Genomic DNA, 135,698 nt, shown 5'->3' on the forward strand with positions numbered 1-135,698 from the left:
TTGCTACAGTAGCTTCCAGTGCAGTGCTTGTAGGATGAGGGTCTAACTGCTAAGGCTTGAATTCTGGGTGGAGGAGTGTTCAGAGCTTTTAAGGTGATGGATCTGTTATTAGGGTTCACATTGAAAACTGGTAACTGTCCTCAAATTCAGATAGAACTTTAAAATGGGATTCAGATCCCCATTCAAGTAATAAGTTGGCCATCGCCTAAAATTAGCTAATGCTTTTGTTGCTACATCACTGACTGACAGCTTCGTAACAAGAGGCCATCAGCTGGCCAGTGGCTGTCCATCACAATAACAAATTTAGCCACTGAATGTAGATACTGATTAAAATGTAGACCAGAATAAAGCATAACGGATGCATGTGAGTTTGTTAGAAATAGGCTTCTCCCTTGGAAAACAGGGGATCACATAGAAGATGATGGGGTTTAAGGTTAGATGTTCATAACCTGAAAGCATCTCAAGCTTCGCATTTTCACCCATTTTTAACAACTTCGGCAAAGTGGTCCATTCAACGGCGTATAAAAGCTGAGGTCTCTAATATTCTCTGCACCACAGGCAAAATGGTAATGCTGGGTTACTGTGATGGTACTGCTTTTCTGGGCCTGAGGAGTAGATGTGTAATTTGAGTGATGGGAAGAACCACCTTATGGGTGAAACTACCTGGGACCACCTAAAATGGTGTGGAAATATTGACCTGCGTAAAGTAATCCATTTTGATTAATCCCTTCTCTGTTTTCTTCCAGATGGGCTGCACGTGCATTTTGTTAATGCTCTCTGATTGTACACAGTCACCTGGAGACAGAGGTTAAAATATTACATTATTTGAACTAACTTCTTTCTTTATTGAGTCCCAATGTCTGTAATGTGAAGTTGGACCTAATAAAGAAGAAACGGGTTTGAACTGAACTTGCTCCTTGTTGCCTCTGTGGTGATTTTGGAGAAGAAATCTAGAAAGTGAAATTTCCCAAGAGCAAAGTGAGTAGCTAAAATACACTCTGGATGAAGCCAACTTGCTATTAACTGTGTAACCCACTCCTGAATCTATCCAGCAACAGTCTGGGGTTCCAAGACCAGCTGCAGAATTCCTATATGGGATGGTCTATCCACAACCTCTGGAGTTTACTAGAATACCAAGGATTAAAAGCATTGTGCCGGTTCATTTTAGATGAATTCAGCGAGGCCTTGGAGATTTTTGCTTGGCTTCACTGTACCTCAGAATGGGATGAAATTTAAGCAGTCAGTTGTGTGACAACTAGTGACCTAAATCAGTTGTATGACCTGTGCTTACACACTGAGGCTTGAACTTGAGTAACTAAGGGCTGCTTTGCTCCCATAAGGAACATACATGGCATTATGTTCTTGGGGACATCTGTTTTAGCCTGCTGAGATTTGTTAATCTAAAGTGCTAATTGTGAGCTCTTTGTGGCAGGAATCCACATTAGTGTTTCCCGGGTGATCTACAAAGTAGAGGTCCTAATCAGGACTTTGAGGTGATATGAGTGTCACTTGTCTATTTGCCCCCTCTAGTGATTTTTTTTTTTTTTTCCTTTCCCCCTCCCTCCCTCCCCACCTTCCATAACACAGGGAAGTCTGTAACTGTTCCCTGATGACTTCCCCAGCTGCTCTGCCAGGCATGGGATCTTTCACAGGGCCTGAGCAATGGCATGTGCATCTTGAATATGAGATGGAGTACAGTTCAAACAGCAGTGTGCAATTGGGGGGGGTGGGGAAGGGCATGCATACGTTGTCAAGCTGTTCACTGGGGAATTCGGGGCACCTGCGTCTGTCATGATCACTACCTCAGTCATGTTCTCTCTGCCACTGCACTTCCACACAAGGAAGAGAGTAATTAGCCAACAGCAGCTCTCGGGCATTCCTATCAAAAAGACTGATAAGGTCTGATATTAACTATTCTTGCTGTACCAGTTTCCCTTGTGTGTGTTTGTTGCTGGGTCCTTAGAATGAGCCACACCAATTCAAACAGTTTTTCTTTACTAGTGCTGAGGTAATAACACTGCCTTCAGGCATGTAGGAGAGAAGAGCAGTGGTCACAGCTGAGTGGGTACTTCCTCTTTATTAGCACGTCCGCACATCTATAGAAGAGACCTGAACAAGTAACCTGGAGAGGTTAATTTGCCCTTTCATAAATTTGTCTTTTTTGACCTCAGGCTTTTGCAGCTTAAAGACAATGAACAAGACTAGGCTAACCAAAATGTTCAAAGCATTTCATGGACCCTTGGACTATTGGAACAAATCAATTTAGTCTTTGCTGGAAGACTCGCATCCAGAGGGAAGTCTTCATGGGGGAATGAACCCAACTTGTTAAAATATGACAGATTTGATCAGCTGTTTGTTTTGAACTTTTCTGCTGCTGACTCCCTCGCTGTTTCAAAAAAAGTGGGGTGTGTGGATAGGAGGCACTGTCTTGGTCATTGTTTAAAAACAAGACACAGGAGGACACTGACCACTTCTTCATCTGGAAATCTGTAACTGCAGTAGTAGAGATCTAAAGAAGAACCAGGGTTTCACCACCCACCCCGATGCTTGGATGCTGTTAGATGCGCTGATGGAGAACTAGCCCCTTCTCCCAAACTCAACAAGCAAGGCACCTGTGTCCCTCTAGCGCTTTGGAAATGAGCCCTTACACCACTGCTAAGAGGTTTAACTTCTCAAACCAATCCCATGCCTGCTAATAAATTCATGTTAGTGCCACGATCTGGTTAGAATTTTCAAACAAAACACCTAGATGTCTCAAAGGCAGCTTCTCTGCCCTGGGTGTTAAGATCTTCCCATTAGACTCTGACAATGGCTCATATCCACCTGTCTGATCTGACTTGTTTTTTCCTCTTTTGATACCTACTGTTGACACTGGGCCATTTCCACCTTACTGAATAGACCTTGTCAGCTCTGGCCCTCCCTTCTTCTGGGACCCCATTCTTTAAATACCCCTCTGAACCCTGCCCCCCCACTCATGCATCTGATGAAGTAGGTTTTTGCCCACAAAAGCTTATGCTCCAAGATATGTTAGTCTGTAAGGTGCCACAAGACTTCTTGTTCTCAAAGCTACAGACGAACACAGCTACCTCTCTGATACTAGATGTCTGAGGTACCTTGCCTTTCATTGTAGCTGTTCTTTGTATGCTGTTTAGGCCATAAGAAGCATAACACACAAGTTAACAATGGTCACATGGGTCTTTGGAAGTCCACCACCGTGTTTTCAAAGTATCTGTGTGAATAAGCCTTGCCCAATGAATCCAGGGCGCTCATTGGAGGAGCGGGGTGGCTGCCTTCTGTGAATGGCAAACTTAACCTCCCACTAGGGCCTGGAAAAGGAATGGGATTGCTAGAGGAAGATAATGAAAATTAATCCTTCCTGGGCACTTGTATTTCTTGCTGGTATCTCTTTCTGTTCTCACTACTGATCTCCAAATTGACAACTCCCGCTTTTCGGAAGCTTTCGTGGGGAGTGAGGGAAATAAGCTTGATGACATAAGTTTCCCACTACTAGCCACGTTTCAACTCCTGCAAATTATTACAAACCATCAGTTCTGAGGTGGTTCACCCATGAAAGTTGGTTTAGAGTAAAACTTGCCACTTTTGGCTCCGTCATCAGCCAGCAAGAGCCTAAAGCTGTCGAATTCTGTACACCTCTCTGGTGGTAGCTGATATGAGATGATCCACAATGAGCCTTAAATTCCGATGACATATTCTTAAGGCACCAAACCACATTCTGTTTTGTCTTATTTCTGTTGTGACTCCTGAAGCGTGTTTAACCAAGGATGGGTGAGCATATTTACTGCTGACACCTTGAGTGGGTCTAAGGTAGCTTTGCTGGGTTCTTGGATTCACTGTTCCAGTGGCGTGCCACTGCAGGGCCAGGCCTGTCCGAATCAGTCGCATGGGAAGCCTTTGAAATGGGTAGACCGTGCGGCCTGCGAGCCAGATCAGGCCCACCAAAATGCCGGGTGCAGCCTGCTACTTCTGTTCCCTGTAAGCTGGGCGCTTGGGGAGATTCATGCGCCACCCAGTCGATTAGCAGAGCTCCCACCGGCAGCGGCATGTCTGTGGGTGGCGCGCATCTGCACATGGTCAGTGCATGTACCCTTTTTTTCACCCAGGGCTGGGAGAAATTGGAGGGAACGCTGCCTTCCACCGTTGTCCCATGGCCCAGAGGGAGCCTCGGGCAGGCTCCAGGTTATCCACACGCCACTCGAAGCAGCTGGCTGGGCAGGCCGTGCCCTCTGCACCCTGCAAGCACCTGCTTCGCGTGCTGCTCTCGCCTGCAGGGCTCTGCTTATGGCACACGCAGCACACAGTCCCCCCCGCACCCCCCGTCACCGCGGGGCTGGTGGTGTGCAGAGCACAGGGCCCCTGCTGCCAGCTGCTTTGAGCAGGTGTGGGAAAGTAAGGAGCCTGCCTGAGGGTCCCACTGGGCTCCTTCTCAGGAGCTGCTAGCTAAGCACCTCCTGGTCAGAACCTACACCTGGCACCTCCTCCTGTCTTCCCCCTGACCCTCTGCTCCCCCTCCCAGGTCAACATCTAACCCTTCTGCAGCTGCATCCCCTCATGGATCCTCCAGGTCACAGCTGAAATCCTGCACCCCCACCCAAGGTCACAGTCCACTCCCAGACCCCACACCCCTTCTCCAGGTCAGAATCCCCTCCTGCGCCCATATCTCTGGACTCTGCAGCCCAGGCTCCTACCCAAACTACCTTCTGCGCCCAACCTCCATCCCAGCCCTGCACCACCTCCATTAATGGAAGAGCAACTCTGAGCCACCTTCCAAGTTCTTGGAGTGACCGCCTCGGCAAAAGTGATTGCCCACCCTGATTTCAGGAAAAACAATCCTCTGGACTGTGACTAACACCTTATTAATGACAAGATCATCTCATTGGGTTAAGAAAAAGGACTTCATTGCCCAGGCAAATGAGATGTACTATCTTCTGTGCCAGTACCGGTCCTGATTACTCATCCTATGGAGATGAGTCACGTTATGGAGGCTCCTGCAGCTGAGTGGGAGGAAAGCAGGAAATTTTTCTTTCTATTGAAAAGCTGTTGGAGGCTTGTAAGGGGTTTGCTTTGCAGCTGACATACCTGAAATGCAGGGCACTGACTGGAAGTGTGTTGTGTTGTGGTTTTGTGAGAGTAATGAAAAGTCGGGTATTGGACGATGTGAACATCCCCGCATTTTTGACGCTGGAAACGTGTCCCTGTGTGTCCGAGCTGTAAATTGGGGGTCTGGCCTAGGTGGGAACAGTAGTGAGAGAGCCCTTTCTGGGGCGAAAGGTAGTTTGGAGAGGGTTAGAAGCACCCTTCTTGGGGCATTTCAGTGCAGCTAGGCATTTGCCTCAAGTGCGCAAGATGCAGCAGTGGGTGGCGGCTTGTCTCCTGTGGAGCTGTTGTGATCCTTTCTCTGAGACTAGCTCCCCAGGGCGTCCCTGTGTACCTGCAGCCCTCCCCCCATTCCTTCTTACTGCCTGTGCCAGTGAGGTGAGCCTCCAAGTTAGTGGTGTTCTTCACCATTGTTGGACGATGCCCTTTCCCCAGTGTTGAGACGGGATGCCTCTCCTCTGCTTCCTGAGAGTCCTAAAGCCAGAACTCTGGATCCCTCTCATCAGCAGTAGTGCAAAAGAGGTACATTTGGCAGTGAACTGATCAGCAGCAGCTGGGCCAGCATCCATATCACATGCTGCCCTGGTCATACTGTGAACTAATCTTGCATGTCCTGCAGCAGATCCCTTTCCCGTATGTGCAGGATGAGAACACCATGATCTCTGGTGGCATTGCTACCCATGGTACTTGACACCAGTGCCCAGGAGGTGGGAGCAGTAGAAGAACAGCAGCACCCCTAATCTATACCAATTAGCTATCATCTGATGAGACATTCACATCAGCAGTTGACCAGAGTCTTTTAGAATCTTTCAGATTTTCATAGAGAAATATCAGGATGGAAACAATGGTGCTATGAGAAAGTCATGACCTCGGTACATCTGGCCTCGCCAGATTGTGCAGAAGTGGGTCTTGCTCACAAAAGCTTTGTTAGTCGGTAAGGTGCTACAGGGCTGCTTGTTTTTGGGACTCGTGGATGTATCAAGGACCAGTTGGGGCTGTCACTTGGACCACCTGCAAATTCAAGGAATTTGGTCCCTGGATGACATGGAGTTACACAGGAACATCATGGAGCTCAAAGCCATCCGACGGCTGTGAATGGTGTTCCCGCTTGTCCCCCAGAACTCAGGGCAAATCTTCACAGACAACGGGACATCCTTGCTCTGCCTGTCCCAAGCAAGGGGATATCCCTTCTCACCCCATGCTTGCAGATCTTTACGTTCTGGGCATGGTGCTGTCAGAATGAGGTAAACCTGATGGCCTTTTAGCTCCTGATAGTTAGCAACAGCCTTAAAGACTTCCTGATCAAGCAAGCTGGGATCAATCACAAATACTTCTTGCACAAGTTCTTCACAGGATCAGTATGTCATTGTTTGCGATTCTGTGTTCGTGTACGTCTTTGCACAGAGACGGTGCTTAAGTGATTGAACTTTTCCTTCAGAAGAGAGCTAAGTCCAGGGTTACTACTAGATGTCTTTCTGCTGCAGTGGTGCACAAAACTGCTTATGCCTTTTCATTGACTCCCAGGATGATCTCGAAGATAAAAGATGGGAAGCCACAATCGTTCTCATAGCTTCCTGCTGGCTGAGCTGATTTTGGCTGGAAGACCTGCAATGTATAATATTTCAGCCTTTAATCTCCCAGCACCATGGCCTGATGCTGAAACCAGACCAGAATGATAGCACCTCCTGGCGTGACTGCTGGGTGATTAAGTACCATGGACATCTCTTGGAAGAACAAATGCATTTAGATGGAAATAGTTATTGATGCAGGCAGCCCAGTGTGGTTGGGACTCAGATGTACATAAGAATGGCTATACTGAGTCAGACCAGAGGTCTGTCCAGCCCACTATCCTGTCTGCCAACAGGGGCCAGTGCCAGAGGCAGTGACTGAACAGGTAACGATCAAGCGATCTCTCTCCTGCCATCCATCTCCAGCCTCTGACAAACTGAGTCCAGGGACACCATTCCTACCCCCTCCTGGCTAATAGCCATTAATGGACCTAACTTCCGTGAATTTATTTAGCTCTTTTTGAAACCCTGTTACGGTCCTAGCTTTCACAGCTGCCTCTGGCAAGGAGTTCCCCAGGTTGACTGTGCACTGTTTGAAGAATGTCTCTTTGTTTTATACCTGCTGCCCATTAATTTCATTTGGTGTCCCCTAGATTTTATATTATGGGAATGAGTCAATTTTTCCTTGTTCACTTTCTCTATACCACTCATGATTTTATGTACTACTTTCATATCCCCGCTTCCTTCTCCTCTCTTCCAAGCTGAAAAGTCCTAGTATCTTGAATCTCTGTTCATATGGACCCTAACCATTTTAGTTACCTTTTCTAATGCTAATATATTTATCTTGAGATGAGGTAACTACATCTATATGCAGTATTCAAGATGTGGGCGTACTGTGGTTTAAGATATTCTCCGTTTTATTCTCTATCCTTTTTGTAATGATTCCTAACATCCTGTTTGCTTTTTTGACTGCCGTTGCACGCTGCATGGATATTTTCTGATAACTATCCACAATGACTCCAAGATCACCTCTTCCCTGATTAGTTGTAGCTAAATTAGCCCCTACCACACTGCATGTATAGCTGGGGTTATATTTTCCAATGTGCATTACTTTACATTTATCCACATTAAATTTCATTTCCCATTTTGTTGCCCAGTCACTGAATTTTGTGAGATTCCTTTGAAGTTCTTCACAGTCTGTTTTGGTCTTAACTTTCTTGGGCAGTTGAATATTGTATGCAAATTTGGTACCTCACAGTTTACCCCTTTCTCCAGATCATTTAGAGTAGGTTGAATAGGATTGGTCCTAGGACTGACCCTTGAGGAACGCCAATAGTTACCCATCTCCATTCTGAAAATTTGCTGTTTATACCTACCGTTTGTTTCCCACCTTTTAACCAATTCTGAATCCATTAAAGGATCTTTCCTCTTATCCCAGGGCAATTTACATAAGAGCCTTTGGTGACAGACCTTCTCAAAAGGGCTGAGCTCGTACCAACTTTAGAGTTACAGGTCTGTAATTGCTGGGATCACCTAGTGCCCTTTTGTAAATATCTTCCAGTTGTTGGTATAGAAGCTGATTTAAAGTATAGGTTGCAAATCTCAGTTAAGAGTTCCACAACTTCACATTTGGGCTCTTTTCCAAGGACTTGTTCCTGTTAAGTTTACCAACGAGTTTCAAAGTCTCCTCTGACGCCTCAGTTCCTTGGATTTGTCACCTACAAAAGACAGCTCGGCTGTGAGAATCTCTCTAACATCCTCAGCCGTGAAGACTGGAGCAAAGAATTCATTTAGTTTCTCTGCAGTGACTTTGATCATCTTTGAGCACTTTGATCCAGCACTGGTCATGAAACTGAAGAGTAGCAATAACTTAGTATGTGGTGCTTCTCCCTCATTCGGTAACCTTGGGGCCTGGCCAGTCCCGAATGAGGGAATCTCCCAGACAAAGAGGTCTCCAGCTCCCCAGCCTGCTGCCTGCTCTATGCCCTGCTGGCTCCCCTGCCTCCATCCACCTTACCTCTGGCCCTGTGGGCACCGGCCCTACTGCACTCCCCTCCTAACAGCCTCCTGTCCTGGGGCTCTCTGATCTAGTAACATCTGTGGTCCTGCTGGACCAGGGAATCCTGATTTGGAAGGTGCAACTTGTACACTTACAACTAGCTGGCCTTTCACTTAGGTCCACCCTGCCGCAACCTCAGCTTGCCCTCTGCTTGTTCAGTTGTGTTTGTCATCTCTTATCCCCGGTTTTGAAGTTTTTCAAAGGGCTATTACAGAGCTGCCTGGGCCCTGCTGAGGCTCTGGGAGCATCTGTTCAAACCTTTGCCTGAATGTCCCAAACCCTACCTGACTCTGCAAGGCTCCCTCTGCCAGGTCACAAGCACCATCCTCCACCTGCTCCAGAGGAGCCTCCATAGGGGAAGTCTCAGCAGCGATGCACATAAACTTAACGACAAGCACTGTGATTTGGTCAAATGCCAAATCGCTGCTAAACAAATGCTTCTGGAACTCCTCCTTTCTGTCATCCTGAGGGGATATTGCTTGCTAGCTGCCTGCACTAGGATCCATACTGACATGCAGAGAACAGTTATTTACCCCCTGGTAACTGGTTCAGTAGGGACAGTGTGGCTCCCAAGACCTGCTCCCAGTCTTGGAGCTCTCAAGAACTTAGGGAAGGGTTGTGGCCAGTTCACTCTTCTGCCACAAGGGGGCACAGGACATGCATGGATCTGACAAGCACCCTGGCTGGCCAGTGGCAAAAGCAGTTGCTCGGCTCTTGATGTTCACACTTCCCCATTAGCTACTGATAATTGGCCACATCCTCCCTGACTGACCTGACCTCGTCAACTCTGGCCCTCCCCATCTTTAAACCCTCCTGTGGAACACCCCACACACCCACTCACGCATCTGTCAAAGCGGGTCTTTGCTCACGAGAATTTATGTTCCAAAATATGGTAGTCTATAAGGTGCTACAGGACTTCTTGTTGATTCAAAGAGTCGCTATGAAAAAAATCCTTTATTTCCTTTTCCACCAAAGGTTGCACAAAAGCAAGGGGGAGTGAGGTGGAGAGAGATTAGGCCTGTTTTTATGATTTGGGTAGTGAGCAGTCTGAAAATCAGAAAAAATGGGCCCAAGGCCCCGCAAAACAGCTGTTTTTGTTTTTAGTCTCAGGTTTTGAGAGACACCCTAGCACAAGCTTCCTGACTCATCTTGCAGTGAGATAAAGAATTAAGATTTGTTTCAGTCACTCTCATGCAAGATGCAATTTATGTTCTTGGAAAGCATTTGTTGCAAAGGATGTTAAAAGAAACCCAGTAATATACAAACAGGTCCTATCCTAGTATCAGAGAAGTGGCCATGTTAGTCTGTACTCCAACAAAACAAAGCAGCAGAAAGGTAGCACTTTAAAGACTAACAAACTTACATATTTGGTGATGCGCTTTGGTGGGATGGCCCCACTTGATCTGGAGAAATGGGTCTGTCCCACAAAAGCTCATCAAACAAATCATGTTGTTAGTCTTTAAAATACTACCTTTCTGCTGCTTTGTTTTGTTGAGGTCCCACCCTAGACTTTGTCTCAGGCTCTTTTAGATGTACAAGGGCTTGTATGCAGCTCCAATTTGCTTCTCTTCAATTTAACAACCCTCTTTCAAAACACCAGGCCCCAGCCTTGCTCCGAGAGGATTAAAACTGTCTGCATTGTAGACTATCTGTCTGAGTAGGTTCATTTGTAATGTATTATTGCTGGCTCTGAAGTTACGGGAACGTGTGAGTTCTGTCACCCTGCTTGCTGCTGTGTCACCTAACCATCCAAAGATGGATCATCTGGACATTCAGTGGCACATTTTTTTTTTTAACTTCTTTTGAGAAATGGAGCTGGGGCTAGTTGAATAAAATCCCGCCCCTTCAGCTGTCAAACAGATTCAGTTCAGTCTGCTTATGGCAGTTTGCACAGGAAAAGAAATGTGAAAATGTGTGTGTTACCCTTTCCTTCTATTACTGCAGAAACGTAATGACTACTAGCATGGGGTGAAGGATGAGGGAGACCCCTTCTGGTCATGATCAGCATTGTAGGCTATAAACCTCTCATACTCTGAAGTGGGTCTGACCCACAAAAACCTCATTACCTAATAAATAAAATGCTCAGTCTTTAAGGTGCTACAGGACTGCTTGCTTTGTTTTGTGAAGGTCCGGACTAAGACGGCTCCCCCTCCTGAGCCTCTCACAATCCTGTTTAACCAGGTTTCCCAGGGAAGACAAAAGGGGTGCCACGATCCCTTTACATCTTTATCCAGCCTCTTTAGCCTATCCTGTCTCTTCAGATGCATCTCAGTTTTTATGATCTGTTCATGCCTTCAAGCCGCTGTTGCTTCCTTCGGTAGCTACATCTTAATTGTGAATATTTATGTCGTGCAGCTATCCAATGTAGCAGTAACCTATCACACTCAGGCCAGGCCTACGCTAGACCTTAAAGTTGACTGTAGATATGCAATTCTAGCTGGGGCAATGGCGTCGCTGGAATCCACCTATCTACAATTGACTTACCTGGACATCCTCACAGAGGGAGGCTGACAGGAGAAACTCCTGTAGACTTCCCTTAATCCTTGCAATATTGACTGTCAACCCCCGGCAGTTCAGTTCTGCATGTCCCTATTAGCCCCATGAACTCAAATGCTGGAAGATTGATCCTGCCCAGGGGGATCTTCTGGGTAGTGCAGACATACCCTCGGTCTTCTGCATCTGTTGCATTCCCTGTGACATCTCCAGAAGGTTCATAGCTGATTTTTCCCTTGTTCCTTGTACTGAGGGCCTGGTGTTATGTTTTCTATGCTATTCTGCGCTTTCGCTAGGCTTTCTGCAGCTCTGCTTGGCTCTAGTCTGTCAACTATTGCCTCTGATTCCCCACCTTTCTGGGGATGTGGGCAGCAGGTCCTTCCCCCCCTTCCTTGGGACAGAGGGTTTTCTAATTCAGGATTCCTTCTATGCTAAGTAGCAGAGAGGTAGCCGAGTGAGTCTGTATCTTCACACACACAAGTCCTGTGGCACCTTACAGACATTTTGGAGCATAAGCTTTTGTGGGCAAAGACCCGCTTCTGTTGCTTCTACGCTGATGCCCAGGGCAGAATGACTATAATTCTTCCTGCCCTGTCTTAAGGCCTGCGTGTTCGCAGGGAAGCCCTGGCATGAGGGGGGAGGAGGCTGAGGAGTGTCTCCAGGCCTGGGGTCATGTCCCCCGTAGACACGGGTGGGGCAGGGGGATGGGGATGGGGATGGGGATCTGCCCCCACTCCGGGATCTGCTCTTTTGTGCTGCTTTAGGGTGTATGCAGAGGATGCAGGTTGCTCATATCAATTCAAGGCCCAGCTGCCCCCCCCCCCAGGCACTTGGATAAGGGGGAAGGGGAGGGGTAGCCACTCTGAGCCAAGGGGCTGCAGCCCCCTGTGACCCCTGCCGCCTGCCCCAGCAGCGCCGCCGCCTGCGCTGGGTGCCCCTTGCAGCGCCTACGGGCCGGGGGCTGGGAGGAGCCGGCCAGTGCCTGCAGCGCCACCTGCTGGCGCGCGGAGGAAGCGCACCATAGAGACAGCGCCTCCGGCAGGATAGAAGGTCGTTCTCGCAGTCTCTCCCTCCCCTTCCCCCCCGGTGGGCGGAGGGGTTACACGAAGGTGGCTTCTATTTCCGGGTGAAAGAGCCGCTTCATCTGGGATTGGCTGGTTTATCCCGCAGTAGCCAATAGACTTTAGTTTGAGGGGGGCCGGAGGCGGGGCAGCCTCGCTTTCGGTTCCGTGCGTCACGGGCGAGCCGGTGCGACGGCGGCTAATTAGCCATTCAGGGGCGGCGCCTATGCAAATGAAGGGGTGGCGCTCCGGCAGCGACCATGGCGACGGGGGATGGCGGCGGCGGCGGCGGCCCCAGCCGGGCCCAGCCCGGAGCGGTGAGGAGCGGTCGGCCCCAGCGCGGGCGTCTGGTCCCGTGTCCGCAGCGGAGCCGGGCCCACGGGGAGACCCGCCTGGGTCAGGGGTCGCGGCCCCCCGGGGCTGGTGCTGCCGCTCGCACGGGGCCGGGCGCCGCGGGCTCCCGAGCCGCTGGGGTCGATTTCGCACCCCCCCCGCCCGCAGCAGTTTGGAGCAGAAACGCGCGTGCAGCAGAGGGGGCCGCGGGGCTCCCGGCGGGTGCGCGCCACCCGCGCGCGCTTGTCGCCCCTCAGGCCGGGGGGCGTCTTGGGCTGCGTGAGGAGGAGCATCTCCAGCCGGTCGGGAGACGTGGTTGTTCCCCTCTGCTCGGCGCTGGCGAGGGGCGATTTAATAGCAGCCTTCGGCTCCCTGCAGGGGCGCTCTGAAGAGGGTGGGGAGAAGCTGTTCTCGGTGGTGTCAGGGGGCGGAACAAGGAGCGAGGGTCTGAAGTGGAGGAGGGAGAGGGGTAGGTTGGATATGAGGAAAAACGACTTCCCCGGGAGGGTGGTGAAGCGCCGGAGCGAGTTACCGAGGGGTGGAGGCTCCGTCCCTCGAGGCTTTTAAATCCTGGCTGGGATGATTTAGTTAGGGTTGATCCTGCTTTAGGCAGGGAGTTGGAGTAGATGAGCTCCTAAGGTCCCTTCCAGCCCTGAGATTCTGTGAGGGGTGGGCGTATATCTATTCAAATTCACACTGAGCCTTTTAAATCTTGCTTTCTACTGCCATGAAATAGTTATTATCTGACACACCTCCCCACCCCCAACTTTTCAGCAACTGTGAAAATGTAAATAGGTGAAAACGAGGGCAGAGGGCGCATTACTCAGTAACGATCAATGTTATGTTAAAATTTATTTTTAAAAAGTCTTATTTGTCATAAGACTGTTCATATTATACCTGTGTTTGCAGAATTAGCATAAACATAGTTACATTGCCAATGTGATAGCTCCCTGCCGAAAGTCACCGCTGTTATTTCTTTAATGTGCTAGTGGCTGTAACATCTGGACTGGCTGATTAAGTATCAACTTTTTAAAGTGGTTCTCTACTTGCTTTTTAAGCTATCTTTGAAAAGTTTTTGTCTTACAGTTTTTGTAACAAAGGAGACAGTATTTTGGAGATTGTTTTGTGAAGATACGGACTAAGAAGCAGTCCTGTAGCGCCTTAAAGACTAACAATATATTTTTTAAAATAAATATAAAAATAAATTATATTGTTAGTCTTTTAAGGTGCTCCAGGACTGTGTTTTTGTCTTACAAATGCTTTGTGGTTTTTTTTTGTTTTGTTTTTTTTGTTTTGTTTTTTTAAAGCCCCGGTCCCAGAGTCATACAGTTTTGGTTTTTCACCTATCTATAGGCTTAGCTTTCTTATAAGAGTGGATAAACTTGCAAAAACGACCTTAAAAATCATTAGATTAAAACCCAAGTTCATGATTTGTTAATGGTTTAGAAGAGAGCAGTTGTGAAATCAGAAGGAGACTTATTATCACAGCCATAGGAGTTGTCATTAATTTAACATCTCCAGCTCCCTCCCAAAATATCTCATTTATTGATGGACCATCTCTGTTCCCACACTTCTCCCATCTTTCGAGTTTTACAGCAGGTACAGGGTGGTGAGCGGGCTGGAGGAAGGTTGCTGTGGTGACTCAGTGTGCTATTACAGCAGCGGGTACCCTAGGAACACTGACAATAACTGCAGCCACCTTGAACAGCGTCTTTCTGACCTTGTGTCTTCTGCTGTTGTGCTCTCTCGAGCAGGCTCCAATGGAGAACAAGAAGACAAGCAGGGAGAGTGAGGCAGTGGAAAAAAGGGGTCCATACATCACCAAAGCTCCCTCCATTCATGCCAAACTGCGTAAGTGATGGTGTGTGTTGCCACGGCATCCCCATCTCCATCTCGGGGTTGTGGGGGTGGAGATAAAGGAGCATTTTACCTCCAGGTTAATGGTTCAGCTTAAACCTGTGTCTGAAGTGACTGTCAGCTGCGCCGTCTTGCGTGAAATGAGTTGACTTGGAAATTAATCCGGGTTTTAGTAGACATTTTGTGGCTTTCTGTCATTGCAGTTGCAATGATTATTGACCGTTTCAGCAGAGAAGCAAAGGACTGAAGGGATCACGGAGTCTGAAAATCCTCCTGCCTCCGATGGAGGTGGGTGTGCTAGGAACAAGTGACAGCCTGTTGGTGGAGAGCATGGCTGGATGTCCCATGGTCTGTTTTGTGAATGAAACCTCCTGGCTCCTTTCCCCAGCCCAGTACCATCATAAAATATGGCTTAAAGAAAAGCATGTAAGATTGATCCCTCACATTATGAACCTTGCACTGAGGAGGAAGGACTTCAAGTTATGCATTACGCTGCTTTGATAACAACTTATTCCATCTCAAGAATATTCTCCTTTTAAAACAGAAATTAAAGCCTAGCTCTTTCCCTTTAATTAGAAAAACAACTCACCTTGATCAGCTCTGTAATTGAGCCAAACTTCTGGCACTCAGCTACATGTATTAAAACAAAGAACTTCTGTTCTTTACCGTGATCAAATTGTATTGCTGTAGGCAAGTGGCATTGGATAATTCTGTGACAGGCTACAGAATACAGTCTGGCACCCTTGGGACCTGACCAGCACTGGTTGAGAGAATTAGTCAGACGATGGGAGATCATTATTATTGTCTAGCAGTGTTACCAACCCATCCACTGCTTACTGGGTCTCTTAGAAGACATTTAGGGGTAAATTACAGCTAAATCACACCACAGAACGCTGAGAGCCAGGACTGGTGGCCAAAAACAAATTTTATGGCCCACAGGAAACTTGGCCACAGCCATAAGTGGCTAACTCAAATCATGCCGGATTACGGATGTCGCTGGATGAGAGTGTGCCAGACTGGAGAGGTTCAACCTGTAGTACCTTTGGATTACGGAGGACTGTAATTTTGAATTTGACACAACAGCTTAAGACTTTCTCAAAGATAAAATCAGAGCTAGGGTACCTACGCTTGACCGCGTTTAATCTAGGGGAAGCATTTCGTAACTCTTATGGTGATGGGCTAGGTCCCATGACCGATAGTTTCATCCGCCATTTGTCCACAAGGCTTTCAAATCTGGGGGCTTTGAACCCCTGCTTGCCACCTAAAACACCTGTGGCTGAAGGTGCCTTTCATTTCTACCTGGCTTGGTGACCGTCACCGTTTTCCCTGATGTGGATTTGCTCGGGTCATCCTTTGTGACTTTCAGGCCTGGTAAATGCCATGTGCTCCGAGCCGTTAGAGGTGGTGAAGAATTTAAATGCCAATTGCTGGGCAGGTGAGCTAGAGAGAATCCATGGCACTGATTCTCCAGCCTTTGCTCCTTGCTTGCTTTTTGGTTGCAGTTTAAGGTTTTGTCTCTGGTTGCCAAAACCTTCCCCAGTCTGGGTCCTGCCTAGGCGAGCCCCAGAGCCATGAGGTGCAGCAGCTGACCCAGGCCCTGTGCTTTTGGGGGCCCCACAGGGGCTGCTCCAGCCATTTTATAGACGTGGGGAGGATTACCTGGGGCAGAGCATAGCCATAAGTAGCGGCAGCAGCAGGGGGTCACATCCCCCTAATTCCCCCACACCCATCGCAGGGTGCCAGTGGCAGCCGGCTCTACTTTGCTCTGCTGCACCGTACCCTCCCCACCTCCTGAGCCCTGTTTCTCCACAGCAGTGGGAAGTGGCCTCCACTCCCTGCTGCCCATGGAGAAGCAGGGCTCAGGAGGGCATGGCAGAACAGGCTGCTGCTCGCGCCAGCTGGGGTGAATGCAGAGGAGGTCTGCGGGAGGAACCCCCTGCTGCAGGTGTCGGTGACACCCTGGTCCAGGTCATCCCCAGCCAGGTTGGTTGGGGAGAGGGTAAGTGGATGCAGCAGGGGAGGAGGCTTGCAGTGCAGGGGGATTGCCCTGGGCTCCACGCCCCCCTCAGAATGGCTCTGCTGAGCCCTTACGCTGCCCAGGCAAAGGAATCAGCTGAGGTGCTTTTATGGGCACCCCCAGATTTGAAGACGTGGGGACCAGAGATGGGCAGTGCTCGGTGCAGGGCTCTTGACTCTGGAGCTGGTTTCGCCACCAATCGCCAACCCAGGCTGAGCATCTCATAGGCCTTATGTTAAAGGCTTCCAGGCTTTTGCAGAAACGCGGGACGGTTTGGAGGGCGATACGTAGGTTTATGGCAGTACAGAGCTGTCTCATGTTGGCTTTAGTCAGTGAGTCATGAGTTTAATATTGCTTGGCGCACAGGCGTAGGTGATGGCTGGGAAGAGGGAGCTTTAAAGTAAACGACTGGAAGACACTCCAGTTGATCTGACCGCATGGGTAACACAATCAACATCTGGTTTCAGTCAGAGCGATAAGAATGGACAGGTGGGAATTGTTCCTGTCCTGCACACTGTATGCGCAAAGGCATTGCAAAGCAGCTGCCCTTTTGTTATTGATGACTTATAACAACTTGCCCCCAGGAGGCCCAGTCAGTTGGGCTCAGGGTCGTAAGCATCCTTGTCTGGGTTTCAGAGAAGCACCGAGAGCTGGCGAAGGCCGTGCTGCGGAGGAAGGGCATGCTGGGAGCAACCGTTCAACATCAGCCAAAGCCAGCAGCAAAAAGGTTTGAGCCCGTTTCTTTCCACTGCTGGCAAGCTGCCTTTTCTAAGGTGTATTTGAGAGCGTGGCTGCTGGGTCAGAGGTTTAAGCTCGGCTTGTGGGGCCTTTAACCAACTGTCGCTCGTTTTAGCTGAGCCAAAGAGACTGAATTTCCGTCTTGCTCCTAGAAGTGGTCCCGCCAGGTCAGGCAGGCAGGACATTGGCCAGGGGCAGCGTATGTAAGCTTGGAGCTCTGCTGCCAAAGGTAGAACATGTCCGTGGCTAAACCGAGGCCATCGCTGTAGAACAATTCAGCTGGCTGGTTGTAATCCCCAATCACGAGGGATTGAAAACTAGATTTCAGTCGACAGCAAAGGAGGACGCTACCCACGCTCTCTGCATTTCCTCGTCCTGTAGCTTCAAGTATTTCCTGGTAGCTTCGTGAAACACAAACATCACGCAGGCGTGCCCTTGTTAGCGTTGATGCTTGTACTGTAAAAGGAGGAGTGAAAACACAGGGGCCATGAAACTAGTAGACTTTGAAGGAGGGGTTGGCAAACGCAGCCCTAGAGTTGTCAGTCTGGCACCTCTGCAAGCACTTGGCCCTTTTACCAAGGTACATCTTTCTCTGCTGCCTGGGGGATAGCCTGGCTTTGAGGAGCTCAACCCGCTGCGGTACTTGAAGGTGGAGTTGATTTTCCAGCACTTAGCGGCTGTGAGAGTCTCCAGCTGTCAGGTTAACAGTCCCTAGGCGGTGAGAGGGAGGGTGTGTCTAGTGTCTGCTGCTGTGGTTCCTACCCTGCAGTCTTGGCCTAGCAGAGAGAGCTGTGATCACACTTCCCCAGCTGGATGTCTGCTGCAGGCTCACTTGTGTGCTTCTCTCCAGGTCAGTGAAGTTTAACAAGGGCTATGCTGCTCTCAGCCAAACGGCGGATGAGAACCTGGTGTCCCTTGATTCAGACAGGTGAGAATTTCGGGCCTGGCAGTAGCCTGGTGCATTGAGGGAAACGTACCAGCAAGTACTTAGTGATGCAGATTGGCGGATCTAAGCCAATTGCCTGGCAACAGCTTGTTCAAGGCACACCTGCCTGAGCTGTGCCAACCTCGGTTTAGATGGAGGCTCCAGTTTGAAGAGACAGGACTGTACAGTAAAGGGAAGTGGCTGACTTGTCACCCTTGAGCCTGAGCCGCTTGCCCCCTGCAGTGCAACCCCCAGGGAGCCGGACGTGTTAAAGCAGAGCTACAAATCCCACTGCCAGCTTTGTGAGACTGACTGCTTGCTGCTCTGTGATCTAGGCGCCCGCTGGAGAGCTGATCCAGCTCCGCTTCCCCCGCAGGGCTCTGCTGGTGCCGGGGGCCCTGCTGACCGCCCATTAGCAGTGCACATGGAACGAGCCACTCTCCCCTCGGTATGGGGGAGCTGCCGTCGGCTCCCTCACTTCCGATTGTCTCAGATCTGCAGGCAAGGAAGGGGGAGGAGTGCATTCTGCCAGCCTCATGCACAGCCCCCGAGAGCCGATGGAGCAGCTGAGGTGCTTCGCCCATGCCCTTGCTTACCTGACTCTTGTGTTCTTCTCTTAGCGACGGGGAGCTGGAGTCAAGATGTTCCTCGGGCTACTCCTCTGCAGAGGCAAGTCCAGAGTTTTTTGTTTACCTCCCACCCTAGTGTGAGTCACATGGAGCCATTCCCAGTCTGTCCTGTCCCCTTTGCCTGGTTACTGTGTACTTGATGACGAAGAGTTTGGCATGTGGAGGGTAATTTACAGATTGAACCGCTCTAGACTGGTGCTGAACGAGAGAATTTGCCGGACCACAGGAGGTCAATATTGTCTAGCACATTACCAACTTCCACTGCTTACGGGGCTCTGAGAAGTCATTTAGGCGTAAATTACAGCCAAATACCAGCCTGGAACTGTGACAGCCAGGACTGGTGGCCATAAACAAACTTTATGGGACCACGGGAAACTTGGCCACACCCATGATGAGTGGTCAGCCAGCTAACTACAATCCTGCTGGATTATGGATGTTGCCATCCAGAGAGTGCTGGACTAGAGCACTTCAACCTGTACTTTACTTCATTGCGCTTGGACCGTTATCTAGTCTGGTCAGTTTCCAATTTCTGATTCTCCTACTGTAGCATAATGCAGCCTCGGACACCTGAAGGGCAAGAGGGTGTGTAATTCTCTCTCCTCCCCCTGCACTTAAGTTTTGATACCGTTAAACTCCTACTAATTTCCTGTTGGGTATATAAGCCCTGTCCCTCTGCAGGCCCCGGAGCGGTTTGTCTCAAGCTTAGCCACCCAGTGCTGATCTGTGTGGCGTTTATCAGTTTCTGCAGTGCGAGAGTTAAAACTCCCCTCCAGTGCGCATCTTCTCAGCTCAGCTGACGTTGTTTCCTCTGTGGGGAGCTGGCTATCAGGAACAATGCAGGAAACATGGAGCTCTTTGAGTTCATGTCTGTATTTTTGCTAAGACCTCCTTTTAGTTTTAGAATTTCCTTTCCATTTAAATCAACCCACTCTTCTAAATCAGGCCCACCTCAATTGCTTGGCTCGGGAGGTGGGGTGAAAGCGTAATCAGGCAAATTAAATTAACTTGCAAACTACAGTCCCAACCACAGGAGGGTTTGATAGACTTCAGACAGTACAGGGAATGTCTTTTCAATGGCTGGAACTGCGCAGGGGCTTCCATGCTCCCAAAAATCCAACTTGCTTCAGGAGTTTTTGTCTCATCTCACCCACCCAGCAGGTGAACCAGGATCTGAGCCGTCAGCTGCTGCAAGATGGGTACCACCTGGATGAACTCCCGGATGATGAGGACTTAGATCTCATTCCCCCCAAACCTGTGGCCTCATCACCTTGTCCCTGTTGCTTTGGGGAGTGTGTCTCCTGCACAGTCCAGTGAGTGCTGCTCACCAGAGGCTGCACACTACCAGTAGAGGCCCAGCACTTTCTTAGGATGTCCGATGGAGGCAATTATATTCAACAGTGAACGCTGTTAGAAACTGACAGGACTGGAAAACTGGACACTGCCGCCGCTGCATTTACTGGCACCTGCTCAAGTCGAGCAGCAACAGTTTGTCCCCAAACTGCTTTTGTTACCTACAGTGATATAATATATAGATATTATAAGTAGCTATTCAGCTTGCCTGGATGCAGCTGATGTTGGAGCATAGAAGGGTGCTTCCTGGTGGCTGGGGAGAAGAGAAGACGTGGGCGTGTTCACTCTTCAAGGAGAATTCTCCAAGCTGGAGAACTGTAGAAGAATGCACTTGAGCGTCTGCAAACAATCATTTCTTTTCCTCGTCTGCCAAGGCTGGGGTTCCGGGCCTGGTGCTGTCCTTACAGACTCTGAACTGGGGATCTAGCCAGTAAGCAGAGAAGGAATTTGTATTGCTACGTTGGAACAAGCTACTCGAAAGGCTCTTGGGTGCTTGAATTCGGTTTGTCCACGTTCCGTTACCCTCTGGGATCTCCTGTGATTTTGTTTTTGGAAGGTCATCTCTTAAACTGGCTTATATGGTTGGGGTTTTTTTTTTGTGTTTAAGTAAAGCATTGACTGGTCTTTATTTAAAAAAACAAAATAACCACCACCCCTTTGTCCAGGGGGTTTTGAGGCAGTTTAGATCTGCTGTGAGATCCCGGATTGTAGCATTACACCAGAACAGGTAGTGCCTTGGCAGGATCTCCTTAGCAACCTCAGGACCTGGCCTTTAATTCCTGCTTCTGTATGGTGATGTAACCAACCAGCTGCATTTGTTTATTTAATTTTGTCACTGTATTCACTACTCCTAGCGTGAAGTCCTCTGGGACACAGGTTGAGGTGGGCCTGCAGAGCTGGAATTCTGGGAAACGGCGGAGATTAATGGAGGCAGAGGGCTGCCTAGTTAGATTACCGGCATCTGTAATTGCGGCTGGGTTTGACCTAAACCGAGTCTCTACACTGTGATCCAAACCAAAACTTGCCGCTCCTTTTGTGGCTCTAGGGGATCTCTGTGCAGTGACTGGGTCTGGGGACAAGGAGGGTTACAGCGAGTGGAGCAGCTGTGGGTAGGAGCTGCATTGTTTCAGGGACTGTCTGCTGAAGTTTGCCATGTTGCTTACTGAGACCATGCTGCTATCCCATCAGACGCACGGGATAATCAGGTGACTGGTTTTCCGTGGTCTGACTGGCTCACGGCATGTGGCATTCTATGGAAGCACCACTAACATCGCCTGTGGGACTCGTCAGTTTCTGTGATGGTTGGGTTTTAAGGGCTTCTAAGCAAGTCGTAGCAGCTTTTCCTCAGCACTTACTCAGCCACGGAAGGTCTGAATTTGAGTGTGAATTAGGCTCATAACTTACACCCCCCCACCCCCCCGCAAACTTCCAAATCAGGCTGGAGTCTTGTGCTGTTCTTGCTCATGATGGTGGCTGTGAACCGCTGCATCATGGCATCAAACAAGAGTTGCTTCCTGTCCCGCTTCCTCATTTTTGCATGAGCCATTCCCAAATGCGGGGGGCTTTTAAAAACCCTGAAATCCATTACGCTGATGTGATCTCAGGGCGTTATGATCCAATGAACGGACTTCCTCTAAGATGGATTTGGTCCTTGTCCTAAGCATGAGGGAAGTTTAACTGTTAACAAAAAAAACAAAAAAACAAAAAAACAAACCCTGTAGCAATTGTAGCTTGAAGATTCTGACTCTCCTTCCCCAGTGCTCACCATTAATTTGCTTCAATTCAATTGTTAATTCTTTGCCCTCCAGAACAAGTGTAGCAACCACATCTGACTGCCCTGACCTGGGTTTACTCTATGCTCCCCCAGCAGTTCTGTGTAATGGACCGATTTTAGGTAGCGCTGACACTGTGGAAGGGCTGTTGGGTTATTTTATTTTTTGTCTGCCAGCTAGCTACGCACTGACTGGCAGGGAGGCTTGGAGTTCTGGGCTGTGGTCTTTGTACCACTGCCGTCCTAGCCCTGCCCCTCCCACTGCTGTCATTAGTATTCAGCAGCCCGCACCAGCAGATCACAGTGTGGTGCCGCAAAGGGACAGCGGTTTCCACGTTAGTTGCTTTTTGGTTGTTACATAGGTGGTGGGGATTGAGCGGAGTTTGACGCTAATGTTGCAGCCTTGAAGGCATGCTGGCCTGGGTGATGGATCTTAAGGCCCTGCGGTGCCAGGGTGGCTTCTGGATGTAACAGGGGCACAGAATGTCCTGACATGAAAATCTCGGATGGCGGATGGCACATGTCACCAGCTGGTGCCGAGGCTGATTAAATTTCTACATGAAGCCTCTTGAGTTCTCTCCCCTCGTGATGTTTTTGCAGCTGGGTGGGCCCAGATCAGCACATTTGAGCCCATTCTGTTCATAGCTCCTGGAGGAGAGGGTTGGCTGTCTGTATACAGGCAGGGCCTAGAAACCGATTGATCCTGGCTGCTCTCCTTGGTACACTGCTTTTCCCTGCCCTTGAGTAAAGGAGCTCGGATGAGGACTTGGCCCCTCTGGAGCTGTGGGGCATACCCAGCCTGCTGCCTCCCTTCAGACACCATTGTGTGTTGCAACCCTGGTCTAAATCTGGTGGACAGCAATGAAGAGTTTCTGGAGGGTTTACTTCTCCGATAGCGTCTGTGCTTAGCCTTTTTCTGGCCTTTCACATTAAAGAGGGAGCTGGACTAGGCCAGGTCCCTTCCTGCTACACCGTCCTCAGGCTCTGAATTGCAGCTCCTTTAGCTGTTGACACTCTCCAGGTCAATTGCAGTGAGGGGCTTTAGCTAAAAGTTTGAGTTACATCTAATATGCTTTAATGGTGCTCATTCACCTAACCAGACAGCACACAGGAGTTACAGCTACGAAGCAGCCTTTAGTCTAGACAGCCTCGAGGTTGCAGACCGGTGGGTTTGGGGCAGGGACAGGCGGGTGTCAGTCTGCCACAAGGTTAACAAGATGCCTTGTATCAGTCCCACTGTGATGCGCAGAGGACAATCCGCTTCTAAAGCAATGTCTTAAGTGTTGCTACAGCGAACTATGGCAAAGTTCTGTATAGCCCTGGTCAAGGCAAGTGTGTGTTTATAATAAACTTGATCTTGTGTAACGCAAGTGCCGTGGTGTGGTAGAGGTCAGGGCACCCTCACAGTTCTCGCTGCACCTGAAAGGATGCTTGGGTGACTGTTAAGAGCCAGGCTGCAGTCTGTCCAGTTTGCTTAGGTCCCATGGAAACTAGTTATGACTGTCAGGCTATACCATGACCAGAGGGTTTGGGGGAGCAGCACTGCTCATAACTTTGAGTTTAAAGGAGGGTTCTTCCCCCCACCCCCCCGGCCAAAGGATCCCAGGCACATTGCAGCTGTCTTCCGAACACCCATTTTAAAATAAAGCACAGACAGTGCTGAGGGCTTATCTGCTGTCATCTTTCTTTATTCCTTATTGGATGTTACGACGTTCCAGGCCTGAATGTCTCCTTGATGACGTACCTTGCTGCCAGGGTCTTTGTCACGCTGGCCGGACCCTGCCCCATGGGCTGCCATCAGAGAGGGGGCAGGTCAAACCAGCACAGCCAGGTGTGTTGGGGGAGAATTCACTCCAGCTCAGAAATCTAGGTTATGCCAATGGATAGCTCCTGCAGGGGTCCACACTTGCCTCCCCCCCAGCTCTTGTGGGGCTCTAGAAGGAATCCAGTTAATGAACAAAGAGCAGCTTCTTTCCACAGTCAACACTGGGTTCCCCTGCAGAGGAATTTCCTAAAGCATTCCATCAAATGGAGGGTTTAAAGCTACAGGGGGCGGAAATTATTCCACTGGTGTGGAGTTAACACCCAGTCAGTCACAGTCACACAGCGTCTCATCAGATATATGGCATTCCTGCCCCAAAGATGGAGCTGAAGAGGGAGGGCATGCAGGGAGTCTGTACTTAAGACTGGAATGAACAAGAGGCAGGTGTAAGAGCGAGAGAGGTTAGACTCCTGGGCATGGCGTGATCGCACCTGCATGGCCTGCTACGGCCTCTGTTCACAGCAGGTCACTGCTCTTGGAAAACTGACATGAATTATGACTGGTGTCATTGCAGCTGGACAGAGACAGGTCAGGGCTACACACAGGACCTGCCCTTCTGCTGTGACTACATCAAGCCGAAGTTACCCTGGCCTCAAGCAGCAGACGGGGGTGCGTCTCTGCACTGGGAGGATGCCACCAAAAAGGCCAGCCCCTGGAAGTACTCCAGCCCTGCAGCAACGACCTCTCCTCAGTCAGTTGCTGTAGCTACACCAAAACCACACCAGGCTGTCCTAGCATCAGGCTTGCGGGAGATGGGCTACAGGAATCCTGGCCCTACAGAACGGGTAACGCTGTTGTGTGAACATGGGAGCCGTGGGTAACCAATGCAATAAATATAAGCAGCTTTTCGGCTTCTGTAAACTGAACTAACCCCATCTGAGCCCGCTGGAGAAATCTGTGCAGACCCAGAGCAGCAGAGCTAGAGGGGACCATCTCAGACTGTTTCCCCTGGGGCCCCTGTGGACAAGGATAATAAAGCACAGTTCCTCGGCAGCGCTCCAAGCACTTCAAATGTTCGGCCAGGCAGCCTCCGCCCCCTGTGAGGTAGGTCAGCTTGTCTCATTGCACGGCTAAGGGAACGGAGCTGCAGAGGTTCAGGGAGGCAGGAGCTAATTGCTAACGCCGCACCGCCTTCCCCCAGCTTCTGCTTCAGTGCCAGCCAGACCCTTTAATGAGGCTTAAACAGGCCCAGTTCCCCGTGTGCTGGGGTCAGAGGCAGGCCCCCTCCCCTTCTGCTGTTACCAAAAGACGGGGCAGCCTGAGGCAGTTTTCGTCAGGGGCAGAGGAAGGTGACTGGAGAGTCCGACTGATGTGCCCCAAACTGAGGGCTGCCCCCTTCCCCTTTAATTGCCAAAAGGGCATTTGATTGCTCCATGCCTCCCTCTCCGCCCCACTGCCAGAGGAGACCCATCTAACGTGCACTCCAGTTTTACAGCACGTACAGGGTGGTCAGCGGGCTGGAGGAAGGTTGCTGTGGTGACAATGTGCTATTACAGCAGCGGGTACCCTAGGAACACACATGAGCTGGACTCCCCGCCCTGGGCACGCCGCAAGGTGGGATGCGTGGAAATGGACAGCTTGAAGAAAAAGCGCCGAGTTCCCTGCAGCAGCGGGGAGAAGCAGAGGCTACAGCCTTCTGAAGAGCGGCTGGGGAGGGGCTCGTACCCATCTGTGCACTCCAGCGCTAAGCCAAAGCTGGGGGGCTAGGACGCTTGTGCACCCAGGGCAGGTGGGGTGCAGCTGCAGTGAACAGGAGTCCATAATGCTAGCCTGGGGCAGGGGACAGGCACGGGGCAGAACTGAACAAGCCTCAGCTGCAGGAGCTGCTCAGGACAAAGTGGGGTGAGAGCCCCACGCCATCTCCGCAGCACCTTTTTCAGCACAGGTGTAAGAATGAGATGCTCGGGGCGCCCGAGATGGAAGCTGGCTGCCGAGTTCATTTGCGCACTCTGCACAGCACCGGAACCTGCCTGCAGCTAGGCGTGTTCTCCTCCCAGCTCCCAGGAGACGTTCCCCGCTAAGAGCTGAGCACAGGGCTTCAGCCTGCAGCACGGCGCATGGAAATCAACAACTAGGAGAAAAAGCACCAATCTCCTGCAGCGACTGAATGATCTTATTGGAGAGCCCCGCCTTTCCCTCCCACCGGGCTGGCACAGCATCCCCGGAGCAGGACCTCACTGGCGTTTCTGGGCAGTACTGTGCCTTCCCGGGCTATTGGAAGAGTACACATGCACCTTGTGTAGACAAACCCCAGTCACGCTCTGCACACACCCCTTCCCTCTATAGCGCCCCATCTGCCTGAGAGCAACAGGGGACCCATCGTATGCAGCTCAGGTAACACTCCACTGGTCCTGCAGGCCCACGATAAGGAAATTCAGCTATTGCCCTCTACAGTCACATGGGGCAGCTGCCTCTACAAAGTTACACTGCTGTGGGGGGACGGAGAGGGAATGGCCTTTTCCTCCCGACGCCTAATGCCGGGAGCCAAAAGGAGGCATGCGGCGGAGAGAGAGCTAGGACCCTGCTGCGCTGGGTTTGAGGCAATGGGTTGTGGGCAAGCTTTAAGCTAACCCACCTTGTGCAGCTGGAGTTTGCACAGGCCAGTTTCTATCTACGCTAAGTGGAGTCGCAGCAGGGCAGGTGCCGCGTGTCCCAGGCTAGAGGAGGCAGCAGGCTCGGAAGAGCAGCATTCCACCCGGAGCTGAGAGGTGCAGGGAGACGCTCTCGTTGGCAGAGATGAAGAGCACCGAGCCCCGGCGCAGGGTCATTTCGGAGGTTGCAGCGGTTGAGGTGCCCATGGCCGTGCCCTGGATCACCAGCAGGATGCTGGCAGAGTCAATGGCTGAGAGTAGGTACAGCTTAATCGAGGAGGGAATCTGCAAGGGAAACACGTTCGCCATAGGAAGAGCAAGTCCAGCTCAAATTCCTGTGCAAGTCACTGCGTCCTTGAGGAGGCAGGAGACGCTTGTCCCACTGTCTCAGCCAACCCCCAGCACAGAGCCTCTGCCCGTCGCAGCGTAACTCAGAGCAGCCAAAGACGATGGTCATGTGGCTGAGACAGCACCAGAGGAGGCAGGGAGATAAGCGAACGATAGGGCCAGCAGGGCGGGCAGAGGGAGAAAGCAGCATCCACTCTGCCTCTCATCACCTCTCCCACCTGTAACCCCAGGCCTGGCTCCACCCGCTCCCAGGGTTCAGCTCTGCATGGCAGGCTTGCTGAGACCAAGCCAGGCCCTGAGCAAAGTGTGCTGCTTGCTACGCTTAACACATTCTTGTGCTCCTGGGTTGGGGCTTGGCCTCCCCCTCTGGCCACAGTGCTGATCGCATGCAACCCAGGGGAGACGGGGGCCTATCTTCCCAAGCCAGACAGCCACAGCAAAGTGAAAGCTGCCAACACTGGTCAGCTTCACAGCCACAGTAGGAGAGAGCTGTGTGGGAGCAGGAGCTGGATGGAGGAGGGGGAAAGGGAGCAAGAGCCAGAGGCAGATGGCAAAGCAGAGGGGGCAGGTCAAGCAGACGCACCCCACCATCTGTCCTAGAGCCTGGTTTCATAGTGGCTTGTCCTGGTTCAGATGACCCTGTCATGCTCTTTCTAGGAGAGGTGGCGGGAAAGAGGGAGGAATCCCAATGGGCTGGGGAGGGAATGCAGGGACCAAATCCTGTCTTGGATCACAGCACTGAGGGGGAAAGGGAAAGAGGCGGATGTTCTCCTCCAATGAAGTGTTTTCTTTCCCACCTACCGCCACAGTGACACAGCCAGGGCTGCACCAAATCCAACAGTGCAGAGGAAAAGGTGGCAATACCATACTACTCGCTCCTTGTTTCAGTGCAGCTGCTGGCGGTGCTGCTGTCTCCAGAGCTGGGCTGCTGGTGAGCAGCCGCTGCGCTCCAGCTGCCCAGTTCCAAAGGAAGCACTATCACCAGCAGCAATGCAGAAGTAAGGGTAGCAGTATTGTAACCCCCCGCCCCCAACAAAACAACCTTGTACACCCCACCCCACAACACCCTTCTGGGTCAGAACCCAACACTGACCACGCTTCAGATTTCAATAGCTGAAATGGTGACATTTGGGATTTTTTTTTTAAAAAATCTTATGAGCATGACATTGACCAAACTGGACCATGAAGTCAGTAAGGCCTTGGATGTGGCCCCTGGCAAGGGAGGTTTGGTGTTAACACTAGCGCCTTGCGGAGCCACTTACTGCTGCTTGTGGAGAGGAACAGGGAAGTTGCTAGAGAGGTCCAAAGCCAAGAAAGCTGCTTCCACTGAAGGAGGAGATGTGGCAAACTCTCTCATGCTGTTAATAGCCCCCTGCTGCCCTCCCATTAACTTGCTGTCCCAGGTCCCCCCTCACCTCTATCTTCATGACAGTGAAGTCTGGCACGGGCGGGTCGTAGAGGTAGACGCACGGATCCAAGCGGCTCTGGGTGGGGACAAAGACCTTGGAGCTGCTGGGCGCAGGCGTGTAGTTCAGCATTTCGCACAGGGTGAGCACGTCAATGAACTTGGGCGTCAGGCCGGCTCGCACGGTGTTGTCGGAGCATGCCATGCACTCGATGCAGTCTGGGGAGAGGAGAGCTCGGAGTCAGGGCGAGAAGGCGGGACCCACCCGGGAAGCAGGTGCCTGAAGTCCCCATCCTTCCACCATGGGAAAGCCTAGGGACGCCTGCCTCATGGAACCAAGCCAGGCCCATCGTCAAACACGCTGAGTAAGAGAACCCTTCCTCCTCACCCCCCGCTGCTGCCAACGCCAAGCAGGGCACCTCCTGAGCCTAGAGCACCTCCCTCCTCAACGCATCAGCGTGACCCAAGCGGTGAAGAGACACTCCACGGAGACACGTGGCAGCGACCAGGCTGGAGAAGGCCGACCTGCCACTCATCTGGTATCCTGGCTCCTCCAATAGCCACGGCGTCCGCTGGTGCCATGGCGCCCGCTGCCCCGCCCCCAAGGCGCCGTCTGGTGATCAGCGTACGCCACGGCGCACAAACACTGGCAGCACCAGGCTCACCGCAGCTGGTCGCCCAACTTAAGTCACGGCTCCAGAGTGCCCAAGCCAGGAGCCTTGACTCACCCAGTTGTGGGCCTGGGAATGCCACAGTTTGTAAGGGCCTCGACCCAGGCAGGTGGCCGCTGCCCCCCGGCCGTGCAGCTCACCTCCGTGGAGGTAGGCATGAGGCTCGTTGGCTCCCAGGAACATGGCCTCTCCTGGCTGCAGCACCACGAGGTTCAGGAAGTAAATGGCAAAGCAGCCAATGTCTCCCGGGAACTGGGAGTGCAGCTGCAGCAGCAGGTTCCCGCTGCTCTCCATGGGGTCCTTCCCGGCGGAAACTGTGATGGACAGAGCCCGAGAGCAAAGCCAGGTTAGCAGCAGCCCCATGACTCAGTCCCTTTGGCGACAGCCTCTGCTTTGCTCACAGCCCAGGAGGCAGCAGCTTCGGGGTTCCTGATCAGGAGGGTGGAGCAGGTGTGGGCAATTCGGGCTGTGGGAGCGCAGCTGGCTGAACCCCAAGATGGACCGGGCAACCAGGGATCCAACCTGCCTGCACAAGGTTACCGGTCAGACCTGGTCAGTTAACACCCAGCCCTGGAAACACAGGGCCCAGTGTCACCGGGGTCTAGTCCAGGAGTGTGGGGCTGGCTGGCTTCTCCTGCACCTCTTCCTGGGGGCAGCATAAGAACGGCCCTACTGGGTTAGACCAAAGGTCCATCCAGCCCAGTATCCTGTCTGCCAACAGGGGCCAGTGCCAGGTGCCCCAGAGGAGGTGAACCGAAGACAATGATCAAGCGATTTGTCTTCTGCCATCTGTCTCCAGCCTTTGACTAAAGGCTAGGGGCACCATACTTTACCCTTGGCTAATAGCCATTTATGGACCTAACCTCCACAAATTTATCAAGCTCTTTTTTAAACTCCGTTAGAGTGCCGGCCCTCACAGCCTCCTCTGGCAAGGAGTTCCACAGGTTGACTGTGCGCTGTGTGAAGAAAAATTTTCTTTTATTAGTTTTGAACCTACTACCCATTAATTTCATTTGGTGTCCTCTAGTTCTTATATTATGGGAACAAGTAAATAACTTTCCAATATTCCCTTTCTCCACACCATTCATGATTTTATATACCTCTGTCATATCGCCCCTCAATCTCCTCTTTTCTAGACTGAAAAGTCCCAGTCTCTCCAGCCTGTCCTCATATAGGACCCGTTCCAAACCCTTAATCATTTTAGTTGCCCTTTTCTGAACTTTTTCTAATGCCAGTATATCTTTTTTGAGGTGAGGAGACCACATCTGCACGCAGTACTCAAGATGTGGGCGTACTATAGCTTTATATAGGGGAAGTAAGATATTCTTCATCTTATTCTCTGTCCCTTTTTTAATAATTCCTAACATCCTATTTGCTTTACTGACTGCCGCTGCACACTGCGTGGATGTTTTCAGAGAACTATCCACTATAATTCCAAGATCCCTTTCCTGATCTGTTGTATCTAAATCAGCAAGATGATACAGTTGGAGCGTTGGGCCACAAAAAGCCACCCGATCATCGAGCCTGACCTGTAGCTCACAGGCCACCTGGCCCACCGCTCTAAAGCCAACAATCGATCCCAGTGAGGAGACCCTGCCTCTCCCCCAGGGGCGTCTCTTGGACAGAAGAAATGCATCTCCCCAGCCCTCCTGACCCAAACCCAGCCAGCTCCGACCCCCCACCCACCCATCACCAGGCACGCGGACCCATTCAGCCCAGCTCCAAACCCCCACGGGGATCACCTCCCCCTGCCTTACGCCCAGCCCCCAGCAGGGCCGGCCCTGCCTTCCTGTGGACCAGTCCTCCGGGGGAGGGGAGGAAGAGGATGGTCTTTCAGGGACTGACACCCACCCCCAGTTTCCACTTCTCCTGTCCTGGCACTGGGGAGCAGGACAGGATGGGTAACCCCCCTCCCCTCCAGAATAGGGATTTGTAGGATGGGGCGGGCATCCTTTTGGAGCTGAGCCTCCCTGCCTGCTGGGGCATCCTCACTTGTCCCCAATCTCCTTGGCTGGCAGGGAGGCCTCTGTGGCTTGGCTCACGCTCCCCTCTGTTGCAGGAAAAGGCTCCTTTGTACAACTCCTCTGGGCGCCCCTCTACAGAGCCCCAGCTGCCCCGAGGGAGGGCACCGCCAAAGAGCTGCCATAAGCTCAGGGAGGACGCTGTGGGGCTGGCAGGTCCTGCCAAGGTCCAGGCCCCCCTGCACACCGCCAATGGAGCTTCAGGAGAGCTGGCTCCCTGGCGGGTGAAGGCACCGGAGCGATCCCAATGCCTTTACTGTTCGGTTTCCATGTACTGCTCGTAGGATGCCGCTTGCCTTAGTCCTGCCTACGGGGTCTGCATCGCAGGCTGCAAGGGATCCTTTACATGTGCACTAAACCGCCCAGGCAGGAGAGAAACCCCCCAAGCCAGAAGGGCCCATGTACCCCGAGAGGCATCAGCTGCAGCGCCTCTAGCCAGACAAGCCGCCATGGAACAGCTGACAAAAGACTGACCCCTGTCCCCCACAGCAAAGAGGGGCCGTTTACAAGGCCCTGCCCCATCACCGCTCTGGACAAGGGCCATAAAAGTCCCCATCAAGGAGGGCCGGTTATCACTGAGCAGCCAGGCGTTGGGAGGGGACAACCCTTCAAAGCATAAGCACAGCGGCTTAGCCGGAAAGGACACACAGCAGCACCGGGTACCTTCTGAAACCCGGATCTCATTTGTGTGCGCGTCCACCTGCTTTAACCTCGTAACCAACTCCGCTCTTGTTCCTGCGTGAAATCTTTACGTAGTTTATCCCACGGCTGGCCCTTCCTAAGAGATCGAAGGTGCAGCCGACCTAGGAGAAGGCACTGGGCCTTGGGGACAGGGACTAACCTGAGTATCCCTGGGATTTGGGCCGTGAGGGAGCCTGTCTCCCAAAGGCTGGCTTGCCAACAGACTGGAACGCCCCACTCACTGCCTGCAACTCCAGGTTACGGCTGCTCAAGGGCGTTAGCAGGCTATGTTTGTAACTTGGTCGGAGACATTTATGTATCGAACTCCCAACCACCTGTGGGTTTGCTCCCTGCTTCTCGGCTCTCTGCCCAAACAGCTGCAGGCCACACCAGAAAGTCTGCTGGGAGTTGTACCACATGCGCCCTGCAAGCCCACACGGCAGCTCCACTCAGTTTAGGTTTGCACCGGGAGGGATCTGAAGTCCCGGGATTTGTCCCCGCCTGCAACATTGCTCATGTTCAGTGGTGACCTCACAAATCAGAGGCCCTTCAGCGTGCCTCTTCCATGGCGCCTGTTCAAATGCCAAAGGACAGGCTGAGCTGCAGTCACTCCTGGCACGTGAACCCCAGCAAAGCCTCCTGGGGCGCCAAGCCACAGGGTACAGCATAGTTAGCAACTGCAGCCAGGGCGATAGGGCTAAACATGCTGCTCACACGTGACTTAAAGTCCATAACACCCCACAAACAGTAAGGGCTCTGGCTTTCTCCCATTTGAAAAGCAGCCCCCTCCAAGGCCTCACCACCCATCCCGTGATGGTCGCCCTCCCCGCATGGCTTATGACTATAAGTATGCGTAACTCGGAGCTGCTTCGGACAAAATACCGCCTGTAACCTAGCAATGTGGATGTTGCAATCTGCTGGGTCTGTGCGTCCTGTTTTGGTGCAGGTCTCATCCTCTGTGTTAAGTTTGAAAGATGAACTGTTAAGTCTGTTTATAGTTTTCAGTATGCTAATTAGAGTGAGAATTCTGCCCCTCCTCAATCCTAATGCCTGGGCGATCAATTTACCAACCTGTGGGCTTCCCCACAAAAGCTCATGACCTAATAAATTCGGTAGTCTTCAAGGCGCTACAGGACTGCTGGCTGTTTGTCTTGTAAGTCGAGAGCAGCGTTTCTTAAACAGTGTTCTGTGGCACACCTCGCATGTGTGCCATGAGCGTTTGGAAAAATACACTGACGGTCTGTATTTGCTGTTCTTAAAACCAGATACAAAGTTGCTTCTCCATTGCTGGGATACCTAATTGAGTGACTTCATTTTGGTTTTGCTGTGTATGTTGCTGTTTGGCTTTTATTTTGGTCTGACAACTTTTTTTTTTTTAATAAAATTTCCATAGGTGTTCCACCTAAAAATATTATTGTTTGGTGTTCCGTGATCTCAAAAAGTTTAAGAAACACTGCTCTAGAAGAGCAATGAAGGGTCCCGTGGCACCTTATAGACCAACAGAAAAGTGACTCTAGAAGGTGACTGGTGCTAGAAAGACCTGTGACCATCCTACCTGGTACTGAAAGCCATTTAGAGCCAGCATTTTTCTCTGGGGAGGGGGATTATAAAACCAAGTTTTCCTGCCCTGGGGGAGGGGAGGTGGGAAGTCTGTTTAAGCAATGGGAAGCTATTGGTTCTTTGTCTTACGCCTGCTTTGGAATCTGCCTGACACACCCCAAGAGCAAACAAAGAACTACGGAAAGGCTGCTGACTCAAATCAGAGAACAGCCTCTTTGGTTTGAAGATTTTACTTGACGGGAGAGCAGCTCTTTAGGGTAAGAAGTTCTATGCCAGAAGTCTCTTAGGGGAGTCAGAACTAGCGATGCGTTTTCATTTCAATTTAGTAACTTGCTTTAAATCATTCTGTTTTCGCTTCTAACCACTTACATTGTATTCTTTATGCTTAACAACAACTCTTCTGTTTATGATCAAGTAAGTAATTATTACCTGGAATTACTGTTACACTGTGCATATCTCCCTTTCATTGATAAAAAGGGTTTGCACAATGAGCTATCACTATGCAAACTTTTTGCACAGTTATTTGGGGGCTTGGTTTCCCGGGTGCTGCGCCCTACCCCGCAGAGCTGAAGTAGCTCAGTGCCTGCATTGCTCTGTAGGGACGCGTTAACCCCCACTCTGTGCCTGGCTGGGGGAGAGTAGAGGTTCTGGCCCAGCAGGGCAGGATGGTGGCGAGCCCCAGAGAGTAGGGTGGTGGGTGTGAGAGGCACGATCAGCACACCAGGAACAACGGGACTGGGCCCACTGCACCACTAGCTCCTGCAGGATCAGTGCAATGATCTGGAACCATCTCCCCCAGCCTTGGGGAGCCTGGTCCCTGCCAGAGCGGGCAGTGCCCCCCAAATTGCTTTGTCTTACCCCTGCTTTGGAATCTGCCTGACACACCCCAAGAGATCTCACAGTGAGATCATGGGGGTGCGTGGCTGCTGCTGTTCTCGTCACCTACCTGCTCCCTAGCGCTCGAACCCCAGCCCTGGCCTTCCCTCTCCCCAGCGTGCTCAGCTGATCCACCCTCTTTGGGGCTGTGGGGGTCAGACTCAGGGGCTCTGGCTCATGAGGTTCCTGGTGCAGAGCAGCCTGTTCCTTTAAAGGGCAAGCGCCAGCCAGCCCGGCCTAGGCCACACCCATGGGCTTCCCAGCCTCAGGGACTGGACTAAAAGGCAGCCCAGGAGGTGGGGAGAAAGAACTTTGGGCTTTGCTCCCCAGAAGGGAAGCGAACTGCAGGTAGCCTGAGGCTTACTCCATGAGCGTCCAGGACAGACAGGAAATCCTGGGGAGGGAAACTGAGGCAGGGCAGGGCAGCAGAGCCCATCTGGCCAGCAAGGGGCACTGCAGGGCAGGCACACCCAGTAACCACTCCCCATTTCACCCACCATCACTGGCCAAGCAGCAGCCAGCCAGGCCTGGCAGGTAGCCGAGCAGGAGTCTGTGAGCAATCTGGGGGGCGCGGCCGGGGGAGATGGTGCCAGATCATTGCACTGATCCTGCAGGAGCCAGCAGGGCGCTGGGCCCGGCCCCTGTGGCCTCCCTCCAGGCCGGAGCCACCTCCCCCACCCCTCGCGCAGAACCAACCTTCCTGGGAAACCCTCTTCACCAGCGCGTTCAGCTGCTCCACGAAGACCTTCTTTTCGCTCTTCATCATGCGGGTGAAGCAGACCCGCAGCGCGGCCGCCACGCCCCGGGGGTCGTCGCACACGCTGCGCTCCAGCTGCTCCGCCGCCACATTCCCAATCAGCACCCGCAGCTCAGGCACCTCTGCCAGGAGCAGACGCCGTCAGGGGCCCCCCCGGCAGAGTGGGGCAGCAGGAGCAGACCATACCACGCCCCCCCGGCCACATCCCTGCCCACAGGTCCCCTACGTGGCAGGGCTGGAAGCTCCCAAGCCCCGGGGCGAGGGGAAGCGGGCAGAGGGCCCCAGCAGAAGCCAGGAGTCCCGGCCCGGTCGCTGCACCCCGGGGCCCAGATTTGGGGCATTTCAAGCTCCGGGTCAGGCCTCTCGCTGGGAGCCCCCTGGAGAAGGGGGACGGAACCCGCCAGACCCAAGTAAGGAGGGTGCTGGTGCCCCAGGCCTGACGCAGCCGCTTTCTCCAGCCGGGGCTGGAGCCGGAGAGGGGCTGCAGAGAGCCACTGAGGAGGGTCGTCTTAACCCCTCCGAGTGCTCAGCCCCCGCCTCATCCGAGCCCACCTCGGGCCTCCCCCGCGGCCACCGTCACGAAATCCCACAGCCCCAGCTTGGGACGGGCCAAACACCCTGCCAAGCAGTCGGCTCCGGCTCCGGCTCCGGCTCCGGCTCCGGCTCCGGCTCCGGCCCGCCGTCCTCAGGGCCACCGCTGGGCTGTGGCCCGGCAGAGCCCCCAGCATGCAACCCCTCCACGCCCCGACCCCCAACCTCCGACCCCTCCGCGCCCCAACACCGACCCCCAACCTCCGACCCCTCTGCGCCCCAACCCCGACCCCCAACCCCTCCACGCCCTGGCCCCCAACCTCCGACCCCTCCGCGCCCCAACCCCGACTCCCAACCTCCAACCCCTCCACGCCCTGGCCCCCAACCTCCGACCCCCCTGCGCCCCAACCCCGACCCCCAACCTCCGACCCCTCCGCGCCCTGGCCCCCAACCTCCGACCCCTCTGTGCCCCAACCCCGACCCCCAACCTCCAACCCCTCCACGCCCTGGCCCCCAACCTCCGACCCCTCTGTGCCCCAACCCCGACCCCCAACCTCTCACCCCTCCACACCCAAACCCCAGGTCCCAACTTCCAACCCCTCTGTGCCCTGACCCTGGGTCTCAACATCCAACCCCTCCACATCCCAGCCCCCGACCCCTCCACCTCCCAACCTCTCTGCAGCCCCCTGGGTCCAACCCACAACCCCTCCGCTCCCCAGTCCCAACCCCCAAGCCCTGAACCCGGGTCCCGACCCCTCCGTGCCCTGGCCCTGACCCCCAACCCCTCCACACCCCAGCCCTGGGTCCCAACCCCCTCCCAGTCCGTGCCCCATGTCTCAACCCAATCCCCCGCTCACAGCTCCCTCCTGGACCCGCCCCCTTTCCTGCACCCCTCCCCAGGCCAGAATCCCCTCCCGTGCTCATACCCCCTGATCCTGAACCCCCACCTCCTCCGTTACCATCCCCCAGAGGGCAGCCCTGGGCCACATGCTGGGAGCGTGGCCCCCCGCCAACCCCCGCCTGAGCCCCTCTCCCCACCGGCAGCACCACCTGAAGCTTACTCTGCAGAAAAGCCACGATCTCCTCCACAGGCCGGAAGCCGCACAAGCCCTGGAAGGGGGTCAGCGCAACGGCCATCTCCGGCTTGTGGTTCGTGTCCGGATAGTGCTCCGGGAACTGGACGTGAAGCTTCCCCGCCAGCTCCTAGAGAGGAGGACAAGGAGTCAGAGCCTGGGCTTCCCCCCGGCCCGGCAGCGGGCTCGCATGCAGCGGCCAGGCCTGCGCGGAGAGAGCGCAGAACGCCGGGGATACGCCCGCAACGGGATCGGTCCTGCAAGCACCCTCCCGCCCCGGGCTCCCTCGCTGCACCAGCCCCCGCGCTTCGAAAGCCACCGGCTGGGGCCGCTGGCGCTGGCAGGGGAGAGGAGAGCGCCGGGGGGGGCCGGGAGACAGGCCACGGTGGGCGTGTCCCACTGTGCGCTGCGGCCACGACGGGGCGGTGAGGGTTTCGTTCCCCTGGTAAGTTGCAGGTGTGTCCTGCAGAAACCCCGGCGAGTGCCTCGGTTTCCCTAGGCACAGCATCGGCGCAGGGTGATGCGTTCTCACCCGTAGGCAACAGCCCTCCCGGCTCTTTGTAACCTGGGCAACCAGGCGACACCTGTCTTCCTCGGGAAGCGGGACGGAGGTGGGCGGAGGGGCCTGGCTGGTTGGAATTGGAACTGGGCCAGTGAGTGGGGCAGCCTGGTCTGGCTGGGGAGGGAGGAAGGGGACCAGGGCTGGGGACCCCCCACTCCGTGACAGCTTCTCGCCAGGCGGAGCAGGGCTCTGCAGCCCCAAGCAGCGGTGCTCTCTGCAGCGCCGACGGCCCCCTGCCGAGCGATTCTTTCGGCACTTGGCAGGGGAAGCGGCTCCGCAGCAGCAGATGGGAGCCGGCTGCCGAGGTCAGCGTACTTAACGCTCCAGTGACAGCTCCGGCCCCGCGCTCGAAGCCTGGCAGCACAGTCCCTCGTCCGCCTCCTCCCCAGGTGGAGCACCAAAATCCCAGGGCTGAGGTCAGAGATGTGCGGCGCAGAAGGGAATGTGTTATTGGCCTCTTCTCATCCCAGCGCACATCCCAACCCCTCGCTGGGTCCCAGCCGAGCACACCAGCAGCGGCTGCTTCCAGTCCAGCGTTAGGAAAAACATCCTGGCAGGGCAGTGAAGCCCTGGAGTGAATCACCCGGGGCCGCTGTGGAATCTCTGTCGCTGGAGCTATTTAAGAGCAGGTTGGAGAGACACCTGTTGGGACAATCTAGAGCAGGGGTTCCCAAGCTTTTCGGCCTCTCACCCCCATTTGACTTTTGAGACACCCTCACGCCCCCCCCCCCCCGCCTCTTCTTTACCAGCATCCAGCCCCCTTTAACAAAACCTTCAATTGGCAATTTGAAATAAACCCAAACAATCGAGATAAAAATGTTATTTAAAATTACAAATAAGCATAAAGAGTTTTTCTCGGCCCCTTGCGGGTGCCTGGTGCAGCCCCGGCTGTCTGAGCCCTGTGCCAGCCACCAGACCTGCCCATGCCAGCTGCCCGCCTGCCTGAACCCTGCACTGCCAGAGCCACCCGTCCGAGCCGCCTGAGCCCCCACACTGCCGGGGCCAGCCCCCCACCCGCACCCCACGCTGCCGGGGCCTGCCTCCCACCTGAGCCCCACACTGCCAAGGCCGCCTCCCACCTGCCAGCCTGAACCTCCCAAGCCCCATGAGCCTTCCCGTTCCCCAAAGCCAGGCACCACCAGCCCCCCACTCTCACTTCCATCCCCCTCCCCCGAGCCAAGCACCCCAACCCCCCATCTAACCCCATCCTCCCTCCCCAACCCACACGCACCCCCCTTCACAGGAGGCAGCTAGTTCCACGTGGGTCTTCACCGGCCGCCTGCTTTTTATAGCAGCTGCGCCGGGTCACCCATGTAAAATGGCAGGGGCTGAGAGGTGGAAGCAAAGTCCGTCTCTTTCTTCAGGTGCGGGGAATGAGGAGAGGGGGTCTGGGTCGCCTCGCGCCCCCGGAATTTCTTCACACCCCCCACTTTGGAAAACTGATCTAGACGGTGCTCGGTCCTGCCACGAGGGGATGGCGCTGGACTTGCTGACCTCTCAAGGTCCCATCCAGTCCTTGGATTCTAGGAGTCCCTGATGCAAGTTTTGCCCAAAGAGCCTTTAACAAAAGTTGACGACCCACCAAACTGCTGCCTTATCTCTAAATCCCCTTGCGGTGAACAGGCACCGACCAATCCGCGCTAAGCCACCGCAGCCCCCAGCTGGCCGAAGCAGCAGCAGTCAGGTCAGGCTACAGCTCCACGCACTAGACAGCCCTTAGACCTCGGAGGACCTCACCAGGCTCGTTGTAACAGGCAGAAGTCCACAGAAAACGGATGCTGAAGCAGACACCTGTGGCTGCCCCTCCCGTCACACCCAGACGGTGCTGTTTCAGCTGCAGCCAATGTACAGACTCCCTACAGGGCAGAGGACAAAACAGGCTGCGCCCCTGGCGTTCCTACCCCCGGGCACGGCACCGTGCGTGTCCCTGGAGCGAGAGAGAGTCCAGCAGCTTTCCTCGGCGCGGGCAGCTCAGGAGCAGCAAGGAGAGATTTAACGGACTGACCTCTTCCAACACGGGGCCACTCTGCCAAGCCCCGGCTGTATGCTCGGTCACAGCCCAAGCTCAAAATACAGCGGGACCCGACGGTGCACTGGCCGGGCCCCTTCTCGACCCAGAGTGAGGATGGGGAACCGATAGCCCATAAGTCAGATCTGGCCCTGGAGGCTTGGGCCTTCCTACCCCTGCATCCAGCCACTGGTGAGGCTCAGGGGCTTCCTTCCATGGCTCGGCAGAAATCTGAGCCTTGGTGCCCCAACTGGAGTGGGGATGTCGTTTTACAGGGAGGGGAGCCACGTCTTCCCCTTCAGCGCCCCACAACGTCTGGGGCACCCACTCGGGTCAGATGCCGGGGGCTGGGTGAGTGCAAGGGGAAGGGGAGGTGGGTTACACATCTGAACTGGCTTTGGGGCGAGGTCAGGCTTTGGCTACGGCTTGTTTGGCCGCCGGCAGCCCTGGGGCATGGAGTACGACAGCCAGGGCCCAGCAGCAGCAGCAGCTGCAGCTGGTCCAGGGCCCTGTGAGGAGGGGACCACCACCAGAGGAGGCCAGGCACAGCAGCCCAGCGCCTGCACGGACCCAGCAGCGCACTCGGAGGGGTGCCGAACAGCTGCCTACCTTGTTGGGATGGGCCTGGATGGACAGGGCTGTGTTCACCGAGAGCACTTTGAACAGGAAAGGCAGCTGGTCCTGAAAGGTCTCCTTCACCTTGGATCCCAGGCAGCCGGGATTATCGGCAATCCACTGGCCCAAGGTCTTCTGGGGAACTCGATTATCCAGAATCACAGCATCGCCTCTGGGGTGGGTTCCCATCCAGAGCTGGAAGGGGAAAGGGACACAACCGCCATGAGCTGCTCCCAGGTGCTCCTCAGCAGGCTTGGAGCAGTGGGTTTTACCTGGTGTGCCGTGAGAACCGCCCCGGCGTGCTGTGAAACGTCACCGATTTCCCCTCGCTGTGGTTCTTTGCAGAGCCACCACAGGGAGGGGAGGGGCAAAGTGACGACCCCACCCCAGTAGCAGCTCAAGCAGCCAGGCCGCCTGAGTCCCAGCTAGCGCAGGGTTGGTCCACTTCCCCCCCACGGTCGCTCTTTGCAGAGGGAAAATGCCAAGGTGAGAGGAACACGTTCTCTCCAGGAGGCAGCTGAAATGCTGCTTCCTAGCCCGACCAGGACCTGCTTCCTGCTGTGGCAGGAGGGGAGGCAGAGAGGGCAGGAGCCCGGTGGAGCTGGTCTTGAGTTAAATGCCATATCCTGGCTCCAACGGGCTGGCAGGAAGGGGAGCTGCTCTCTGGTACTGCCTCCCCCGCCCAGCCTTAATCGAGTAATCGGTTTCAGGCGGTTATTCAATCACTCGACAAAATGGCAAATGAAATTCAGTGTTGGTCAATGCAAAGTAATGCACTTGGGAAAATATAATCCCAACTATACGTATAAAATGATGGGGCCTGACTGAGCTGTTACCGCTCAAGAAAGAGATCTTGGAGTCACTGTGGATAGTTCTCGGAAGACATTCACTCAGGGTGCAGCGGCGGTCAGAAAAGCTAACAAAATGTTGGGAATCATGAAGAAAGGAATAGATAATAAGACAGAAAATGCCATATTACCTCTATATAAATCCATGGTACGTCCACATCTGGAACACTGTGTACAGATGTGGTCGCCCCATCTCAAAGAAGATACATTGGAATTGGAAAAGATTCAGAAAAGGGCAACAAAAATCATTAAGGGTACGGAGCATCTGCCGTATGAGGAGAGATTAATAAAACTGGGACTTTTTAGCTTGGAAAAAAAGACCATTAAGGGGGGATATGACAGAGGTCTATAAAATCAGGACTGGTGTGGAGAAAATAGATAAGGAATGGTTATTTACTCCTTCTCACAACACAAGAACTAGGGGGTCACCAAATGAAATTAATAGGCAGCAGGTTTAAAACAAACAATAGGAAATATTTTTTCCACCCAGGGCACAATTAACCTGTGGAACTCCTTGCCAGAGGATGTTGTGAAGGCCAACACTATCGTAAAGTTTAAAAAAGAACTAGATAAATTCATGGGAATAGTAACAGAGAGGGATCCATGCTAGTATATATACCATCAAAACAAAAAGCAGTCAAGTAGCACTTTAAAGACTAGCAAAATAATTTATTAGGTGAGCTTTCGTGGGACAGACTCACTTCTTCAGACCATAGCCATACTGTATGGCTATGGTCTGAAGAAGTGAGTCTGTCCCACGAAAGCTCACCACCTAATAAATTATTTTGCTAGTCTTTAAAGTGCTACTTGGCTGCTTTTTGTTTTGATAAATTCATGGGGGATAGTTCAATCAATGGCTATTTGCCAGGATGGGCATGGGCGGTGTCCCTAGCCTCAGCTTGCAAGAGGCTGGAAATGGGTGACAGGGAATTGATCACTTGATGATTCCCTGTACTGTTCATTCCCTCTGGGGCACTGGCCACTGTCGGAAGACAGGACACTGGGCTTGAGGGGTGTATGGTCTGACCCAGAGTGGCCGTTCTTATCTTCTTATCCCTGGGACAGTGTATGCTTGTTCACCCGCCTTTCTTTCCAGCCTCTTGAAGATGGCGTTTTCCGTGGTGGATTTGAAACGCATATGCATTTGATCCTGGTTGTGGGCACAACCACGTTGCAAACCTCTCTGCTAAGAGGGGAACCGTAGTACGTGCACGTAAACGTGACGTTTCAGAGCAACCGAGTTGGCCAAGAAAAGGGGGCGTGCCGTGGCAATGTTTGTCTCAGGGAAGGGTGCTGTGTCATGGAAAAGGATGGGAACCAAAGGGTTAGAAGTCAGAACTAGAGAAGTGGCTGTTCCCCACTATTCGGCAGTGGTGCGGCCACCTCTGGAATACTGTGTCCAATTTTGGGCCCCCCAGTATAAAAAGGATGTGGATTTGCTGGAGCAGGTTCAGCGGAGGGCAACAAAAATGATGAAGGGTCTGGAGCACAAGACCTATGAGGAGAGGCTGAGGGATTTGGGCTTGTTTAGTTTACGGAAGAGAAGGCTGAGGGGTGATTTAATGGCAGCCTTCAACTTCCTGAAGGGGAGCTCTAAAGAGGAGGGTGAGAAACTGTTCTCAGTGGCGTCAGATGGCAGAGCAAAGAGCAATGGTTGGAAGTTAAAGAGGGAGAGGTGTAGGTTGGATACTAGAAATAAACTCTTTCCCCAGGCGGGTGGTGAAGCACTGGAATGTGTTGCCTAGAGAGGTGGTGGAATCTCCATCCCTAGAGGTTTTTTAGTCCCAGCTTGACAAGGTCCTGGCTGGGATGACTTAGTGGGGGTTGATCCTGCTTGAAGCAGGGGGCTGGACTAGATGACCTCCTAAGGTCCCTTCCAGCCCTGGGATTCTATGATTCTGTGAACAAACAGGCAGGTTAAAGGAGACAGGGAAAGGAGCTGGGACTGTTCCCAGCTCAGGCTGAATATCAACACCCACCACGCCCTGACTTAGTATCTAAGCACCTCTTCCCCAGCCACCACTTAGAATTATTTCCTTACCCCCCGGGCAGGTTAAAATACACAGAGCTCTGCTCTGCCAGGGGGAATCTCACTTTGATCTCTTCCCCAGCCCTCAATTCGCAGCTCCTGCGAGATCTCTGCTCCATCAGTCACAGACAGGCAATGCTTCAAAGAAAACACAAGTCCGCCATCCTCACCCACCACGTCTCTTGGCAGACTCGGGGAGGGTGATCTGCTTATGCCCTGAAGCATGAGGCTCAAGAGCGCTCCAGGGTCCGTGTACCAACTGGTGCCACTGGGGAAGCTGCCCGTGTCTGTAATCGCTGCAATGCAGGAGCAGACTTTTGGCCGGAGATGGTGGAGGGAAGTGAGGGAGCAGCTGGCTTTGGGATCTCTGCAATACCTGTGCCACAGGAGGGGGACAGGGGCTTACCTCAGCATATGGCTTGTCTGGATCGATCTGGGTCTGGGGATCACTGCTAGCCAGCAGCTTGGCCACTTCGCTCTCCTGGCCGATCTTCCCCCAGGCATAGTTCTGCGCAACGCAGGAGAGGGGAAACACTGCGGAGACACACAAAAGACAAGGGTCAGCCAAGGACACGGGGGAGAGAATCACCAGCTTGCAAGACGGCCTCACCTCGCCAGCTCATCTCGCCCACAATCCCTGTCTGGGCTTTGACCACCTCTTGCTTCCACTGCTGCAACCTGCTCCGCTAGGAAGCTGCCTCCTCCAAATGCTGCTGCTCATGTCAGCTCCCCATCTCCTCCTCTTGCTGCTTCCGTCAGATTTCAGCTCCTCATCTCTAGGGCTGTGCACAACTTACCCCATTCCCTAACGCCCTCCGGGTCCTTCCCCTACATCTCCTGGTTCTTCCCTGTTCCTCGCACTCAGAACGCTCCTACAGTCCCGTACACCCGACCACGTTCTCCTGAAGACTCACTTCTGCAATTCAAACTTTAAGCTACACCCGCCAGAGAAAATGATGTACTACCAATATTACAGTAACCCTAGAGGCTTGGAAGGGAGTTCACAGTCTGAATGGGTTGAAAAACCACCATCGTGCTTCTGAACAGGGCTGTCTCTTCTAATTTAGAGGACACCATCCTGGACTCAGTGTGTTTCACAGACCACCAAGCACCATTCTACAGCTCCTCCAGCTCAGCTCTTAGCGACATAACATTGGTCACCCTAGGCCAGACCAATGATCCATCTAGCCTACTATCCTGTCTTCCGATAGATGCTTCAGATGGAATGGACAAAACAATTATGGAGTGATCCTCACGGACATCCAGCCACAGCTTCTGGAAGTCAGAGGTTTAGAGAGGCCAGATCTTGGTCAACAGTCACCGATGGACCTATTCTCCATGAGCTAATCTATTGTCTTTTTTTAACCCAATTATCCCTGTGGCCGCCACAACCTCTCCAGACATGGACTCCACATGGCTGACCATGCCTTGCACGAAGAAGTAATTCCTTGTTTGTTTTAAGCCGGCCACCTATTAATTTCAGTGGACGACCCCTGGGTCATGTGTTATGGGAACACGTCCCTGTTCATTTTCTCCAAACCATTCATGGACTTCATAGCCGTAGTAGTCTCAATACCGTCTGGTCCAAACCTAGATGCTTCTAACTTGTGGTCCACTATGACCCCTTTAGACCCCTTTCCACAGTATTTCTTCCTAGGTGGTCACGTCTCATTTTTACATGTACGCAACTGATTGTTCCTTCTTCAATGAAGTACATTGCATATGTCCTTATTGTTCTCCACATATCCACCACATTGCACTGCAAGACAATTTCCACTGAGAGCAACAAATCAGGGCCACAGATCTGTGCTCCAGCATAAGATGGGGGAGGGAGAAAAATTTTTCTCCTTAACCTCGGAGGACAGGACAAGGAGCAATGGGGTTAAATTGCAGCAAGGGAGGTTTAGGTTGGACATTAGGAAAAATGTCCTGTCAGGGTGGTGAAGCACTGGAATAAATTGCCTAGGGAGGTTGTGGAATCTTTATGGCTGGAGCTATTTAAGAGCAGGTTAGACAGACATCTGTCAGGGATGGTCTAAAGTAGACAGAGCTTGGTCCTGCCATGAAGGCACATGGGGCCTAGACTTGATGACCTCTCAAGGTCCCTTCCAGTTCCAGTGTTCTATGATTCCACAATCAACTATTCCAAGAAACAAACCAGCCGACCCTCCTCCCCAATGTGCTGAACGAAGGCCTGGGTAAAAGGACATCCTCTCGCACTCTACAATCTGCCTCTTGCTTGTCTTCGTCGCACCTGCTGATTCAGACAAAAATGTGTGTTTGCTCCCATTGCTCATGCATGGTTATGGGAAAAGGAGCTGGTTTCCTCCTCCCTCAGGCATCAGTCACGTTGCCGATGGCAGAATCTTTGATGTTCTGGGTCCTACGCGGACCTAGCCAAACCAACGTTCTTAGCATCACCAAGTGGCACAGCCTTCTTGCCGGCTCCTGAAAACTCTGCTTGCCCGAGCTAAGTGGGAAACGTTCCCCAGCACTTGGAAAGGGAGTAGCAGAAGGAGGTGGAATGAGCAAAGCCACCGATTTCTGCAGAATTAAAGCTTTGGTTGAAAGCCAAGCAACAGCGAGGGAGACCCCTGAGCCTGCCTACACGGAGAAGGTGGAAGCACAAAGGAACTCAGACACTGCAACACGTATTGTCATCACACCTAGCAAATCACAGGACCACCGCTGTGATCCACAAAGCCGTTGGACGACCAGGCTACTGGAGAAGGAGCGGAGAGAGGCGCCTTAGGAAGCAGTGCCTGAAAGCCAACAGGCCAAGTGAGGGGCTGCCTACAACCACTCAATGGGGGATGTTGACAGGGAGGGATGTGTCTAGGCATCGCCCACCTCTCGGGAGCAGGTGCTAAGCACTGAGCCCGGGGAGCCTGCAGTCTGGTCCCCTGTGGATGCATCATCAAAGGATGACTGGAGCAGGGAGACCCAACCTAGGACCTCCCCTCTCAGAGCCTGAGCCAGCGAGATACAGGGCCAGTCTCCGGCCTGGCGGCTTTGTGGATGGCCCTGGGCTGCGGGAAGGGCTGTCAGACGCATTTCACACGCACCGGGAAGTACAGGGGGACGCAGGACCCACACCACGCGGGGCGACCAGCAGCTCTCAGGAGAGGAGCGGAGCCCAGCCCCGCCAATCCCTCCCTTTCCAGGGCAGCAGCCCAGTCCCCGCGGCTTCCCTCCCGGCGTCCGGCCTCTCAGCCCTTCCCACGTCCATCCGCCCCAGGACAAGAACCCAGGCGTCCTGCGCCCGCCCCACCCCCGCCGAACCCAGGCGTCCTGCCCCCGCCCCCGGGACGCCTGGCGAGGCAGCCCGTGCGGGCGGCTCCCCGGCCGGCCGGCGTAGCAGGGGCCATGTGCCCGGCGCTGCACAGCGGCGCGTCCCCGGGCCGGCTGGAGCCCAGCCCCTTCCCCAGCGCGGCGGGATCGGCCCGCCAGGCAGCCAGCTCGGCCCCGGCCGCTCTCACCACTCGGCTCCGCCATGGCTCCGCCTGGTGCCCCGCCCGCCCGGCCGGCCAGCGAAGGGGAGCGGGCTGCAGCGGCCGCCACGCCCCCGGCCGGGCACGCTGGGAGCGGTAGTTCCCGGGCGGAGCCCGCCCGCCTGGGGGCCGGGGAGCCGCTTGCGAATGAAGCCTGCCCTAGCGAGGGGCTCCCCGCTTCTGCAAGCTCCGTGTGCCCCGTTGTTACACCCCTGGCGTGTGCAAACCCACCGCACCTTATACCCCGGGTGTGCAAATCCCGTGTGGCTGAATGTTACACCCCGGCGTGTGCAAACCCACTGCGCTTTACACTCCTGCGTGCCCTACCTTCTGCACCTTACACCCCCATGTGCAAACCCACTGCACCTTGCACCCGTGTGTCCTAACGGTACACCACCCAAATGTGCAACCACCCACACCTGACACCCCTGCATGCGCATCCTCCCGTGCCCTACCCTCTGCACCTTACACCCCTGCGTGTGCAATCCCTCATGTATTGCACCTTCTGCACCTTACACCCCCGGGTGTGTAAACCCCCATGTGCCCTACTTTCTGCATGTTACACTCCCTGCATGTGCAATCTCCATGTGCCCCCTTACACCCTCATGTGCAAAGTCACCATATGCCCTACCTTCCACATCTTACACCGCTGCATATACAAACCCCTGGGTGGCATACCCTCCGCACCTTACACCCTTGCACGTGCAATCCTGTGCACCTTAGCGTGTGCAAACCCCATGTGCCCTAATTTTAACCCCCCACCTCCCCCGCACATGTTATGCTTATAAGAAGCACACAGGGTCTTTTTAGAGGGACAAGGGAAGAACACCACATTTACTGAGAATACAGCACCATTATATGCATATAATATATACATATTACTCAGAGGCACACACACACACACACACATTTGTCTTGTGGTTGCTTATAGTTACCAAAGGTTGCTCACTCTAATCCATCGGCCAGCTGGATTAGAGGTGAGTGTGCAGCCAGGTTCTGTTCCTCTGACGTTGACAAGAGGAGAAGAGGAACCCAGCCATGTAGTGGTACACACATCATTTATAGCTCTTAGTCCTCAGTCCCGGTTCTGTCCCACTGCCCCAGGCACGATGAGTCACCAGTCAATGGCAGATGGGTTTGATCCTTTCCCGCTGCCCCAGGTTTCTGTGTGACTCAGCACCTACAGATGGGACTTCATCTTCCTCTCTGGGTGGGTCACTGCTGCAGAGTCCAGTTCTTACTGTTCTTCAGCCTCCGAGTGTTTATTGTGCAGACAGGCTGGCTCCACGGGGTTACTCTTTAAGCATCAAAACCAACAAGAATTACTGTGGCACCTTATAGACTAACAGATATTCTGGAGCATAAATTTTCGTGGGCAAAGACCCGCTTCGTCACATGCATGGGGGTGGGGGTTCCAGAGGAGGATTCAAAGTGGGGCGGGTCTCAGTAAAGGGGAGGGTCAGAGCTGACAAGGTCTATTCAGTCAGGGTGGATATGGCCCATTATCGGTAACAACACGAAGTCTTGTTGCACCTTAGAGACTAACCGATATTATGGAGCATCAGCTTTCGTGGGCAAAGACCCGCTTCAGCAGATGCATGAGATCCATTATTGGTAGTACACATCAAGAGAGGAGAAAACAAGTCCGATCAGCCGGGGGGGATGTGGCCCCTTTAAACATTCACATTCACACTTCCAGGTGGCTCTCACACACACCCATTCTCACAGACAGCACAAATGTTACAGACTCATACAAGAGTAAAATGGAGTTTTAGGTACAGTATGGAATCTGGTACGAAGTGTCTTATGAATATAAAATAATCAATATAAAGGATAATACGGAGGTAGAAAGTAGGATATAAAACAACAAATCTAAAGAGTAATACAAAAGTCTGTGGCCTATTAAAAAGATACAGGGTAATACGCAAGCCCCCCTGTGCCCGAACTTGCAAATGTTGCAGTCCCATACTACACTCCCATGTTGAATAGGAACAGAGAGGGAGCCGTGCCAGTCTATATACTATCAAAACAAAAAAGCAGTCCAGTAGCACTTTAAAGACTAACAAAATAATTTATTAGGTGGTGAGCTTTCGTGGGACAGACCCACTTCTTCAGCCCATAGCCAGACCAGAACAGACTCCATATTTAAGGCACAGAGAACCAAAAATAGTAATCAAGGTGGACAAATCAGACAAAAAAATTATCAAGGTGAGCAAATCAGAGAGTAGAGGGGTAGTGGGGGAGGAGTCAAGAATTAGATTAAGCAAAGTATGCAAACGAGCCCCTACGGTGACCCAGAAAATTTCCATCCTGGTTCAAACCACATGTTAATGTGTCGAATTTGAATATAAAAGAAAGTTCAGCAGCCTCTCTTTCAAGAGTGTTGTGAAAATTCCTCTTCAGTAACACACAGACTCTTAAGTCATTAAGAGAATGGCCCACTCCATTAAAATGCCGGCTTACAGGTTTGTGGATCAAGAGTGTTTTTATGCCTGTTTTGTGCCCATTAACTCTTTATCTAAGAGAGTTTGAAGTCTGTCCAATATACAAAGCATCTCGGCATTGTTGGCACATGATGGCATATATGATGTTAGTTGAGGAACATGAGAATGTGCCCGTGATTCTGTGACTAACCTGGTTAGGTCCAGTGATGATATCTCCAGAAAAGATATGTGCACAAAGCTGGCAGCGGGCTTTGTTGCAAGGAAAAGTCCCAGGACTGGTGTTCCTGCAGTATAGACTGAGGCTGTTGGTGAGAATCCTCATGAGTTTGGGAGGTTGTCTGTAGGAGAGAACAGGTCTGTCACCTAGGGCCTTCTGGAGTGTGGCATCCTAATTAAGGATAGGTTGTAGGTCCTTAATAATTTGTTACAGTGGTTTGAGTTGGGGGCTGTAGGTGATGACCAGTGGTGTTCTGTTCTTGGCTTTTTGGGTCTATCTTGGAGTAGCTGGTCTCTGGGTATTTGTCTGGCCCTGTTGGTTTGTTTGTTTATTTCTCCTGATGGGTAATTCAGGTTGATGAATATTTGCTAGAGATCTTGTAGTTTTTGGTCTCTGTCAGTAGGATCAGAGCAAATGCGATTGTACCTAAGGGCTTGACTGTGAACAATGGATCTAGTTATATGTGCAGGATGGAAGCTAGAAGCGTGTAGGCAAGTATAGCGATCCATGGGTTTCCGGTACAGTGTGATACAGATCAGGCCATCCTTGATTTGTAGTGTAGTGTCCAGGAAATATATCTCTGGCATGGAGTAATCAAGGCATAAGTTGATGGTGGGGTGCAGAGTGTTAAAGTGTCTGTGGAGTTCTTGTAGAGTCTCTGTACCATGGGTCCAAATCATAACAGTGTCATCAGTGTATCTTAAGTCGAGAAGGGATAATAGGGGACGAAAGCTGAGGAATCATTGTTCCAGGGCAGCCATAAAAACACTCCCATGTGTGCAATCTCTCCACGCTGTTATCTTCTGCATGTTACTCTCCCCTATGTGCAATCCCATTGGGTACTGTACCTTCCCCACAATACACCCCCATGCCCTCGACCTTCCCCACTCTGCACACCCATGCCACTTGTCTGTTTTACACCCCGTGTACAATCCCCCACGTGCCAGCCCTCCCCTACCTCAGACCTCCCCCCGTGTGCCATACCTTTCCCATTCTGCACCCCCATATGTCCCATCCTCCTGGTGCTGTATCCTCCCCACTCTACACCCCATGACTGCAACCCTGCACACACAGCCTCATCCCTACTTATGCAATCGCTACTGTACCCTGCCTTCCCAACAACACCCCCGTGTGCAGTCCTGTGTGTACACTGCCGCGTGCGTGCAACTCCTTCTGCACACCCCTCCTCCCACTACACGCAACCCCTATGTGCACCCAGCAACGCTCCCCCACGTTATGCAATACGCCGGTGCAGCGCCACGTGCAACCCAGGGACGCACCGCCCATCTGACAGCAGGCTCCGCCCCCAGGCGCCGTACCCGCCGTCACGCCGTCGGGGTGGGGAGGAGGGGGCACGCGTGCGCGCATGCGTACCCGCCGCGTGGCGTCAGACGTTACACGCCCAGCGGCGCATGCGCTGGGAGCCGCCCAGCCTGTGAGGTAACAAACTTCGTTTGTCACGTGGCAGAAACCGGTCGCTGCCCCGCCCTTCTGACGGAGGCGCACGCGCAGTCTCGCTCCCGGAAGCGTCCGGTTTCCCGGGAGCAGGAAGCGAGCGGCGCGGGCGCGGGCGCTGCCATGTCGGCCTACGACACCAATCCGTTCGCCGACCCGGTGGACGTGAACCCCTTCCAGGTAGGGCCGGGCCCGCGCCCGCGCCGCGCTGACCCGCTCCGCCCAAGCGGGGGCGGGGCCCCGATCCTGTGGGGAGCCCCGGGGCTGGGGGAGGCGGGGCCAGCCCCACGCTGGGGGGGGCCACAAAACGGCCCTGCGCCCCCAGGTTGTGGGGCTGCCTCGGGTGGTCTCCCTTCTCCCCCCGCCCCTTGGGGAGCCGCCCGCCCCGCCCCGCCCCGCGCTGCAGACGCCCCGGGAGCCGGGCTGGGCTGGAGAGTTGGAGGCATTGCCCGGGACAGTGGCGGGCTGCGCTCAGCCCCAGGTGCAGCTTTCTGGGCGCTGCAGCCGCTCCTGCGGGAGGCCTGAGTCTGATGTGTCCGCAAACGGCTGATAGAAGTGGATCTGCGTCGCCCCAGCCCGGCGGAGAGGCCCCCCCACCCCCGTCCTGGGTGGTATTGCCTGTGCATGAGAGATGCTCCGTGGAGCGAGTCTGTGGGAGCGCTGGGAACCGAACCCAGGTCCAGTGTATTAACCTCCAGATTGTCCTTTCTCTTTTGCATTTTTGAAGCTTCTCTTGGGAAATAGCCTTTCATCAGAGTGCGAGACTCCAAGTGCAGCTGGCCTCGTTTAGGAGAGATCACCGTCCCTTTGCATTTCAAGGGCTAGTGGGTCCCAATCTTTTTCAGCATTTGTTTCTGCTTGTTAGGCTAATACGTTGGCCGTATCCGCCAGTGCTTGCAGTCGCCCCCCCATATTATGAAAGTCAGGTTTGCAACTTGTCAAGCTTTATCGAAGGCAACTTGTGTTACCTTGTCCACTCGCTGTAACCAGTTCTACGTTGATGTGTACACAGCAGTGTGAGACAAGAACCAGGCCAACTCTGCGTGTGTGCGTGTTGAGGTGAATGGGAGTCAGTCATGAGATGGTATCAGGATGAAGTATTGGTGCACCTGATATACCAGCATGTCATATATTCCTGTCATTTGCTATCCCGCGGTATAACAATGCAACTGTTGGTTTGTTTCACGTTCTGTGTTCATTTGTGCAATGTTATTTACATGTGCTTGTTATCCTCTGACAGTATAGAGTTAAGTGCATACCAAAAGAGTTTGGCTGCCTGGGCAGACTAAGAGAGAGCACCTCAGAAATCCCCTGAGACCCTGTAAATGCTCTAAATATTGCCTGGACTCTTTCTATACAGCACTAATGTCTGCATGTGCTGCCTTGAAATCTGGAGTTAGGGCTGAGGTATGTGAACATCTGGGGCATCGCTGGGTCTTAATGGCCACCTATTAGCTTCTTCCTGTCCCTGTTCTGTGGCTCTGATTCTTCTGCAGAGGATCTAGTTCTGTTAAACGTGAAAGCCATCAGGAGAACACTCTACCTGAGAGAGCATCTCATGCACCTGATGAAGTGGGTCTTTGCCCACGGAAGCTTATGCTCCAAAATATCTGTTAGTCTATAAGGTGCCACAGGACTTCTTGTTGTTCTTGAAGATACAGACTAACACGGCTACCTCTCTGATACCTGAGAAAGAGCCATTCGAGTGGTAGTGAAGCCATTTAACAGGCAGTTGCCAACCCCACTATATACCATGAGTTTCTAAATTTACTGTTAGTCGACAAGACCTTAGTTTACAATCTGCAGTAAAAATATTTCATTCTTGTGTTGCCGAAGATTATAAAATCATATCTCCAAAAATTGATCAGAAGAAGTGGGTCTGTCCTACGAGAGCTCATCACCCAATAAATCATTGAATAGTAACAGAGAGTAAGCCGTGCTAGTCTATACACTATCAAAACAAAAAGCAGTCAAGTGTGTTGGTCTTTAAAGCGCTACATTTCTGCTGCTTTGTTTTGTTGGAGTACAGTCTAACACGGCCACCTCTCTGTTACTATCTCCAAAAACTGTCATCCCTCCCTGTCTGGGCTGCTGTCAGGCATAGGGGCACCAATTTAGTAGTGCTACAGACATCCTAAGGATGGCAGAAGGAAGGAGAAACTATTTTGTGCAAACCCAAGTGGAAATGGAAATATTTGCTGGAGTGTGTTTGAGAGCTAAAAGTGGCTTGTGACTTTTTTTTTTGTTGCCATCTTTATTGGGCACACCGAATGACGTGGAAATAAGAATATTGTCCATTTCCATATGGGGGGCAGTAAATGTTCTGTTTTGTGCATAATCATGCTATCACAACATCCCTGGGCAAACTCCTTGATCAAACAGAAAGATCAGATAAAATCTAGAACCAGGTGACTAGGGTGGCAGTCTTCTATTTTTTAATAGTCCAGGTAAAGCAGGTTAGAGAAGTCAGAGGTGTGTATGTGTTCTGGCTGTCTGCCAAAGAAGGCTTTCCATTCCCACTGAATGGCATGCAAAGGTAACTTCAGTTGTCTCTTTTCAGTAAGGTTCTTATTCATCTGGTGTGAGGCTCTTTTGGGGCAGGGGAGGTAGTTTGGTCTTATTTGAGTAGTTTAATATGAACTCTTTGGACGTGAACACGAAGTAGTCTTGTGCCGCCTTATAGACTAACATATTTTGGAGCATAAGCTTTGGTGGGCAGAGACCCCTTTCGTCAGACGCATCTGATGAAGCGGGTCTTTGCCCAGGAAAGCTTATGCTCCAAAATATCTGTTAGCCTATAAGGAGCCACAGGACTTCTTCGTGTTCTCGAACATACAGACTAACACGGCCGCCTCTCTAATCTTCAGACATGGTGTGTCTAATGTAACGAACAAGCTGGGGTAAAAGTTCCTGTTCATTTGTCCATTGGCTCCTAAGACTTCAAACTGGTTCTTTGATAAGAAAATGTGCTCGCCCAAATTTTATGTCTGTGGTATCAATAAATAAATTTAAATCAAAATGTTGTAGTAAGCCAGTAGCAAAGAATTAAGCCTTTTTCTTTTGACGCTGAACAAAGAGCTTTATTGGAATAAGAAAAGTAGCACTGTCAAGTAAGCTTGCCTGAAGCTTCTGCCTGCATTTTCCTCCAGCCGTCATCCGACCTGATTGCCTGTCCCAGATTTAAGGAAATGGTTCTGATATCTTCCCAGTCATTGCTGGAGTTGTCTAAGGACATTGCTCTGGGTTCTGCCTATTCTGTTTTGGACTCTTGCATCATGGTTTCTCATTCATGATCTGTTTTCTAAGTGTGTGATTCTCACTTGGGTTTATTTTCAGTTTTGTGTGTTGCTTTGATATGGAGGAAAATGCTTCTACCACCACAGTCTGATGGACTTAGAAGAGAAACTATGTAATTTATTTCAACTTGAAGTGAAAACTTTAATGGCTGAATAACTGTGAATATCAGATAGACAACAAGGGTAAGGGAGTGTCTTTTCCTGGATCAGCTTCTGTTGGTGGAAAGGCTGAAGTTTTTGGAGTTACACAGAGTATAGACCCAAAGAGCTCTGCGTAGCTAGAGAGCTTGTCTCTTTTGCCAATAGAAGTTGGTCCAGTTGAAGCTATTAGTTCATTCATCTTATCCTGGGGCAAATGCTTTTACCACAATACTGCAAACAACTACAGACATTGTCCATCTGACTTGAAATCTAGATCATGATTATGCAGAATAGCAGTAGTCCAATTGAGTGGTCTGGCAGTTCACATATTGTGTTAATGGGACAATTCTTTATCATACCCTTAATACCTTAGCCATTATGTGGACTCCTTCGGATTTGTCATGCCCCGTTTTCCTTCTCCATGTGGAAGCGGACCAGAATATTCTTGGTTTTGCAGCAAACAGATACTGACGCATTAGGACCACCTGTTCATGCACTTAGGAAAACAGCACTGACAGAGTTCCTGTGTGGACAGTATTCCTAGGAGTAGACATTGAAACTGTCATAGAATCATAGGGTTGGAGTCATCAAGTCCAACCCTCCCTTGAAAGCACGACCAATCTCGGTGAAATCATCCCAGACAGGGCTTTTAAGTTTATTCTTCCACCTCCCTAGGTAGCCCATTCCAGAACTTCACTGCTCTCCTAATGAAGTAGTTTTTCTTGATATTCAACGTAGACCTCGCCCACAGCAACTTGAGACCATTGCTCCTCGTTCTGTCATCTGTCACCACGGAGAACAACCTCTCTTCTTCATCTTTGGAACCCCCCTGCAGGTAGTTGAAGGCCGCTATCTCCCCACAGGTATTATAAAGACTAAATTCTGCAAAAGTTGATGACTGAGGCTTCTTCCTCCCCCCAACCCTTCCAGCTCCCGGCGCATTTGTGGTTACATCCAGGGAAGGTAGATTGTTGACATGTGCTTCACTCTGTGGAAGAGGTGGTGGAGTAGAAATGCCCCCCTTATTCTGGGAATCCCCTGCTGGGGAATAGGTTCCATGGAATGTTTCTGCAACTATTCACTCTGCCTGGTGAATGCAGTTCTGCACCTGAGAATCTGCCCCTGTTTTCTGTGGCTTCATCCTGGAGTGATTCATCAGCTTGTACAGCCAGTTAGCTAGGGAGTGTCTAATCTTTTGGGTTACCTAAAGTTACTCATTAAACAGAGTCCACATTGTCTACACATGCGATCAGAAAGCTCGACTGGAAGTCAAGAGTCCTGTGTGCAGTATGTTTAAGCCAATTGACTTTCCCTGGGTTGACAGCTCTGATGTCAGGATGCTTACACAACAGGAAACTTTACCAACCTTTACATATCTGAATTTGCTCTTTCTCCTTCCTGCCCAGCCAAGCAAGTACCCATTGCCCCATTGACAAAAATAAAACGGCTTGTTCTGATAAAGACGTTGGTTGCTGGGGAGGTTGAAGGCACCTGGCTCAAGCAGACCGCCAGAGATAAAATTACACCACTGTTCAGTTTGGGAGCATGATTTTTTCCAAGAAGCAACTGCACCTCATTCTGTCTTTGGGTGAAAGAATGCTTCAGGCTCAGCAGCTGTCGGTGTCTGGCTATTACAGGGAGGGCCTTTAGCAAAGTCCAGCTTTGTGCTGTATAACTTCTTTCCTAGAAACTGCCTCCCATGATGCTTGAGTGAAATAAATTGCAACCGATGGAGGAGCAAAGTTGTCTTCAGAAGAGATACAGGAAGGGGTTTCATAGCAGTAAGATTATGGGGGCCCAGTACCGAGTGGAGGAAGAGGAAGTTGATGCTCTGGCTGAAATCTGGGTTTAAACCTATAGCATGATAACGTGATCAATTCATCTTAACCCACAGTCTCCCTCTTCGTAGCTGTTGTGCCTTTTCAGAATGGATACTTGGGGTGATAGTTTGGTAGCCCAGAGGTCTGCATGAAAGCAGTTTGGGCTAGCTGATGTGTCTTGGTTAGCCTGCCTTTCTGCCTGCAACCTGTCCGACTAATCTCCGCTGCACTTGATTGAGAGCCTGCCATCCTGAGGATGGTGGGCCTTAAGCAAAGGCAAGACTGCAGCCTCACCCCAGCATGTTTCTTCAGCTCTGCAAACAACTTCAGGGAGCTGTTGCCTAGTGGGTAAAGTTGAGGGATGAGCAGGCCTACCAAGGGCAGGGGAGGGAGGGCGGCAAAGGGACCAGATGCCCCAGGCCCGGAGCTCCCAGGACCCTTCCAAGTGCTCTGGCTGTGCATTGCTGCGTGTGCTCCATTTTGGGCAGCACTTAGAGCTGATTGCCCTTCGGCCCCATACCTGGGTCCCTTCCCACCTTGCCCAGAGCCCACAGTGGCTGTCTGCTGTGCTGTGTATGAGAGGAAATCTGAGTCGTACTTCCAAGTGTGCTGAAGACTCTTTGGTCTAGAGCAGGTTAATGCCTTTCTGTCTGAGTTTCAGTAAGTAAAAGCATTAAGGCGTTGTCTGTACCGCCCCTGGCCATTGACTGCAGGTATGCAACTTCAGCTACATGAATAATGTAGCTGAAGTCAGTGTCCTAGAGCAGTAAGCAGCTCTAATCTTCACAGCTGATGCTCTCCCATGGACTCTGGTGGAGTACCGAGTTGACGGGAGAGTACTCGGTGGTTGATTTATCATGTCTATGCTAGGCATGATAAATCGACCCCCGCTAGATCAATCGCTGCGTGTGGATCCAGCCCATACTGAAGACATGCGCTAAGTGTTTAGAACACAGCAGGCCTGTTGACGGGAAGGGGCAAGGGGAGGGCAGTTGCACAGGGACTTGGCATTTCAAAGGGGCTCCAAGCCCTGGCAGCTGCTGTTTCTCCTTCGGCAGCTCAGTGCCCTGAGCTCTGGGCCCCTTTGAACCAACAGCATCAGTCTGCGTGGCTGTGAAGGAGCTGGTGGGAGGGGAGCACAGCACTGTGGTCTGGGCAGTGCTAAGGGCTGATGTGTCCCCTTCTTCCACACCTGGCCACCCTTTCTGGGGTGCAGAGCCGGGTCCCGCTCCTGCCTTGCCCCTGGGGCCTCCTGCAACGTAGTGTTGCTTTCTGAAGTCATTGATGTTGCTTCGCTTAACCCGTGTAAGGAACATGAAAAACAGGTTGTCTGGAGGCTTCTCTTGTTTTTCTTTAACTCCTCCCTATCTCTTACCCGCCCTTTCCCTTTCTCTTTCAGGATCCCTCTGTGACACAGCTGACAAATGCTAATCAGAGCAGCTTGGATGAGTTCAATCCCTTCTCTGAGAACTCCCGGCTGGTAAGTGGCTCACGTGTTTGCACTAAATATCTACACACCCTTTGTATCAGGCAGCTGGGTCCCTTGGTAGAAGAGACCATAAAATGAACGAGGCTTTCACCGATCTGTTCCAAGTGGACAATGACCGGTTACATGCACAATATGCTTCTCTTGAGTTTTTCAGTCACCGCCAGCCTTGCCTTGAGTTCGTGGCCGAGGCAATCCCGAAGCGTGAAGCACAGGTCTCATGCCAAGGGATGTAAGATTGGCCTGAGCAAGTTCAAAGCCTCTTTAGTCAATTTCATGGTCACAGGATTTTTTAAAAGTGTCCTTGTTTCTGATATTAAATCTGAAACTTACGTTGTAACTGGGGGAGTTTTGACCCAAGGGGGGATGGGGCGCATAGGGGGCTCACAATATTGCCACCCTAACTTCTGTACTACTGTTGGCAGTGGTGCTGCCGGGGGAGGCCTAGCCAGCAGCTGCAGAGCTACCTGCAGCCAGGAGAGGTTCCCAGACCTGGGTCTGACCCAGCTCTGCGGGGTGACCCCCACAAGAGAAGGACGTGTCTCATCCCTCTCCAGACTGGCCAGGACTAGCATCTGGAGACTGTGAGAGCCCCCAGCTCTGCCACTCAACTATGCTAGCCAGACTTCACAGGAGAGATCGGACTTCATGCTACATCATGCATTTTTCATGGCTGTGAATTTGATAGGGCCTTAGACATAAGGATCAAGCTGAGTTTCTCTGTTGGGAGAAGGATTACTGGTGTGGTAGCAGTGTTAGCATGATGCTTAGGAGCAGCACTAATAAGGTTGTAGGCGGGTAGTGTGGGAAGCAGGAAACTGGGGAGGACCAACAGCCACCGTTCAGACAATAGATCAAAGCACCATTAGTCTCTCCCCTGGCACGTGATGGTACCTGTAATGCTTGGGTGGTGTCAGTCTCCACAGGGTAGAACCTCAGGCAAATGAGCACCCGAGTTCGGAAGTGACCCATCAACCCCACACCTCGTTTGGAACCGGAAGGAAGCAACCAGGCAGCTGCAGAGACCCAAAACCAAAGCAAATATTGTTCCGTACGATGTAAAAAGAGCACTCAAAAGGGAACTCAGCATTTTTCTCCTGCCTGGCACCGTTTCAAAGTCTCATTAAGTCCAGGTTCAGCTGTAAACGTTTGAAAGAAGCCCCATACCGTTTTGTTATGAACATTTCAGAATGAAACCAACCTCCCTTCCTGAGGGACCTCTCAGGTTCTGCCGTCTTATGCTCAGGTGCACCGTGATGATCCGCTGAGTTCAGAATTGAAATAAAGCTGCTTGTGTAGGAGGGAGCTCATTGTTCCTGGGTGTCCGGGCCTGGACTCCAGTTTGGCGCACACCTACCTGAAGCACTTGTCTTGAGCAGTTCCTAGAGCTGACTGAAGCGATGTTTACAATGCTCATTTGCTGTGTTACTCTCTTTGTCCAGACAAATGGAGCAAAGACGGTTCCGGCCACACAGCCTGCTGCCCCTTCGCAGCCTGCAGTCCTACAGCCATCTGTGGAACCTACTCCGCAGGTAGTGTACCCAGCCGCCACCTTCCTGCGAAGGGTTGGCGAGCTCGCTCCCTGTCTTTCACTCAGAAAAGCTGTTGGAAAACAAACTACCCTCTCTGCATCTTACAGGCCACCAAGAAGATGGGGATTTGATTCCGTTGGGTCGGGTATGGGAGGATGCAGACAACTAGCTCTGCCCTGATTTATGTTTATAACATAGACTGGCATTGCAGTGGGAACAAATAGCCTTGCAGATAACTCAGAGGCTATGTAAAGCCCCTGTTCTTTCCCTCTGCTGCTGAAACTGACGCTGCTTTTGTGTCCTGTTTCGCTTGGCCTTCTCGCACAGCACCACTTGTAACGTGTTAATGGTGTTAGCTTAGTTTCAGGGAGAGAGCGGTCGCACTCGGCTCTGCGAGTGTGGACACAGTGCAGTTGTGTGTTGCAGCTGCTGCTTAGACAGGCCAGCAAGTACCAGCCACCCAGGTTCATCTCGGCGAGCAAGAATTCAGAGAGGGAGAGGCTGCTAGGAGAAGATTTCCATTCTCAGAATAGCCGCAAGGTAAAAAAGATGCAGAGGAAGGTAGGCAAAGTACAGTGAAGAGAGGGGATTTCACTGCCTTTTGCTTGCGCCTGCAAAATCTCCTGTCACAGGTTAAGAGGTTGCCTCTGTTTCATAACCCCAGAAGTCTCTTCCCCTTCAGTGCAAATAGCTTCACCTTTAACCCTCACCTCTGGGTTCAGGGTGGCCAACCTGAGCATGAGAGAGAGCCAGAGTTTACCAGTGTACATTGCCAAAGAGCCACAGTGCTCTGCCAGCAACCCCCATCCAATCCCACCTCCTGCCCATGAGTGTTTCTCTGTGCCTCCTCTCCACTGGGATCAGCTGTGTCACAGCATGCAGGAGGTCCTAGGGAAGGAGGGAGAAGAGAGGATGGGGTAGGCTTAGAGGTGAGGGCAAGAAGGGGTGGGACTGGGGGAATTACAGAATCCGAGCACTGGAGGGAACCTCAGGGTGTTGTCAGGTTCAGTCCCCTGCACCCATTGTAAGTCCAAGCACCACCTACACCTGTGATACCCAACTGATTTTGCAGCAGTAGCCGCTATAAAGAGCTAGCCACGTTGTCCAGAAAATACATTTATTGTTCAAGCCAGCTAGCAACAGTCAACCAGCCCCGTGTGGCTAGGGCGTTGGACACCCCGGATCTAGACCATAAAGGGTAGAACGGGGCAGAGCTGGGGCTGAGCAGCTAGCACCTCTGGAAAGGTTGCTCCTGTAGCCCCAGCCCCCGAGTTGGCACCTGTGTAAGGAGGCACATATTAACTTCTGAAGAGCCACAGGTTGGCCACCCCATCTTAGGCCAACCAGGAACGTTTTGCATCCAGCATGTCCTCAGCCTGCTGGATGTTGCTGAAACACCCATTAATGTGTGATGTGTGTGCATCCCCCGCTTCCCTAAGGAAGGGACCCTCTCCCTGCCATGCGTGTAAAAGGCACACAGGATCTTTCTCGGGGAAAAGGCAATGCGCCACATTTCAGAATACAGTTGAAAAGCAGTTAGCCTATGCTCTGGCGCACACACACGCACTTGTTATAGTTATTGTTAGCAGTCTGTTGCTCGCTTTCAATTAGTTGGCCAACCTAATGAAATGCAAGGATGTGTCGGGACCAGGTTCCTTTCAACCCGGGCTGAGATCCCAGTGGAAATGACGGACAAACTCCGTCTGTGACAGGGTAGCCACCTTTTTATAGCCGTTTTCGTACATTGGGATAAGAGGATTTTGCATCCTGTTCAAGAGTACTTGCTTTCTCACGTTTCTTCATGTTTCCTTAAGTTCTTACTGTCTCTCTTCTGTGGCCTCATCATGCTGATTCTCATTGATGACTGCCTGTTTCCTCCTTCAGAGCTGTCAGTGTGCCCACTTCTCGCCTTTTAATGAGGATATGCAGCAATAGGGGTCTGTCCTGGTCCCTTCCTGGAACATTTGGTGAAGGTCTTGCATATATTCCTCACTCAAGCAACAGGGGACTTTGATTAGCACGGGGACAATATCAACATTTAGACCGAGAGCTAACCATGTTAGTCTGTGTTCTATCAAAACAAAAAAGCAGTCAAGTAGCACTTTAAAGACTCACAAAATAATTTATCAGGGCTATGTCTACACTAATGAAGATTTCGAAGATTACTAATGGGCGCTGAAATGAATATTCAATGCCTCATTAGCATGCTGCCAGCCACGGCTCTTCAAAATTGCTGCAGATCCCTGCCGCGCGGCCCGTCCAGACAGGAGTCCTTTTCAAAAGGACCCTGCCAACTTCGAAATCTCCTTACTCCTATCTGCTGATAGGAATAAGAGGATTTTGAAGTTCCCAGGGTCCTTTCGGAAAGGACCCCCGTCTGGACGAGCCGCATGGTAGCAAAAAGCGGCAATTTCGAAAAGCCGTGGCCGGCAGCATGCTAATGAGGCGCTGAATATTCATTTCAGCGCCTCATTAATAATCTTCGAAATGGCCATTTGCATGGCCGTTTCGAAGATTTGGGCTAGTGTAGACATGGCCTTGGTGACAAGCTTTCGTGGGACTTCTTCAGCTCATAGCCTTACCAGAACAGACTCGATATATAAAGCACAGATGTCCAAAAGTTATTATCAAGGTTATCAAAAATTGTTGACAATTCTTCTGATTAGTCCACCTTGGTGACAACTTTTGGAGGTCTGTGCTTTATATATCGATTCTGTTCTGGTCTGGCTATGATCTGAAGAAGTGGGTCTGTCCCATGAAAGCTCATCACCTAATAAATTATTGTGTTAGTCTTTAAAGCGCTACTTGAGTGCTCTTTTGTTCTGATAGCATTTGAACAGAGCGTCCAAGTTAGTTTTAACAAACACTCATCCCACTCTTTTACAAGCTGAGTTCAACATCAGATAGCTGTAAACTGCTACCTTGTCCTAAGTTAGACAGAACTAAAATAGAATTTTATACTATATCCCTACATGAATGGCTCTTTGGTTCTGATTGTTTTTCCATGACTCCATCTAGGCTGTAGCCTCAGCTGCCCAAGCGGGACTCCTTCAGCAACAGGAGGAGCTGGAGAGGAAAGCAGCGGAGCTGGAGAGGAAAGAGCGGGAGTTGCAGAATAATGCAGCAGGCTTTAACCGTGAGTAGTGTTTCTTTCCCGGTCTGAATATCCATACTGCCCGTCACGCTGGCCTGAGCCCAAGCATACAAGAGTTCTCCTGTTGTGTGAATGCTGCAGTGTGTTGGACCCCATTCGGTTTTGCTAGGAATGATTTGCATGAGAAATAGCTGTCAGAGCAGTGGGAATTTCCACACACCCTTTCAGTATAATTCTGAGCCATCTCACAACAGCGAGTGTGAATAAAACCTCAGGAGACCAACTCTGAGATCTTGAGCCAGGCCTTCGTCATGCTTTGTTTTTCCTGTAATAGAGGTGGATACTGCTACTTGTCTTCGTCCCACATTCAGCCCATTAGATCATGTGGCATCACTTAACCAATTGTCTGACGCATACTAATATTCTCAGGCACTTCCCTCTGAGTTGCCATTTTATTACAGGAGGTATTTGCGGTGTCATCTAGAGTTAGTGTTGCCCAAGACTGCATTAGAAGATCCTGTTTTCAGTGCCTTACGGTATGGCTATGAGCTGAAGAAGTGGGTCTGTCCCACGAAAGCTCATTGCCTAATAAATTATTTTGTTAGTCTTTAAAGTGCTACTGGACGGCCTTTTTAACTTTGCCAGACTTTAACTCTTCAGGATGAAATTGCCAATGCTGGGTGTAGGTGCCTCAGGCTGAACTTTTTTGGAAAGTTTCAACTACAGTGATTTAGTGACCTCTGAGAATTAAGTTTGGGGGGAAAATTCCTTGTATTTACCCATATTTTATATCCTTGCAACTGTCTTGTTCAAAGCATGGAGCACCAGAGCTTTGCGACTCAGGACTGGATGTTTGGCAGGGTAGTTGCCCGCGTGTCACTCCCCTTAAAATTAACTAAAATTTGGCCAATTCTGAACCTCTGAAAAACTGTTTGGCACAAATTCAGTTGAGGCTAGTTACTTAGCAGAAAAATTCTCAGAAGATTCTGTCAGTATTGGACATGCTACGGTCGAGAGGGAAAAGCAACTTAGGAGGAAGGCTGTTCAATAGCACAGGGGCTAACGGGTCTGTAACCACTCGACTCTACACCGAGGAGCTTTGGGTTTCTGTTCCTCTGCCATCAGCAATAACTGTAGAACTCTGGCAAAGCATCTCATTTCCTGCTAGTAGCTGGTCCAGACCGCCTCCTACTTCTTCCATTTCCATGAATAGCTCAATTGGCAGAAGTCTGTTCTGTAGACCTAAGGCTCTGAAGCCTACTGATGCTCAAGCTGGTGGTCTGAATGGTTCTACGTGGTGGAAGGGTTTTCTTCACGTTTCAGAGTCTGCAGCCTTAATTTTAGTTATTTTTTAAATGCAAAGTTAAGAACTCACGTTAGGAAATGCCAGAATGAAGATTCTGTGCAACTGTAATTTGGCCCTCTTATGCTTCTGAACTGATGCATTCTTTAAATACATGAAGGCCATGAGCTCCCTCCCCACTCACTGTACTGGCTGTTTGGCGCTCGGGGAACATTGTGTAGTGAAACAGACAGTTGTCTGTGGGCCACTCACCTCATTAATTGTCGAAGTTGGAATGTGTGTGGTGAATGGGAGAGAGAGTGTTAGCCGATGGCCAAGGATGTTTGGTGAGGTGCCAGCTATGCCCGTTTTACACCATCCGTGACTTTAACCGCTAGGACTCACTGTCCCTTCGCGGCGGGCAGCCCGGGCCAGGCTGACGGATGCCCCAAGGTCCTAAACACCTGTGACTTTAACTGCTAGAGCTCAGAGCCCCTTCGCAGTGGGCAGTCAACACTGACTGACAGGTGCCGCAATGGCAGCACTAAGAGCCTTTCCACACCCGTGACTTTAACTGCTAGAGCTCAGAGCTCCTTCGCAGTGGGCAGTCAGGATTGACTGACAGGCGCCCCAAGAGTTTGCCCCGTGGAGGCGGCACAACTCAACACTAGGCTCTTAGTACTCTCACCTAATGGCCAGGCTTTATAGCCAAAACGGCTGAGGTTCTTTAATTGTGTTGGCTGCTTTACGGTAACCCAGAGAAACAAGTCAGGCTTATGCACAAACGGTTACCAAAACTTATTAAACTAGATTCTAATCATGTGGTTACAAAATTGCTAGTGCCTACTTATTTAAATGTATAGATGTTACACACACAAACAAGTTACAAAACTGAAGCCACGATCCCAAAGAGGGAAACCAAAGTATAGAGCTCTAGTTCAAAATGTGTGTACACTAAAGATAGGAGATCAGGTGTGGGCGCTTCTTGCCCTCCTTGCATCTCTCGATTCCAGCAGTGCCAAGCCAGGATCGGTCACTCAGCTCCGCAGAAAGACGAATAAGGGACAAGGCTTAGGGACCCTTTCAGCTGCAGAAGCCTTGGGAGGCTGTCACTTATCTGACCAGCAGATAGATAGTGAAAAGCACTCAAAAATCATGGTGCTGTAGGTCCCATACTTATACCTCTGTACTCCTTTATTCTCTTTCTCCTTTCTTATGCCAAATTGGGGCTGGTCTGTCTGGGTGACGCCAGCTCTCGCAAGAGTAGTTTACACTTGCAAGGGAGAGAAACAATAAGTTTCGACTACTGGCCATTCCTTTTATTAGGGTAAATATTTTCCCACCTAGGATGTTGGTGTGTGTGCATCACGTTATTTAGTAGGGGCTAAGAGCCATGTCTGTCACAGCTTCTCTGTCTTCTGTGAGCCTAATCGTTGTATATGTTCCCAGAGGCACATTGTAGCAGCACACCTGTGCTTTCTCACAGCTTCAAAGGCTGTGCTGGAATTTATGTTAAGTGCCCTGTTGTTTTGGCTCCCTTGTTTTCCCAGCAATGCTGGCCTGAGAGGGGGCTGGCTGTCTGGCTACAGAGAGAGAGGTGGGTGACAGGTTTCAGAGGTAGAGGTGTTGGTCTGTTCCTGCAAAAACAACAACGAGTCTGTCGGAGCCTTAAAACTCACAATTTCATTATGGCATAAGCTTTTGTGAGTCGCAGCTCACTTCATCAGATGCATGCAGGGGAAGAGAATGAAACGGGTAGCAGAGGTACAGAGATGGGAGTGTTACAGCAGAGCTAATTCACCCTGGGTGGATGTAGATAAGAAGATGAGAATACCTAAAAGGGGAAAATTCATTATGATAACGAGCGAGCCTTTTCCAGATCCATTCTGACGGTGCAATGCAATACAATGCTTTGAATGAATGTTTTCAAATGAAAATAGGGGGTTTTCTCCCCCTCCCGCCCCCGTGTCAAAAAAAGAAAACAAATGGAGTTTTGGTTAGAAATGACTTTTCAGCCACTGACCCAAAACATCAGTTTTTCCCCTGGCTGTTAGAAGCAGCGCTGTATAGTGTTGTACACTCTGGCAAGTCAGGCGCTTGAAGTCTCGCGTTCCGCACCCAAAATGAATGGACCTTTTTGACAACTTTGGCCTTATTCTCTCTGCTTCCTTTTCCAAACTGTCCAATGGAAATAGAGCCACCGCCCTTGCTCATAGGAGTGTTGTGCAGAAAAATGAATGCAACAGCCACATACTGAATGAAGACGATCCTAAGTAGTATTGAATGTTCATTCACTGATCGAGGCAAGGGGAAAAATACTATGTGATTGTGTAATTAAAGACTACTGTAGTGCATCCACGCAAGGAGGCCAAATTAAGGTTTCATGTGTAACCTTAATTCTGGCATTTCCTTACTTGCTGTTTGCTTTTGCAATTTTAATGTTCTTTTGTTGGAGGTTTTTGATACTCAGATAAGACTATCTAAGCCAGTGGTTCCCAAACTTTTCGGCATCACGTGCCCCCCCCCCTTTGATTTTTGAGAAACTCTCGCGCCCCCCCCACCTCTTTTTTACCATCATCCAACCCCCTTTGAACGAAAAATTCAATTTGGAATTTAAAATAAACACAAACATTTGATGTAAAAATGTTGTTTAAAATTAAAAATACCCCCACACAGTTTTTCTTGAGCCCTTGTGAGTTCCTGATGCAGCCTCAGCTGCCTGAGCCCTGTGCTAGCTGCCAGAGCTGCCTGCACCAGCTGCCTGCCCACCTGAGATCTTCACGGCCAGAGCCACCCGTCCAAGCTGCCCGCCTACCTCCCACCCAAGCCCTACACTGCTGGGACCAGCTGCCTGCCCACCAGCTCACCCCAGCCATATTCCAGCCGCCCAAGCCCAATGCTGCTGGGGCCAGCTGCCTGCCCACCAGCCCAAGCCGCCCCAGGTTGGCAGGGCCAGTGGCCTGCTTGCCAGCCCAAGACCCACAAGCCCTGTGAACCACCCACCTGAGCCCCTCCCCTTCCACAAAGTCAGGCACCACTAACCCCTGCTCTTACCCCATCCCCAGCCCTCCATCTAACTCCATCTTCCTCCTCCTCCCCCTTTCTCCCACGACCCCCATTCACTCACCCTCACAGGAGGCAGCTAGCTCCATGAGGGTCTTCACCGGCTGCCTGGTTCTTTATAGCGGCTGCACTGGGTCACCCACATAAAATGGCAGGGGCTGAGAGCCAGAGGCAAAGGCCGGCTCTTTCTTCGGCGGGGGGAGACACTAGGTCACCTCACACCCTGCCCCCCCCCATTTCGTCACTTCTCCCGAGGGGGGCACGCCCCCCAGTTTGGGAAACATGAGTTAGGCGGAGTGGGTGGCGTCTCTCATGCATAGCTCATTCTTTCTCTCCTCCTTCCCCAGGGCGGGGAAGTGGCTGTTCAGTGTGGTGGAGCGCGTGGGTTCTGACAGGGGTTCCTTGCGTGTGTGCTCCCTGCGGCGGGTTAAGGAAGTGCTCACCACACTTGGAGCAGAAGATGGGGAGATTTGCGATGGTTCTTGGAGCCTGTGGAGGTTGGCTCCCCAGTGTCAGCCCAACCCCCATCGCATCAGTCTCTAAAACAAACCCTGACCTGTTTCATTGGTGTCTGATTCCTAGGCGTGCTTAAGCTTCCATGAGCGAAGCCCTTGATGCACGTCCACTTCTCAGACACAGACTGTTCAAATCAAATTTATTGCCATGGCCCAGTTGCTATGTCCTCTTCCGAGGGATCAGGCTTAACAGATATTGACTGCCGCTCTGCCCGCTGATGAGGTGTCGTGAAAGGGATCTTGGAGTTATAGTGGATAGTTCTCTGAAGACATCCACGCCGTGTGCAGCGGCAGTTAGTAAGGCAAATAGGATGTTAGGAATATAGTGGATAGTTCTCTGAAGACATCCACGCAGTGTGCAGCGGCAGTTAGTAAGGCAAATAGGATGTTAGGAATTATTAAAAAAGGGATCGATAATAAGACAAAAGATATCATACTTCCCCTATATAAAACTATGGTACGCCCACATCTTGAGTACTGCGTGCAGATGTGGTCTCCTCACCTCAAAAAAGATATATTGGCATTAGAAAAGGTTCAGAAAAGGGCGACTAAGATGATTAGGGGCTTGGAACGGGTCCCATATGGGGAGAGGCTAGAGAGACTGGGACTTTTCAGTCTGGAAAAGAGGCGATTGAGGGGCGATATGATAGAGGTATATAAAATCATGAATGGTGTGGAGAAAGTGAATATAGAAAAATTATTTACCTTTTCCCATAATACAAGAACTAGGGGACACCAAATGAAATTGATGGGTAGTAGGTTCAAAACTAATAAAAGGAAATTTTTCTTCACAGCACACAGTCAACCTGTGGAACTCCTTGCCCGAGGAGGCTGTGAAGGCCAGGACTCTCTTAGGGTTTAAAAAAGAGCTTGATAAATTTTTGCAGGTTAGGTCCATAAATGGCTATTAGCCAGGGGTAAAGTATGGTGCCCTAGCCTTCAGAACAAGGGCAGGAGATGGATGGCAGGAGATAAATCACTTGATCATTGTCTTCTGTTCTCCTTCTCTGGGGCACCTGGCATTGGCCACCGTCGGCAGATGGGATGCTGGGCTGGATGGACCTTTGGTCTGACCCAGTATGGCCATTCTTATGTTATGTTCTTATGTTATGTTGAAGCAGGGAACTCTCTTGAGGGATCTCTCCTTTCTTCCTTTTACAGCAAGACAGAACAATTGGCCACCCTTTCCCAAAAAGTGTCCCATCAAGCCGTGCTTCTATCAGGACTTTGCCGCAGACATCCCAGCGGATCACCAGCGAACATGCAAGATGCTGTATTACTTGTGGATGCGTGAGTGACACCCTGTAACTGGCACTGTTGGCGAAATTGGGTTGGGCTGGAAGGAGATATTGGAAGCTTTCTGAGGAGACTTTCTATCAAATGCTGATTTTTCCATGATAGCTGCTGATGCTGAATTCATCTGTCGACCGTCTCAGAGGCGTGGCTGTGTTAGTTTGTAGCTTCACAGAAAAAACAAGCAGTTCTGTTGCACCTTAAAGACTGTTTTAGGTGATGAGTTTTCATGGCTGAGATGATTCTGATGAAGTAGGTCTTACCCATGGAAGCTCGTTGCCTAATAAAATTTACTCTTTCAGGTGCTACAGGACTGCTTGGGTTTTTCAGCTGTTGATGTCATTTGTAGCTCTAAAATCCTGGCTTCCTGCTTTTTGAAAAACAGTCTGGAAAGACTTGACTTCGACCCCAGCTCAATGAGTTTGTTGCAGGAGAAGTTTCTAGGTGTGGTTCTATGGCCTGTGTTATGGCCAACTGTACTGGTCACTTCTGGGCAATAATATCGACACATGTGAAAGGATGTGGACATATTGAACTGTAATGCATCAGGGAGTACAGTCTGTGCTCCCCCCTTGGGGTGCATCTACGCTTGCATTCCTCTTTCGAAAGAGGTATGCAAATAAGGTAAACCGGAAAATGCAAATGAGGCATAGATTTGCATATCTGGGACCTCATTTGCATATTCTGATTTTGAAAGAGCTTCTTTCGAAAGAAGAAAGCCAGCGTAGACGCTGCTCTTTTGAAAGTAAACCCTGTCTTCAAAAGAATCCTTCTTCCCATTAAATAAAGGGAAGAAGGGATTCTTTCGAAGATCGGTTTACTTTCGAAAGAGCAGTGTCTACACTGGCTTTCTTCTTTTGAAATGGTATGCAAATGAAGTGTCAGATATGCAAATTTATACTCTATTTGCATTTTCAGTTTACCTCATTTGCATACCTCTTTTGAAAGAGGAATGCAAGTATAGACACACCCTTGGTGTTTAGTGGCCTCTGTTTTCCAGCTCCAGCAGTAATCCTGTGTAGGATAAAGAAAAATAAATAAATAAAAAAATATGGAGATACACATCTCCTAGAACTGGCAGGTCCCTTGGGAGGTCATCTAGTCCAGTCCCCTGCCCTCTTGGCAGGGCCAAGCACCATCCCTGACATATATTTGCCCCCGTCTCTAAATGGCCTCCTCAGAGACTGAACTCACAACCCCAGATTTAGCAGGCTAATGCTCAACCACTGAGCTCTCCCTCCCCCCCAGTGTTGTAATTTGGAGGCAGTTCTGGTGTCCTAAGAAGAATTAAGACTTCAGGTTGGAGGGACAAGGAGCAGTATCAAACGGGACTCGGGCTGTCCGATCTGCCTTTGTGTCCGGCTCCCCGAGAGAGGCTGAACCGTGGCTCACAAGCTGCTGAATTTCTACAGTCAATGTGGTGCATTGTGTTCCATGAGAGGGCAGCAATGCTCCAGAATTTGGTGGGTTTTCTGGGATTTTGCTCACTGATTTCCCTTCTCTCTCTCTCTCCCCTCCTGAACAGTTCACTCCGTTACTCTGCTTCTAAACCTGCTGGCTTGCCTGGCCTGGTTCACCGTCAGCGCAAACAGAGGAGTAGACTTCGGCCTCTCAATCCTGTGGTTTGTTTTGTTCACCCCTTGTGCTTTCCTCTGTTGGTATCGACCCATCTACAAGGCTTTCAGGCAAGTACCATTTTCCAGGGATGTGGCCACTACTGGGAGGAAATGCAGTTTAATCTGATCTTAGTGGTTTTTGCCAGGGGAGCGAAGGGTTACTAATCTTCAGTTCGTTAGATAGACCCAAACCTTCCTTACAGACTGCGAGTTGGGTGAAGAGGGTGGAAGAGAGATTGTTCTTCTTGGGTTTTACTGTGACGAGCTCCTCCTGGGTAATCTGAATAATTCCTTCTCACCTTTAAAATCTATACCCTATTGAGATGGATGTACAGGTTGAACCTCTCTAATCTGGCACCCTTGGGACCTCACCAGTGCTGGATGAGAGAATTTGCCAGACCACAGGAGGTCACTATTGTCTAGCACCGTTACCAACACTTCCACTGCTGACTGGGCCCTTAGAAGACATTTAGGGGCAAATTACAGCTAAATAACAGCACAGAAAGCTGAGAGCCAGGACTGGTGGCTATAAACAAACTTTATGGGATCACAGGAAATTTGGTCACTTGATGGGACTAGTGGTGGTGGTAGTAGTGGGGGTTGATCGTGCTTGAAGCAGGGCCTGGACTAGATGACCTCCTGAGGTCCCTTCCAGCCCTGGGATCCTGTGTCACACCCATGATAAGTGGGCATCTGGCTAACTAAAGTCATGCTGGATTACAGATGTTGCCAGACAAAAGAGTGCCAGATTAGAGCGGTTCAACCGGTAGCAAAAGATCCTCTGATTGCTGCTAGATGGGCCATATTAGATAGTCTGCGTCTAGACTTACCTTGAAGGTTGATGGCTGTTATGCAATTTTTGGAATGCCAATCGCGTACCAAAAATCAGCTTTGTAGTCGTCAACTTCTGTGCCTGTCTTCACGGCAGACGGTTGATGGGAGTGCTCCTCCCATCGACTTTCCTTGCTACCGTGCAGCTCAGGAGGTGTTCCTGGGTCAGTGTCAAAATGGAACCCCGGAAGATCGACCAGGAATGGTCAATCATCTCTGGTAAGTGTAGATGTAGTCTGAGTAGAAACACAGAGTAACTAGGAAATGCCTGTCCCGGAGACATACGCAGTGTCCAAATCCCAGCTAATTATTTGATCCTTATTACTGTGCACATACAGAAAATTCTCCCCCACGAATGCAGGCTGATTGTGTGGCATGCGTTAGGGAAATGGGCTTTCCCGTGACACAGGCCACACGGAGCAAGTGAGTGCATGTTGCAGACCCTTGCTGCATGGCTTCCTCTCGGTGTCACAGTCCCCACTCCTCTGCCGTCTTCAGCTGGAGGAGATTTCGTTGCAGTTGTTTCCTGTTGGTTTATGAAACGCTTTTGTGGTTTGTGTCCTGTCCTGGAGATTCCTGGATTTCGCTCACCCGGTCTCTCACTTTGCAGGTCCGACAGCTCCTTCAGCTTCTTTGTGTTCTTCTTTGTTTTTTTCTGCCAAATTGCAATCTACATCATCCAGGCAGTTGGCATTCCTGGCTGGGGGGACAGGTAAGCCTGACTTGCAGCATGGCCAGTGCAGCTCTGAACGGGCCCCTTCTCAACAGGACTGCAGTTGTCTGAAGAGGTCTCTTGTGCTTTTAGTTCTTAAAGCTGTCCTCTCCCATTTCCCGATAGTTCCCATCCACTCCTTACTGCGCTGTCTCTTTCTCTCTCAAGTGTCCTCCTGCACCCATTGGGGCTATGTCTTCAATGTAGATCTTGTCAGGCTGCTCTCTTGAAACGCTCTTAGCTTTCTCCGTTGGAGGTGATGTTCTATAGATCAATACAAAATAACAATCTAATCAGGGGTCCGCTGCCTTTCTGAGGCGGAGGGCCGAAATTGACCTCTTGGGCTCTATGTACAGCCTGAGTGCCGGTGATACTTTTTCAAGTCACTAATAGTCTGACTTACAACAGTTCATTCATAAAAAAAAAAAAAAAAAAAAGATGCTGAGCTTTACTGGTCAGGGGGTTGTTGGTGGCCTTAGTGGGTCTTTTGTTAAGTCACAGGCAGCCTGGCTTTGAGCACGCTCCCGCTGCATGGGGGAGGAGGGACGGGGCTGAGCTCCCACCTTGAATACCGATGAAAATTGGCTCACGCGCCACTCTTGGTACCTGTGCCGGGGATTTCTGGCCCCTGATCTGAAGATTAGGTACCAAGCTCCATCTCTCAGCAGTTCTGACCGCAAGTGAAGGGAGCACAAAGCTTTCACAGCATGTTGGCAGCAGTTTAAGCTGTGCGTGTGGGAGGGGCCAAGGGGTGTTTTCTTTAATTTCGTATTCTTCCCCTTGTGCTTGTGAAGCATAGTGAAAAGGTCAGGTCTTGGGAGCTTGGTTGTGGGGGCACCTTGAGGTGACAGCTGCAGTGAAATCAGAGTCTATTTTTACCCACAGCCTGGAGAACGGCTGCTGGGAGAAACCATCCTTGTATTTCCTCCCTCGGCGGGTTCTCTGACCCGGTCGCTGCCTTGGAATCGAAGCAGGAGCTCTGTTTTCGGTCTGGCTTCGGAGACCGCTGCGATTCTGAAGAACGCACTGATCTGTAGAGAAAGCGGCTCCCAACGGGACATTGTTTTCATCAGTGGCTATATAGCGTGATCTGCATTTAGTGCTAGCTAAACACAGCCAGAAATGTCACAGCTAATAAAACTAGTCAGGTATTTCCTCCTTGCCAATCTCTTCGGTCTCCTTTGGCAAAAGGTGACCCAGTTTATGCAGCAGTTGAAAATAAATGCCCTGTTCCACCAATGAGACCCCGACCTTTGTCCAAACACATCACTCTGGATCCTAGCTAGGCATCTCGGTAGTCCTTGCCCTCTGCACTTGATCAGGGACACAGCCATGAGGAGCTCGAGGGATCAGTTTTAAGATCTGGTTTCTACTAAGGAGCTTTTTGTCCTGCTCTCACACTTTGCTTCTTCAGCCTGTTTTCTGTGTTTCTTCCACCCCTCGCAAATGTTTGCCCGGCCTTGCGAAATTCCCATGAAAATACCCACCCAGACTCTAAATCTACCCTCTTGCTCTTTTCCATGGTGACGAACTGGCATGTGGAATTTTACAAGAACGCTTTATCCAGAAAGGTGTTACAGGGGTTTATGAAGGTCTCCAGAACTTTGATGGGTGCTTGACAGCTGAGCCAGTAGGGCCCCTTTACCCATATGTGGCGGATGTCTGAGGCAGCCAGGGTTAGCATAATGCCTCTAGGACAGCTTCTTCTGGAAATGAATGGGTCAGAACTGCTAGAGATGAAGCCCAGAATGCCGCTGGGGCCCTCAAGTCCCATAACATTAACTCCTCTGAGTTGGATTTTGTACCCTTCTATGACCATGGCCTAATGCTGCTGCTTCCCCAAATCTATGGTGCTTTTCCCCATTCCTCTCCAGCTCCTGTGAGATCTCCAGCTAGCCCTGTGTTTATGTTCCATGTTGGGTTTGCTTTGTAGCTATGTCTGCCGTGACCTCATAGGCCTAGGAGACCCTCACTGGAAATGCCAAAGGCAGAGCAGGCTGAAAAACAGAGTAAGATACCCCCCTAAAAACTGGTAGGTTTCATTGAAGTTAAACTTCCCAACCAGTCACAAACTGTGCTTCTGATCCTCCAGGCCCATTGTGGAAAAGCTTAGAAAAGAAACCACACAGCTTACTTCATTGTACTTCAGTTCTGCGGCCCACAGTCAGCGCTCAGGACTAGCACAGAGAGAAATTTAAAAATCTCTGCTCACAAACATGAAATGTTCTCACCCTAAAGAGCCCGCTGCATTCCCAGGTCGGGGTAGGTTTGGCTCTTTGTCAACATACCCTGCTGTCAGCCAATCATTTAGCATCTGGAACTGGAGATTTATGATAAGAACAAGAGTGAGTTGTTAGATGACAAAGCAGACGGATACATACAAGGACCTCAAAGTCCCTATATCAGGATTTTAGCAGTATTGCTGGCTTGAAAGTCTTTCTGAAACATATCCACCGCTTGGATGGGTCTTTGTTCAGAGCCTCGGTTTGTACAAAGACAGGCCAGAAATAAGAAGCAGGAATGAGGATGAAATGGAGATGATGCCGCTGTCTTTTTGTATTGTTTTGCCATGCGGCTTGTACGTCCTTTGTTCCAAACACAAGCTGCCAGCGTGTGGCGTGGAAGCCTTAGCGTTCGCTGTCCGCAGGCGTACCATATGCCTTGCTGACTCAGAAGGTGTCTTCCTTTGTTCTGCTGATGACTCTTTATGGGCCAGTCAGTAGGACGGTGCCAATCTGTCTCTGGTGTCATTGAGAACCACAGCACCAATTTAGAAATACAGATATACCATATGCATCTATCACTCCCAATACAAAGGTCGGTCTCTCTCTCTCCCACACCCCCACACATGATCACCATATTTAGTGAATTTTAACTCTTCGGGTGACACCTTGTACGGTATATCTGGTTAGAGTCATTGCACTTTTATAATGGTGGTATCAGTAGCATCCTACGGTGTTTTCCCCACATATTCCGTACAGCATCACAGCTACACAGCAGCGTAAACCCAGGCACAAACCTAATCCCACTCGCCAAAAGCACTAATCTAGAGCTTGGGGCTCGGGTCTCAGAACCCTCCTGGGCCTAGCTCGGACCTGCATTCTAGAAGCCTCCCAGAGGTATCCCTGAGTTCCTGGTGGCAAAGGAGCAATACAGCAGCCAGGCAGCACAAAGTGCCTTTACTGCCTGGCCGCTTGTGCTCTCTATTCCTGCTCCGTCGTCTCCTTGCTGGCACGATGAGCTTGCCGAGAGCAGGGAGCAAAGATGACAGACAGGAGGCAGCTCCCAGCTGCCAGGATGTTGGAGTCATTCCTCTCCCAGCCACACTGAGCCAGGAGCTTTGCATTCCCCTGCTCCTGCTCTGCAATCTGTCCTTGGCCCCCTCAGGGCTGTGTGTGCAGAGGCGCCTGGGCTACACGCCCTGTGAGGGCGGCGACTGAGTGGGAGCCAGCCCCTTCTGAACCTGCTCTCCATGTCAAACTTCAAACCAAACAGGGAAAACCAGATAATAAGCAGCCAACCCAAAGCCACAGTCCTTGAGCAGCCCATCTTAAATGGTCAGAATTGCATAGTCTGATGATCAGGGTTTGCCAGCCCTGGAGCCGGCTGTCCTGATTCTCCTCGGAACAGACTCGGCCTCAAGTGGGAGAGACGGTTCTCTGACTAGCTGGTAGTTCAGAGCAATGCCTTCATTCTTCCGCTCTACTGTGCCCTGGTTAGGCCTCCGTTGGAGTATTGTGTCCAGTTCTGGGCACCGCATTTCCAAGAAAGATGTGGAGATATTGGAGAGGGTCCAGAAAAGAGTAACAAGAATGATTGAAGGTCTATGAAGGAAGTCTGAAAGAACTGGGCTCGTTTAGGTTGGAAAAGAGAAGATTGAGGTGGGACACGATAGCGGTTTTCAGGTGTCTAAAAGGGTGTCGGAAGGAGGAGGGAGAAAACTTGTTCTTCTTGGCCTCTGAGGATAGAACAAGGGGCAATGGGCTTAAACTGCAGCAAGGGAGGTTTAGGTTGGACATTAGGAAAAAGTTCTAACTGTCAGGGTGGTCAAACAGTGGAATAAATTGCCAAGGGCGGTTGTGGAATCTCCATCGCTGGAGATATTTAAGAACAGGTGAGAGAGATGTCTGTCAGAGGTGGTTTAGACCGTACTTGGTTCTGCCATTGGGGCAGGGGGCTGGACGCGATGGCCTCTCGAGGTCCCTTCCAGTCCTAGCATTCTGTGATTCCACTGACCCAGCAATGGAAGGGCTAATGACGCCATTGATGTCCTCATGCTCCTTGTGGACAGCTGAGTCCTATCAGCAGAAGCACCACAGTAAGGAGACAAGTGGGCAGAACAGTTTTCCCACAATGCACCAGCTTCTCTTGGCTAGACCATCACCGAGGGCATGGGGGAGGGGGAGTGTACTCTGGGATAGGGTCTGAGCATCAGTCAGAACACCCTTAACCTAGGGTTAAATGCACTATAGACCCTGAAGTCCAGGTTTCCCTGGTATGGGTCAGCTGACTGTAGTCCCTCTAACCCCAGGCTTATGGTGCTGGGCAGACTTACCTATGGGAAGGCTCCTCTGTGATCCTTTGCAAAGCTGTTGCGGCATCTGGAGTGTTTTGGGTAATGCCCTGCAAGAGACTGAAGTCAGTAAGAAACATTCCTGTGGTCTGCCCTTGGCTGCATGTGCTCCCCGTGGTCCCTTAACTCCCTTGTCATCAAATAGCCCGAGTGACCTATGCTCTCCCAGGGTCCTCTCTTCTCTTGCCCCGGTGGGCTCTGGGATTTGTCACACGACATGTCCTCTTCCTTACAGTGGCTGGATTGCAGCACTGGACAAGATGCGAAGCAACTGGGCTGTCTCCATCATCATGATGGTGGTGGCTGCCTTCTTCACCCTCTGCGCTGTGCTCTCGCTCATCCTCCTTAAGCAGGTGAGTTACTGAAAGCCAAGAGCAGCTCCAAGTTAGCTTCCCCCGTCCTCGGAGCAGTTCACCATGGGCAGCAAAGAAGTTCCAGGCGTTACAGCTAGAGTTTAGGGGCTAGCAAGCAGTTTAGTTTCAAAGGAAGGACTGAATGTAGCAAGTCTGTCTGGAGACAGGGGAACGCATGCTGGCCGGTTCCTCCTCCGGGATTCCTACAAGGGCCGTCAGAAGAAGCTGTGATGGAAGTAGAAACAAACGTGAATGGAAAATTAGCGAAGAGAAGGAAAACCAAGTAAGAGGGATAGATAGCTTGGTTTTCAGGTGCCAAAAAGTTACTGCAGATGGGGGCCCCCACAAAACCATCGTCTAATACAGGTTGAACCTCTCTAATCCGGCAACTGGGGACCAGACTGGTGCCCAAGGAGAGAATTTGCTGCACTACAGGAGATGAGTATTGTCTAGCACATTACCAACGCTTCCACTGCTTACTGAGCTCTTCAGGCGACATTTGGAGATAAATTACAGCTCAATAACAACCCGGAACACTGAGAGCCAGGACTGGGGTCTGGAAACAAACTTTATGGGACTGCCAGAACCTTGGCCGCGTTCATAAGTGGTCGTCCGGCTAATTAAAATCATGCCAGGTTCCGGATCTTGCCCGATGAGAGTTCCAGGTTAGAGAGGTTCAACCAACTGCTATCCACACCCAGCTCTCCTGGGGAGACACCAAGTCCCATGGTGCTCAGGGGTTAGGCTTACCTGCCTCCCTTCGGGGCGTGTAGGTCCCTGGTTATTCATCCTCCACGAAGCGGAATGCCCTCTGCACGTCGTGAGTGAGGCTCTCCTCCTAAGTCTTCCACAGCTGCTGCTGGATGGGACTTTCTGTTCGTGCCTGCATGGCTAGTGAGCTGTGGAGCTGGGAGAGAGGGATTAGCTAGCTCTCTGCAGGCCATCCTGGGGCAAGAGGAGGTGTCCGTAGGCTGACAGGTGCTCTCTCAATTCACAGGTGCACTCTCTGTATCGCCGGTCAGGAGCCAGCTTCCAGAGAGCCCAGGAGGAGTTCTCCCAAGGCATCCTCACCAACAGGAACTTCCAGAACGCAGCGGCGGGAGCGGCTTCTTCAGCTGCACAGGGCGCTTTCCGGGGGAACTAACCCGTCCCAGGGATACCTCCGCCTTGCCCCCTTCCCCTTCCATCACAGCCTGATCTTACAATGCACTTTCCCATGGGCACCAGGCTGACTCCATGACGCCGGCAGTGAAGAGGAGGGAGAGGTCTCTCTAACTTCCGCTGGGCTGCGTTTCTGGCCACCAGTTCGTCTTTCCTTGCTTTGGGGCGGGGCCTAGGGATACAGTCTCTTATCAAATATAGCTCTCTTTCTCCAGGACACAGCCGGCATTTCTCTCTCTACCTCTTGTGCTTCCTCGCGAGCCTGTGACAAAGGAATCGCTTCACTTCTTACTAGCTCTTCCACTGGGCTTTGCTCGGCCAGGAGTATTTCGTAGCTTGTGTGGGGTGGGCCTTGGTGAAAAGGGAGGAAGTTGCTCTCTTGAAGCTGAAGCATTAATGCTTGACCTCTCACTGCCTGGCTGCCGCAGGGTCTGGCTAACATGTGGCAGGAAAGGTGCTTTGTCAGCCCTCCGTGGTGGAAAATTCACTCCCCCTTGGGTTGTTTTCTCACCTGGCGGTGAGGGTTCTCCCCAGGATTGTCCTATGGGATCTTAGCCCCGTAGCTTCCAGGGGATGCGAGAAGGGTTAATGAATGAAGTGCAGCCTTCACCAGAGCCTTAAATCTTAGCGGGGAGGGAAGGGGGATCATCTCTGGCCCTCACCAGCTCCTCTGTAGTAGCATTTGAGACACGAGCAGCTTCCTGTGGGACTATGCGGGGTTCGGGCTGTGTCCCTTGGGGGTTAGGAGGTGGAAGGGGGAGACTGAGCCAGCAAACGAGCTCCGGCAGGACTCACTGTAGACTTTTTGCAGCTTGCTCAGCCCCCGCGGGGCTCTGAACACTACAGATGCCTGCACCCGGCCATTCCTCTGTCCTGCCCAGCTCTCCAGGATCCTCCCACCGCCTGGTGATTCCAGGGGCCGCGTGACTTTCTCCAGGGGAATTCCCGCCTTTCTCAAGAGACTTGCAGCACTCCCCTTTTGGAAAGCGGCCTCTGGGCAAAACCCCCTCAGGGCTGTGGCCGGAAGCACGTGCTGCCTTCTCTGGACGGCATGACTCTCCTCTGAGATAACCCTCTCCCTCCTGTCTCGCTTCAGATCGCACATCCGTTGCGAGGGGGACCGCGTGTGGCTGGATTTTGATGGGCGTCCGTGGGTCTGTTTTGGTGACCGCTTCCTGTGTTGGACCTTGAGCGGTTAGCTCCTGAGAGCCCTTGTGATTGGGGGTTTGTTCTTTCTTTAGACTTGTGACTTTTGCTCTTCACCAGCTGTTTTATCCCCTCCCCCTCGGGTCGGGTCTTGAATTTTTGCTGTCCTGGTCTCGTGAGCCCCTGTTCTAACAGGAGAAAGTGGGTGGGGGGTGCTTTCCCCAGCAGGTGGGAAGGGGATGAGTGGAGAAAATAGGGTGTTCTTGTCTACTGAAGAAATCCAGGAACGCTGGGAAGAGGGGGTGAAAACCCTGAAAATAATGGTGGGAATATTTGTAAGTTACTTACCATGGTATTGGGCTGGCTCTGACATAGGCACTCCACCCTTCAGAGGCTACAGAAACTCTTCTGAGTGCGTCTGAAAGCTCCTGGACTGAAGTGTGTTCAAAGTCATTATCCTGTTAATCTAGGAAGGAGAAAAACCCAGCAACCTGAGATACTTGCTGCCTTCTGTCTCCATCATTGGCATCCATGACACCCAGTCCAGTGAGACTTTTGCCCCTTCTGCAGAGGGATGGAGGGGCATTGGGGCGGACGGAGGGCAGGCTGTGGGACCCACGGGAGTTTGGTTACTGTAGCACCATTGCTCCCTGATGTGGGCCCAGTCTGTTGGTTTGTGCGCTTGGAGGAAGATGAACAGGACTAAAAATGACAGCAGCCAAGTGCTTGCTACCTATCTGGCAACAAGGGAGGGGTTAATTTCCACCATAGCTCTAAGCTCAGTCTGTTCTATGGAAATGGCGGCTTGTTAACCATCCCACTCTCTGAGTGCAAGATCCCAGTGTAAGATCTCCAGCCAGGTCTGCTTGAGCTGATCCAGGGCAGGTTCCCTCTACCCTCTCTCTTTGGAGTGTATGTGATGATGGAAAACTGAGACTTTCAAATTCCCCCTTTCACGTGTATTCCCCCCTCTGATCTTTTCATGTAAAAATGTACATGTCAAGTCCCACTTTTTGTGCTTAAATAAAGAAACAAAGTAAACCTCACACCCCGACCGTTCTGGGCATCTCCGTTTTCCACTGGGTCAATTCTAGCTGTTAGCCGCCCAAGTCCTCCGTTAGCTCAGAGGAGAATGGTGTACAGGTTCCCCTTTCAGGCGCACTCCCATCAGCCACCTTGGTGGGGGCAGGAACTGAAGTGGAAATGTTGCTTTGTCCTGAGCTGAGTTGCCGAGAGCAAAGTGGTGGTGGAGATCCATTGTGAATGAAGCCCATCTCCCCCTCTGTCCACAGGTGCACTGTTCAACCCATCCTTGCTTCAGGGTTTACCACATTTACGAAAGCCAAGGACCAGCCAGAAAAACAACACCAAGGGCTTGTCTGCACTTGGAAAATTAACAAAAGAACTGCTCCAGCCTCAGTGTTCTTTGTGTGTACAGCTCCTAGCACCATGAGCTGGTCAGCAAGTAGGGCTCCTAGAACCTCTGGTAAGGGGTATTCTGTGGAGTAGTTATTTGTAGTATATAGGAGCAGGTGGATGCTTTCTTTAGCCATATGTTGCAGCCAGCAAGGGACTGTTGATGCCTTGTTTGACCTGTTACAATCAGAGAATCCTAGGGCTGGAATGGACCTCGGGGTCATTTAGTCCAGCCCCCTGCTTCAAGCAGGATCAACCCCAACTAAGTCATCCCAGGCAGGACCTTGACAAGCCAGGACTTAAAAACCTCTAGGGATGGAGATTCCACCACCTCTCTAGGCAACGCCTTCCAGTGCTTCACCACCCTCCTGGGGAAGAAGTTTTCCTAATATCCAACCTACTCCTTTCCTGTAGCTTCAGACCATTGCTCCTTGTTCTGACACCACTGAGACCAGTTTCTCTCCATCCACTCTAGAGCTCCCCTTCAGGAGGTTGAAGGCTGCTATCAAATCACCCCTCAGTCTTCTCTTCTGTAAACTAAACAAGCCCAGATCCCTGAGCCTCTCCCCATAGGTCTTGTGGTCCAGCCCCTTAGTCATTTTTGTTGCCCTCTGCTGAACCTGCTCCAGGCTTTCCAAATTAATTCCTGTCTGAAGGAGTTTCAGGAAAACCTCCAGTTAGTGCTCTCAAGGGGGTTATACCACTCTGATTCCAGAACAGCTGCTTCCGTGAATGTCCACATGTGGACAAGGCCCAGTTTTGCCCCCTTCAGCATCGCCACTTGGCATCTCCCAGGCCTCCCTGATCTGATGCACCCCACACTTCAGGCTAATTAAAACAGCTCCAACAGTGACCTGGGTTTGCCGCATGGTCTTTGCCACGTTCGCTGCCTCGGATGCACCAGGCTGCCCTCTTTGTGTGGAAGCTAACGGTAAAAGTGGACACCATGGTTTTTGGAGTGGTGATGGACCCTGCAGCACAGAGTTATCTCGTACTTACGGTGTGTTGGAAAGCAGTTCATGTTTGCCATCCAAAAGCAAAACCTGTTGCCTTGCAATTTTTTTCATCCCAACCACAGGGTGAGGCAACCTCTGAAGTAAACGTCCAAAAGCGGCGCTTGGGGGCAATCCAATTTTTGTGGCTTTCGAACATTTGAAAATTCTTAAAAACTATTTTTGCTTCAAAATTAAAACAGTGGGTTCTGAAACACCCACCCAGCACCTTTGGACAATGGGAAACTTCCTCCAGCTTAGTTTTTCTTTGACAGAATGTCAATGGATACAAGTTGAACTTTGAATTTTTTTCTTGAAGCGGTGTTGACAGAAACGATTTGGGTGAAAATAGGTCGAGCAGTTCTGCGCCTGGGGGGGGAAAAAATCTGATCATAGACAGTTACTAGACCTGGAAGGGACCTTGAGAGGTCATCAAATGCAGTCCACTGCCCTCCTGGCAGAACCACGCGTAACCCACACACCTCGTTGTTCATTGTTGCATGTAGGGGCACCTAGACCCCTTACACAGAGAAAGAATGAGTTCCCTCTGACAGCCAGCTGGCTTTTAGCTCAAACTGCAATGGCTCCTGCGCTAAGCTCTAAATGTTCCAGGTTGAGTCTGGCTGTGGGTGGTTTCAAAAGCACCATCTGTGATGATGTCCTCGGTGGGTATATTGCTGTTTCTACCAGAGTGGCCAAAGAACTATGGAGCTGGGCTTCTTGAACTGTAGTACGTGAGCTTTGGTGGTCCAGACATTCACACTGCTATGAAGACGCTACGTCAGCCTATGAAGTTGTTGCTTTAGTCTTGCACATGGGGGCCTGGTTCCCCAGGGTTCCTTCACTTCCGAAGTACAAAATGCTGCCAATTTTTCAGAGAGGAAGAATGCAGGTTCGTCCCCAGATTGGCATCTAACGTATTTCAATACATGTTGAATAGTAACAGAGATAGCCGTGTTAGTCTATATACTATAAAAAAAAAAAAAAACCCAAAAAACGAGCAGCCCCGTAGCATTTTAAAGACTAACAAAATAATGTATTAGGTGATGAGCTTTCATGGGACGGACCCACTTCTTCAGGCCATAGCCAGACCAGAATAGACTCAATATTTAAGCCACAGAGAACCAAAAATAGTAATCAAGGTTGACAGGGTGATAAGGTTGCCAACCTTGATAACTATTTTTTTGGTGCCTTAAATATTGAGTCTGTTCAGGTCTGGCTATGGGCTGAAGAAGCGGGTCTGTCCCAGGAAAGCTCATCACCTAATAAATTATTTTCTTAGTCTTTAAAGTGCTACTGGACTGCTTTTTTGTTTCAGTACATGAATCCCAGGGTTTGGAATATGTATATTCAACACTCAAAAATCTTAATTTTTTTAATTTTAATTTTTTTATTTTAATTTTTAATTTGAAACTGAAAAATCTTCCAGGGCTGCTGCTGGCCTAAAAACCACTCCCACTCTTCTCCTTGCTGCTGTCATCAACAACCCCCGAGCTCCTTGCAACTGCGGGAGGAGAAGACACACGTTTCCTGGGCAGGGCCCAGCACTTTGTGGGGTGGGTTTTGCCCACGGTCCTTGTCCAGTTATTCCCCAGCCCTGCGTGCATTGATGGACAGCGTAAGCGTCCTATTGACCTCAGTGCAGGAGCAAAGAGCCCAGGGGCTCTGAGGCTGCGAGCGGGCTCCTGTAGGGGGCTGGTGGGGGGACCAGGGGTCGCTCAAGCCCCGCCGCTCCCCTTGCAGTGCCTGCGGCGGCCGCCGGGGGCAGCGCAGGGCAGAGGCTCCGTGGTGTCCGCCCCCTAGAAGAGAAGCAGGAAGTGACTGCCGGGGCCCGGGTTCGGGCCCTGCCCGCCGGGCTGTGCACGGGCATGGCCGGAGCCGGGGCCGGGGCCGGCTGGGCGCCGCCGCGCCTGGAGGGGTTCATCCTGACCGAGCGGCTGGGCAGCGGCACCTACGCGGCGGTGTACAAAGCCTACAGGAAGGTAATGGGGGGCTCGGGGGGCGGGGCTGGATCCCGGAGAGGTGGAGCGGGGGGTGGGGGTGGGTCTTGGGAGGCTGGATCCTGGTGGGGGGTGCATCGAGGGGGGCTGGGCTGGGCTGGATCCTGGGGGGGTGCATCGAGAGGGGGGCTGGGCTGGATCCCTGGGGGGGTGCATCGAGAGGGGGGCTGGGCTGGATCCCTGGTGGGGGGTGCAGAGCCGAGTGGGAGCCTGAGCATGCTTTCAGCAGCCCCCCCACACACACACACCCCACCCCGGGAGACACAGCCTCTTAGCAGGCCCTGACTCAGGAGCCGGCCTGTGCCCAGAACTGGCTCCATCAGCCCCCAAAAGCTGGTCTGCCCCCAGAAAGCCCCACCTGGGCGGGGAGCACTTTCTGCCCTGGCCCTCCTGGGCGGCTTTGGGCAAGCCTGTGCCCCGTGCCTCAGTTTCCCCATTTGTGGGGGTGAGGGTCCTCTGCAGGGAGGCTGGGGGGAGTCCTTGTTTGTCTGCAGCACCCTGGGGGCGCTTCATGGGGACAGGGACAGCATATTATGAGTAATGATCCCTCTGAAAGCAGAGCCTGCCCTGTGCCGCTCACCCCTGGTATCCTATGGGAAGCTGTTTCTATTTTAGCTGGCCTGGCCTGGCCTGGCGGGGTCAGGGCTCTCCTTCCCCAGGGGGTTTCCTGCTCCAGAGCCCCTCTGGCCCTGTTTGTGGGGGCTCTTTTCCTAAGACAGGCCATGGCTTGAATCTGCCTCTTCTCTCCTGTCCCCCAGCACTGGGCCCCTTGGTCGCCGGGACTCCACTCTTTGGGTTATGCCACCATCGGGGATGATATGGGGAGAGATGTAAGGGTGCTACCTGGCCATGTTACCCCAGTATCTGTGCACCCCCCCACACTTGCTAATGTATGTATTCGCACACCCCCCGTGGGGTCAGGCAGCCCCATTATCTCTAGTGTATGGGTGGGGAAACTGAGGCACGGTGACGCGATGGGGGTGTTTACTCTGCACTCCAATGCCAGACACCTGTTTGCCTAAGTCAGTGAGCGCTGAGGATCTGGGCCCAGCTCCTTCCTGGGGTGGGTCCAGACTGGAGTCCCACACTCTGTCGTTTTGCAGTGAGGTCGGGAAGGGAGAGAGGTGAATGTGGAACAGGGGGAGGGGACAGTGTGACCCTGAATCAAAGGTTCTGTGTCATGCAGGAAGGCAGATGTGAGATCCACATCTAACAAGCGGCGCCCAGGTTTACAAGGCAGTGTAGACAGACCCTCAGCGACTGCCCAAGGTTGTGCAGGGAGCGTGCGGGGGAACGGGGATTCGAACCCAGGTCGCCTTCTAGTGCCCTAACCACTAGGCTGTCTGTCCTCAAAGAATTCCACCATTGCGTATGCTCAGCGTATGAGACCGTTCCTGGGGTCCCTGGGCTAGGGCTTGAACGTTGCTCCTGTAGAGTGAAACACGCCCTCCCCCGGCACCGCTCAGATCACGCACAGCACCCGGTCGTGGTAGGTGTTGGCTCTGGGTAGCTGACCAGGTGTCCTCTGGATCTCAAGCCCTCGGGGAAGTTTCTGGATGCTGATTCCCTCCCCCTGCCCCACGGCTTCCTTTCCCTTTCCAGAAGGACACCCGGGAAGTGGTGGCCATCAAGTGCGTGAACAAGAAGAGCCTGAACCGGGCATCCGTGGAGAACTTGCTGACAGAGATCGAGATCCTGAAGACCATCCGCCACCCGCACATTGTGGAGCTGAAGGACTTCCAGGTGAAGTGCAGCGGTGCCGGGGCTCGTGGGGGAAGGAGGTTCTGAGGTCTAGCTAATTTTCGGAGGGCTAGCTCAGGGGGACGTGCTCCTGAAGCGTTGAAGCCAGGTGCCTCTTGAGCTAGCTCCCCTATTGCCCCCATGAACAGCTGGCAGGAGGTTCCTGAGCAAAGCTTGGGCGCATGCGCCTGACGCAAGCCACTGGCTTCCACGGGCAAGTGCCAAGGAAGGCAGGCCCCTGCTAGCAGCCCTGGAGAAGCAGGAGCCAGCCAGGTGGCCACCCTGGAGTTACAGATTGGTGGTCCTCACTCCCCTGTTGTGTCACATTGGGATGCAAGACAGCCCAGCCCCCGCTGGCGTGACGGACGGCGTGTGTCTTGCAGTGGGACAACGACCACATTTACCTCATCATGGAGTTCTGCGCGGGGGGGGACCTGTCCCGTTTCATCAGGACGCGGCGGATGCTCCCGGAGAAGGTGGCGCGGCTCTTTCTGCAGCAGCTGGGTGAGGGGACCCCCGGGCCCATCCCTCTCGCTGGCCCTGGGCTGCAGAACCTGAGTCCTGGGGGGCTCGCTGGGTGACACTTCCACTTCGGAAACTGACCAGAGTTGCCCTGAGCTGGAATGTGGGCAGGACACTGGAGCAATCCCCTCTGCTCTTGTGGCAAAAGCCCTGGGACGCCTTATGCCCCCGGGGAGGAGGGAGCGTTTGGATCAGGGTAGGAAGGGAAAACTGGGGCATTAGGAAGAGGAGAGGCTTGGGGGGAGCCGGTGAAGGAAGTGGAGTCCTGGAGGTGGAGGGAGAGCGCTGTGATGTCCCTCCCAGCTCAGACTGGGTCTGTTTGTCCTGCCAGCCTGTGCCCTGAAATTCCTTCATGACAGGAGTATCTCCCACCTGGACCTGAAGCCTCAGAACATTCTCCTCAGCTCTCGGGAGAATCCACACCTCAAGCTGGCAGGTTGGCGTGGAGGGGAGGTGGGTGGGCGGGCGGGAGCCTGGGGAGGGCAGCTGGCTATGTCACAGGCTATGTCCTGGCCTCACTCCCTGGAACTGCAGGGGGAACAGGGAGGTGTCGGGCCATGTGGCCTTGACCGGCGGTGGAGTTTGGGGCCCCCTTAGCTGAGGGCTGTAACCAGGAACCTGGAGGGTGGGGCTGGGTGGCTTTAGGGGGAAGGATGGTCTCTGGATCCCTGGGCTCCCCCTCCTGTGAAAGGAAGATCCCTCTGCAAGTTTTGCTGTGTCCACTCTCCGGAGAGTCCGGGTCTGCGGGGAGTTTGGTCTCCGGCTTCCATTCAGCCCTCGGGTCCTTTGCCAATAAGGCACAGGCAGTGACTCCCCGAGACCTGCCAGCTGTCTCCGCACACCCGGGTGGTAATAGCTTTGAGGCGCTCTGGATCTGGGCTGGATGTGAGCCAGGGGAACAGCTGCATATCTCATTACCGGTCTCCTGAGCCACCCCTCCAGCCCCTAGTAGGAAGGTGGCCCGTCCCACCTCCTTGGCTGACCTGTCCTTTCTGCTCTTTGCAGATTTTGGCTTTGCACAGTACATGTCTCCGTGGGATGAGAAGCACGTGCTCCGGGGATCCCCGCTCTACATGGCCCCCGAGATGGTGTGCAGCCAGCAGTATGATGCCCGTGTGGACCTGTGGTCCATGGGGGTCATCCTTTACGGTGGGTCCCCTGCCTCTGGCTGGTGAGTGAAGGGTCCGTCTCTGATCATCTTCACCCTTTGCCTTCTGGTTACCTGTGTTTTCCCAGCAGCACCTGCTGAGGCCATGGCGCTCCCAGTGTGGCTGCTACATACCCCATCTCCGGTGCTGGGCAAACCCCAGGAGATGTGAAGTTTCATAATCTCCCTAAAGTCTGGATCTCTTGGGTCAGAGTTGAAAATCTCACTGAAACAGGTGCCTAGTACTTGACTGGGGTCTTCCCACTCTCTGTTTAGGTGTGTCTGTGGCGTGCGCTTGTTTTGCCCCGGGGAGGTTGGGAAGGGCTGTGACTTCTGTCCTAAGGCTGGAGAACTGAGGTGTACTGAGACAAAGGCCTAGATCCCTCAGAGCTTTCACTGGTATCCGTGAAAGTCAGTAGAGCTCTGCAAATCCGCGGCTATCCGCCTTATGTCTGCAGGCCGGCCCTGTTTGCAGAGCGCAGATCGGACGTGGAGACAACCCTCACCCCCATCCCTCAGTGCAGGGCTCTCAGACAGCGGTTCGCAACCTTTCAGTAACAGGGCATGCTTCAGTGAGACAAACAATCCCAGGGCACAGCCTCTTTGCAAAGCCTCCGCGAGGGGAACTTGACCAACCCCCAGCCAGCTGGGAATCAGGCAGACCCCAGCCAGTTCCGGGTTGGTCAATTTCCCCTCCCTTCAGCAATCTGCAGAGCCAGGACGGGGGTGTGAATTGAGAGCCCCAGGCCAACTGGGGGTTCAAGGAGCAAGGCTGCCTGAGTCCCAGCTGGTGCAGGGTTGGTCAGTTTCCCCTCACAGAGGCTTTGCCAAAGGGCTGCAGGAGGGAAATTGACAACCCCTTGCAAGCTGGGACTGGGGCAGCCTTTCTCCAAGAGCTCCCAGCTGGCTTGGGGTCATCTAAGTGTGCCGTGAAATTCACGAATTCCCCCCCACCCTTCCCGCTGCAAAGAGCTGTGGGGAGGGGAAGGGAAATTGACAAAATTTCCATGGCATGCTTAGTTCTCGCGGCACACCGGCTGAAAACCGCTGCTCTGGAAAGATCAAGGTCCAAATAACTTGCCCCCGTCACACAGGAGAACATCTGTGGTAGAACCAGGAACTAAAGCCAGGTCTCTTGAGACCCAAAGCAGCGCGTGAACTGCGAGACTGCCCTTAATCCCAGAGTCACTGCGAAATCTTCTGCCATTTTTACCATCAGAAACAGCCTTTGGGGTGGGGAGAAGAAAGTTTCTGCAAGTTCTGAAGGTCCCAATCTCCCTCCCTCAGATGTCCCCGAGTCTTCTGAACAGCGTGTCTGCTTTGAGTCAGGCAGCAGCTGCTCGGCTCCTGCCGTAATCGCAGGTAGCCTGTCGTGTTCGACGATGACGTCTTGAGCTTGCACAGGCTTATGGGTTGTGGACTCGCATGTGGCTGAGGAGTCCAAGCTTTGAACGGCCTGGGCGTTCACAGTGGGGGCAAGGGAATTGTCCTGGCTCTGCTGGTGCGGCTGCTGCTGTCGCTTTCTTCCTGTCACGAGCATCAATGAGGCGCACGCGTCGCTGCTCTTCAAAGTTGTCATACGCTTGTCGTACGAGAGCACGCCAGCCTGGTCGGTCTTTTGCACGCTGCTCCAGCTGATCTGGTTTTAAACCAGCAGGAGCAATGTTGGCCTTCACGCAGTCTTTATACCTCTTGTGAGGCCTACCTGGATTCCTTCCGCCCAGGGAGAGCTCACCATAGAGGAGTTGCTTAGGGATTCTCGACTCCTCCATTTGTATGACGTGCCCTGTCCAGCGAAGCTGGGCTTTCAGAATCACGGCTTCCATGCTGGTGGTTCCTGCTCTGTCCAGGACTTCCAGGTTCATAACTCTGCCCTGCCATTGAATATCCAGTATTGACCTCAGGCTGCGTGTGTGGAAGCCTCCAGCAGTTTTATATGTTTTCTGTACAAGGCCCAGGTTTCACAGCCATACAGGAGACTGGTCAGGACTACAGCCTTGTACGCTTTCAGTTTACTGGACTGTGGGATATTGTGCTGATTCAACACTCGCGCTCTCAGACGTCCCAGTGCCCGGCTGGCCTGGCAGATTCTGGCATTGATTTCTTTGTCAAGGGAGCCATCATTGGCTATCACATTGCCAAGGTACTTGAAATCCTCTACTGTTTTTTAACTTTGGAAGGACTAACCCATGGTGTTTCTTGCCCCCTCCCCAGAGGCGCTGTTTGGGAGGCCGCCATTCTTCTCCAAATCGTTTGCCGAGCTGGAGGAGAAAATCCGCAGCAACCGAGCCATTGAGGTAAGGCCGGGCCAGCCAGGAGGTCTTGGGGGCCAGGTGGGTGGGGGTGACATCTGTGCTAGCCAACCAGACGTTCTCTGACCCACTGCCCTGCATTATTCTCAGGCAGTGATTCCCAGCCTGAGGTCCGTGGACCCCTAGGGGGCTGTGAGGGTGTTGCCGTGGGTTTGTGAGGGGTGGAAGAAAAAAAAAGATTGATCATAGAAAACATGTTTATAACACATTGCAACGTTCCAAGCGATGATTAGTTTTAAATGAAATCTCCTCCAATGACGTTAGGAATGGCTGTTGGAAATTCTGTGTTGGGGTTTCCTTTTTTCATTGAATGAAGTGTACTTAGCAGCTAGGACTGGCTTTGGTAGGGGTCAGTGAACGACCTGAGGGGCTGATAGGGGGGCCGCACTGGTGAAAAGATCGGGAACCGTTGCTCTAAGGTGTCTGACTCAGGCAGGCAGGCAAAGCCCACCTGGCTTTCACTGAGGAGCCTGTGCAGGTGGTAGGAGTGTGAGTGTTTTGGGGCGTAGAGAACCCCTGGTGATTTGGATTTGCTCCATAAGTTGCTGCTGGATGGAGCTGTGTGTCTGTAGAGGCCTTGACCTGTGTTCCAGTCCTGACATAGACAGAGAGGACTTGAGGAGGCATCAGATTTGGGAGAGGGGAATCAGTAGAGACTGGATGAGGAGGAAGCAGAGAAGAGAAAAGACCCAGATGCATGGGGAAGCCTTAGGAACAATTGATCCAAGGAGAGATGCTATTATGTCCAAAGTATAGACCGTGTGTTTAAAACCCCACTGGGAACTTACTACCCAACCTAAGAAACAGTTCTGTGAACTTTTAAAAATCACCTTCCACAAAGAGGGTTTCAAAACCAAACAGTTGTTCCCAGGAGGCGTCTGCCGGGCCAGCCCCGTGGCGCCCGAAAGCGAAACCAACGAGCAGCAAAACTGAAGCTGGCCCCAAACAAAAGCAAAAACTGATCGTCTTGCAGGGGCTGAAAAGAGGGAAAGGTTGCAGGCAGCGTATGAGTGCAGGGAGGAGAGTCAGAATCCTCTGACAAGTATCAGAGAGGCGGCCGTGTTAGTTTGTATCTTGGAGAACAACAAGAAGTCCTGTGGCACCTTAGAGACTAACAGATATTTTGGAGCAGAAGCTTTCCTGGGCAAAGACCCACTTCATCAGATGCAACATCTGCCGGAGCAGGTCTTTGCGCACAAAAGCGTAGAAGCCTCTGAATAGCTTTGGGTGTAACCCAGGCAGTGCAGTTGGCACAAACCTGCAATGTTTTTGCCTTGCCGACCTCCAGTTTCGCCAGCCCTGGAGGTTCAGCAAGTGCCGTCCAGAGGCCAAGAAACTGTGAGAGTGACTTGAAAATCAGGAGACTCTTAACCACAATAAATGCTGTGTTCCTTTGTGTCTTCCTGCGTTTGGATGATGTGAAGAGAGGTGGGGTGGGGGCTCATGTTAATTTTCTCCACCACCAAAGGGCTGGATTTTTTTTTTTTTTTTAATAAAATGAAAGTTTAGGTTTCCATACAACTCCGAGAACACTCGAACTGGAAGGGACCTTGAGTGGTCATCAAGTCCCCTGCCCTAATGGCAGGCTCAAGCACCGTGTAGACCATCCCTGGCAGGTGTCTGTCTAACCTGCTCCTAAATATCTCCAGCGATGGAGATTCCACAACCTCCCCAGGCAATTTATTCCAGCGTTTGACCTCCCTGACAGTGAGGAACTTTTTCCTAATGTCCAACCTAAATCTCTCTTGCTGCAGCTTACGCCCATTGCCTCTTGTTCTATCCTCAGAGGTCACAGAGAACAATTTTTTCCTCCCTCCTCCTTTTAACAACCGTTTAGGTGCTTGAAATCCGCTATCATGTCCCCTCTGTGTTCTCTATTCCAAACTCAACAAACCCTGGAAGCGACTGTCTGACTGCAGGAGCTGGGGCCATACAAACCCACCAAATAGTGCCCAGAATTGGCAAAGCCCATTGCCCCTTGCAGAGAGAAACCTCCCAGCATGTTGTATTAGCACCTTGTGCCGTGTGCACACCTGTCTTGGAGTTTGGGTGGGCTGTGGCCCTCATCCGAACCCCCTGCACCTCCTGCTGGCCCGGACTTCTCTTTCATTGCGGCTCCAAGTGATCATCTCGTTCATCAGACTGACTCTCGTCCTCCACCTGTGACCTCAACGGGCCAAGAGAAGTGATGGGCTCTGCCAGAGGGCGGCCCAAGGGCTTTATCAGAGATAGCAGCTCTGTTACGTGACAGGCAGGGGAGGGAGAAACGAATCCCCCAGGCCTCCCGCGTGGCTGTGGCCATGGAGATGCTATCATCTGACTTCCCTGTGGTTCCTGCCTCTCATCCGGCTGGATCACAAAGCCTCTTGCCAGCCTTCTAGGCAGAAAGTGCATCCCTGTGTTCCACCCCAGAGCTGTCTGCATGTGGCAGCCGTACCCGAGAGGGGTGTGATGGAGTGGGGGTTGGGGGAGTGAGACAGGCTGGATGTGTGTGTGACAGGCAGAGCAGCTCCCAGCGGCTGAGGATGACCCCCTGGGGCTGTAACCTAAGCTGAGCAAAGAGCAGGGAAGAGCTGAGCTGGGTTTGAATCAGAGGCAGCAGGTAGAGTCTGGGGGAGAGAGATGAAAGGCAGCCAGCCTGGACTGATGGGGGCTAGACCCCGGCTGGAGGCACCCCTCGGGCCCCTCTCCCCAGGATGGGTTGGAATGACCGTCTCTGCCGGCTGTGCTGACCCCTCTGTGCTGAGCTGGGCCTCTGTCGCCTAATGCTCTACCTGCTGAGTGAGAGTCGCTCCTGCCTGCGGCGGGGTGCAGAGCTTGGGGACCCCTGAACCCCATCACTAGGGGTTCCGTGGGATTGCTAATGAGGGGGCAGAGATCATTTGAGGTTTCCTCCCAGCCGCGAGGCCGCCAGCCCCATCAGTTGTTCCTCTTCCATCACCGGGCAGGCCTGCAGTCGGGGCGGGAGTGGGGCCGGGGGGGAGCTGGTGTGGGAGTGAGGCCTGGCAGGGCACAGCACAGCTCGATGGGGAGAGTCAGCGTCCAAACCATCGAATGGCGCCGGGCCGGCCTGGCCCGCAGCAGATGTTTTCTGTGTGGACTCACCTGGCACCGGGCAAACTTGAGGTTAAGCAGCCTATAACTAAAAGCCTCTAGAGGAGGTGCCTGGCCCCAAGCTGGGTAGGGGCTGACAGCCTGGGGTGGCAGGGGAGAAGTGTCCTTTGCCACCCCTTCAATTACTGACTGTTACCTGCGCAAATTTCATGGTCCCTTCCTGACTCCAGGGCCACACCCCTTTGCCCAGGCCCTGTTCATTTAAACTCCCACCCTGCCCCGATTCCTGGGGCTCAGGGTGTGATTCTCGGCAGGTCTGCAGGGTCTGTGCCGCCGAAAAGAGCCTGACACAGTAGCATGTGTCGTCTCTATTTATTGGCAAGTCCCCAGCAAGCAGAATCCCTGCTAAGCACGCGGGGCCTTGCTAACCCATCCTGCGAGAGGCTGGCAGACTTCCCCTCTCGGCACGACAACCTCAGGCTCTCCGGATGCTGCTGCAGCACCTTACGGTCGTGCACAGGAATCCTGGCAGCTGTGGTCTTAGACTGTCTGACAGAGGAGATTTTTTCAGGTCTTTTCCCTGCTTCTTCCTCCTTCTTTCTTGTCTTTCTTCTTGGACCCCAGTTTATGTGGTGAAACTCGAGTCCTGCTTAGCTGTACCTTGCCCCATTGTTGTAGTATAATTTCATAGAATCACAGAGCTGGAGGGGACCTCAGGAGGTCATCGAGCCCTGCCCCTTGCGTCAAGCAGGATCAACCCCACTGAGTCATCCCAGCCAGGTCCTTGTCCAGCCGGGACTTAAAAACCTCCAGGGATGGAGATTCCACCACCTCTCTAGGCAACGCATTCCAGCGCTTCACCACCTGCCTGGGGAAGTAGTTTTTCCTAATATCCAACCTAGACCTCACCCTCTGTAACTTCAGACCATTGGTCTTTGTTCTGCCGTCTGTCATCACTGAGAACAGCCTCTCTCCATCCCTTTTAGAGCTCCCCTTCAGGAAGCTGAAGGCTGCTATTAAATCACCCCTCATTTTTACTACAGTCGTAACGGACTGTAACGGAATTACCTACCCCGCCACCTTCCCTTGATTTACACCCCCCAAAAGGAATTACACAGCCGCTGGGAACAATTACACGCCAGCCAGCGATCATACAAGAGTAGGAAAGCGAGGACGGTCCTCGTGGAACGAGGATCCCATGACCTGTTACTGGTGAGTTGGACGGCAGGAGATAAATCACTTGATCATTGTCTTCTGTTCTCCTTCTCTGGAGCACCTGGCATTGGCCACCGTCGGCAGATGGGATGCTGGGCTGGATGGACCTTTGGTCTGACCCAGTATGGCCATTCTTATCTTCTTATGTGAGTTTCTTGCCAGAGTAAATTCTGTTAGCTAAGTTCCCTTTACTCCTCTTGAGCGCTGGTCTTTTAAACCTGGGGACAGTGGGAGCTGTTGGGTGGGGTCTCCTGGCGGGACACTATTGTAATGAAATAGTGACATCCAGCTTTCCTGTTAGCGGCGGCGGCTGCTCTCCAGTCTGGCTGCAGACGGAGGCTTTTGACCGTACCAGGCACTGCAGGCCTCCGCTCGCCGCATGGGGTGGGTAGGAGACGCGTTGTGACGAACGGGGCTCTCAGAGAGTGGGGCTGGAGCGTGGCACTGGGGTTCAAACTCCGGGAGGCCTAGGCAGGAGTTTGGAGGGTGCAGAAGTCAGGGCATGGAGGTGTAAGGTGTGGTGGGGGTCACGCTGCCTTGCCAACCAGGGCTCACTGGGGACCATTCTGCCCGGCTGCCCAAGCACTGGACCTGGCTGAGGACCACAAGCTGCTCAGGACTGGAGCCTGGACGTACTGTGGCCACGCAGCACAGGGTGCCAGCAAACATCCAGAGCCTCATCCCATCCAGTCTATTATACGTGTGCTGCACCAGGACACACTGGCTTTCTTTCACCTTCGGGGAAGAGGGAGGCCCGTGCATATTAAACCCACAAGTATTTACCAGGGCGACCTGTGCGAATGACACAAGCATGTCTGTGCGCAGCTGGTGAGGGTCTGGCCGCCTGCTACCCGCCACGCAATTTACTTCTCCGATTGCGGTGACTGGAGTGTGGCTTTTCCTGTGACTTTCATCCGCCAGTCTGGTCTCCGCTTTGTAAACGCTGCCGTGTGGCGAGCCAGGGAGAGCCGGCGTGTTAGCCGGCAAAACTCGGCATCTGCATTTAGTGAGGAATGAAGCTGTTTGTAAGAAGGACTATTAGTGGCTTTTAAAAGTGTCGCTGGCACTTGGGTCAGCGGGGGAGCAGGTTAGTCTGTATCTTCAACAACGACACATCCTGGGGCAGCTTGTAGACCCACAGATACTCTGGAGCGTAAGCTTTCGTGGGCAAAGACCCGCTTCGTCAGATGCATGGAAGGGGGGTGTTTCAGAGGAGGATTTAAAGAGCGGGTCCCAATAAAGGGGAGGGCCAGAGCTGACAAGGTCTATTCCATCGGGGGGATGTGGCCCATTATCAGCAGTTAATGTGGAGGTGTGAACATCAAGAGCGGAGAAACTGCTTTTGTAATGGGCCAACCACTCCCAGGCTCTGTTCAGTCCTTGGTGGATGGTGTCAGATTTGCAAATGAATTGCAGCTCCGAAATTTCTCTTGGCATTTTAGTTTGCAGTTTTTTTGTTGGAGGGCTACTTTTAAATCAGTTGCTGAGTGTGCAGGGAGATGGAAGTGTTCCCCTACCGGTTTGTGTACGTTACCGTTCCTGAGGTCTGATTTACGTCCATTTATTCTTTTACGGAGAGACTGTCCAGTTTTGCCAATGTAAATCGCGGTAGGGCATTGCTGGCACATGATGGCAGCTATTATATTAGTAGATGTGCAGGTGAAAGAGCTCCTGATGGTGTGGCTGATGTTAGGTCCTGTGATGGTATCGCTGGTGTAGGTGTGTGAGCAGAGTTGGCAGCGAGGTTTGTTGCAGGGATTGGTTCCAGGTTTAGAGTTACTGTGTTGTGGTCTATAGTTGCTGGTGAGAATTCAGTTCAGGTTGGCCGGCTGTCTGTAGGCGAGGACAGGCCTGCCTATCAAAAGGTCAAAATTCAGCACTCTGCCCCGGAAAGGTTGCTAGGGGTGCCTGGCTCTGGGGACAGAGGCAGGGCATTTATTTAGAGCAGGGGAGGCAGGGAGCACGGAAGGATGATAACCGCAAGTGTAGCGATCTTTGAATTCCTATTGCACACCGCTGCTTGAGACCTCTCAGTCTGGTTAAAGAAAAACCCTATTGGTTACGCTCTTAGATGATGGCTCCAGAGGCCCTGCCCGGAGGAAGGGGAGGGCCACCGTAGGCCTGGGCTTTGGGGACCCAACGTCTGCGTCAGGCACCATCGCAAGGTCGCCGTGCCCTGGGCTGGTGCTGGAGACGTGGGTGAGCTTGGAGAGCTGCCTCCAGGCGTGAGAGGTGGGGTGGGCAGGAGGCCTGGCTGGGAGAGCTCCTGGGGAGCCTCCTGTCCCACCCCCAGGCAGTGGTATGTGCAGGGGTGGCCCTGGCTCTCTCCAGCTGGCCAGGCCTCAAGCCCTCAAAGGCTCCATGCGCAGCCGCCTGTTGTCTCTCTGTCTCCCAGCTGCCCAGCCGGCCCCGGCTTTCCCAGGAGTGCCGGGATCTGCTGCAACGCCTGCTGGAGCGGGACCCGGCGCGACGCATCTCTTTCCAGGAGTTCTTTGCTCACCCCTTCGTGGACATGGAGCACATGCCCAGCGCAGAGAGCCTGAGCACAGCAGTGAGTCAGATGGCCAGGCTGCTCCGTGGGGAGCTCTGGTGGGCACTGCCCGGGGGCCCCGCTGGGAGGGGAGGGCACAGTGCAGCAGAGCTGGTGTGCGTCACGCCCGAGCTGATCTCTGGGCGGCTGTCTAGCCCCTGGCCTGGCCAGCTGCATCCCCCAGAAGCTGAGCGCTTGGGCGGCTGCCCAGGGGAGGTTCAGGTGCCGTTCAGCGGATTGGCAGAGCACCCAGAGCTGGCAACGTGTGTGGCTGGTGGTGGTGTGCCGGGGGGGGGGGGGTCCCCAGCCCTGCCCCCAGCCCTGCCCCCAGCCGCAGGCAGACGTGACTCTCGCTCGGCAGGAGGTTCCGAGGCGAGAGGGACCCGGCGTAGAACAGACTTGTCAGCACAGAAACCAGAAGCCGTCAGCGCGATCTGTCTCGGGGAGAGGGGCCCAGAGGGGTCCCTGAGCCGGGCCCTGGTCCCCTTCCTCCCTCCCCAGCCAGACCAGGCTGCCCCACTCACCGGCCCAGTTCCAGTTCCAACCAGCCAGGCCCCTCCGCCCGCCTCCGTCCTGTTTCTCGGAGAAGAAAGGTGTCACCTGGTTGCCTAGGTTACAAGGAGTCGGGAGGGCCTGGCCTATGGGTGAGAAGTCATCACTCCGAACCTCCCCTCACCACCCTGCACCGATGCTGTGCCGAGGGAAACTGAGGCACCCCCCCGCCCCTCAGGTCACTGCAGGACAGTAGGAAACACCTGCAACCGAAGCAGGGGACCGAAATCCTCGCACAGCCCCACTTCGTCGCCTGTTGCGCCCCTGCACACACCTCGGTGCGCATAAGAAAATTTATTCCGCCCACGGATGGGAAAAGTTAGTGGGAACTGGGCGTGCCACACCCCTAACCCCCTCCCCTGCCTCCTTCTCTGCGCCAGACTGCCTTGGTCGTGCAAGCTGTAAAGAAGGACCAGGAGGCAGACCCTGCGGCCGCCCTCTCTCTCTACTGCAAGGCCCTGGAGTATTTCGTCCCTGCCCTGCACTGTGAGTGACCGAACCCGTTTCTCCCCCGTCCTGGCGGCGGGTCGGACCGGCGCAGGGCCCCGTGAGGACACTGGCCACAGCAGACCCTGGTGACGGGGAAACCAGCTTCAGTGTAAAGTTGCCCTCCCCTGCCCCGCAGGCACACCTGGGGCCCTTTGCTGCCTGGGCTCTGGGAGCGGTCCCTGGGGGGACCTGAAGGGGGCTAACGCTCGGATTTGGGGGATGCGGGGAGCTGGCAACAGCGGGTGGGACTGATTAGTGTGTGGGGTCCCCAGCCCGACCCCAGGCAGGTCGTAGATGGGGGCGGGAGAGGGAGCAGTTGCCCCAAGGCCCAGCCTTTCAGAGGGGCCCGGAGCTCTGGCGGCTGCAGCCGTTGTTTTGACAGCAGTGGTGGTTGGAGGTCTTGGCCCCTTTGAAGTGCTGCTCCATCACTCTGAGTGGGTGGGAGGGGGCCCCAGCTCTGTGTCCTGAGCAGCGCCAAGGGCTGAGTGCCCATGGCCCCGCCCCTTCTGCCCGTGGCCCCGCCCCTTCCAAAGGTGCAAAGCCCAATGCTCCCTGACCTTGCCCCAGAGCCTGTGGTGGCTGTCCGCCCTGGTGGCCCCCGATCTGGAGACCACTTTAAGTGAAGCAGGTCTGTGTGGGCCGGAAAGGGCTGGGACACTGGCTGTGTTCCCGGAGCCCCAAGTGGAAGAAGGGGATTCCCTGTCCTGAGGGTCAATAGACCTACAGGAGACTGACGACTCCCTGGGCCAGGGGCTGGTGCTGTCCCTGTGACCTCCTTCCCCATCCGTCCTCTGCAGATGAAACTGACGCTCGCAGGAAGGAGGCCATCAGGTCAAAGGTCAGTGACAGACTGCGCTAGAGCCATGTTGGGCCGGTGCTCCAGGCACGAAGTGCAGACTCGGGGGACCAGTGCTCGAGTCCCAGCCTGTGTGTGGCCTTGGGCAGGTCACTTAGCTGCTCCTTGCCTCAGTTTCCCCAGTTGCACTGTGGAGCTAACAGCCCTGCCCGTCCTCTTGGGGGAGTGTGAGGATGAACCCACCGAAGACTGAGGTGCTCAGACAGTGCAGTCAAGAAGGTGGTGCAGTTTCCTTAGCTAGGGGGATCTTTCCAGGTTGGATGGGCAAGGCTGTTAGGGGAGGTGGGATCTCAGGCGTGCGAGGGATCATCCAGGGCTGGATGGGGCGGTGGGCTAGGCTGGACAGCTGGGAATTACTTGAGGGTGAGGAGGGAGGGTTGGCCAACGTGAGCTGTAGGTCCATCGGACACCTCCTGTGGGACCTGGTGGTGTGAAGTCTTCTGCTGCCTCCGTCCTCTGCCGCATCCCATCCTGCAAGAGCCAGCAAACGATGCTGTGTCCCTGGGGCCAGCTGGGTGGGGGGCAGCATGCCAGGGCACCTCAAGGCTTGCCGCTCAGGGCCTGCCTTCCGCTTAGGTGCGCCAGTACATCTCCCGCGCGGAGGAGCTGAAGACGCTGGTGACGTCCAACAACAAGAGCCTCCTGCGGCAGGGCAACCCCACCAGGGACCTCCTCAAAGGTAACGCCCAAGTCTTGGGTGGGCCCAAGACTGCTTAACTTGGGGGGAGATCCCGTCGAGGCTGTACCATGTGAGCGGGGGGCTTGAAAGTGGGGGAGAGAGAGCTGCTCCGACCCCCTAGCTTTGCAGCTGGGAGTCCTGGTGGGGTATTCCCTGTGTCCACGCTGCTCCTCACCCTTTCTGGGAACATCTCCTTACAGAGATGTCCAGGGACAAACCCCGCCTGTATGCCGCGCTGGAGGCAGCAGCTGCGGCCATCGCAAGGGTAAGTCCGAGGGGATGAGACGGGGATTGTTCCTCGGGGAAGTCTATAGCCAGGGCATTGCTGTCCAAGGCTTACACCCCGGTACGCTGCAGCAGAGGAGGCTAGAGATGGAATTAAGACGTCCACCCGGAAGGCAGCCAAGCTGAAAATCTTCCTGGGCAGAACTTTGCTGCTTGGAAGGAATGAGTGGGGGCTGGGATCCCACACCAGTCAGGGGTGTAGGTGGGCTCTTTAAGCCTTTGAGTCACAATTTATGCAGCACTTTAGAAAGCTGCCATGTCACTCTCCCCATTTTACAGACGGAGAAGCTGAGGCACAAGCTGCTGAACCCAAGAGTTCTAATCCCCAGCCCTCCAGCCAGCAGGGAACGGTCCCTTCCTGTGACATCACCCACGGCATCACTTCCTCTTGTAGAATATGCAGCACTGTCCCGTCACAAGAGAACCTCCCTCCTGTGTGTTCCCTGCCTTAGGACAACTGATCTGTGTTGAGATCCCCAAACCGCTGTCTTGCTTGCGGATCTCGTTCAGCCCATTGTCTTGCTGCTGCTTATTGCATAACAAACATAGTGTGCGCTTTAAAAAGCACTAGTTGGTCCCTCTGGCAGCGCTGCTGGTTGGTTACATGAAGGTTGGGGAATTGGTTGTGCCTCGACAGATCTTATGCTCCACCCTCAGTGCAGCAGTGACTGAGTTGGTCCCTGGGCTTCCCTCCTAGGTGCACCCCAGGTGACCGCTACCCGAACCTATCTGAGGTACAGCTTGCTGTGCAGTGTTTGTGTCCATTACCGGAGAGCTGAGCCCACCCAGTTGTTCTGCCCCAGAGCTCTCCATTCAATACATGCTGCAGTTGTACAAACCACAAGGAGCCCGGTGGCGCCACACAGACTAACAGATTTCTTAGGACGTAAGCTTTTGTGAGATGCAGCTCACTTCCGCAGGTGCTTGAAAGAGAGGCAGGGGTCTGGAGAGTGCTAATTAGATCGGGGGCAGGTGGCTCACCTCCAACAGTGATGAGAAGGGGAGAGTACCTGAAGGGGAAATTACTTATTGTAACATGGGAGGTGTAGGTTGGATATTACAGAATCCGAGGGCTGGAAGGGACCTCAGGAGGTCATCTACTCCAGCCCCCTGCTTCAAGCAGGATCAACCCCCACTAAGTCACCTGGTGAAAAACTGTTCCACCAGGCGGGGGGGGAAGCACTGGAATGCGTTGCTGAGAGACGTGGTGGAATCTCCATCCTAGAGGTCTTAAGTCCTGGCTTGACAAAGTCCTGGCTGGGATGATCCTATTTTGGGCAGAGGGCTGGACTAGATGACCACCTGAGATCTTCCAGCCCTGGGATTCTGTGATTGTAGGAGTCTGGCTGAGGCAGGACCTGGGAATCTCCCGCTCAGACCAGGCCTCAGCTGCAGCTCTGTGTTTTCAGCTGGGGCTGCTCAGCAGACCTCATTGGGCTCCCTGACCTGCGGAGCATCCCTGTGGGACTAAGATCGGTCAATTGCCACAGCAGAGCAAAGGAAAGCAAGAGAGGCCTACAAAGTGTCCCCTTGAGTATCTGTCTCGGCTTAGGTAGGCCTGGCTTCACCAGCTCCCCCCTTTCTCAGACTGGCTTCTGTGGCTGTCTCCCCTCTGGCCTCCCATGCTCCATGGGCTCAGCTTTGATCCACTACAAAGGGCTTTGTTTCAATTTCCCATCTGGAATCCCTCTTCCTCTCTACCAGACCTGGGGCAGTTAGACTCAGCACGGTCACAGGCACACAGCAACGGGCCTGACACCTGCACTGTCCCCTTAAGCGTCAGGGAGCGGAGGGCAGTTGGACAGTCCATCTGCTTTCCTGCCTCCGTGGCAAACGACAGCCCGAATTAACCCTTTGTAATCATATAGCCGAACCGCAAACGGATGTAGAACAGCCATGAAATGGGCTGCAGCCTTGACCCGCGCTCACAGAAGCGAAGGGCCTGTGCTCCCATCTCCTGTGCATCGGAGCCCTTTTCTCTGCAGGAGACTTCGATTCTATTCCTGACCTGCTGGGTGGCCTTCATCAAGTTATGCCACGGCGGCGTGCCTCAGTTTTCCCATCTGTGAAACGGAGCTAATACTGCAACCCTCCCTTTGTAGAGTGCTTGAAATCTACTACAGGTTGAACCTCTCAAATCCGGCACCCCAGGATCTGGCCGGCGCCGGACGAGAGAATTTGTCACACCACAGGAGATCAGCATTGTCCTGCAGTATTACCAACACTTCCGTTGCTTGCTGGGCTCTTAGAAGACATTGAGGGGTAAATTGCAGCTGAACGACAGCATCGAACACTGAGCGCTGTTCCCCTTCTACCCTTCCTTAGAATTGTGAACTCTATGATTTCATGATCACTTTCACCCAAGCATCCTTCCACTTTCAAATTCTCAATAATTTCCTCCCTATTTGTTAAAATTAAATGTAGAACAGCTTCCCCCGCTGGTAGCTTTTTCAACCTTTTGGAATAAAAAGTTGTCTGCAATGCAATCCAAGAATTTATTGGACAGTCTGTCCCCTGCTGTATTAGTTTCCCAACATATACCTGGATAGTTGAAGTCCCCCATCACCACCAAATTCTGGGCCCTGGATGATTTTGTTAGCTGTTTAAAGAAAGCCTCATCCACCTCTTCCACCTGTCTAGGGGGCCTGTAGTAGACTCCTAGTAGGACCTCATCCTTGTTTTTAACTCCTCTGAGTCTAACCCAGAGACTTTCAACCCGTCCATCTCCTGCATCCAGCTCCACCTCTGTCCAGCACCTCCTCCCTTCTTTCCCTGTCTGTCCTTCCTAAGCAGGCTGTACCCTTCAATACCAACATTCCAATCACGAGTATTAATCCCACCAAGTTTCTGTGATGCCAACGGGTGCCGGCAGATTATGGGAGCGCCGGATTAGAGACGTTCAACCTGTACTGAAAAGCACGAGATAAACACTAGATACAGGCAGGTCCACGAATCCAGGTCGTTGGCCGGAGGGAATAAAACCTGTGACCTTCGGGGCGAAAGCCATGTGCTGTAGAATGTGAACTAACAGCCAGCGGGACTCTCCGTTGTCAGTGGTCTCGGAGCCTCTGGGGTTGCAATACTCTCGCTGTATCGCTTCCTCTCCTGCCACTGATGTTCTGCAGAGCGAGCTTGTCTGTAACCTGCTGGGGTCTCTGTTCCAGGAGGAGGAGGGCAAGGATGACCCTGACACACTGGATCTCTACCAGCAGAGCCTGGGGGAGCTGCTGCTTATGTTAGCCGGTGAGTTACAGCCGGCGGCTGGATTCTAGCAGGTGCAGGTGGGTGACCGTGCAGGGGGCTGTTCCGGGCCCCCAGGGAGGCTAATGCTGCCTGTTGTCTCTGCAGCAGAGCCAGCGGGCAGGAGACGGGAGCTGCTTCATGCCGAGGTAGGTTCCCTTCCCCGCTGTCCCCGAGGAGTGGCTGTTTACCAGCTCCCTTGTGCTTAGCATTGGCCTCCATCCCTTCCTGCTAGGGCTGTTGGGATGTCTGTGGTGAGATCTCGGCCAAGGGGAGTGCCCAGGTTTCATTATTCCGGGCAGATTTCGGGGGCACGCGAGGCAACCTGGCTCTGCCCCCCTCGGGGAGAGGCTTGCTCAGGCAGGCAGCGGGTGGGGTGTAAGCCAGGGTTGGGTTCTCCAGGGGAGCTCACATCCCAGTAGTTTCTGGAAATGCTGCAGTCCGGCGCTCTGTGTGTGGGGGTGGGACTGAGGGCTGACTGCCCTTGGCCCCGCCCCTTTCACCTGTGGACCCGCCCTTCCACCCTTGGCCCCGCCCCCTCCCTGTGTTGCAGAGCTGGCCCAGGGCTCATGGTGGCTGTCAGCCCCACTGAAAATAGCCCCATAGACCCCATCTCACCTCTGCCTTTTGGCATTGTGGACAGGAAGAGACACTGCCCCACAGCTCAGCAACTCCTCACCTTCCCTGGCTTCTCCCTGCGACCCCCAAGCCCGCAAACCTCGGCAGCTGCCAAGGACTGTGGGGGAGGGTGGGTTGCCGGGCAACTTTTGTTGTGGTCTTCAAATAAGAACGGTGACCTGGGGTGGGCAGATTCTGTTCGTACTGAGCACCTGTTTATACAGCGCTTCCCAGCCCGTCTTACAAACGGGGAAACTGAGGCAGGAGGCAGGCCGGCAGCCCGCCCCCAAGCTGGGAACTGAACCCAGGTCTCCCAAGTGCCCGGCTGGTGCGCTAACCACTAGGAAGTGCTGTCTGTCTTGGGCTAATCCTTACCCCTGGCCCTTCTCCCCCCGGCCGTGCTGCCACGGTGCACTTCGAAGCTACTGGCAGTCTTCCCCCACCTCCCCCTTGGCGACCCTCCTGGCTCAGGGGGCTTGCCGCCAGCTCTCTCCAGCAGCTAAACAAGTTACCTCCTCCCTGGGAGCCAAGCCAGGGTTCATGCCGCTACGCTGCTGGCCTCCCGAGCTGGGCTGATTTAGCTGCTGGCTGCTGCTCAGCTGGGACTGTGGGTCACGCTGCAGCGGTTGTTTGTGTCTCGCTGGCAGATCCAGACGCTGATGGGCCGGGCGGAGTATCTGAAAGAGCAGATCAAGGTACTGGGGCGGCTGGCACGAGGGGTGGATTCGCGGTATAGGGTGGGGCTGGGGGCGGGGGTCCTTAGGGCAGGCGTTGGCAGGGGGCGGTGGTGGTAAGCTGGGGTGTCTGAGAGGAGCCAGTGACAGGCCCCCTTTCTGTGTTCCAGATGCACGATGCCCAATCCATGGACAAGGAGATGGTTTCAGACTCCGTCCAGAGCTGTGAGTGTGATGGGGCCTGACCGGCTCCGGCCTGTCTGACGCCGCCCAGCCCCCAAAGAGCACCGTTCCCTCCCACTAGGCAGCGCTGCCCGTCCCTCCGCGGCTCTGTGCCAGCTGCCCTCCCCGCTGCGGCTCCTTCAGCTCTGCCAACTTCTCGCTGCCTGGCTGCCCTGCCAACCCCTCGCGGGGGTTCTCCCAGGCCCCCCCAGCCCCTCCTGCCTCCTTGCGGCTCTCTGCAGCCTGGCTCCTGCCCCAGTCACTCTGGCTGTGGCTGAGACAACCAGGGAGCTGCTGCTGGTTGGTTCTATGGGCCTTTTCATTGTCTCTCTGTCCTGGTGTCCGGCAGTGACCCGTCAGGCTCCATCCTTGGCCCTGTCCTCTTCTCTCCATTCTCCATCCCTACGTGAGCTAATCCGCCCTCGGGCCACCAGCTGCCGTCTCCTGGCTCTGTGCGTCTGTTGGGCCCTGCATCCGCCACTCCCGGAGTCCCTGCTTGGGGCCCCAGCCCCACAAGCGTTCATCCCACCTATGTCTCATCTGCCTCCTGCTGCCTGGAGGGCTCCTCGCCTGGCTGCTCCCAAGATCTCCATCCCTGGCCACAAGGCCAGGACCCAGCCTGGGCTCTCTGCTGCCCGGTCCTCACAGCCCCTTGCCTGACTCTCCCTGTTCCTACATCCCAGACAAAAATCCAGCTCTTACCGCTACTCTGAGCCGCTCTTCTCCCGTTCTCCACCACGCCTGGCCACAACTGCACCCGTCGCAAATGGCACAGCCTCTGTCTGATCTTGTGCCCCATCCGCCGTGTCCTCCCAGGCTGCGTCCGCGCCTGCTCCATGGGAAGGAGACCGGCGGGAGTCTGTTCCCTCCCTAACGTGCCGCATCTCCCTCCTGCTGCTGTTAAGCAGGACAAGCAGCTCAGGCAGCAAAGAGGGCCTGGATTTTTCAACCCCCCCACCCTCCCCACTTGGAGTTAAGAGCCTGAGCCCCACCAGTCCCACTGCTCCAGCTCCTGATTCACCGTGCGGCTTTCCAAAATCCCTTCCCGGGCCGTTACACTGCAATCCGGAGAAGCAGAACTGCCGGGAGGCTGAGACTTCCGTGTCTCCCTCCTCCTGGCTGCATGGGATCGGAGCTGGGGAGGGGGCTGACGTTCTCTCCTCTGCGTGGTGCTCGGGAAGGGGGACATAGGAAAGGTCCTGGTGCTTGCTCCCCGCTGAATTTGAAGGGGTGGTTGTCCCCTCCCCGTTTGAGTGGGGTAGCAGCCGGCCTTTGAGCCTTCTCGCTGCAGCTTGGGAGAATTCACAGGTAGCTGCTAATCCCCCTCCAGGTGCTGTTCGGCTGGTTAATTGGAATTAGCAGCAGCGCGGGACCATTTCTCTGTCCCAGGGGCCGTTAGCTGCCTGCCAGGGGGAGGCGGCTGCGGTGGGGGCCTTTATTTCTTCTTGAACAGATTTGGAGCAGGAGGAGGGGCTTGTGCTGTCTGTCCTGCCTTCCTCTCTTCTGCTTGATAGATCACAGGGGTGGGGGGGGCCCCCTTTGTCCTGATAGATCCCAGGGGGATACCCTTCCCTTTGTCCCTTCCAGAGGGGTTCCCCCACGCTTTGTCCTGATAGATCCCAGGGAGGTACCCCTCCCTTTCCCCTGACAGATCCTAGGGGGGTGCCCCTTCCTTTGTCCTGATAGATCCCAGGGGGCGACTCCTCCCTTTGTCCTGATATATCACAGTGGGGTATCCCTCCCTTTCTCCTGATGGATCGCGGGGCGGGGACTCCCTTTGTCCTGATATATCACAGGGTGGTATCCCTCCCTTTGTCCTGATACATCATGGGGGTGCCCCCCTTTGTCCTGTGAGTGGGGAGGGGCAGAAGGAGGGGGGGCAGTAGTCAGAGGCAGCCCTTTGAATGGAAATAGACATGAGGCGCTGGCTCTGGCCCCCGAGGAGGGGCCAGTTAAAGGACTGCGCTCCAGAGAACGCGCTGTAAGGAAGGGTGTGGCTGGGCATGGACCGGCTCCAACAGGGCTGTGGCAGAAGCTCCAGGGCACGGCCCGTCTCCCCGTGTGCTGGGACGGGGATGGGGGGCCGGGGTGCTGAGCGCCTCAGTCCCGCTGTCCCCCAAGGCTCTGCCCTGGCCGACCTGGCCCCTCGCGGGGTGCTCCGTCCTCCAAAGTTTTCAGCACTTGGCCTCCAGCAAATCTGTGGGATCTGCTCAGCTAGAAACCGGAGCTTTGTTCTCCCGGCCAGGTGCAGCCTGGAGGAGGCACCCTCTGTCTGCAGCCAGGGCACCTGCTCTCCCCAGCTACCCCTTGGCCCTTCCCATGGAGTCCCCTCCCGCTCATCTGGGCACCCGGCTGGGGACCTGTCCCCACTGCCCTTCCCCCCCGCCACTGCATTTTGTGTGGGGGACGGGGGTGCGATGCCCGACAGCCAGGAGTCGTCTGGGAAGCCTGGCTGGGTGGCAAGAGGAGTTAACCCTTTATTGTTCCAGTGGGTCTCTCCTCGTGCTGCCAAGGTGGCCCATTAGGAGCCAGGCTCTGGGCCAGTGTTTGTCCACGTTCTTTTTAACTCAGATCTCTTTTGGACAGAGGTGAACTGAAATCTTTTAAACGCCACCCCTAGCCCTGCAGATCTGTGGGATCCCAGCTGGGGAGCCAAGCACAGGCCTGTCAGTTCTCGCCGCATTTCTCTGCCAAGGCTGGAGTTCGTGGGGTTCTCCCAGCTGGCTCCCAGGGACTCCATGAGTTGTGTCTGTGTGTGTATAGCTGGCAGGTCTCATTGAGTACTCCAAAACCTAACCTCCTGCCATTTCAGCAAACAAGGGCTTGTCTGTACTACACGGAAGATCGACCCGGTCAAGGGTCAGGGTCGATCTCCCGGACTTCGATTGAGATAACTGGCTCTCTGGATAGGGGAAAAATCAAAGGATGTGATTTTTCAGGACTTCAGCAAAGCTTTTGATATGGTTTCCCACAATATTCTTGTTGACAAGTTAAAGGAATGTGGATTGGATAAATGGACGGTAAGAGGGATAGAAAGCTGGCTGGAAGGTCGGGCCCAGCGGGTAGTGATCGAGGGCTCGATGTCGGGATGGCAGTCGGTTTCTAGTGGAGTGCCCCACGGTTCGGTTCTGGGTCCTGTTCTGTTCAACATATTTATCAATGACCTGGATGAGGGGTTGGGTTGCACCCTCAGCAAGTTTGCGGATGACACTAAGCTAGAGGAGAGGTAGATATGCTGGAGGGTAGGGACAGGGTCCAGAGTGACTTAGACAAATTGGAAGACTGGGCTGCAAGAAATCTGATGAGGTTCAATAAGGACGGCCCAGAAGAATCCCAAGCACTGTTACAGGCTGGGATCCGACTGGCTCGGTAGTAGTTCTGCAGAAAAGCACCTGGGAGTTCCAGTGGACGAGAAGCTGGACATGAGTCAACAGTGTGCTGTTGTAGCCGAGAAAGCTAATGGCATATTAGGTTGCATCAAGAGGAGTGTTGCCAGTAGATCCAGAGAAGAGATTGTTCCTCTTTATATGGCTTCGGTGAGGCCGCATCTGGAGTACTGTGTCCAGTTCTGGGCCCCCAATTATAGGAAGGATGTGGATACACTGGAGAGGGTCCAGCAGAGGGCGACCAAAATAATTAGGGGGCTGGAGCATATGACTTATGAAGAAAGATTGAGGGAATTGGGACTGTTTAGTCTGCAGAAGAGAAGACTGAGGGGGGACTTAACTGAAGGGAGGCTGCAAAGAGGCTGGAGAGAGGCTGTTCACAGTGGTCATGGATGGCAGAACACGGAACAATCGTCTCAAGTCGTGGTTGGAATGGTCCAGGTTGAACATTAGGAAAAACTTTTTCGCTAGGAGGCTGGTGAAGCAGTGGAATGGTCTACCCAGGGAAGTAGTGGAGTCTCCATCCCTGGAGGTGTTTAAGTCTCGCCTCGACAAAGCCCTGGCTGGGCTGATCTGAGGGTTTGGCCCTGCTTAGAGCAGGGGCCTGGACACAATGGCTTTTTTAGGTCTCTTCCAGCTCTATTGTTCTATGATTCTATGATCTGTCGGCTTGGCAGTCGACTCTTGTACTCCTCGTTATTGCGAGGAATAAGGGAGGGCAACGGGAGAGTTTCTCCCATTGACCTCCCTTGGTGAGGACAGACCTGGAAGTCGACTGCAGATACATCAGTTCCAGCTATGCAATTGCCGTAGCTAGAACTGCGCCTCTGCAATTGACTTGCAGGTCTAGTGTAGAGCTGGCCTGTGTCTTTAGCCCTTCTTGGTGTAAACCTTCACCATATGAGCTGCGTGTAAGCAGGAGTAGCAATGGCTACCTAAGTCTTCAGGCAGTTGGAACCGATAGCTCTGGGAGGTGTGAATTGCTCCCATTTGTTGCTATGGGATGTTGACTCTGAAACCTAACGTTGGCTTCCGGGTTCATGTTATGGACTGTTCCGCTGCTGATCAAAGCAGCTGGGATAGAGGGAGGACCGGCACAATCTGCTGGGAGGGGCGTCTTTGTTGAGTGACCAGCAGGTAGAGGTTGGGAAAGTGCCACCTCTAATTTCCCCAGGCTGACCCTGGTACGAGGACGACACAAGTGTGAGCCCCGGTGTGTTTGGACTCTGTGGGGTGTGCCTCACTCATGCTACGTGCTTTGTGTCCATGTTCCAGGCCCTGTCTGTGTCTGCTAGCCAGGTCTAAATCTCCCTGGGTGCGCCTACACTTGCGTTCCTCTTTCGAGTAAAGGAGGGAAATCAAAAATGCAAATGAGGTGGCAGATTTACATATCTGGCACCTCGTTTGCATATTCCTCTTTTGAAAGGGCTTCTTTCGAACGGAGAAAACCAGCGTCAACACTGCTCTTTCGAAAGTAAACCCCATCTTCGAAAGTATCCTTCTTCCCACGAAAAAAGGGAAGGAGGATTCTTTCGAAGACGGGTTTTACTTTTGAAAGAGCAGCGTCTACGGTGCGTTTCTTCTTCAGAAAGAGGAATATGCAAATGAGGCGCCAGGTATGTAAATCTGCATCTCATTTGCATTTGATATTTCTCTCATTTGCATGCCTCTTTTGAAAGAGGAATGCAAGTGTAGACGCACCCACAGTGTTTTAATGACACAGGACAAATTCTTGCCTTCCTGTTTACAATGAATGACCTTGTCTTGCCAAAATGTCCCCTCCCAGACACCGTGTAATGTGTTAGTGCTGGTTGGTGGTTGTTGCGCACCCTAGAGGTGGCTGCATTTAGTGGTAAGTTGCACATGTATCATCTGTGAAATGCTTTGGGTTCGTTGGCCAAGGAAAGGTACTATATAAATAACAGGCCCATCCGTTTTCCTTGCATATCAGTGGCCATTGGCTCATCTAGCCAGGGGAATGACTCTCAATTCAGGTCTCTTAGATGTCTGTTACCCGGTCTGAAGAGGCGAGTGAAGACCAGTGTTCCTTGTAACGTTTCTCCATTCATGTGCGGAATCAATTTTATGTGCATTGAGGCATGTGCGGACATGCACCCCCAGTAGAAACATGCTGCCAGCTGCAGGCACGCTGCTAAAGAGTTGGGCCACATTTGAATCTCTCCTGGATGGCCGCCCATGCGCTCAGCTGACAGGGACTGCTGGTGAAAACCATCCTGTTCAGAGGGACTGGATATTTCTGGCAGGGATGTCCGATTTGAGACACCTTTGAAGGGGTTTGCTAGAAGTGCTAAAGCCCATTGCTACCAAAAATCTGATCCCTCTCCCGTGCATGAGGTCCAAAACCACTACAGCTTGTACCTCCCTTGCCCGGCTCCCTTGGGACCTGAGTGGTCCTCAGTGGGGGGATTGGCCTGCTCAGGGGAGGTCAGGCCTCCTGGCTGCCCTGCAAGGGGAGATTCCCCTCCCAGCCGCTGCAGGCTGTTTGCCCCCAAGCTGCCTGCAGTTGGGGGGAACTCCACTCCTGCCGGGCTCCCCTGCTCTAGCCAGGTTCGCTGTGGCTTCAGGACTGCCAGAGGGGTCGGTGCCCCAGCCTGGCTCCCCACTGCCATGGGGTTGCTAGTGGGGCTCCATGCCCCAGGTGGGCTCCAGCCGGGCTCCCCAAGCCAGTTCCCTGCCCTGGGGCTCCTCCTAGCAGGCTGCCAATGAGGTTCCCAGCCAGCAGCTCTCTCATCCAGGCACTCTCTGGTCCAGCAACATCTGCGGGCCCTGCCAGATGGAGGACGTTGCCGGACTTGAGAGTTTCAACATATAGTGACTCGGGGGATGCTCAGTGGCTGGTGTTTCTGGCACCCCCCTGTTTGCCCCCCACAATTATTTGCACCTCCAAATCCCCACCCCACCACCCCTGCAGGCCCGTGTCTGGATTGCTCTGTAGTCACCCAGGCTTCTGATCAGCACGCAGACAGGGGCTGGGCTGTGTGCATTCGACACTGAATGGCAGGAAGTGCGGTTCCCCCATCCCTTTACTTGCGTCTCTATCTCCTTCCATCTCCTTCCTGACATGCTGATGGAGGAAGCAGGCCAGGGGCTATTGAGGTTTGCGAGCCGAGTCGATTTTCAGCTGCAGGCGCCATACAGCCAGCTCCCCTCTCCCGCCGGAGCAGCTGCGGGGAGGGGATTTGATTTTTACAGGCTGCGGTTAGGATGGGCAGGAAATGAAGGGCTCAGATCCTCACATTTGACATAAAAGTCCTTCCCGCAGGCCTGCAGGGTGCATTTGATGATTGTTTTAATCCCACATCTTCCCGGCAGTAAGCTCGGGAGCGCAGCTGAGTCGAGTGGGGGTAGCCATGGGATTCGGCATTACTGCTGGCAACAGCCACTGGTCTAATCCTGTGAGTCGGGCACACAGACCCTGACGACCGTCCGCCTTTGTGTGCACCAGAGCTGTCTCCCCCCTGGGCTCATCGGATTAGCAAACTCAGGACAGCGCTACCCATCAGTGACGCTGGGTTGGAGAAAATCTCCTCCTTGGCCTGGCCACAGCCGCATGGGTGGATGTGTGTACTGTACATTGAAAGCAGAGACCTGCGGGTTAGGTGCCCCAGCTTTGGTAAGATGAAAGGGAGTCCGTTTCCCTGCCCCCTTGACTGCTAACGATCAGGATTGTCAGCCCAGGTGTGACGCGATCAGAAACTTTTTCCACCTGACGGGTATCTGGTTACGTATCCAGTTCCGTTCTTAGCAGAGAGGTCTCTGTGGGCACCAGTCTGCCTTCATGACGGGCTTCAGCTGCTCCCTAGTCAGACTTAATCAGCATCAAATGGTCTCAAACCCTGAATGATCCTGTCACTCCTATAGGTGAAGTAGGGGTCACGAAATGAAATTAATGGGTAGCGGGTTGAAAACTAACAAAAGTAACAAGAGGTCCTGGGACACCTTATAGACTTACAGAGATTTTGGAGCATCAGCTTTCGTGGGCAAAAACCTACTTCATCAGATGCATCTGACAAAGCAGGTCTTTCTCCAGGAAAGCTGATGCTTCAACATAGCTGTTAGTCTATAAGGTGCCACAGAAGTTCTTGTTATTTTTTGGAGATACAGAGTAACTCGGCTACCCCTTTGATACTTAACAAAAGGAAGTATTTCTTGAAGAAACACACAATTAACCTGTGGAACTCCTCGCCAGAGGATGTTGTGAAGACCAAGACTTTAACTGGGTTCAAAAAAACCCTCGATAAATTCACGGAGGACAGGTCCATCAACAGCCATTAGGCTGGATGTGCAGGAACGGTGTCCCTAGCCACTGTTCTTCAGAGGCTGGAAATGGATGGCAGGAGAGGAATCACTTGATGATTACCAGTTCAGTTCACTCCCTCTGGGGCACCTGGCATCGGCCTCTGTTGGAAGACGGGACGCTGGGCTAGATGGACCTTTGGTCTGACCCAGTGTGATCGTTCTTATGTAGGTGATCCCTTTGGAACAGCGTGTTGGAAGCTTGTACTGCCTGGGATGTACCTGTTCTGCAGCTAAACAGAAGAGTTCAGGGCTGGTGTTCTGTTTCCTTTGAGCACCCTGAAAAATTCACTTCCTACAAGAGCACCGTCTGGTGGAAATCTTCTCAGGGGGTGGAGCGGTTGTTTTGGTTTTGTTAAACTTAGAGGTTTCAAGTCCTGCTCCTGTTCCCCTGCCAGATTTTGTGACTTCATTAATAATCACAAACCCCATTTCAACTCCCCGCTTTGCTGCAAGGGACTCATAAATAGAGGAATCGGTCTGACCAGAGGAAAGAATGGAACTGTCTCTTTACAAGGTGCTGACAAGCCCACAAAGCAAAGAAAAAAAAATAGAGAATTATATGACTCTCTTTAATCTCCCTTATTATAAGTAGACTTGGAAGGCTTAGATATTTTATTGGTAAATGTTGAAAAACATCGATATTTAGCATACACACCCTAAAACTAATCCGAAATTTACTGAAAGGCAAAGTAACCAAAAAAGAATGCTGCTTCAGAAATTATTAGTTTGCTTCCAGGATATTTACTTTGTATATTTTAATGTGTTGTTGACAATTGGTATTTTCACTGTTATGAAACTTTAACCTTTTGAATTGCAACATCTTCTGTCCATCAGTAATTAGTGTCTGGCCTCCCCCAGGATTTCCCATGACTTTGACCATTTAAACTGATAAAAGTTTAAAAAAAAAAACAACAAAAATCCATAATTTTATGCAAGGGAAAACACTTTAAATGGAATAAAGAAAATCTTTAAAAATTCTTTAAAATAATCAGTGAAAATTAAAAAAGAAAAAATTGAATTCTCATTACATTACTGTGTAAATGGCACTTGTTACAAAACATTACTACCCGTGAAGGGAAGTGATGTTTATTTTTAATTTGACGTCCCTTTAAATAAAGGACCCGCCCTTTGGCTTGGTGGGTGGAGCTTGCAGCATTTCCTGGGATTGCGGCCATTGAGGGGGTGTGGCAAGCCCACATCTTTGCATTTGCTTAAGAATGTAAGAACGGCCACTACTGGGTCAGACCAAAGGTCCATCTAGCCCAGCATCCAGTCTGCCAACAGTGGCCAGTGCCAGGTGCCCCAGAGGGGGCGAACCGAAGACAATGATCAAGTGATTTGTCTCCTGCCATCCATCTCCAGCCTCTGACGAACAGAGGCCAGGGACAGGGTTCCTACCCCCTGCTAATAGCCTTTTATGGACCTAACTGCCATGAATTTATCTAGCTCTTCTTTGAACTCTCTTATAGTCCCAGCCTTCACAGCCTCCTCTGGCGAGGAGTTCCACAGGTTGACTGTGCGCTGAGTGAAGAACTTTCTTTTATTAGTTTTAAACCTGCTGCCCGTTCATTTCATCGAGTGGCCTCTAGTTCTTGTATTATGGGAACAAGTAAATATGGGAACAAGTAAATTTCAGGATCCTCAGGGCCTGATCCAGGGGCCCTTGAAGGCGATGAAGAGGCTTCACTCTGGTTTCAGCAGGTGTTAAAGGGCAGCAGCGTTGCTGTCAGAGAGCAACCAGCTAGTGCTTTCTACAGAGATCTGCTTGCGATGGGCTGCAGCTTCCTTTGCTCAGAGATCCCTGTGGTACCCAGAGGGGAGTAAGGTGGCTGCTGGCCAGGCTGTGGGCACCTCATGGAGGGCAGCTGCAGCCCGGCCGGGCTCACCCTTCTGCCATAGACGATCCCGGCTCTGATCCGAGCAATAACCTTTGAGCTCCTAGCAGCGTTGCAGGGCAGTCACTCAGCGTGCCCCCTTCAGTGCTGGATGAGGAGACACCAATGTGCATTAACGGCCTTTCGGGTCGTTGGGGTGGAAGGAAAACAGCTCTTCCCTCTGATGCACCCTCTCTTCCTAGCTCTCTGGCGGCTGCAGACCCTGCACCAAAATGACTAGCACTTGGGCTTGCTTCTGTTTGCATGTTGCTAAACCTTGTGATGGCTTATCCTTCTCTATCACTGTCTCCCTGATTGCAAACCCCTAACCCTCCAGAACGGAAGGGAGGAGAAGGGTACTGTCCAATTTCCCCCAGCCCGGTTTCTGTTCCATCTCCCACGTTAGCAGGGAGCGCAGCTTGGTATCAGAGTGGCCTTAAGCAGCATTCTTTTTGAAGCAGCTGAGCCAGGGGTTGTTTTTAAAGGCAGCACACCAACTCTTTCCTTGATCGGCAAAGCTGGAAAAGAAGAATCTAGCGAGGCCCGGAAGCTGTGTGGCACGCTGGCTTTAAATAAAACCACCTGGTTGGCCTGTGCCTTGTGGAAAAGCCAGATCCATACAGCCTGGCGAAAGTACAGCACCCACTGTCTGTCCAAAGTCGAGCACCATGGGGCCCTGAGCTTGGTTGGCCTGTAGGCAGTATCGTAATAAACACGATTGATTGTCACAGAGTCCAGGAGGCCAGTAGCAAACACAGTCAGTCTGTTGTTTCCACCATGTAACTCATTCTTTTGGTGTTTCATGGTAGCAGATCATGACCCGCGTGCGACACCCTTGTGCTTGCACGGAAGAGTTCACAAGTTAAGTAAATAATCCTCCGTTCTCCCCTCCCCCCCACCTTTTGTTTCCCGTCACAGCCTGTATCCTGCAGTAACGCTCAGGTGAACATAGACCCCCCCCGAGGGATCAACAACGTCCAAGGTGACTCACACCAACCGTCTTTCTGAGCACCAGCCTGCTCGTCCAACTTCCCAGCCGGGAAGCGCGTGCGCGCGTAGCAGGTCGTACATGTATCAGCACGCGCACGGACATGACGGTGCCCTATTTACAGAACACGAGTTTTTCTCGAGGGCTTTGCTTCTGTGCACTATGGGGTGATTTTACAAGCGTGTGGGTAGCCACGGGGTAGGCGTACAGCTCGTTGTCGTGCCTGGGCATGTGCTGACGTGGTATCTTAAGCAGAGCGAGTTAAAATGTGGCGTTTAATGTCGAGGGGTAACCCTAGCTCTGGTACTGACCCCTGCCTGGGCAGCTTAGGGGGTAAGGGCAAGAGGAAGAACTTAAAGGGTTGAGCACAGAAATAGCACATTTGGAGGTGTCGCTGCAGGAGAGTGGCCTTTCAGGGACCCCCATGAGGGATGTGATAACAGAAGGCAGGCGGCTTTAGTGCTGACTGCCTTCAGGATTCCCTCGCCGCTGCTTTGTGCAGCGGCTTCTCCGACGTTCACGTGGGTTTGAGAGGCTGAGTCCCATGTCCCTGGCTGCAGGACGGTACTCGTGTATTTCTGCCTGAGCCTCCAGTAGCAACCTTGGCTCCCTCCAGTCACTGCAGCGCATGGCCTGGTCCACCCTCCCGTCTCCTTTCCTGTTTAAAAAGGGGACAAAAATCGTCCTCTTAATTTTAACTCCTGCCAGTAACTCCCCTACATTACCCTCCATAGCCTCTTCCCCTGCAGACCGTGTGCTCATCTTTCCTCTGGGCCATGCATGTTCCCTTCTCCGAACAAATCATCGTCTAGGCCGCCTTTTTAAAAAAAAAAACAAAAACCCTCTTGCCTTTTGCTTGGCTGCCAATGCTCAGCCAATGCTTGGCTCAGTCTGCAACCTGAGGGGAGAGAAGGGAGGGGAAATATACAAATATAGCTGGCCTCCCTTGGGCCTCAAGGGGCTGAGTTCTTCTTGTCAGAGGCTTGGTATCTTTCCTGAAATCGGCAAGAGCTAGGAGCGCTCAGCATCTTGCAGGAGCAGGGTCCTTGGGATTCAGGGAGGAAAAGCACTTAGAAGGGCCTTTGGATCGGGTCCACAATCCAAGTACTGTATCCTGTGTCCATTTAATGCCCAGAAACCCCCAGCATCTCACCGTGACTGAAGGCTCTTGGGTGAGCTTTTACAAATTGCGGTCGAATTCTTCAGGGGCTTTGTTTTTATTTTAATTGGATCCTATCCTGATGGTTGCACAGACAGGTCAGGGCCTTTGACTGGATTGGAAACCCAGCAGCCGCTTAGAAAACACCCCAAAGTGCGGGAAATCTGATCAACAGCTAAAACCGCAACTGAGGAGGTGCAAGTTTGTATCTAGGTGCCTGGGGTCTGCTCCGGGAACCGGCTGCTTACGCAAGCAATGGCTGATGTGGCAGGCTATCCAGAGCACCCACTGCACGTGGGGTCCTGACGGGAGCTGGGTGAAGACACTTCTTCCCCTCCCCGCCCAAGAAAAAATGTGGACTCAGTAATGCCGCATGGGTTTGTGAATTCCCAGCGATTCTGCTGAATTGTTTGGGTCTTTAAAACAAGGAAGGGGGAAGGGTTCAAAACTGCGGGGGGGGATGGGAGTGGGCTGGGGGAATGGGGTTCGTTGGGTTTATTAAACCAGGGGCCACCTCTGAAGAGGGTGATTTTGAGTTTGTTTAAAATTGCATTTGCCCTGGAACCATTTCCGTTGCCTGGCCAGGAGCGCCGGTGACCCTCAAAAATCTATTTGTCCAACTCTAGTGCTGTCTCGTTCGGCCAACGTGCCTTCATCAAGGGATCAGTCAGCTCCCTGCTATCTCAGCCAGTCCAGCCGCTCCCCGTTCTGGAGCAGAATTTGACGGTGTTCATCGTGTGTCCTGCCTAGTGTCTCTCTGTGATACTGTGTCCCTAACCAGCTGTCTCTCGGGCTGTAGCGAGTGTCCTAATGTGGCTGGGGCGAAGTTAAGCAAGGTCTGCTTGTTCCAACCCTAAGAGATCTGGTCCTACCTCTGTGCACTGTATTAGCTCTGGCCAACGAGGCCAGCTTGAATTTCTCCTAATTTCCAGCTTTCTCTAAATGCTGGAGCATCCTGTGCCCAGTTTCCCTTGTCGGTTGTGGGCCAGAGAAGAAGAGTCATTTGCTCTGGGGCAAAGGGAGGTTACTTCTCCCAGGCCTTGGTTTGCCCCGACTTTTCATAGGCCCGTATGCTCCATTTCTCACCCTCTTGCCTCCTCCCGACTTCGCAGGTCACAGTATGATCACGTATCTTCTATATGCTGACACTACATTGCCCCCTGCTTACACCCCCCCGCCCACAAATGCTGTGGGTGCCGCTCTCATCCAACTGCAGCCCAGGATTGGGATCCTTATTCCCACGTCCATATCCCTGGGTCCTGAGTTGCTCTGCCCCGGCCCGTCTGCGGTGTGGGATTAGTTGACCACCAATTCCTCCAAAACACTGGGTCTACTGGCTCTTTCTGCTTAGAGCTGCTGTCAGTCACAATCCTGACCGAGGTCCTGAGCACCTCCGCCTCCATCTTCATTAAAGAATTCACATAGGTGAAGCTAAATCAAGTCACGTACTTGAGAAAAATGTGCCACTCTAAACCCCTGTGCACCAGAACCGCACTGGGGTGTCTCAAACTGGGACTAGGGCTTGAAATCATGGTGAGTATCCTTAATAGAGACCGGGCCTTCCAGAGGCTCCTGTTTTCCCTCCCTGTGACAATCTTCCCTTGTAACTATCACCGGGCCTGAGAATCCCATTATTTTGTACCGAACTGGGGATCATCCGCCCCCTGTGAACTGACCACACGCTCATCTCTTAGTTTGGATCACGGTTTCTCTTTCTGTTCTGTCTGTAGAAGGCTGGGGTTGTGTGTGAGCTCCCAGTGCTGCAGGAATCACCTCTGCCTCTGTGCAGTGTTGGTTTTCAGTGTAACGGAGCACATGCCACGCGCTAATTGCTGGGCAGAGGGCAGCTCGCTGCGAAGGGACCTCGCACCGGGCGGAGCTTTTCTGTTTGCTGCGTTTAAAGAAAATGTAATTTATTGTCGGCTTCATTAAAGCATTTTCCAAATGCTCCAGTCCCCGTTTTCTTTCTTCAGGGCCCAGCTCAGACACAGCCCCAGCACGGATTCAGACTCCACGGGCAGTACTCACCCAGCCCCAGCTCTGTGGCCGGGGGAAGGAACAGTGAGGCCACCAGAGCCCAGCCCATGTGTGCTGTCTGCCCACGACACTATACCCGTACAAGGGGAATCCCGCTAACAAAAGACAGCCTTGCGTGTTTGGGATTCATCTGTGTCCACGCCCTGCTCCCACACCTACCTGCAGAATGAAACGAAAAAGCCGTCCAGTGGCACTTTAAAGACGAACAAAATGATTGATGAGGTGGTGAGCTTTCGTGGGCCAAATGAATTATTTTGTTTGTCTCTAAAGTGCTACTGGACGGCTTTTTTGTTTTGATAGTATATAGACTAGCCCGGCTCCCTCTCTGTTACTGCAGAATGAAGTGGAAGGAGATTCGGGGGAGCCAACCCCCTATTTTAACGGTCAAAACCTTTTTATCAAAATTGCACAAAAAGACCCAAACAAAAGATTTGACAGCGAGGTGGGGGTGCTCACACTCATCTCTTCTTTAATGAGTACTGGGCTTACAAGTACTCGTTAAAGCGAGGGAGACACATACCGACCACTGTTCACTAGACGAGTGAACGGCCCCCGCTAATACGAGCTAGCCGCTAGCCTGCGACACCAGCAGCCCTGCGGCTGGCTCTGCTCCAGCCACGGGCTCCCTGGCGGGGGAAGTGGGGGGCCGGTGAGTCCTGGTCCCTGGCCAGGGGGCTGGGAGACCTGCAGCCCCATGGCTGGAGCTGAGCCGGCTGCAGGGTCCCTGTCCAGGGCATGGGGAGACCCACAGTCCCACCTGGCCTGCTCCCAACATTTCCCCAGCCCACAGCTCCCCATGCAACGCCCCCAGCCCACTCCCAACACTTGCCCCATCCTGTTTCAACCCCCCCGGCCCCTCCCACACCCTTCCCAGGTACCTCTGCTGCAGTCAGGAGTAACATGCCATCACCACCTCCACCTGAGCCACCTGCAGGTTTTAACCCTCCCTCCAGCTCATGGCCCCAAACTGCCCCCAGCTTTTAACTCCCTCCCAACCCCACGTTCGCTTCCCACTTCAAAAGCAGCGGCACCTGCTGCCGCGCCAAGCGCTTGGAACCAATCAGAGACTTTTACACATATTTTAATAGGAACTTAGTGTCCCTCTTACGAGTTTCCGTCTACGAGCAAAAAGTTAGGAGCCAATTGTGCTCCTACAGCGAGGGACGAGCGTATTTTCCAAGTTAAATAACCTCCAGTTGGCCCCCTACTTTCTGTACAACGCAGGGGGCAGGAGAAGACAATCCAAGCAATAGCCCTATGCACAATGGCTAGCCAAGGCGGAGATGCACTTGAGGCTCTGGGGCTTTGCATGTATTGAAGGTGATGGGAACACCTGGAAAAGTGTGGGTTCTGAAAGTTGATCCAATCTACCAGTGGGTTCTGGAACTAGATCCGAACCACAGGGTGACCTTTGGACCAGCTAAAACCTAGGCCATGCTATTGAGTCGATCGCAAGGATTCCCAGCCTATGGGTCGCAATCAGATTTGTTCAGGGTCGCCAGCAGCTCCGAGCCGGGTGTGGCTCTTAAAGGAGCCATTTGCGGCTCCTTGATTCTGCCGCACGCAGCAGCTCTTTCTATCAATAGAGACGCAATTACACGTTACAAAGATATTTGCTATTCCTAGCCATCCCAGGCAAGCCACTTAACAGACTCTTGCAGTAATTTTCTTCCGCTCTTTTGCCCCCTCTGCTCTTCTATGTAGCTGCTTTGTCAGTTTTCGGTTTTGTTTGTTTGTATCTCCCTCTAGCCCCTGAGTGACTCACTCAGCCCCTCCAGCCTCTATGACTCCCCCCGGCCCGAGTGTAACTCCCCTCCCCCCAACTTCCAGCCTCTGAGTATGGGGTTTAAGCTGGGGGGGGGGAGTGGGGCAGGGAGGGATTTGGGGCTGAGGGTCTTTCTCCCACCACAACGCAGATCAACTATAATAATAAAACAATGAACTGTAATAAAAGTAGTGTTATTTGATTATGTACGTCTTTTCCATTTTTCTATGAAATAACTACTAGGAATATGTAAACACGAGGGGCACAATTTTATATTCTTGCCCCAGGTGTAAGCCAGTTACAGCTCTGCTTTTCCTTCGGTTTTTGAATTGTTGTGGGTCACCAAGTCTTCCTGCATTGTAAAAATGGGGCCCCATCTGGAAAAGGTTGGCAACCATTGGTCTATCAGAACATCGACCATGCTGTAAAAGACCCACAGCCTGGCTTGGCCGAATCTCTGGGACTAATAATTGCAGTGTAGACATTTGGGGTTCTAAAACCCTGTGGGTGCAGGTAGGTCTGCGTCTGGGCTCCAGCCGGTGTTGCCTGTAAGCTGAGTGCTTGGGTGGCTGCCCACAGCCGGCAGCGTGTTTCTATTGCCGGTTTACAGGTATGCCTGCTTTGGTGCACATAAAATTTATTCTGCCCGTGGATGGAAAAAAATTAGAGGGAATGCTGGCTCCATCCCAGATTCCGAGGTCTACACTGCCCTGCAGCCAAGCCGACACTCAGTACATTTGGGGGGTTTCTTTCCGTTACGACAACCTGTGAGCCCATCTGGTAGTTAGGTTGAACCCAAAGCCGCCCAGCACGCTTTGGGGAGGGGATCTGCCTGGCTGGATAGCCCTGTTCTAGCACCTTAGCATCTGAGCCCCAGGGGAGTGTATCCCTGATACAAACTCTGGCCAATCAGGAGTCATTGGGAAGCTCAGGCCTACAAGAAAGAAATGCTCCAGAGAAGCAGCATTTTGCAGTAGCGGCAGGGATGGAAGGGGGTCTGCAGTACCAGACACTACCGCACTGGCCAGATTCCCGTACATGGTGCTCAAATTAATTGATATTTTCCCAGGCTGTGGACTCGGGGGAGCAGGAGAGAAGCAGAAAAGTGTTCAGCTTGGATGGCAAAAGGGTGCTCATTTTCACCGTGGGGCAGTGGCTTCTCTTCCACCTACTTCCCTAGGTCTGTGATGACCAGCGCAGGCTCAGGGTCTGCCCACCACTGACAGGCTTTCAGCTTCCCTTCCTACCCTCAGCCGTATGTCCCAGCAAGCAGGAGGCTTGAAGAGCAAGTTTGCCATAGGCTGCTAGTGAGAATCCACCAGATAAGTTTTGGGTCATTCTCCCAATAGCTCTGTGAAACAGGAATTATTATTAAACCCATTTCACAGGTGGGGCAACTAAGGCAGAGAGCGAGCCAGGCCTCACAAGCACCGCAACCCTGGGTCTGAAAAATGGGCCTCGGTTAACTCTTTTGCTGCCAGCGTGCTCTGAATTTTGGTGTGCCATTTATGGACTTTTTCTTAAGCTGAACCAAAGAAATGCTGGAAATACAATTCAGAGCGTTAGCTGCCTCATCTGCCCTAACCACTAGGCCAGGTGCTCTCTTCCTGATACACTCAAACTCACTGCCAGTCTTGCACTTTTAAAAATCTGCCATCAGTGTGCGACTCCAGACACTTTCCTTTCTCCGGGAATGGAAATGCTTAGCCTTTGTGGCTGGGTGTAAAACCCAAAGGAAGGGCAAAGAAAAATACCCCCCCAATCTTTTTAACTTCTGAATTTTTTTAGCCCACCTGCCTGACCCACGAGCCCTGAGCAGCTGATCAAGTCAGTGTTTGAACCCAGAGCCGGGGGGATGGCCTGGCTTCTCCTGCTGGCCCCACGGAGGTCTCCCCTGGGCGGGACTAGAATCGTGCGGGGATTGCGGCGTTTTCGGATCCCGTTCGTGTCCCCTGGCGCAGAGTTCAGGCTGGGCCGTGCATAGGGAGCAGACAGGCCCTGGCGGGGCTCCGAGGGACGGGTCACGTCTTCTCAGCCCTCCGGGAGCCACAGCCCGGGGAGAAACAAGCAGGGCCCCTCGGCCTGGTGCTGCGCGCCCGGCGCTGATCAGCCCCACGCCGCCCAGCCCGGGCCCCACAGAGAAGCCGCAGTCCCAGCGCCAGGGGGCGCCAGGCCGGCGCGGCCCCTCGTCCCCCGCCCGTCCGCCTGCGGCAGCCGCTCCTGGGCCGGGCTCAGGCGCCCCGAGCTCAGCACCAGCTCGCAGGCCGCCCCCGTCTGGCTGCAGTCGGCGCTGCAGGTCGGCTGGTCCCGGCCCCCGCCCAGCAGCGGCGGCTGGAGCAGCCACGTGGTACCGGCGGCGCCCCGGCCCGCGCTCGTACCCCTGCGCCCGGCTCCAGGGCTAGGGAAAGTGGCCGGCGGCTGCCAGTCACGCGTGGGGCCGCTGCGCTCAGATCCTCGGTTGCTCGCCCCCCCCCCCAGTCAGCTCCCCAGTGCCCTGGGTGCGGACCCCCCCGCACCACCCCCAGGGACTGGTGGGATCGTCTCTATCCAGGCGGATGCAGCCCGTTGGTCTCTCCTGGGGTAGCCCCTGCCCAGAGCCCCCTCCGCCTCTCCCGGCCTTGCAGTCCCCAGTGTGGCCTCCAGGCTTGGGGCAAGGCGAGGTGCCCCGGCCCAGGTGGCTTCCTCCCCCCCGCTTATGAATCCCACAGAGCCCTTCTTGTCATGCAGCATTTGGCTCTCCTGTGCCCAGGGTGCATCCGGCTGGCTAAGCTTTCTGCAGCCTCAGCTCAGGGCCCTTTCACAGCGCCCGGGGCAGAGGTGGCGTGGCCCAGAGGGTTCTTCCAAGAAGAGTAAAGGAAGCCACTGGAGAGGCCAGCTTGGGTGGCTCCTGCCTGCTAGGTGCACAGGAGGCAGACGAGTGGATGTAGAGGTCCCAGTCTGTCGCTGTTCTGCACCTGGTGCACCAGGCGGCCAAATGAGAGTGACCGGCTGCAGCTGCCTTTCGCACGAGGGGACGTGCAAGCCCCGGGGCAGTGGTGAGCCTGGCAGGTGGTGACTAAATTGAGCACGGACTAGCAGAGGCAGCAGGTGAGCACTGGTTGGCTCTAAGGTAGGTTACACAGCCAGGCACAATTAGACTTTCCTACAGGCCAGTTGATTTTGTGCCTGGGCTGGGCAAAAGTCCCCCCCCGCCCCCGTGGGGAAGACAGGAGGGCTCGGCTTGTGGGGTGGATGTGAATGGCAGGGTTGGTAGTGGCTGAGTGTGAAGAAGTGTGTCTGCTGCAGAGTTTGCAGGGCTGGTGTGCAAGGGGTGGCCGTGGCCAGGAGTCTAGTAACTTCCCCCACCAGTCCCTCCAGCCTCTGAGTGGGGTTTAAGCTGGGGGAGTGGGGTGGGCAGTGGAGTGAGGCTGAGGGTCTTTCCCCCGACCACAACTCAGATCGACTATAACAATAAAGTAATTAACTGTAATAAAAGTAGTGTCATTCGATTATTATGTGCGTATTTTCCCTTCTTCTGGGACATAACGACTAGGACTATCTAAACAAGAGGGGGCTCAATTTTATATTCTGGGGATTGGATCTGGGGTTTAGTCACTGCGAGGAAAAGGGCTGAATAGCATTTCCTGGGCCCCTTCATTCCTTTTGTCCCTGGTGGGCCTTGCAGTGAGCTGGGGCCTTTCTGGTGGAGAAGATTGTTCACGCCTTGCAGCCTGTCCGTAGGATGGCCTGTGTTTTCCTGCCATTGCCTTGACAAAGCACACTTGAGCCATGTGGTTCACTCCATTTCCCCTTGCTATCGAAATGGAAACAAACCTGATTTCCCCACTCTCCAGGCTTTCAGGAGGCCAGGGTGGGGACAGCCTTCCTGCCCCTCCCCAGGATTCTAGTCAGCTGCACAATAACACCCAGCCTTCCTGATTTCCCCTGGCCCAGGGAGGAGAGAAGAATGAAGATGGCATCCAGAAACACCCCCGCCATCCCACTGCATTAAACTAAAGAATCTGTAAGGAGGAAAGGTCTGATCCTGGAAGGCGGTGAGCAGTCTCTGCCTGGGTCCCAAGCTGCTGCCAACCCAGCCGCTAAAGTGCAGGGTTGTGTTTCCTCTGATGTGTGCGTAGCATCCTGAGAGCTTGTCCGCAGCAGAAAAGACCACTGGGTTGCACCGTGGTATAGATGCAGGCTGTTGTGGTCCACCATCTCTGTCTCCGGCTTGTGGACCCTTGGCTGCATCACTCCCCGGCCCACGTGCGTCTCGTGAACTGGGGCACTAGAGCCCAGGACTTCCTCCCCCTCCATCCCAGCGCTTTTGGGGTGCCACGATTCACCTGATTGGCTCCCCAGCCCCACTCCTTCCCCTCCCTCGCAGAGCTGGAAAGCCACCGATCAGCTGATTCATGGCCTTCCGGTCCTGAAAGGAGGAGCAGGTAAGTGTGGGGCTCTGATGCATGAGAGGCATGGGGGTGGGGTGGGGGGCACAGAGCGACCCCAAGTGGACCACGGGCTGCTGCAGCCCACAGAAGTGAAGGAAGGCTGCTCGTGTGGTCCACCGTCTATTCTTGGTTGCCCTTCTCGGTTCTTACCTGTAACCTAGTGGGTTAATATCCTAGTGTAGACGAGGCCAAGTTTTACATCAGCCTCGGATTTAACTCAATCAGCTGACACGTGTTAAAACAGCACTGGGATTTTAGCTTGTGCCACGTGATGTTTCAGCTGGTGTTAACCCGTCATGTCTTGTTGCTAGCAGACAGTGCCACAAAGCTAACCTCATGGAGTCTGTTACTATGAATCCCCAAGGGTGTCTTCTCGGACCTAGCTGACTGGTGCGAACACACCTTCACGTGTGCTAGGAAGGTTTTCTCTGCGTTGATTTGGGGCGATCGCTTTAGTGGTGAGGGGCAGAATCATCTCATGGCTTCCGCAGCTCCAACCCACTGTGGAATCTGCTTGGATTTTATAGAAAGAAATTATTCTAGAAATGTCATAAAGAATTATTTTTGTTACTGCTCCTGGTTTGTCTAGCTCTCCTTCTGTAAAGTTTCTTTCAGGCCAGGGAGGGCCGACCATTCAGGCCTCAGTTTGGTGGTCCTGGGGCAGTGGTCACCAACTATTTTAAGCAGAGGGTTACTTTGTGAATTCAAGCAAAATCCAGGATGTACCTCAAACCCAGGTACCCTTGCCCCGCTTTCTGCCCCACCCCTTTTCTGAGACCCCAGCCAGCTTGTTCCATCGCTGTTCCCTCCCCCATTCCTCACTCGTTTTCACCAGGCTGGGGCAGGCAGTTGGAGTGCAGCGTGGAGCCGGCTCTGGTCTTGGGCTGGCAGGTTTGGAGCATGGGAGTTTGGGGTGCCTGAGGGGTTTAGAGCTGGGGCAGGGGTTCAGGATGTGGGCTCCGGCTGGGCACCTCTTATCCTGGGCGGCTCCTGGGTGGTGGCATGGTGGAGCTAAGACAGGCTCACCCTCATCCTGGCCCTGTACTATAAAAAATAGCTGTGCAGCAGGTCCTGAAAAGGCACAGGCCAGATCCCCAGATCAACGGAGCTCCATTCATTCCAAAAGAGGTGTGCCTGCTACCTCGCCCAGGCATTCAAACCAGGGCGGCATTATCCAGGGATGTAATGGGAGTCACGCCGCCCAGGCCAATGTAGGCCGGTGTGCTTCCATTGCCTTTAATGCAACTACACTCCCACCAGCTAAGAATCTGTCTCCCGGCCTTTCGTCTGAGTGGTTTTAGATTCCCCCGTCCAAGCTGTAATAACCTGTTCATGCTACAGTATCGCTAATGTAATTTCTTCCTTCCTCCATTGTGACCCGGCCCTGCACTCATGCAAGAGTATTCATTCGGCTCCTGGAGAGCAACTGTTTTCTATTAAAGAGAACAGCTGCGAACAACTTTACTCGGGGGGGAGGCGAATGATTTCAGGACAGATGTGTGCTTGCAAGTCCCCCTTTCGCCTGAATGCCCCTCTGATTTGCCAGCGCCTCTTAGGTCAGCCATGCCACTGAGTTTCTCTTTGGGAGACGGCAGGGCTGGGGCTCCTTGAAGCGTAAAGAGCCTGTACTTCCCCTGCCAGAAACGTCCGGGAGAGCGTAACAAAGGCTCAGCCGAGAGCAGCTATTTAAAGACAGCACAGTTCTGTCTCTGCTACTGTCCAGCTGGGAGCTTTGCCCGGATTCATCCATCAGCGACATCCACCAGGGCAAGCCCCTTGTGCAACCCAGCTGTGGCCTTTTAAAAACAAGTGCTGATGTTCCCTCGAAGTTTTTCCATCCATGTGCAGAATAAATTTTATCATGTGTGCCAAGTCAGGTACCACTGCGCATCGCCTGTAGCAATTTGTTGGCTGTGGACGCTCTGCTAATCAGCTGTGTGGCACATGACTTTCCTGGGTGGTCGCCCAAGAGCTCAGCTTGCAGGGAACACTGGCTGCCGGAAAAAATATTCCTCCTCTCATGGTGAGGTGAGATTCCCCTTATCACCATCCGAAATTATGCTAATCTGAGAACCACACAGCAAAGTTATTTTGGGCCAATGGGCATTATGTAAAAAAAAAAAAAAAAAATTTTGCAATCATCTACACTACTTGAAATAAATTCAAAATAGCAGGTGTGTTATTTCAAATTTCGTGAACCTCACTGCAGGCAGAATAATGCCTATTTCGAACTAGCTATTTCAAGTGAGGTGCTGTGAAGGCATTATTTCGAAATAAGCCATAATGGCGTCCAATGACACTATTTTGAAATAGGTCCCGTGTCCGGAGCTGCTATTTCAAAATAGCTGGTTGCGATTTCGAAATGCATTCTTGTGTGTAGCTGTGGTGGTGTTTTGAAATAACGCTGCTGTGCAGATGTAGCCAGAATGATCAGTGGTGGACCAATTACATAGTCCAGCCCCCATATCTCATCACTTATCAAGGCTAAAAGGCAGCACGTCATATGGTCAGAAAGCGAGGAAGGTGTGTCTATCATATGGCCGTTACTTTAGTACCTAACGCTTCACAACCTTTAATGTGTTGATCCCTGAAACACTCTGCAAGCTCAGGCAGTGTTATCCCCATTTTACAGATGGGAAATAGAGGCAGAGTGCTTAAGTGATTTGCACCACTGGAGTTTGACGATAAACTCAGATTTCGCAAGTCCTAGGTTAGTCGAGTAGTTTTTCAGCCAGTGTGGTGGGAGAACTATATAAGTGTGCCACAGAAATTTCCTCAATTTCCCCTCCGCCCCCACTCTTTGCAGACAAGGGGATGGGGAATTGGTAACATTTCAGGGTACACGCAAATGACCCCACGCCAGCTGGGGGCTCAAGCAGCAAGTCTGCCCGAGTCCCAGCTGGCATGAGTTCATCAGTTTCCCTTCTGCAGCTGCTTTGCAAAGCCTCTGTGAGGGGACATTGACCAACCCTGTGGCAGCTGGGACTCAGGCAGCCTTGCTGCTTGAACTCCCTGCTGGCACAGGATCATCAATTTCCCCCTCCCCACTACTGTGGCTCTGCACTTATGAGCAATCGATTCAGCCGGAGAAAGTGGGCGTGCCACGGAATTGTTTGTGTCGTTGAAGTGTGCCGGGTTACTGAACGGGTTGGGAACCAGTGGGCTAGTTCATCCTTTCTCCTGCTTTCAGAGTCTTTTAACTGTAGCTCCTAAGAGTATTAGGTTGTGCGATCAGCATGGCTGGAAAAGCTATTTCAGGCCCTTAGAATTGAGTCAGAGGTGCCAAGGCCAGGAGGCACCACTCTGACCAGTTCAGGCATAAAACTCCTGTGCCCATGCTATTACCAACGGAGCAGCTAGTGATATTTTACTTACCCCCAGAACGTGGCTTTGCAAGGCTGATGCAAATCAGCCTCAGCCATTTGAGGTACTGGAAACAATTACTTTGCCTGGCGGCTCCTGCTGGGATGCAGCGGCCATTGTTTATTGGCTGGTATGACTGGTGTGGGCTTTCGGACTGAACGGAGCAAACACTGTTGTGCCATTCCCTAAGTCAATCAGCGATCAGTAGTCCTCTGAGAGTACGGTTCCTTTCTGTGTGGGCACCTGTAATTGACTGGGTCATGTGTTTGTGTGTGGAAAATATTTTTTGCCGGTTTTTAAGGCGTTCATTGCTAAGCCAGGGGGAGTCCTCCGGCTGGTTTCATCTGGCTGATTCAGGTTCCATGTGGCATATTACTGCACTTCTTGTTATCAAATGATAATGAGCTTCATCTCCTTCAGCCCTACCAAATGACACGTCCTTCCTTAGCTAAGAATCTATAAGCCCTCATTTTTGTCATGCAACTTTTGGCCTCTGGCTTAACTAGAGACCGTTAGGGGCCTTCTCTGCCAAAGCTGCCATTTCTCCAGTTTTTGGATCAGGGTCTTCAATTCCGCTCCCTGCTTCCTCATTCCTGGTCCCTAATGCAGCTTTTCTCTCTGCTACCCTGCTAGACTGTCCTTTCTTGGACAGGCCTGGTCTCCCATTTTCACCCACATCTGCCTGGGGAAAGTGGGGGGCTGGACAGCTGTGCAGAGGCATTCTTAAGTCTCAGTGGATACTTGCATTTGGAGGTTTAAAGAGCTTTCTCATGCTAGATGTCCACCACTTGGCTGTCATTAGCACAGATGTGACGGCTGCCCTGGGAGCTGTCTGAAAAAGAATTAGGTTGATCAATGAATGGGCTACCACCAGGCTCGTTTTCATTATCTTCTGCAGAGGCCGCAATCGGTGGAACAGAAGGGTAAAGCGGAATCCGGACAGGACTTAAAAGGGAGGTGCACTCAATGACCGTTTGCCTGAGGGCCTTTTCCTTCCTCCCTGGTGGCTTGTTAAGCACTGGAATTAATTGCCTAGGGAGGCTGTGGAATCTCCACCAGTGGAGATATTTAGGAGCAGGTTAGATAGACACCCATCAGGGACAATCTAGAGCAGCGGTTCCCAAACTTTTCAACATCACGCCCCGCTTTTGATTTTTGAGAAACCCTCACGCTCCCGTCTCTTCTTTACCAGCATCCAACCCCCTTTGGAAAACCTTCAGTTCATAACTTAAAATAAACACAAAAACTGGACAGAAAAATGTTATTTAAAGTTAAAAATAAGCACAAAGAGTTTTTCTTGGCCCCTCTGGGGTGCCTGGTGCAGCCCCCAGCTGCCTGAGCCCCCTGCGAGCTGCCAGAGCTGCCTACGTCAGCTGCCTGCCCACCTGAGACCTGCACTGCCAGAGCTCCAGGCGGCTACTTGAGCCCTGCGCTGCTGGGGCCAGCTGCTGACTCTAGCTGCCCGAGCTGCCCGCCCTAAGTCCATGCTGCCAGGGCCAGCTGCCCTCCCGCCAGCCAGAGCCGCCCGAGCCCATTGCTGCTGGGGCCAGCCACCCTCCAGCCACCCGCCCTCCGAAGCCCCACACTGCCAGGACCAGCCGCCCACCCACCAGCCTGAGTCGCCTGAACCTCACGTTGTTGGGGCCAGCCGCCCACCTGCTGCCCAAGCCCCACGTTGTGGAGGGGCCAGCCGCCATCCTGAGCCCCACGATGCCAAAGCCAGCAGCCCAAGTCCCACCAGCCATCTGACTGTTTGAGCCAAGCCCCACCCTGCCCACAAAACCAGGCCCCACCAGCCCCCGGTTCTCACCCCACCCCCATCACCTGAGCCAGGCCCCCCCCCAGCCCCCCCATCTAACCCCCGCTTCTCCCCACACTCACTCACCTTTGCAGGAGGCAGCTAGCTCCACAGGGGCCTTTGCCGGCTGCCTGCTTTTTGTAGCAGCTGTGCCGGGTCACCCATGTAGAATGGCAGGGGCCAAGAGCCAGAAGCAAAGGCCGGCTCTTTCTTCGAGTGGGGGGAATTGTGGGGGCTGGGTTGCCTCGCCCCCCCCCCGGAATTTCTTCACGCCCCCCCCCCCCTTTTGGGAAACCATGAGCTAGATCAGAGGCTCACAACCTTTTCATTAGAGTGGGCCCCTGATCACCCTCCCAAACCATTCACAGACCCCCAATCACCACCCCCAAACCATTCACGGATCCCCATCCAAGCCAATTCCAGCCACTATGTACATTGCATTAAATGAAAAAGGAAACCACAGCCTAGCTTTTCAGCCATCCATCCATAATGTTATTGGAAGAGATTTCATGTAAACGTAATAATTCTAACTTTGCAGTTTCTTTTATTTATTTATTTGACTTATTTTCTAGGATCGTTTGTTTTTTTTTTTTAACGGGCCACTTTCAATATTCACGGCCCCCCAGGTTGGGAACCACTGATGGTGCAGGGTTCTGCTGGGAGGGCAAACGACTGGACTTAATGGCCTCTTGAGTCTCTTCCACTGGTAGGGTTCTCTGATTCTAACAGTTGCGTGTTGTGTGGGACCTCAGTGAATGGGCTGCTCTTAGAAGCTACTCCCTGGGCACTGCTGTTGGCCTTGATCTGACCCAGCGGTGCTGGAACTCGGGGTGCAGTGACACCCCCTGCCTTGAAAGGCTTTCCATTATGTACAGGGTTTCCCGCTGGGCTCCAGCCTTCTCAGCACTCTAAAAAGCATTCCAGCACCCTGCTCCCACCTGGCACTCCTGTCCTGTGCTCTGTGAAATTGACTCTGATCGCCGGCCTGTTCGGTGGGGTCCAGTCAGAGGTTCCTGTCCAGGCAGATCCCAGTCAGAGTCAAGGCCTGAAGCGAAGCTTCCTAAATGTCGCTGCACATCCTGGCGCTAATGATGTGCTGGGCCCGGCGGGGTGGGGAAGGTTGCCAGCTGCATTAACTGAGCAGTCCCTGGTGTGACAGCGCAGCGTCCGCCCAGGTGGCAGGCATGCCGGGCCCCTCTTCTGCCCGCGGCACCTGTCAGTCAGGATCTCATCAGGCTCGGCAGCACAGGCGCCCCCCATGATAGAATATTAGACCACTTTGTTAATCCAACCTAGAGCCCCTGCAGAAAACAGGCAGGACCCTGTGCTGTAGTGTGGATACACTTACTATATTCTTGCCTTAAGAGGTTCTCTCATGTGCCTCATCTGTCCCGTGAGGTGATTTACTAATGGAGAACTAGCCATGTTAGTCTATAGTCTGTCAAAACAAAAAAGCAGTCCACTATGACTTTAACAAAATCATTTATTAGGTGGTGAGCTGTCATGGGACAGACCCACTTCCTCAGCTCACCACCTCATACATGATTTTGTTAGTCTTTAAAGTGCTACAGGACTGCTTTTTTGTTTTATTAGGCGATTTAGCCATTCTCATCCTCAGCTCCGTTTCTAAGACAGCTACATCATCTCCAGGTTCCTGGAGTTATTACTAATCCGAAAGGGGACCACTTACGGTAACAGCAAAGTTCTTCCAGCCAGGCTTATTCTGAAGTTGAATAGTAACAGAGAGGGGGCCATGCTAGGCTGTACTCCAACACAATAAAGCAACAGAAATGGAGCACTTTCACAAAATGATTTATTCAGTGATGAGCTTTCGTGGGTCGGAAGAAGCGGGTCTGTCCCATGAAAGCTCATCACCGAAGAAATCATTTTGTTCGTCTTTAAAGTCCTCCATGTCCACTGCTCTGTTTTCTTCTGAAGTTGTTATTCCAAAATAAACTATTCCAGAATAATGTGTCTACACTATAGGGAAGCCCTGGACTAAGCAAAACTTATACTGAAATAGTGTGTCCACACACAATCGAGCGTCTTTCGGATTAGAGCTCCCGCAAGCAGAGCTTCCAGGGGGCCCTTCTCCAAAACGCTAGGTCTACACAGCAGAATTATTTCAGAATAAGCTAGTCCAGAATAGCTCATTTCAAAATAGCTCCTATTCCCTATCTGCACTGCCCTTATTTTGAAATATGCAAAAATACCTCAAAGAACAGCCATGTCCACACGAGCCCCTTCTTTTTGGAAGGGGCACAGTAATGAACGAATTGGGAAGATGCTAATGAGGCGCTGCCATGAATATGCAGCAACTCATTAACATAATGGCGGCCGTGCATGATTCGAATCATGTGCCACCAATATAGATGGGGTTTTTCAGCAGCATCCCCCGCCACCCTGGACTTTGAAAGTGCCTTCTTCCTACCACCAAATGGGAAGAAGGCGCTTTCAAAGTCGGGGGGGGGGGGGTCCTTTCGAAAGGCCCCCATCTCCACGGGGTGGCACTTTCGAATCATGCAAGGCCACCATTATGCTAATGAGGCACTGCATATTCATAGCAGAGCCTCATTAGCGTCTTCCCAATTGATTCATTACCAGACCCCTTCCAAGAGAAAGCGGCTAGTGTAGACGCAGCCAATGAGGTTTACCAATTTCAGAATAGGCCATCTGCTCTTTTTGAACTATGTTAGAAATTGCGGTGGCATTGCGTAGATGCTCGTAAAGTTATTTTGGAATAGTGTCCGGAATTTCAAAAGAACTGCTGGGTAAGCCCGACCTTTAGTGGCACAGACGGCTGCTAAATGCAAAGCAAGAACCCTAATCGCTTTGTGGTTCAGCCTGTGGCCAGAAGGTCAAGGAACATAACGGGGCTTAAACCAAGGGGCGGGGAGAGGTTAAATAACTTCCAAGCTGCATTCTAAATAATCTAAAAGAGCTTTAGAAACTCGAGAGGCAGCAGAACAGAACTGCAGCCATCTGTGTTGGGGAGAGCCGCAAGCAACCAGCCCCTTGCACCCAAGTGGGAGGAAGGAAAACGGCACTCAGGGATAAGAGCCATGCCATCATTAGGCTAATGAAGCATGTGGGGGGCTCTTGCGTATTCTGACGGGTCCGACAGGTTTCTAGGGTCTCACCCTGAAGCTCTCTGGGAGGCCAATTTAATCCGACCCTCTGCTCCAGGAAAGGTTATTGAAAATTAGGTTAGCATTGCAAGTTACTACTTTAAGTCGCGAAGGGGTTTCCTGAGCCTGCTTGCAGCTTAGGGGACTCTGGAGTGGCGCTTGCAATGTGGGTATTTCAGCTGGAAATCTGCAGGGGGCGGGTAAGAGTGAGCTGCCGTCGGGAGCAGCCTGGTTTTTCTCCCACCTTTTGGCGCTTGGGTTGAAAGGGTTTCCAAGAAATCGCATTTGCAGCCAATCAGAGCAGAGGGGGTTGGGACATGGGAGCAATGGGGAGCTGCACCAGGTGAGCGTTCCCCATCCCCCAGCATACGCTCGTACCCCACAATCCCACCAAGACTGTTCCTGCACACTTCTCGCACAGAGTCCCCGCCCTTTGCCCAGTGCAGCGCCCGCTTCTGTCAGCCCCCCACCGCCATCCTGCCCCTGCGCCCCCTTCTGCTCAGCCCCCCACCGCCATCCTGCCCCTGCGCCCCCTTCTGCTCAGCCCCCCACCGCCATCCTGCCCCTGCGCCCCCTTCTGCTCAGCCCCCCACCATCCTGCCCCTGCGCCCCCTCCTGCTCAGAACCCCCCCACCATCCTGCCCATGTGCCCCCTCCTGCTCAGACCCCCCCCACCATCCTGCCCCTGCGCCCCCTCCTGCTCAGAACCCCCCCACCATCCTGCCCCTGTGCCCCCTCCTGCTCAGACCCCCCCACCATCCTGCCCCTGTGCCCCCTTCTGCTCAGACCCCCCCACCATCCTGCCCCTGCGCCCCCTCCTGCTCAGAACCCCCCCACCATCCTGCCCCTGCGCCCCCTCCTGCTCAGACCCCCCCCACCATCCTGCCCCTGCGCCCCCTTCTGTCAGACCCCCCCCCACCATCCTGCCCCTGTGCCCCCTTCTGTCAGACCCCCCCCACCATCCTGCCCCTGCGCCCCCTCCTGCTCAGACCCCCCCACCATCCTGCCCCTGCGCCCCCTCCTGCTCAGAACCCCCCCACCATCCTGCCCCCTCCTGCTCAGAGCCCCCCCGCCATCCTGCCCCTGCGCCCGCTTCTGTCAGCCCCCCACCGCCATCCTGCCCCTGCGCCCCCTTCTGTCAGACCCCCCCCACCATCCTGCCCCTGCGCCCCCTTCTGCTCAGCCCCCCACCATCCTGCCCCTGTGCCCCCTTCTGCTCAGCCCCCCACCATCCTGCCCCTGTGCCCCCTCCTGCTCAGACCCCCCCACCATCCTGCCCCTGCGCCCCCTTCTGTCAGACCCCCCCCACCATCCTGCCTCTGTGCCCCCTCCTGCTCAGACCCCCCCCACCATCCTGCCCCTGTGCCCCCTCCTGCTCAGCCCCCCCCCACCATCCTGCCCCTGCGCCCCCTCCTGCTCAGACCCCCCCCACCATCCTGCCCCTGCGCCCCCTCCTGCTCAGAGCCCCCCCACCATCCTGCCCCCTTCTGCTCAGAAGCCCCCCACCATCCTGCCCCTGTGCCCCCTCCTGCTCAGCCCCCCCCACCATCCTGCCCCTGTGCCCCCTTCTGCTCAGCCCCCCCACCATCCTGCCCCTGTGCCCCCTTCTGCTCAGCCCCCCACCATCCTGCCCCTGTGCCCCCTTCTGCTCAGACCCCCCCACCATCCTGCCCCTGCGCCCCCTTCTGTCAGACCCCCCCCACCATCCTGCCCCTGTGCCCCCTCCTGCTCAGAGCCCCCCCACCATCCTGCCCCCTCCTGCTCAGCCCCCCCCACCATCCTGCCCCTGCGCCCCCTCCTGCTCAGAGCCCCCCCACCATCCTGCCCCCTTCTGCTCAGAAGCCCCCCACCATCCTGCCCCTGTGCCCCCTTCTGCTCAGAACCCCCCCACCATCCTGCCCCTGTGCCCCCTCCTGCTCAGCCCCCCCACCATCCTGCCCCTGTGCCCCCTTCTGCTCAGAACCCCCCCACCATCCTGCCCCTGTGCCCCCTCCTGCTCAGAACCCCCCCACAATCCTGCCCCTGTGCCCCCTTCTGCTCAGATCCCCCCACCATCCTGCCCCTGTGCCCCCTTCTGCTCAGAACCCCCCCACCATCCTGCCCCTGTGCCCCCTCCTGCTCAGAACCCCCCCACAATCCTGCCCCTGCTCCCCCTCCTGCTCAGAACCCCCCCACCATCCTGCCCCTGTGCCCCCTTCTGCTCAGAACCCCCCCACCATCCTGCCCCTGCGCCCTCTTCTGTCAGACCCCCCCACCATCCTGCCCCCTTCAGCTCAGAACCCCCCCCACCATCCTGCCCCTGTGCCCCCTTCTGCTCATACCCCCCCCACCATCCTGCCCCTGCGCCCCCTCCTGCTCAGAACCCCCCCACCATCCTGCTCCTCCATGCCCTCGTGTTCAGAACTCCCCACTATCCTGCCCTTGCACCCCCGCCTGCTCAGACCCCCCCATCTTTCCCCTGCACCCCCTCCTGCTCAGAACCCCCCCACCATCCCACTTCTACACACCTTCCTCCTCAGAACCCCACCGTCTATCCGCTCCTGCACCCGCTTCCTGCTAAGAACCCCCCGCCCACCATCCTGTTCCTGCGCCCCCTCCTGATCAGACCCCCCCCCCACCAACACCCTCCATCCACTTCTTCACCCTCCCTCCCACCCAGATCCCACGCCTGCCTCATGCATTTAGGGAGAAATTATCCGTTGTTGTCCACAGAGCTGAGGAGTCCCAGTCCTGGCCAGGGCCCCCTTGTGCCATGCACTGCCCAAACACAGAGCAAAAGGACAATCCCCCTCTGCCGTTCAACCCGGGTAACCCCAGTGACTCCACTGGAGGGGCCCTGACGTAAGCTGGTGGTGACTCGGGTGAGTGCGGGAGGGCAGTGGTGCTGCGGGTCGAAGACCGGGCGATTTGAAGCACGAGGGTTCCCAGCTACGTCTGTGTGACCGGGAATCCCCGGGGCAGTCGAGACCCCCGGCTGGCACCAGCTGAGTGTAGCAGCCGGGAAGGCAGTGAGTTGGTGAGGCTCAAAACTCTTCATTCCCACCTGCCCCCAGAACAGCCCAGAGTTGCTGCTTGCCAGCGCCTCATCCGGAGCAGACGCGGACCGGCTCGGACCGTGCAGGGGTCCCACTGCCTGGTTACTTAGCGGCCTCCCTAGGGGCTGTTTCCGCTGCTGGCTCCGGACCTGAGCCCAGGGCTTAACGCACAACACACACGGCTGCTGTCGTGCTTTGCAGCCGTACGGTGCTCCCCACATCATCTGTCTGAGGTAGGAACCGGGAAGCTGCTTAGCCCTGCTCCAGGGACGATGCTGTGGAAGCAAAGGGCAACGGTTTCCAGCTGGGCTCCTGCAATGAGGGGCCCAATTCTGAATTAAGGCATCAAAATGAATGGCCTGATTTCCGAGGTGCTGCACATCAGCAGCTCGCTTCGAGCAGGCCCAGAGATGCTGCATCCTGAGCTGTCCTGTCCAGAGGATGAGGTGGCTGCCGGCCCCATGCTTTTGGGAGGTCTATGATGGCTATCCCAGCCGTCCGAGGAATGTGGGGCTGGGGGATTACCTGGGTGCTGGAGGTAGCAGCAGCTGCAGGGGATCACTTCTCCCTGGCCTTCCCCTGCTGCAGCCTGCCCTGCCCTGCTGCAGCCTTCCCTGCCCTGTTGCAGCCTCCCTGAGCATCATTTCTTCTTGGGCAGCTGGGAGGGCTCCACCCTCAGCCACTTCCAGAGAAGCAGGGCCCAGCAGGCTGGGAGGGTGTGGTGGAACACCTTGTGGTGAGTGGATGGGGTTTGAAGCTGGGGGAGGTGACGCCCTGCAGCTGCCATCTGCCCCAGGTAATCCCCTGCCAGGCTGGTCAGGGTCCGGGTGGGAGCAGAGCGGGTCAGGTGGCACGACGGAGGGGCTCCCCAGGCCTTGCACCTGGAGGACTCGGAGGGGGGTTGCCCCAGGCCCTGTCCCCCTCGGATGGCCTGAGCTGCGTTCCCAGTGATTTAATGGTGCTGAGCTAATTTACACTGCTAGATCATTGGGCCCAGTAGCCAAAGGTGCTGCTTTTGCCAAGCTAGAACTGCTGCTGCCTTGCAAAGCAGCATCTTACGGCTGATGTAATACCGGGGCTCAGAGGCAGACAGGTGTCATTCAGAGCTGGCTTTCCTGGTTTGCTGGATGGCCAACATGCATTAGATAGGCAGTAGCAGCAGGGCACATGCCCTGTACCCTTTGGTGGCCACATGTGGGCTCAGAGCCTCCCCGGAGCTTGTCAGAGTTGAGATGTGCCTGTATTTAGCACCATTATCGCTCCAGCCAGGAGAACGTGCTGCTCTCTTTTCACACGACTGGAGGTCATATGGCCTCCGAAAATAAACCAGAGGAACATCACATGGCCCTGGCAGAGCTGAGATTTCAGAGCGACTGGTTAAAAAAAAACCCGAGCAGAAACCAGAGAGGAGAAAAGAAAAAGATAGGCAGTTAAAAAGGGAGGCGGGAGATACCAGGGTACAGGATTTGATTTTCAGCGAGTGACTTGACAGATGGCCATAGAAGTCATGGCCATTTATGCTAGCTGAGGAGCTGACCTTTTAGTTGTGTGTGTGTGTGTGTGTGTGTGTGTGTGTGTGTGTCAGGTGTGCAGCCTTGCCAGGTATTGCTCAGTAATTGTCACTGAGGCTGTTTGCACTAGAGGGTTTTGTCAGCAAAGTGGCCATTCTGCTGACCAAAGCCAGGAAGCATTCAGATGCCCAAGGCGTTCTGTCGATAGTAAGTCGACAGGACGCTGCACTTTTCTTGTTGACAGCCGCACCCCTCTTGCCATGAGGCAGAACACCTCTGTCGACAGAGACCTGAACGTGCCAGGAGTCCCTCTGTCCACAGAGACCTGGACGTGCCAGGAGTCCCTCTGGCAACAGAGCTCTGGATGTCCCAGTTGGCTGTTTTGTTGAGAGCGCGGCTGGACAGTCCGGCCACTCTCTAGTGAGGGAATGGATCTCTCGTGCGTCTGACGAAGTGGGTCTTTGCCCAGGGAAGCTCAGGCTCCAAAATGTCTGTTAGTCTATTAGGTGCCACAAGACTTCTTATTGTTCTCGAAGCTACAGACTAACACAGCTCCCTCTCTGATACATTATCCTCTTGGCAGTCT

At 53.2% G+C, this 135,698-nt stretch overlaps 5 protein-coding genes across 10 annotated transcripts in view; 4 read left to right on the forward strand and 1 right to left on the reverse strand.

Annotated features, from left to right (window-relative positions):
- Positions 1 to 909, forward strand: part of COX5A (cytochrome c oxidase subunit 5A) — a 12,519-nt gene extending 11,610 nt beyond the window's left edge. Inside the window, exon 5 of the mRNA XM_075006668.1 lies at positions 747 to 909. The gene's annotated coding sequence lies outside the window, so the exon portion shown is untranslated. The remainder of the gene's footprint in view (positions 1 to 746) is intronic.
- Positions 910 to 12,340: 11,431 nt separating this feature from the next.
- Positions 12,341 to 23,514, forward strand: FAM219B (family with sequence similarity 219 member B). 3 transcript variants are annotated; one of them, XM_075006492.1, is made up of 6 exons: positions 12,341 to 12,553; positions 14,324 to 14,420; positions 17,080 to 17,170; positions 18,032 to 18,109; positions 18,727 to 18,775; positions 19,891 to 23,514. In XM_075006492.1, exons 1-6 carry the CDS (start codon positions 12,497 to 12,499, stop codon positions 20,047 to 20,049), a joined length of 531 nt encoding a protein of 176 aa, XP_074862593.1. In that variant the 5' UTR covers positions 12,341 to 12,496; the 3' UTR covers positions 20,050 to 23,514. The 3 variants fall into 3 exon arrangements, with proteins under 3 accessions (XP_074862593.1, XP_074862594.1, XP_074862595.1); XM_075006493.1 differs by having other exon boundaries at positions 19,894 to 23,514; XM_075006494.1 differs by lacking the exon at positions 12,341 to 12,553 and adding an exon at positions 12,593 to 13,038.
- A 2,258-nt stretch (positions 23,515 to 25,772) lies between these two features.
- On the reverse strand, positions 25,773 to 45,765 carry MPI (mannose phosphate isomerase). The gene is made up of 8 exons (XM_075006491.1): positions 45,734 to 45,765; positions 42,661 to 42,788; positions 39,372 to 39,572; positions 36,181 to 36,322; positions 34,528 to 34,710; positions 28,834 to 29,007; positions 28,033 to 28,241; positions 25,773 to 26,554 (listed from the first exon to the last, which is right to left on the reverse strand). The coding sequence occupies exons 1-8, from the start codon at positions 45,747 to 45,749 to the stop codon at positions 26,336 to 26,338; spliced, it is 1,272 nt and encodes a 423-aa protein (XP_074862592.1). The 5' UTR covers positions 45,750 to 45,765; the 3' UTR covers positions 25,773 to 26,335.
- Positions 45,766 to 49,900: 4,135 nt separating this feature from the next.
- SCAMP2 (secretory carrier membrane protein 2) lies at positions 49,901 to 78,821 on the forward strand. The gene is made up of 9 exons (XM_075006866.1): positions 49,901 to 50,041; positions 56,518 to 56,598; positions 58,047 to 58,136; positions 61,155 to 61,272; positions 67,252 to 67,380; positions 68,909 to 69,068; positions 70,441 to 70,542; positions 75,351 to 75,468; positions 76,466 to 78,821. Exons 1-9 carry the CDS (start codon positions 49,985 to 49,987, stop codon positions 76,610 to 76,612), a joined length of 1,002 nt encoding a protein of 333 aa, XP_074862967.1. The 5' UTR covers positions 49,901 to 49,984; the 3' UTR covers positions 76,613 to 78,821.
- Positions 78,822 to 81,924: 3,103 nt separating this feature from the next.
- Positions 81,925 to 115,992, forward strand: ULK3 (unc-51 like kinase 3). Of its 4 annotated transcripts, none has more exons than XM_075006912.1 (16): positions 81,929 to 82,165; positions 83,786 to 83,926; positions 84,307 to 84,427; positions 84,777 to 84,881; positions 85,451 to 85,594; positions 87,807 to 87,889; positions 94,569 to 94,724; positions 95,636 to 95,741; positions 96,542 to 96,582; positions 97,177 to 97,279; positions 97,480 to 97,544; positions 100,729 to 100,807; positions 100,916 to 100,953; positions 102,070 to 102,117; positions 102,267 to 102,321; positions 112,817 to 115,992. In XM_075006912.1, exons 1-16 carry the CDS (start codon positions 82,052 to 82,054, stop codon positions 112,831 to 112,833), a joined length of 1,416 nt encoding a protein of 471 aa, XP_074863013.1. In that variant the 5' UTR covers positions 81,929 to 82,051; the 3' UTR covers positions 112,834 to 115,992. The 4 variants fall into 4 exon arrangements, with proteins under 4 accessions (XP_074863015.1, XP_074863013.1, XP_074863014.1 ...); XM_075006911.1 differs by having other exon boundaries at positions 81,931 to 82,165; positions 100,913 to 100,953; XM_075006913.1 differs by lacking the exon at positions 100,916 to 100,953.
- The last annotated feature ends 19,706 nt before the right edge of the window (positions 115,993 to 135,698 follow it).

This window comes from Carettochelys insculpta, chromosome 12 (assembly GCF_033958435.1).
Source record: "Carettochelys insculpta isolate YL-2023 chromosome 12, ASM3395843v1, whole genome shotgun sequence".
Lineage (NCBI taxonomy): Eukaryota > Metazoa > Chordata > Testudines > Carettochelyidae > Carettochelys > Carettochelys insculpta.

Excerpts from the sequence above, each read along its gene's own strand:
- FAM219B (XM_075006492.1), top strand. The coding sequence starts at position 12,497 with ATGGCGACGGGGGATGGCGGCGGCGGCGGCGGCCCCAGCCGGGCCCAG. Across the intron at positions 14,421-17,079 it reads CTCCATTCATGCCAAACTGC|AGAAGCACCGAGAGCTGGCG; the intron begins GTAAGTGATGGT and ends TCTGGGTTTCAG. Across the intron at positions 17,171-18,031 it reads CCAAAGCCAGCAGCAAAAAG|GTCAGTGAAGTTTAACAAGG; the intron begins GTTTGAGCCCGT and ends GCTTCTCTCCAG.
- MPI (XM_075006491.1), bottom strand. Across the intron at positions 34,711-36,180 it reads GATCGTGGCTTTTCTGCAGA|AGGTGCCTGAGCTGCGGGTG; the intron begins GTAAGCTTCAGG and ends TGCTCCTGGCAG. Across the intron at positions 28,242-28,833 it reads TCATGCCTACCTCCACGGAG|ACTGCATCGAGTGCATGGCA; the intron begins GTGAGCTGCACG and ends TCCTCTCCCCAG.
- SCAMP2 (XM_075006866.1), top strand. The coding sequence starts at position 49,985 with ATGTCGGCCTACGACACCAATCCGTTCGCCGACCCGGTGGACGTGAAC. Across the intron at positions 56,599-58,046 it reads TCTCTGAGAACTCCCGGCTG|ACAAATGGAGCAAAGACGGT; the intron begins GTAAGTGGCTCA and ends CTCTTTGTCCAG. Across the intron at positions 61,273-67,251 it reads TAATGCAGCAGGCTTTAACC|CAAGACAGAACAATTGGCCA; the intron begins GTGAGTAGTGTT and ends TTCCTTTTACAG.
- ULK3 (XM_075006911.1), top strand. The coding sequence starts at position 82,052 with ATGGCCGGAGCCGGGGCCGGGGCCGGCTGGGCGCCGCCGCGCCTGGAG. Across the intron at positions 83,927-84,306 it reads TGGAGCTGAAGGACTTCCAG|TGGGACAACGACCACATTTA; the intron begins GTGAAGTGCAGC and ends TGTGTCTTGCAG. Across the intron at positions 94,725-95,635 it reads CAGAGAGCCTGAGCACAGCA|ACTGCCTTGGTCGTGCAAGC; the intron begins GTGAGTCAGATG and ends TCTCTGCGCCAG.